Genomic DNA, 121,896 nt, shown 5'->3' on the forward strand with positions numbered 1-121,896 from the left:
TTCAAACATACCATTAGCCCCTCCAATGGAGCTAGATTTATTTTATTTTTATTTTATTTCAGAGAGGAGTAACCAATGACAAAAACATATAAGAAGTAAACTACTATACAGAAGAAACTATACAAATATGAGTACTGTGGCTATACATCCCTTGAGCTTATCAAAGGACCTCACCCTCCGGGCGACACTACTCTAACAGTAAAACTACGCTACTGATAAAGGGTTCAAACAAAAAGAGAAAAATAAAGCACCTAATAAAAACCCTAAGTATCTATAAAAAGAAAGATTAATAAAAGTATAAGTAGGTAGTTTGGTAACTAGAGATTATAGCCCGTTGGGCTTAAATATGAAATAAAAATAAATTTTTATATATAGATGAATGAAAGTGCGAAAGATCATCATTAAGAGATGATAGCCATGGTAAATTATGCATAAAATTGGATGACGTTAAATATATCCAAAGGTTATTATTATCTATTAGTCTTCTCGTATCATTGAGAGGACAATGATAGCCTTGATCCATGCGTGGTGTGGGTGTCGTACGTGATTGCGAATTCGTTTGATTTTCTTGACGAAAGTTATGACGATAGTTGATAAATGATTTCTTCGATAGGTTTAATGATTTCTTCATTTGTTTCCAATGAAGAGTTCTATATTTCCAAATTTTCTCGTATAATTCTCGATGTAATTCAAATAAAAATTTTAATAAATTTTTTTTTGTCGTATGTTTATTGATTTTTGCTGCTTTGAATGGGTATGTGAGGTCCGATGGGACAAAATTCAAAAGTAGGCTGTGTAGTTGAGGAATATCCTTTATCTGATTAGGGGTTTTTTGATCCATTTGAAAATAGGATTACGCGTAATATGATCTGAATATAACGCATATAAAGAAGTAGATTCCGATGTGATAAGTGTTTTGTATTTCTCGTAAAATGTGGCGAATATTGGTGTAATGATGGAGAGTACTTGTGGGCAGTTCCATAGGTGGTTGTTTGTTTCTATATAAGAATTACAGAGGAAACATGTGTTATTATCTTTGAGTAATTCTGGATAGTTGCGATTGAGAATGTCCAGTGTTGGTAAATTGTTACTAGAACATTTAATACGCCAACTGACGTGTTTAGAGTATTTTTCGCTGGTGGGTTTTATGAAAGGGTTATATTTGAACCATAGTTGCGAAAATTCCCAATCGATGATATTATCTAGGGTGTAATCTTTGAGTTTGTGTAAGTTTTGGTGAGATAGATGTTGTTCGAAATATTGGAAATTAATAATTCTTTTTAGTGTTTTACGTATATTGCAGTCTATAATAATAGAGTCGTTGAATGTCAAATGACATGGTTGAGTGGTAAGGTGTTGTACGTTAATTTGAAAGAATTCTTTAAATGAAGTTCCTTCTTTCGCTAATAAATCGGCGGCATCATTTAAAGGATGTCCTGAATGTGCTTTGACTTTAAATAATGAAACGTTCAATTTCAGTTGGTTGATAATATGTTTTATCGTATTTTATAAGACACAATTGTTCAATTTTTGAAATCGTCTGGCTGTTAATTTTGGGGAATATAGTGAATTGAAGGTCGCAATACAGCTTGCTGAGTCGGTGTAGATATGTATATTACTATTAGGAGGGCATACTATTAATGATGTTAATATGGCTACTAGTTCAGCTTTTGATGAGCTTGGCCATTCTTTGCATGATCCTGAGTATTTAATATTATCTGCAAGGTTGGATGTAAATATCCAACCATAACCCATAATTGGGATTTCATTGTCTCTATTAAGCGATCCATCTGTATAAAATTCAAGATTAGTATAAGATGAAAGTGATGAAGTAATTTTTAGTAAGGTATATGTAAAGAATCGGGAATAACTAATTGTAATATAAGATTACGATTAATAAGGTGAATATTTTGTAAATCTATTTGTTGTTTTAAATTAGATCGGTATAATAAAGGATCATTAGGTATAAAATTGGCGTTTGAGGGGCGTGTATTTCTTATATTAAAATCTATAATAACTTTTTGTTTAATGGTAGAAAATTGTTGATTACATTTGTAATAGGGTTTGTTATAATTTTGAAAATTTAAATTGCTTTTCGAAATATTAATTATTATAGTTGAATCAGAAAGTGAGGTAATGTAACAAGTGTTAGAATGTCTATTATTAAGTGTACAAATTTCTGACAAATTACATCCATTACATTTAGATAAGTATGTAGGACGTGAACGTGGAGTTAAATTCGAATGTGATGGGTGTGAATCAGTAATATGCGTAAAATGTTCGAAAGTAATAGTTTGGTGATGATGATAAAAGTGTTGTTTTTCTATGACTCTCCCAAAGATTACATTATTAGTGTGAGGGCACCAATATGCTATCCATATATTTTTGATTCGTGTAGTATTTGTACTTTGAGGAATAATTTTAGGACGTGTGATCAACGGATTTTGCGTTTTGACTGGAGGTAAGTCAAAATTGAGGCGTAGATTATGTTGGTTGATGACTATGTTGTCGTGTAGATATTTATACCATCCTGGTGATCGACCTTGTTTGTTGGTAAGAGATTTTTTAATTTCTTTCCATGTTTTGAGAAATAAGCCATCTACGGTAATAATTTGTTCAAGAAAGAATATATCTTTGTTTTTTAACGATTTTACAAAATTAAAAAATTGATTAGAATGTATAAGATATGGTGATATGGGGTAGGTTCCTCCTTTTGTGTTAAATTTGAAAGAAAATTTAAATTCTAATTTATAATTATGCATAATGCATAATAAATTTTCTATTCTATTTAGTTTTTTAGAAGATGTATCTAAATATTTTGTGGTAAAAAAAAGATCATTGGTCCATAATCTGGATTGTGAATATAAAATTAGATATTCTATAATATTACGTGTTAAAGGGCTGTTTGTTTGTGTGTTTAAAAGTGATGTTTGTGATAAAAATTGGTGATCCCAAATATTTAAAATATTAGGATATATTTGATTATGGATAATTGTGTTGTAAATAGAACGTAATAATAATAAGGAAGATTTATAAATGGAACGTAATGTTCTATTAAAATTATTACAAATATGAGGTAAAATGATGAAATGTTGACATAAATATTCGATCCTTGGTATAAGAACCTTATTAATAACGTAAATAACATGATCGTGTGTAATTCTTTTCTTTCGCAAGTTAGAACTTGTATATTTTAATAATCTATTGATTTTGTTAATGGTGAATGTGAAATTGTTGTTAGTGTTAACATATATACCTAGTATTCTTTCGTTACTAATAGGCGGTATAATGTTGATATTAACTATGTCTAAGGATGGTGCCGTAATTGGGCAATTGCGGATTAATTGCGGATCTGCAATATTGCGGATTTGCGGATTTCAGAAGTCCAAATATCCGCAAATCCGCAAACCGCAATTATCCACAAATCCGTAAAAAATCCGCAAATTAGCCAATTAAATACTGTATCACGATCATTACTCAATCTATATATTTATATCGAATCATCAAATTTAGTATTATTACTCACTCTATTATAATATAATCAATTTATAATGCATCAAAACATCAAAACAATTGTATCTAAATTCTTCTTTTTCTATTTACTTTTTTCAACAATTTATTATTAAAATGTCAAAAACACCTTCTTCGGCTTTTAATTTAAAGATTCGTGGAAAAAAAGTTGAGCTATTGCCTGAAGACGAAGAATTAATTTCGTTAGCACTGTCAATTATTTGGACTAAGTCTAATAAAAAAATTGAATCATGTAATTTTGACCAAGATAAAGTAAGATTATCTTTCAAAAAGAATGAGGGACGCGTTTATTTTGACTTGCAAGAATCGGCTTTAGATTTTACATTCATCAATAAGGTATTCCATAAGGCCCTTTTTAAATGATTTTGATTTCGCTTATAATTTTTTTTTTCAGTCCACCTTTTTCCCTTGAATTTTCGTTTCTGGACAATTTTGTCCACTTTTTTTGTCTCGTTTCTGGACAATTTTGTCCACTTTTTTTTTGTTCTACCTTTTTCTCGTTTCTGGACAATTTTGTCCACTTTTTTCTGTTCTACCTTTTTCTCGTTTCTGGACAATTTTGTCCATTTTTTTTTGTTCCACTTTTTTCCCTTGAATTTCCGTTTCTGGACAATTTTGTCCACTTTTCGTTTCTAGACCACTTTTTTCTCTTGGTATCAGAACCATTTCATTTTAGAACAAATGATTTCATTTCTGAACAAAATTCATTACTTTTTAGGGTAATTTGGCTGAACTTGAACGCTACAAATCGCTATATGAATTATATAAAGGTAGATACGAAGTAATTCGTTTACAGGTAAATATGTGAATGAATTTTAATATTTATATCTTAATTTTGTTTATATTTTATTTGTTTATTTATATATTTTCTAATAATAGCCAGAAAATACACGTTCAACTACATCTGGTACAACTGGTAGCGTGAATGAATCATTAAGAGAATTGTTACAATATTCAACACCCGAACACACGTGCCTAGAATCCTCTCCCAGCTCGTCATTATATCTTAAACCCAATGATTCAGAACTTGCCTGTGTGTTAAACAGTGATTTATCCATAAATAATCTTTCTACTTCTGACACTGAAACAAAAATTTGGTCGAATTTGAATATACGCTGTATCAAAAAATTTGGCGGACAAGATCACATAAAAAATGATGTTTCTATTTCTGACATAATGTGGGCCAGTACAACCTTACCTGCGTACCGCAGCTGGAACACAATGAAGAATTATTATGATGACATTGATGAATGGATCGCAAAAATTAGTAGCTTCTGTAAGTTAAATTTATCAAATTCTGAAATTGTTCTTGATTATTATATTTTTCTTATAATATTTATATCTAAATTTTCTAGGTACTGCTAATGATGATGAGGATAACAATTTTCAACCTACTGAAGCTGCAAATTCAAGTTCTACTAGGGATGAATCTGGCAACAGTGAAATTAATTAATTTAACCCACCTTCACAATACAAAGTAGTTCCAGCATCAGCACGAGCATCAACCACGGAAGTTGAAACATCGATGAAACCACCAACAAGATCAATAACATCTAAAGTAAAATTAGCAACACAAGTGCCAACTAGAGAAGTGATAGTATCTATAGAACCACGGGTACCAACTTCAGAAATGAAGTCATCGGCGGAGGTACCTCCAGAAATGACATTGGCGAAATCAGTGGAATCAAGTGTGGCAGAATCACAAGTACCTTCAGAAATGGCAGTGGAGGAATCAGCAGAATCAGCAGAATCACAAGCACTAGCTTCAGAAATGGAGGAATCAGAAGAATTAGAAGCATCAACATCTGTGTCGTTATCAAAATCCATTGTACGAAAACGTAATTTCTCAGATGATGATGACGACGACGATGATAAAGCCAAATTATTAAATTCTACCCAATTGTTATTATTCAAAAAGGGAAAGAAACTTCACGATATTTTGTTAGCAGATTCATCGTTTAATGGCGAACTCATTGCTTCTGAAGAATTAAAAGTATCAGATATATCCAATGACTTAAATGAAATGCTGAAAGTTGACCCAGTCAAAATCGTTGATGAGAAATCTGCTAAAGATCGAATCGATCAATGGCGAAGGCAAGAATTACAATGTGAAAATTTTGTTATAGCCGCTGAGTCTTTTAATTTATTACATTTGGTGTTCTTGGTCCAAATTTATGATGATCTATTTAAACTTGGAGAAAAATTAAGAACTGACCCTAATAATAATATAAAAACTACAAAATCTTGGGTTATTCAGTTCATGCGGTCTGTGCTTAAAATTGGCGACAAAATGGAACAAAGGAATAGGGTAGGATGTGATCGATTACGAAGGTTATTTAATGAAGGAATCACGAGTACGCAACTTGCGAAAGCTGGGTGCCATAAGTGCGATTTTTTCGTTAAACAAGAATATTATGAAGTATTTTTGTCCCAAGTTCCTACATTAGAAACTCGTCAATCAATTTCAAGTTTGTCGAACGAACGTCTTTCTGAAATCTTGTCTACTGCTAATCCAGATAGTACTGCACAAAAAAAAAAGAGAAGAGTTGAATTTATGGGGAGGAATTCATTAATATAGCGGATAAATAAAAAAAATAGTGAATACATTGAATATGTTGGTTAGTGGGTAATATCATTATCAACAAAGAAGCATGTATTTTATATTGGCATAAGTTATACGCGTTAGATAGATAATTAAATGTATAGATAATTAAACGTAACATTTACATATTTTCAAATTGCACAGGGAAGCTTCTGTCCAAAGTTTCTAAAGCAAAAAAAAGTAAAGTTTTCTGATTATAAAGTGGACAATTTTGTCCAAAATAAAAAATAAAGTTTTCTGAATACAAAAGTGGACAATTTTGTCCAAAATAAAAAGGGAGGACAAAATTGTTGATATGCATTATAAAATACTATCAAATTTATTAGATATTAAATGTTCACAATAAGTACAAATATGAATATTATATAGGCAAAATAAAAGTCAAAAAAAGAATTAGTTTAATTGTTCCGGATCCCATTCCTCTTCGCCATCACTATCATATCTTCGAGTAATAGTTGGAAGTATAGAATTATCAATAAAGACCCATGGTCCTAGATCTACCGTGCTTTCAATATCTAATGTTTCATCATTCATATTTGTTTCATCAGATTGATGTTCATTAAAACTATCATCATCATTCTCACTCATAATTTCTTCTTCTTCTTCAAATACTGTATTCAGCATGAGTTGAATATCATCATCTAACTTTGAACTGCTATCACCGTTACTTGTATAATTTAAGTCTTTTTTAGCATGTTTGAGAGAATAAAGATATATTTTCGCCATTGTCTCTATAGTTTCTGGTTGCAAATTTATACGTCTCTTACCAAAGAGCCATCCCATGGCTGAAAATAATCTTTCACAACTTGCCGAGTGTGGGGTTATTGAAAATATTACTTTAGCTAGCCACGAAAGAGAAGAAAATTTCCCATCAACTATGGAATTCCACCAATGGTAAGCTGTGTCATGAACTGAATAAGACGTGTTATATGGTTCAGAATTATCAAAGTATGCACGAAGTTGTGCATCAAGTTCTAATCCAGAATTTTTTTTATGCCCAAGGTTTTTCCAGATTCGAAGGGCACACTTTCTAAGACGCTCAAATTGATTATCACGCATTCCATGTCCTAACAAATTTGCAAATTTATATTATTAAATGAATTTAAATAACAATAAAAAAATAATTACCTTGGTATTTAGGATGAAGGAAGAAACCTAACAAATAGATATCCTCGTCAAACTCTTTATATCTATTAAAAAAATATTTAAAATTAAACATTAATTTTGAATCTTCTATTAAAGATACTAACCTAATACATTACCGCTTATTAAAAATGCTAATACAAGAGTTTCTTAACTCTTTATAATCATCAGTTGGCATTGACTTAAAAAATGCTGCGATACGAAGAAGATGCAGATAACAATCTGCTAAAGTTACATTACTTCCTTCTAACATGAGAATTGCTTTTTTTATCAGCTCCAAAATATCCGATAAAATATGAATGTCATCAAAAAACCCTCTTTTTTTCAAAATTGCTTTTACAGCTTCATTAGAGATTTCGCGTTCATGATTGTCCAGGACCTAATTGAATAAACATTTTTGTATTAGGTTTAATTATTATTAATTTAAATATAAAGTATATGTACATGTAATAAAGCATCTTTTAATCTGTACACCGAAGATGTACATTCATGGACTGTCGTCCATCTTGTTTTGATGTACGTTTTCAGCCCTCTACCTGCAATATTTTTTGCATCAATCGCTTCTTTAAGCCAAGTGCTGGCAAGGGTTGAATTTTTGAAGTATCTTGTTAAAATATTTGCTCGTTTTACAAGACATTTAACTTGATCTACTTTGACAATATCACTACTTATCAGATTGATGCAATGGGCGATGCATCGTATATTGATAATGGATGGATATTCATTCGTGATTATTCAACGGGCACCTGCGACATTGGCAGCATTGTCACTGACAATAGCGACAATTTTGCTTATACCCACTTTACAAATTATATCATTTATAACTTTTGATAAATATTCAGCGGTATGTGAATTTTTAGAAAGGTCTTCAAGTTGTAATAGATATTCCTTTCTCGATGGTGTCAGCAAAATAAACGCCCATAAGCTATTCCCTCGAGGGTCTGTCCAACCATCAAGAGCTAATAAAAAATATATGGATAGTTATTTTTTTAATAAAATATTTTGAAGCAATTATAGAAATTATAGATTTACCGATAGTAAAATTAGACTCTTTTTCTAATTCATTGTTGACTCGTGCATTGATTCTGGATAATTCCGCCTCCAATAAAGTACCGTTTAGTACTCGTCGCGAAGGTGGATCGTATCCTGGCTCCAGCGCCTTTATCATATCGATAAACCAAGGATTATCGATTGTGCTAAAGGGTATGTTGCACATCACGTAGGCTTTCGTTATCACCCGGTCTAATTCATCACTCCGTCCTTTTTCTATTTTACCTCCTCCGTAAAAATTCTTAATTCCCATTTGTCGAACCCTTTTGTTAGGATAATCTGATTCATCTTCATCTGCGCTTTCTTCCTCTTCTTTACCAAGATTTTTCCCGACAATTTTGGCAAAATACAATGAAACATCATCGGGGCATTTTTTACAGTGGTTTGCCAAATGTGCACTGAGGACTTGGGGCCTTCCTTGTCTCCAGTATTGTCGACAGTAACTACACGTCGCTGAATAGTGTCCTCTCGACTGCATGTTACCTTGTATCATATGATTACACCATACATCTGATGGTGGTCGACCTTTGCTTACTTTAGAAGGACCGCTTGACATGACGTTATAAAGAGCAAAACTTGAAATTAAAAGAGTTTGTCATCAATATCGTTTTAAAGTTTGATTTAGTAGTACAAGATGTTGATTGATTAAGATCACGCCTAATTGTAAATTGTGAAGTTTAAATTTCAATAATGTGAAAATTTGTAAATTTAACTGGACAAAGAGAAAAATTGAACAAAATTGTCCAGAAACAATACGAGGAATAAGGTGACCAGAAATGATACAAGAAAAAAAAGTGGACAAAATTGTCCAGAAGCGATGGATGTCCAAAAATGATAGAAAAAAAGTGGACAAAATTGTCCAGAAGCGATGGATGTCCAAAAATGATAGAAAAAAAAGTGGACAAAATTGTCCAGAAGCGATGGATGTCCAAAAATGATAGAAAAAAAAGTGGACAAAATTGTCCAGAAGCGATGGATGTCCAAAAATGATAGAAAAAAAGTGGACAAAATTGTCCAGAAATATTACGAGTAAAAAGTGTATAAAATTGAATCAAAGAAGTCTTGGTATAGCATGATATCATCATCAGATGAAATTGATTGTGATGAATAAATAGTATGTTTAATTCAGTATAATAACTTTGACAAAAAAAAATTATAAAAATAACACTTCTAATTTCAACAATTTTTAATATGTCGGGATGACGAATTCTTTATTTTGAATTGATGGTTTTTTACTTGATATTATTTTATTTAACATTGCGGATTTGCGATACAGTATTGATTTACGGATTCATTGCGGATTTGCGATACAGTATTGATTTGCGGATTCATTACAGACTTGCGGATTCATTGCGGATTTGCAATACAGTATTGATTTGCGGATTCATTATGGACTTGCGGATTCATTGTGGATTTGTGATACAGTATTGATTTGCGGATTCATTGCGGACTTGCGGATTCATTGCGGATATGCGGATTCATTGCGGATATGCGGACTCATATGCGCAATTCAATTCTTAAATCCGCAATACTGCAGATTTGGAAAAGCAATTTCAGCGCCATCCTTAACTATGTCATTTCCAAATTTGATCAAGATATGTTGTTTTTTGTTGATTTTAAAATCATTGGTTAAAATTTTGGTCTTATCTTTATTAATTTTGATATTTGCTAAAGCATAGAAATCATCAGCTATAGCCAGATTATTTTGTAAGTCCTTAAGGTTGGTAGCGAACCATGTTGTATCGTCTAGGTAGCCGAGTAATTTGATTTCAATTAATTTTTCATGTAAATCATTTTTTCTGAATATATTTCGTGGCATCGAGGCGTAAAGTTTGTATCCTGAGAATGTGGAGTCATTGATTGCTTTGAACATGGGATCATAATAGATAACCCATAAAAGAGGTGAAATGACTTCGCCTTGAATGATACCATTTGTCGTGGTATATTCAGATCCATAACCGAAAGGAAGTATGATTTTATTTCTATAATTTGAAAATAATTTGTTAATAAATGAGATTAATATTTCTGGGATATTAATCCTTCTTAATGCTAATTTCAATAAGTCGAGGTCTACTCTATCGTATGCTTTACTTAAGTCTTGAATAGCTAAGAAAAACGGGTTTTTGGTATCATGCTGATGATCAATGATTGCTTGTATTTGTAGAATAATTTTGTTGCAAGATGCTCCTTGTACTCCTGCTTGGTTGTTGTGTTGGAGTATTTGGTTGTTTGATAGGTAATGGTTTAAACGACCGTTGATAATTTTTATTAATAATTTTCTAATGCAATCTAATAAGATTATAGGTCGCGTTAAATTTATATCGTAGTTCCACCATTGTGGTTTCGGGATTGGGTAGAGGTAGGCGAGTTCAAATTGTGACGGAATTATGCCATTTTCAAGACAGTTGTTGAATAGGGATAATAATTCTTCTAGTATCTGTAGCGGAAGTTTTTTGATAATTTCATTGGAGATGTTGTTAGGGCCTGTTGCTTTCAAGTAAGAGGTCGTCTGTTTACCTTATCTTAGAAAATCAATTAAAAAAATATGTTTTTTAAAAAAATAGTATCGACATATAAAAGTCTATTCAAGCTAAGGCACTGCTCTTATATGGACTTTTAGAATCTTTGTACCGAATGAGACATCGCGCACAAACTGAGAGTAGGTATTCTAAAATTCATATATACAGACAGTCAGACACAGACGTTGTTACTGTACACTTCATTAAATTGACAGAGTAAGGTAAACCAGGAAGTTTACAATAATGCAAATTTTTTATAAATAACTACGAGTAGTTTTAAATTTTGGAAGTCATTGATAAATAATAAAGAAGGCGTTGATAAAGAAAAATTAATTTGTTTCCCAAGTTTGAGAAGTTGTGGAAATGTAGATTAAACAAGTTTTATTTAAGTTTGATATGCGGCGTTGAAATCTGCATTTTGAACTTGCCTTAATTGGTGATGAGCTTGAAATAACCAGTTTTTTTGAGGCTGCAAATCTTAACGGTTAAATTAATTTAGCGAGAGAGTAATTAAACGTAAATTTTTTTTAGAGACAAAGATTCAAAAATTTTTTTTTTTTTACAATAGTTCCTTATTCTTTTACAAAGTAATTTACAAAATAAAATTTTTGACTGTTCTCTTTAATCAAAATTCTGATTATTAAAATCATGAAAGCATTTAGATTAATAGATATTGATTTTTAAGAAATTTAATGAAAACTAAAAAAGAAATAATTAACCATTGGTGGGTATTGAAACGAAGGACAAGACATATATAAGTATATCGTGCAATTTCTTAATTTGGCTTGTCTAATGATCATTGTTGAAAAGGGGATAGTCAATTAGTCATGTTTCATATGATTGGGTACCTTATTGGTTATATTGACATCATTGAAGTTATTGAATACAATCCCCTTTACAATATTATTCATATATCTAGATGACTGCTACGATTAAGCCAAAAATGTGATAATTTAACCAAGAAAAAAAAATATTATCTTTGATTTATACAGGTAATAAATATCGATTCTCTTCTTTTGTCTTTATTGGAATTAATAGCAAGAAATCTAAAAAAGCACTTTTGTTTTATTTGTTTACAAGTTTTTTCTTTTTTTTTTTTTGTTTATTCCGTTGCCGTTTCTTTAATATGTCATGATTTCTATATATAGAATTTGAAACGTAGTAAATGTAATGATTTCTCCAAATCTCGTGCTTCCTGTTTCGCGGGCCAAAAATTATCTTATTAAATGCTCTTTTTAGCTTGCTTTATACATATTAGATTCAATTGTTGTAAAGTAATGTTGAGAAGACCATCAGATAGTTGTGCAGACGCAGACTCTATAGATGTGGACTCTAAGCTTTTCTATTATCTCATAATTCCAAAGTATAGCACTTCACGGGTTAAGTATTGATGAACTTAGAAATTTCGTCAATTGATCCTACATGTTGTTTTGTGAAATTAAATTAAATTCTTCATTTTTCCAAATATTTTCCTGATTATTTCTTTACTGTTTTGCATATTTCTAAAAATAAAAAGTCATAAGTTAGTAAATCGTGACGTACAATAGTATAAATAAAGCAGTAAAACTGTCAAACGTATACAACACCTACAATCTCTAATGCATTGTAATACATCTCATTTTAAATAAAACTAAAACCAAACAAGGTTAGATATAAAAATCATAATAGGAAACAAAGAACCAAACTCACTATAAAAAAGGAAGGAAAAAAAACGATACAAAGTATCAATCTCGATAGAATGATGTGAAACCCAAATATGCAACTTTCTTCACTGTTATAAAAATAGTTTACTCAAAAAGTTTGCGTAACATTTTTATTTACAAAAAAGTATTTAATATTATACTTTTAATATTATTATAAAATAAGTTTCATTAATATCCTTTTCCAATTTCCAGCATACATATCTAGAAAAGTCTCATAACGAGAGACGGTTTACCTAAATAAGAAGACCGGTCTAGAACTTTTCTAATATGATGCAGGTTATTACGTAATTATGAAACTTTGATCAGCTCACAACTGGTTATGTTACACACCATCACCGTACATCGTGCGACAACTCTAGTTTTTTTTGTATTCATGTAAATTAAAGGTCTCTATAATTTTTCGAATTTTGGATTGATTTTATTCATCTCTAAATTAACTTCGCAAGAAGTTACCATACATTTACTCTTAATTTTGGTGAAGGGATGTTAAAATAAGTTCAGTTTTGGTTCAGTCCTAGAACATTCATAGGACGTTTTCATTTATTTTTTTCTAATGACGAATTCTACGATTTATTGGGCGAGTTTGTGTATCATATTCGTTCTATTTTCACGTTTATTTTATTTATTTTAAGGATGACATTGACTTTGTTTTCGTTATTCCTTTTTTTAGGAACGAGTTATCATATAGATTCTTTGAATTATGTTCGTTCAACTTCTGCCTCCTTTTTTAAGTATGACATTTACATCATTCCGTTCATTCTCTTTTTAGAAAGCTTCTTGGAATGGTTTGAAGTAATATATTTGGTCAACTTTATTTTGAAGTAATTTTTGTTTCATTGTTAAATTTAATTAACATACAATAACTTTTCTTTCTTTTTTTCTTGATTTAGGATGGATTCTAGAAACGAGAGATGAAGAATTATTCCCTTTTTAGATATTTTATGTGATTTCGTCTTTCTGGGCAGGATATTTGATTTACACAATATATAGTCAGAACTTGGTATAATCAGTCCAGTTTAGTTCTTACTGTAATACTTACACTTTTTTAAAACGATTTAATACGATTTGAAAATTGAATAATCTACTTAAAACCCGATAAATCAAATTCAATATACTGAAGTAGCATGAAACTTATAAATCATATCAAATAAAAAAATATATAAATTTTGATAAAAAAATTAAAGTAACACCCAATAATAATAAAAAAAAAAACTTTTTAAAATTTAATTGTGCGCATTTAAAAGTCGGAAATTATCTTGTACATTGCATCAACATCCCAATATGGGATTTTCGATGTTCCCAGAAAATTGATACTTTCGATTTGAAATATAGATATCAAAAATTTTAACATATTTTCAGTGCGTAATTTGTCGAATTTAATTTTTTTAACCTTTAAAATAATTAGAGATTAAATTAGGCATTTTTTATTGTGCTGCAATAGCCGCGGCTTTAACATATCAAATTGATTATCAAGAGTCCGTGACAAAATGATTTGTCGTGATTTATATTTTATATCACTCTGCAAATTATTAATAATCTCATAAAGGTTTGGACATCTCCATGAATACCATTTTTTATTAAAAACCCTTATTGTAATTTATCGTCAGTTTTTCGAAGACTACAGTATGTTGTACCAATCTTTGTCTGCTATAGTTAGATCAAGATTTTTATCAGCGAAGTTATTTTCACTCATAAATCATAAACACGTTTTAACGCAAGATTCACGTTAACTGTTTATTTATATATGAAGCCGGTAAAATAAATTTGGAATAATGCATGCATGACTCTTCCATAGTTTGAGGTTTATCTATTTTATATACCGTATTTTATTGAAATATAAAGCACGAAATAAATTCCCCCCAAAAAAAAACAGTTTTTGAGCGAGGTTACACTTTTTACAAATCTTGATGGTTAGTGAATAATTATTAAACGTAAATTTTATTGAAACAAGAATACAATAGTTCCTTACTGTAAATTCGTAACTGATTTTCTATTTATACTTTAGTCATAATTAAAATCTATGAAAACATTTAAATTAATAGATATGATTTTCAAAATATCTAATAAAAACAAAAAAAAATTAACCACTAGCAGCTAGTGGGTGTTGAAGGTTAAATAGACATACATATATACATATTTGTACTTGTATTAAAAAACAAATATTCAATTTCTTCTTAATTTGGTTGTTCTATGAACATTGCTAAAATTGGGGACCGTATACAATCCTAGGTGCCGTAAGATGTCCGTAATGCGTCAATAACGGTTTTTGATGAACAATATCATCTTATTGGTACCTTGTCAGTTATTTGAATACGAAGTGCTATATTCTTTTACACAAAAAACAATTTTTTTTACAAAATTATTTACATACTACTCGATATCAACGACTGTAGTGGTTAAGACCACAAAATGAGATAATTTATATTACGAAAAAAAAATATTATCTTCGATTTATATACTGTAGGTAATTAAAAAATTCTTGAAATTAATAATTATTTTAAATTCTTTAAATGATTAAAATTGTTTAATATTAGTCAAAAATCATTAAAATAGATTAGCGTATCTAAAATTGATAATAGGGAAATGACTTTTGTTTTATTCATTTCATATCTTTTCTTATTTATTCCGTTGCCATTTCTTTAATCTGTCATATTTCTATTTACACCTAGAATTTGAAACATAGTGAAAGTAATGATTTCGCGCTTCCCATTTATTAAATACTTTTTAAGCTTGCATTATATTTAGATCCAGTCGTTGTAAAAGTAATGCTGGAAGCATGTGAAAACGATCTTGGTATATCAAGATATTTGTAGAAAACCTGGGATAATTTTGTTTTCATTATTTGTTTTGCGAAAATTAAATAATAATAAAAGGGAGTAGGAGTATCAGATAGTTGTGAAGTCTCTATAAATGTGAACTCTGAGATTCTCCATTATCTCCTAAATTCAAAGGATGACAACTAGTGATATCTTCATTATCAACAAATGGTTTAAGTATTGATGAACTCAGAAATTTCTACGTGTTTTTTTTTGCGAAATTAAATTCTTTATTCCAAATGTTTTCACGATTATTTTCTTTACTGTTTTTGCATATTAGATAAGAAGTCACAAGTTTGTAAAAGTTGCATACAATATTGTATATAAAGCAGTAGAACTGGAAAGAAAAAAATGAAAATATGATATGTAGGAGTCACATGGTGACCCAGGTCGCCGATCTCATTTTCCCTGTTACATCGGTCGCAATTCAACAATTCAAATAAGATTTGACAAATAAACTAAATATTGACATTTACGGGTGCAGAAATGGGTTAATCATGTAAAAATAAAGGCTATATATAAAATTGACCCTAGAATTCCGGCAAGGTACGGTCAAAAAATTTATCATCTCTTTCAGGGCCGGGATTATAATAATGCCAGCCAGTATCTAAAGAAGGAAATGATTTTCTGACTAGAATTATCAATTATTTTGGCCCGTTCTACGCACTTCAGCATGACTTTTCCGGGTCTCTAAGATTTACGGAAATATCATACAAAAATCAAATTATGGGTAATCCAAAACTAGTATTTTTTTTTCAAATAATGAATAATTAAAGAGTACAATAAAACAATAGTATATAATCTTTTTTTTTTTTATTAGATTTAGATTTGACGATTTTTTTTTGCAGATTTAGTGTATTTTTTAAAAATAAATAATTATTTAAATTCATTTTTATCAAAAGGTATAATTTTTGAGATCTTTTTTTCGTCAGAATTCAAACAATTTCGAACGATTATAGAATTGATTATTTTTTTTATTAATTTTAACAATTTTTTTTTTTGCAAAATTAATATAATTTTGAAATTTAAACACTTTAATATTTGTATAGTTATTATTAACAACAATTATTATTACTATTTTAAAATTAAGATGTCGTCATCTCATATGGAACACCCTTTTATAATTAAGTTAACTTGTTAAATTTATATAATTTTTTATAAATATAAGAATGTTATATAATATATTAAATATTAAATTTAAAATTTAAAATTTATTCAGATAAATAAATTAAAGAATAAATACTGAGAAATAAAGATGAAAAAAATGCTAAATTAAAGTTTTTCTATAAATTATTAAAATTAATAACTACATAATAAATAATTAATGAGAAATTAACATTAATATTCCTTTTCGAAGAAATAAAGCTCAAAATTATACGATATATTCTAAATATAATATTTTATATTAAAGTTCGAATTCCAAATAAAGGTCTATCAACAATTTATTTAAATATTAAAATCCACATGTTATTAAAGATGTGATTTATTTATTTATTGATCCTTACAAAATGAAAATTTAAAGTCATAACTAAGATTCTGTAAATATTTGTTTTAACAAACTAGGATACGGAAACCGTTATTAAATCTGAAGTGCTTCGTCACGTGACAGTATATATACCTTACTCCTTCGTTACACTTCGGACTAATAAATAATCAGAATAATTTGTTTTAATATATTATAAATTTTTTTTTTTTACTTTTTGTATTCACAAATTATTTTCGGATTTGGTAATACGATATTTCCACAAAATTAATGATTTCTTTCTCAAATTTCCAAATTCTCTTTTGACTAGTAATAATCAAGTTTAACTTAAACTCACGTTACCTATTATGGAATTAAAATAAAAACCGCATATGGCAAGCATCAAAATTAAATTTATTTGTCGATCCAGATTATTGTGTGTATTTTAAATCTTGAGATCATTGCAATATAAAATAATGTTTCAGTGAATTATTTTTGTTTCACCCCTATTTTTTTTCATTCTTTTTTTCTTTTCTTTATTGTTATTATTATTTTGTAGTTTTTACATACGAATTAATAACTTAATCAATTATTTATTAAAAATGGATAAAATTAAACTAAGTGATGATGTATTTGAACGAATAAAAGATTTTGTCAATTGGAATTTGACTAAAGAACAAAATTCATTAATTGATAAACTAATAACAGACGAAAAATTAAAAGAACTTTATAAAGAACATGGTTTATGTAAAGAATGTAAGCAGCCTAATACTAGTTATTATAGTTGTTGGCCATGTATTTTACAACATTTTAAACAAAATTTCAAAAATTGGACAAGTGGAAATCATGATATTGATGAATTTATTAAAAAAGTACAATTAAAAGCTAAACATGTAGATCAAATCGTAGAGTGGATTGAATATGATAAATTTGAAGATGTTGAATATTTAGCAAAAGGGGGATTTGGAACTACTTTTAAAGCAGTTTGGAAAGATGGAGATATTCGTGGATATGATGATCAATGGAAAAGAAAAGGTGAAACAAAAGTTGCTTTAAAATGTTTATATAATTCACAAGAAATTACAGCAGATTTTTTAAAAGAAGTAAGATATTTTCTTATGAATCTTCATTAGTCTTTATAAATATTAAACTAACTATAATTTTATTTTAAGATTGAATCAAATATTTTAGTATATTCTTCTGGTTGGACAGTTCGTTGTTTTGGTATTACCAAAGATCCAAAAACAAATAATTTTATGATGGTAATGGAATTAAAAGATGGTAATTTAAGACAACATTTAAATAATAATTTCATTTCGCTGAGTTGGGACCAAAAATTGTGGAGTTTACAAAGTATTGCAAATGGTCTTAAAGATATTCATAATAAAGGATTAATCCATCATGATTTTCATTGTGGGAATATATTAAGTAATTTTGGTCAAAAAGCTTTTATTACCGATTTAGGATTATGTCAACCAGCAAATGCCAAATCCTCTCAAAATAGTAATAAAGAAATATATGGAGTATTACCTTATGTAGCACCAGAAGTTTTAAGAGGAAAAGAATATACACAAGCAAGTGACATTTATGGATATGGAATTATTGCATATGAAATTTGTACAGGTTTCCCTCCTTATTATGATATGGCTCATGATGAATTCTTAACAATGAAAATTTGCAATGGGCTGAGGCCAAAATCCAATTATAAAATTCCTCAATTAATTTTTGACATCATTAATCAATGTTGGGATGCTGACCCTTTAAAACGACCTAATGCGGGTGAATTGCAAGAATTAACATATAAATTATATAATGATGTCTTTAAAGTGGATTCTGTAATTTATGGACAAGTTAAAGAAACAGATGATATTAATAAAAAGTTATTGTCTTCAATAGTTCAATCACCATCATCATCTACCAGTAATCTCTTATATACAACACATCCTCAAGCAGTTTATACAAGTAGACTTTTGGATTTTAAAAATCTTCCAGAATCCAAAAATGTGGACAATGATGATTTAGAATATTCAGGTAATTTTAATTAAAAATAATTATTTAAATCTATTTAGAGTAATAATAATTATTCTTTTATTTTACAGTTTCCTTAAAAATGGATTTTACTAAACTTGATATTAATTCTAAAGGTAATTTCTTTGTATGTGATTTTTTGATTTATTAAATTTTAATTAAGCTATTTTTTTTTGTTATAGATGAAGGAAATTAAAACCCATTTACTTTAATTGAAAATATTTAGTATATAAAAAAAAAGCATATCAGATATAATTTTATCTTGAACTTGAGGATATTTTTTATTATTCAGTTATTTTGGAACATTTTGGTGGAAATATAGTAAACTGAAACTCAATTTATTTAATAAAAAAAAAAAAATTTTTAAAATTTACTACAATGTTAATCTCCAAATATGAATATAGATAACATATTATATTAAATTATCTAAAATATTAATAAGTATTATGGTGAATAACTAAGTTTAACGTAAAAATTACTTTTCTGTGACATCTTTATTACGTTAGAAAACACCCACAGACCCACTAGTGGCTTAATAAATTATTTTGTATGTACGTTATATAAGAATGATTCTAAATAAATTGTAGATTATTGCGAAATAAAAAATTATTCTTTGATACGTTCTTTATAATAGAAAGTATTGGCTTTTTATTTTAGAAGTTTGAACCGATTAACATTAATAGATGATTAATATGGTTATCCAGTTTGGGCATCTCAAAAATCGGTTAATCGATTAAAATTAATGATGCAATCCAAAAATGATGAAATTTCGGTCACATATTCTCCAAACTCTAATTTTAACAAATGGATTTTTTTATTAATGTTTTAATAATAAAATTAATTAAATATGGCTTCATGCAACTAGTTATATGAATAAAAACAAATTGGTACAATCTACAGCCAAAAAATTTTTTTAATATTTTTTATAATCGATTATAGATTATAAAACGTACACAATCATATTGACTTATATAACCTTTAATGCATTATACATTAATAAAACTAGAATCAAACAAGGTTTATACCCGACCAAAAACAAAAACAATGCAAAGTATCTGTCAATCTTGATAAGTCTTCTTTGATGATCGATTTCGATGTGAAACTTGAATATGCAACTTTCTTAATTGACTATACTGTATCTCTTCACTCTCTTGATAGAATTACGATTACTCTTAACTTTCGAAAAATTCACGAACCAATTTTCTTACAATGTTAATATTTCAAAGTAATAAAATTTTGTAAAAAGTGATCATATTATATAATATTATGTTTTAATATTTTAAATAAATTTTGTTAATATACTTTTCCAGTTTCTAGCATACTTATTTTAATATTTTATACAAAGGAATAAAACATAATAAACCGCGTAAATATTAATGGATTAAGTAATATACCAAAAAATGGCAAAAATTATGTGTTATCTAAGTTTTTTTTATTAAAATATAAAATAAATAAAATGCATAATCGCTTGAGAACTTGGATTTTTTTTTTCATCAGAAATCAAGGCAACTTGTTTTTAAATTAAATTCAATTTTGTCATATTATCTAAATTTCAATATTTTTTTTTAAAATTCAAAATTTAATCATTTATTATATTCAAATTCTGTTAAACTATGTCTTAAAGAGTAAATTATATTAGGATAGTACTGATTTGGAAGTTAATATTATGACCTTAATAATAATGATTTTTTAAAAATAAAAATTAATAAAATAAATAAGAACGAGAAATTTTCTTTAAAGCAATATGTATCCGCCTCAATTCATGACATCGATGATATTGATTTCATGTAATACATGCAGTTATCACATGATATTATAAAATATAAACTATTTTTATTGGATAATTATCTTAAAGGTAACATTATTTGGCAACTGTCCCTATCACGTCAGTGACTTAATAAAAATTTTAATTGGCTGATTTTTCAATTTTGATCAGTTAATTTTTTTATTTCACAAAGAATATTTTATTTGCGGTAAAATTTTATTTGTTAAATACAATATTAAAACTATAAAATTATACACTTGTGGATTTAAAAATTATTTTATTGGTTATGTTTCATTGATTAGAGAAATAAAAATTAACGAATTTATTTTGAGAAACTTAACAATAATGGTAAGAAATAAATAGTGATAAAAAAAAGAAAAATTGCAATGATAAAATGAGAAAAATGCCAATAAAAAGCAAAAAAGGAAATAAGAAGATATAACGTTAATAATAGTGAAAGAAAAAAAGGAAACAAAAAGAAATGATGTGGATGGGATGAAAAGAAAAGTAATGAAAAAAAGTGTAAAAAGGATAAAAGGAAGTGTAAAAAGATGATAAGGTGAAAGGAAAGTGAAAGGGAAATAAAAAAGAAGTGAAAAGGGTGATAGAAGATGAAAAAAAAGTGAGAAAGAAAATAGTAAACAAAAAGGAAGGATGATAGGAGACGAAAAAGAAGTAAAAAGGATGATGATGAACAAAGGGAAGTGAGAAGGAAGTGTAAAGGGTGATAGGGGAAGAAAAGTAAGAGAGAATAATAATGAAAAATAAAAAAAATAAAGGATGATGGAGAATAAAAAAGAAGTAAAAAGGAGAAGGAAATAAAAAAATAAAGGGCAAAAAAGAAGTGAAAAGAATGATAGAAGACGAAAAAAAGTGAAGAAAAAACAATCAAGAACACCACTCATAAAAAAAGGAATAAAGAAAAGACTGATTAGTATTATTTCAAAATAAAGTGAAAAAGTAATAAAAGCAAGAAACATATAAAAAGTAATAAAACAAGAAAGAAATACCTCAAATAAAAAGAAGCCATCCCATTATTTCAGGAAAAAAATAAAGTTAGCGTTAGTAATAAAGTAAAGAGTAATTAAATTAGAGGTTGGAACTGGTTAAGCTTAACCGGTTAATTAACCGGTTAAAATGCTGAAAATATTTGTAATTCTGGCCAAATTTACAGTGCCGGCCAGAATTATAAATCACGGGACTTCGGAAAAAAGTTTAGCCACTAGGTAAGATATCAACGGACCATTCGGACCAAGTGGTGAAATTTTTGTGTTATATAAAATTCATAATGCGGGTCGAAATCCATAGTGCCGGCCAGAAATTTTGGCCTGAATTTCGTCTTTCAGCTAGAGTTTCGTTTCGATAGTTAGAGTTTTGGTCTGGCCTAATTTTGGCCGGGATTAAAAAATATATTTGATGCTAATCCTGGCCGAATTTTAATGCGGACTAGGATCGAGTTTTAACCGGTTAATTAACCGGTTAAGATTTTAAGACTTTTTTAAATACAACAAAATAATGGAAAAACCAAAAAAATAAAGTCATATTCAAGTCGAAATAGCACTGCAATAAAAAAAAACAAACATTTATCAAATGACGCGATGATCATGTTTGTGTAGCAAATCAGAAAATATTAAATTTATTACATAATCAGGGGTCGCCAATTACATTTTAATATAAAAAAAAAATAAAAATTTGAATTTGTAATTTACGTAATTTACTGACCTGACCAGAATATGAAAACTGAATTTATAACTTCGTATTGCCTTACGTATTAAGAAATTTTTTTTGTTTTATTTGTTTTATGAATTTTGCTGTGCAACAATGTGGCTTGATGACTTTGATAATTGACATACGTTTTAGACATATATGCAAAATTTGTTTGTTATACATACTTGTACTTATGATCAATGCTTTTGAGCATAATGCATTTTGCATAAATATTATTACCATATATACCTATACTAATAAAGGCGTTTAATAATAAAATAAAGAAAACAAAGATATTTACATTATCTTTTCCAGTCAGAAAGAATTTTAATATAATTATATAGTAATGGCTTATAGAGGTAATAATCATATATAATATAAACATTTAATACAGTTAGAATTCTAATATTTTTAAATAAATTTACAATATAATAAAACTGGTTTTTGGCAATATTGAATTTGAAGGAAGCAGTTCTGAAGAATTTGAAGGAGTTGGCTCTGAAGAATTTGAAGGAAGTAGCTCTGAGGAATTTGAGGAATCTAAAGGTATATTAAACATGCTAAAATACTAAATTTTTATTTGTAAATACATTTAAATATTATCTATAATTATACCTTATATAATATACAAATATAGCTCGTAAGTTAATAGGTTATCTTATAATTGAATAATGATAAATTACTCATCATTTTTATTACTTCATGTAATTAAATAATTCATTTAATGATTAATAATACTATAGTCAGTAAGTTATTAGTTATTTAAATTTTTAATTCTTTACTTTGTTTATTCTACATAATATTCAAATAACTAAATTTTTTATTTATAATTATTAATAATTAATTGTATTACAGATGGTAAGTTACAATATAATATTTATTTTGCTTAATATTTTATATAACTCAACTAATTATATTCTTAATTTAAACAACTAGATTGTAAGTGATATATTTAATTTACAGTAAATATTTTTATATTATATTTATATTTAACTAATAATTAATTATAATACTAGGGCGTAAGTTATAGATGTCTATATATCTATTATATCTATTATTTATATATTTTAAACTAACCAAATTCATTATTTAAAAAAATTATTTTGTAATTTATTTTAGTTCGTAAGTTATAAGTTATTTATTTAATTCTATTATTACTTATTGTTACATACAATATTTACATATATATTATATAATTTAAACTAACTAAATTCTTTATTTGAAAATTATTTAATAATATAGGGAGTAAGTTATTTATTTAATTCTATTATTACTTATTATTATAATATTACATATAATCTAAACTAATTAAATTCTTTATTTAAAAAATTATTTAATAATATAGAGAGTAAGTTATTTATTTAATTCTATTATTACTTATTGTTATAATATTTGCATATAATTTAAACTAACTAAATTCTTTATTTAAATAATTATTTTGTAATTTATTTTAGTTCGTAAGTTATAAGTTATTTATTTAATTCTATTATTACTTATTGTTATTACATATAATTTAAACTAGTAATTAAATTCTTTATTTGAAAATTATTTAATAATATACTAGGGAGTAAGTTATTTATTTAATTCTATTATTACTTATTATTATAATATTTACACATAATTTGAACTAATTAAATTCTTTATTAAAAAAATTATTTAATAATATAGAGAGTAAGTTATTTATTTAATTATATTATTAGTACTTATTGCTATAATATTTACATATAATTTAAATTAACTAAATTTTTTATTTAAAAAATTATTTTTGTAATTTATTTTAGTTCGTAAGTTATAAGTTATTTATTTAATTCTATTATTACTTATTGTTATAATATTTACATATAATTTAAATTAACTAAATTCTTTATTTATAAAATTATTTTATACATAGATGGTAAGATTACACCACAACTAATGTAGGATGTCAGGAAAATAGATGTCAGGATTTTGTCTGACATTGATTTATTCAATTCTATCATTACTTATTGTTACGTTACAATACTTACATATAATTTAAACTAATTAATTCTTTATTTATAAATTATTTTATAGATGGTAAGTTATTTATTTAATTACTTATTGTTATAATATTTACATATAATTTAAATTAACTAAATTCTTTATTTAAATAGATCGTAAGTTATAAGTTATTTATTTAATTCTATTTTACTTATTGTTATAATATTTACATATTTAAACTAATTAATTATTTTGTAATTTCTTTTATTTCTTTTAGTTGGTAAGTTATAAGTTATTTATTTAATTCTATTATTACTTATTGTTATAATATTTACATATAATTTAAACTAACTAAATTCTTTATTTATAAAATTATTTTATAGATGGTAAGTTATTTATTTAATTCTATTATTACTTGTTGTTATAATACTTACATATAATTTAAACTAACTAAATTCTTTATTTAAAAATTATTTAATAATATAGAGCGTAAGTTATTTATTTAATTCTATTATTACTTGTTGTTATAATATTTACATATAATTTAAACTAACTAAATTCTTTATTATTATTTTGTAATTTACTTTAGTTCGTAAGTTATAAATTATTTATTTAATTCTATTATTACTTATTGTTATAATATTTATATATAGTAATATAAACTAACTAAGTTCTTTATTTAAAAATTATTTAACAATATAGGGAGTAAGTTATTTATTTAATTCTATTATTGTTTATTGTTATAATATTTACATATAATTTAAACTAACTAAATTCTTTATTTAAAATAATTTTTTTAGTTGGTAAGTTATAAGTTATTTATTTTAGCTCTATTATTACTTATTGTTATAACACTTACATATAATTTAAACTAACTAAATTCTTTATTTAAATAGATTGTAAGTTATAAGTAATTTATTTAATTCTATTATTATTTATTGTTACAATATTTACATATAATTTGAACTAACTAAATTCTTTATTATTATTTTGTAATTTACTTAAGTTCGTAAGTTATAAGTTATTTATTTAATTCTATTATTACTTATTGCTATAATATTTGCATATAGTATTTTAAACTAACTAAGTTCTTTATTTAAAAATTATAGGGTGTAAGTTATTTATTTAATTCTACTATTATTTATTGTTATAATATTTACATATAATTTAAACTAAATAAATTCTTTATTTTAAAAAATTATTTATAGATGGTAAGTTATTTATTCAATTCTATTATTACTTATTATTATAATATTTACATATAATTTAAATTAAATAAATTCTTTATTTTAAAAAATTATTTATAGATGGTAAGTTATTTATTTAATTCTATTATTACTTATTATTATAGTATTTATATATAATTTAAACTAAAAAAATTCTTTATTTAAAATTATTTAATGATATAGATTGTAAGTTATTTATTTAATTCTATTATTATTTATTGTTATAATATTTACATATAATCTAAACTCTTTATTTAAAAAATTATTTATAGATGGTAGCCTATTTATTTAATTCTACTATTACTTATTGTTATAATATTTACGTATAATCTAAACTAACTAAATTTTTGATTCAAAAATTATTTATAGATGGTAAGTTATTTATTTAATTCTATTAGGTGCTGTCAGATATTACCTAATATTTTAGGGGAGGGGGTAACTAAAGATCTTAGGTTACATACAAGACTATATAAGCAATTGTATATATAACATATCTTACCTAGGGGAGGGGGGTAAGCTCTTATATTAAAGTGATATTAGGTAATATCTGACATCTGACAGTGCCTTATTACTTATGTTATAATATTTATTATATTTACATATAATTTAAACCTAACTAATTCTTTACTTATAAAATTATTTTGTAATTTTTTTTTAGTTGGTAAGTTATAAGTTATTTATTTAATCTATTATTAATTGTTATAATATTTACATATAATTTAAACTAAATAAATTCATTATTTTTATAGATGGTAAGTTATTTAATTAATTCTATTATTACTTATTGTTATAATATTTACATATAATTTAAACTAACTAAATTCTTTATTTAAAAAATTATTTAATAATACAGAGTGTAAGTTATTTATTTAATTCTATTATTATTTATTGTTGTAATATTTACATATAATTTAAACTAACTAAATTCTTTATTTAAAAAAATTATTTATAGATGGTATGCTATTTATTTAATTCTATTGTTACTTATTATTATAATATTTACATATAATTTAAACTAACACTTATAAAATTATTTAATAATATAGAGAGTAAGTTATTTATTTAATTCTATTATTACTTATTTATATAATATTTATATATATGTTAAACTAATAAATTCTTTATTTAAAAAATTATTTAATAATATAGAGAGTAAGTTATTTATTTAATTCTATTATTACTTATTGTTATAATATTTGCATATAATTTAAACTAACTAAATTCTTTATTTAAATGATTATTTTGTAATTTATTTTAGTTCGTAAGTTATAAGTTATTTATTTAATTCTATTATTACTTATTGTTATTACATATAATTTAAACTAATTAAATTCTTTATTTGAAAATTATTTAATAATATAGGGAGTAAGTTATTTATTTATTAATTCTATTATTACTTATAATTTTTACATATAATTTAAGCTAACTGAATTCTTTTATTTAAAAAATTATTTAATAATATAGAGAGTAAGTTATTTATTTAATTCTATTATTACTTATTGGTATAATATTTACATTTAATTTAAACTAACTAAATTCCTTATTTAAAAAAATTATTTAATAATATAGAGAGTAAGTTATTTATTTAATTCTAATATTACTTATTGTTATAATATTTGCATATAATTCAAACTAACTAAATTTTTGATTTAAAAATTATTTAATAATATAGGGAGTAAGTTATTTATTTAATTCTATTATTATTTATTGTTATAATATTTACATATTATTTAAACTACAACTAAATTCTTTATTTAAAAAATTATTTTGTAATTTCTTTTAGTTGGTAAGTTATAAGTTATTTATTTAATTCTATTATTACTTATTGTTATAATATTTACATATAATCTAAACTAACTAAATTCTTTATTTAAGTAGATTGTAAGTTATAGTTATTTATTTAATTCTATTATTACTTATTGTTATAATATTTGCACATAATTCAAACTAACTAAATTTTTAATTTAAAAATTATTTAATAATATAGGGAGTAAATTATTTATAAAATTCTATTATTACTTATTGTTATAATATTTACATATGATTTAAACTAACTAAATTCTTTATTTAAAAAATTATTTTATAGATAGTAAGTTAGTTATTTAATTCTATTAGGTGCTGTCAGATATTACCTAATATTTTAGGGGGAGGGGGTAATTAAAGATCTTAGGTTACATACAAGACTATATAAGGAATTGTATATATAACATATTTTACTTAGGAGAGGGGGTAAGCTCTTATATTAAAGTGATATTCGGTAATATCTGACAGTGCTCTTATTACTTATTGTTATAATATTTACATATGATTTAAACTAACTAAATCTTTTTTTAAAAAATTATTTTATAGATAGTAAATTATTTATTTAATTCTATTATTACTTGTTGTTATAATATTTTTATATAATTTAAACTAACTAAACTCTTTATTTAAATAGATCGTAAGTTATAAGTTATTTATTTAATTTATAATTTAAACTAACTAAATTCTTTATTTAAATAATTCTTTAATAATATAGGAAGTAAGTTATTTATTTAATCTTATTATTACTCATTGTCATAATATTTGCATATAATTTAAACTAACTAAATTCTTTATTTAAAAAATTATTTAACAATACAGAGTGTAAGTTATTTATTTAATTCTATTATTACTTATTGTCATAATATTTGCATATAATTTAAACTAACTAAATTCTTTTAAAAAATTATTTTGTAATGTTCTTTAGTTGGTAAGTTATTTATTTAATTCTATTGTTATTTATTGTTGTGATATTTACATATAATTTAAACTAACTAAATTCTTTATTTAATAAATTATTTTTTAGATAGTAAGTTATTTATTTAATTCTATTATTACTTATTGTTATAATATTTACATATAATTTAAACTAAATAATTTCTTTATTTAAAAAATCATTTTGTAATTTCTTTTAGTTAGTAAGTTATAAGTTATTTATTTAATTCTGCTATTATATTTGTTATAATATTTACATATAATTTAAACTAACTAAATTCTTTATTTAAAAATTATTTAATAATATAGAAAGTAAGTTATTTATTTATTAATTCTATTATTACTTATAATTTTTACATATAATTTAAGCTAACTGAATTCTTTTATTTAAAAAATTATTTAATAATATAGAGAGTAAGTTATTTATTTAATTCTATTATTACTTATTGGTATAATATTTACATTTAATTTAAACTAACTAAATTCCTTATTTAAAAAAATTATTTAATAATATAGAGAGTAAGTTATTTATTTAATTCTAATATTACTTATTGTTATAATATTTGCATATAATTCAAACTAACTAAATTTTTGATTTAAAAATTATTTAATAATATAGGGAGTAAGTTATTTATTTAATTCTATTATTATTTATTGTTATAATATTTACATATTATTTAAACTACAACTAAATTCTTTATTTAAAAAATTATTTTGTAATTTCTTTTAGTTGGTAAGTTATAAGTTATTTATTTAATTCTATTATTACTTATTGTTATAATATTTACATATAATCTAAACTAACTAAATTCTTTATTTAAGTAGATTGTAAGTTATAGTTATTTATTTAATTCTATTATTACTTATTGTTATAATATTTGCACATAATTCAAACTAACTAAATTTTTAATTTAAAAATTATTTAATAATATAGGGAGTAAATTATTTATAAAATTCTATTATTACTTATTGTTATAATATTTACATATGATTTAAACTAACTAAATTCTTTATTTAAAAAATTATTTTATAGATAGTAAGTTAGTTATTTAATTCTATTAGGTGCTGTCAGATATTACCTAATATTTTAGGGGGAGGGGGTAATTAAAGATCTTAGGTTACATACAAGACTATATAAGGAATTGTATATATAACATATTTTACTTAGGAGAGGGGGGTAAGCTCTTATATTAAAGTGATATTCGGTAATATCTGACAGTGCTCTTATTACTTATTGTTATAATATTTACATATGATTTAAACTAACTAAATCTTTTTTTAAAAAATTATTTTATAGATAGTAAATTATTTATTTAATTCTATTATTACTTGTTGTTATAATATTTTTATATAATTTAAACTAACTAAACTCTTTATTTAAATAGATCGTAAGTTATAAGTTATTTATTTAATTTATAATTTAAACTAACTAAATTCTTTATTTAAATAATTCTTTAATAATATAGGAAGTAAGTTATTTATTTAATCTTATTATTACTCATTGTCATAATATTTGCATATAATTTAAACTAACTAAATTCTTTATTTAAAAAATTATTTAACAATACAGAGTGTAAGTTATTTATTTAATTCTATTATTACTTATTGTCATAATATTTGCATATAATTTAAACTAACTAAATTCTTTTAAAAAATTATTTTGTAATGTTCTTTAGTTGGTAAGTTATTTATTTAATTCTATTGTTATTTATTGTTGTGATATTTACATATAATTTAAACTAACTAAATTCTTTATTTAATAAATTATTTTTTAGATAGTAAGTTATTTATTTAATTCTATTATTACTTATTGTTATAATATTTACATATAATTTAAACTAAATAATTTCTTTATTTAAAAAATCATTTTGTAATTTCTTTTAGTTAGTAAGTTATAAGTTATTTATTTAATTCTGCTATTATATTTGTTATAATATTTACATATAATTTAAACTAACTAAATTCTTTATTTAAAAATTATTTAATAATATAGAAAGTAAGTTATTTATTTATTAATTCTATTATTACTTATAATTTTTACATATAATTTAAGCTAACTGAATTCTTTTATTTAAAAAATTATTTAATAATATAGAGAGTAAGTTATTTATTTAATTCTATTATTACTTATTGGTATAATATTTACATTTAATTTAAACTAACTAAATTCCTTATTTAAAAAAATTATTTAATAATATAGAGAGTAAGTTATTTATTTAATTCTATTATTACTTATTATCATAATATTTGCATATAATTTAATCAAACTTAATTATTTATTTAAAAATCATTTTATAATTTCTTTTAGTTGGTAAGCTATAAGTTATTTATTTAATTCTATTATAACTTATTTTCATAATATTTACATATAATTTAAACTAACTAAATTCTTTATTTAAAAATACAGAGAGTAAGTTATTTACTTAATTCTATTATTACTTATTTTATAATATTTGCATATAATTTTAAACTAACTAAATTCTTTATTTAAAAAATTATTTTAATAATATAGAGAGTAAGTTATTTATTTAATTCTATTATTATTTATTGTTATAATATTTACATAAAATTTAAATTAACTAAATTCTTTATTTAAAAAAATATAGATGGTAGGTTATTTATTTAATTCTATTATTACTTTATTTACATATAATTTAAACTAATTAAATTCTTTATTTAAAAAATTATTTAATAATGTACTAGAAAGTAAGTTATTTATTTAATTCTATTATTATTTAATGTTATAATATTTACATATTATTTAAACTACTAACTAAACACTTTATTTAAAAATTATTTTGTAATTTCTTTTAGTTGGTAAGTTATTTATTTAATTCTATTGTTGCTTATTGTTATAATACTTACATATAATTCAAATTAACTAAATTTTTTATTTAAAAAATTATTTTGTAATTTCTTTTAGTTAGTAAGTTATAAGTTATTTATTTAATTCTATTATTACTTATTGTTATAATATTACATATGATTTAAACTAACTAAATTCTTTATTTAAAAAATTATTTTGTAATTTCTTTTAGTTGGTAAGTTATAAGTTATTTATTTAATTCTATTATTACTTATTGTTATAATATTTACATATTATTTATTAAACTATTAACTAAATTCTTTATTTATAAAATTATTTTATAGAGAGTAAGTTACTTATTTAATTCTATTATTACTTAATGTTATAATACTTACATATAATTTAAACTAACTAAATTTTTTGTTAAATAAATTATTTTTTAGATAGTAAGTTATTTATTTAATTCTATTATTACTTATTTTTATAATATTTACATATAATTTAAACTAACTAAATTATTTATCTATAAAATTATTTAATAATATAGCTTGTAAGTTATTTGTTTTTTCTATTGTTATATACTTTATAAATATTTATTGTTAATTGAATTATATTTATATAAAAATAAAATTTCTATTACTTTAGCTGGTAAGTTGTGAAATATAGGTTATTATTATATACATTTGTACAAAAACTAAGACATTTATTATTAAATTTCTATTTAAATTTTAGCGTAAGTGTTGATTTTAATCTTAAATTTTAGTGTAATTTTTAATATAAAACTTCAATATTAATTTTAATTGTTAAATTTATATATAGATATGAAAAAAGTGGAGATGCAATTATGGATAATTTTATTTTGGAAAATAAATTAAAATGGTTTCCTTATGATGAATTTGAAAATGTTGAATATCTTGATAAAGGAGGATTTGGTACTATATACAAAGCTATTTATAAATATAATAAAGTAGTTCTTAAATGTCATAATAATTTATTAAGTGAAAATTTAAATGAATTTTTAAATGAAGTATGATAATCATATATTATTTATTTTTTTAATTTGATTTATGCTTTATTTATATTAATATGTATTATTACTTTTTTATAGTGGGAATATCATAAAAGTTGTTTAAGTTCACATGATATTATTTATTTTTATGGGTTTACAAAAGACCCAGATACTTTAAAATATATGGTAGTAATGGATTATGCAAATAAAGGTAATTTAAGAGGAAACTTAACAAGAATAATCAAAAGAGGTTGGAATAAAAAATTATATATGTTATTTGGAATTATTTCTGGACTTAATGATATACATAAACAAAATCTTATTCATTGTGATATTCATGATGGCAATATTTTAAATCATAATGAAAGTAAAGTTTATATTAGTGATTTAGGATTATGTAAACCTTTAAAATCATTTTTGAAAAAATATGATATTTATGGTGTTATACCATTTATGGCACCAGAAGTTTTAAGAGGCAATTCTTATACTCCGGCTAGTGATATATATAGTTTTTCTATGATTATGTGGGAATTTATTTCTGGGGTACCACCATTTAATAATAGAGCACATGATTTACAACTTAGTTTAAGTATTTGTGAAGGTGAACGTCCTGAAATTATTGAAAATACTCCACAATGTTATGTAGATTTGATGAAAAAGTGTTGGGATGAAAACCCATTAAAAAGGCCATCTTCTAAAGAAGTGTTGAATATTATTAAAGCATGGATTTTTCGTCCAGATAATGTGTTTGTTGAATATATTAATGAAGAATTAAAATGCAATATTATTGAATTTATAAATGCGCCAATTGGGCATAACAATAATCTTGCTACTGAATCTCATCCACAAGCATGTTATACAAGTCGCTTACTTGATTTTACTAGTAGACAGTTGAATGAAAATCTTGAAAGTAGAAATTCACAAGCTTTTTATTCAATTCAATCTACTAGTGAAAAAGTGAATGAAGAAAGTGAAGATTCACAAGCTAGTGTAAAAGTGAATGAAATGCTAGTAAGTAAAAATTTGGATGATTGCATATTTGATTTGAAGTCATTAGGTATGTAGTATAATATATGAAAAGAATTAATTTTGCAAATTATTTATTGTAAATTAAGTTTATTTATTTGATTATTTAGATATTAAAGCAGATAAAAAATAACTAGTAATTATTTGTGTTTTTAAAAGAATTTATAGTTATTTCGTAAGTGATATTTGATGTCATACATTGAACAGAAATTGTTATTTAGATTTATTTAAACACTAAGGCTAGTAAAATATTTTACAATATTCTTAGTTTGTAATTTAAATAATTCTTTTTTTTTATGTTCTATTCATACATGTATTCTCTTTTTTTTAGAATTATTTTAAACACTAAGGTTAGAGTAGTAAATATTTTACGAATTTCTTAGTTTGTAATTTAAATAATTCTTTTTTTTTTTAACTTTTCCAATTATTAAATATAAATTATCAAAATAATTCCAATGTATAAAATCAAAAATAAATAATGTAAAATTTTTTATATTCATTTCAATGGCTAATTGTATTTTATTTATATTGTTAAAACCTGCAAAAATATTCTTTATTTATTTAAGAAATTATTTTATTAAGATGACATTATACATAATTATTTTAACTTTATAATAAGCATTGACAGGTAGTCCAATGGTCAAATTGTAAAATATTTATTAGAAATTTTTTGTTTATAGCATTTGTTAACATTTCCTGATAAATATTTATATGGAAAATATCCAGCATGTCTAAGTGTTAATTTTACACAGAAAGTTGTCTTTGTCCTGTAAATAAATAATATTCTTAATAATCTTAACACCTTCACATTTGATAATTGATTTTTTAATTTATATCCTATAAAAAATTTTTATTACTGGTTGATTATATATACAAGTTTTTTGGATTAATATCCATGAAAATAATCATTTACAGTATTAGGCTTTTTCTAGAAATAGGGATAATACAAATAATGTACCAACTAGTTGAGCTGACAAAAAATTTTTTCACTGACATCTAAAATTGAAAATATAATATTGAAAATATAATGCAAGTATATAATTATAATAACAATAGAAGTAAAGAAAGCTATAAGTATGGTGATATTAATTGAATTCTTAGTAATAATGATGAATTAATATATATCACGCACATGATACAGTATTTAAATAAACAAGCTGCTATACTGGAACTCTTTCCGCCGATCATCATGTCCACAAATTCCAGGACGGAATAAAAGGTGGAAGAGTTCAAAAAGTGCCTAGTAGAAGTAGATTTTTAATGCATTTCACCATAACCAACTGTTTATTCACTTCTTTACGAACAATTGGATATAAGTTTTAGTGGGTGTTACCTAATAGTTTTCTAATTTTTCACCCAACAATTTCTTCCTGTCAGCAAAAGGTGGCGACCCAAAAATAGGGCCAAGTAGGGCAAGACGTTGCTCCATAAGTTTTGATAGGAAGTGGTACAAAAGGTCGTGAAAATAAAAAAAAAAGATAAAAGGACTTTTGGATTTTTGTTTCTTGGGAATTTTCGCCAAAAATATTTTTCGGTCGGCACAGCAAAATTTTAGCACGCGATTAGAATCCAATTAGATCAATGAATGATAAGGTGATTTTTTTGTGACACGAAATATAGATCAGCAAAAATTTTAGCGATCTTGGGAAAGCGCAGAAAGTCACGTGATTGGATTAATCTTATCCGCAGTTGCAGGTAAACCGTGAAAACCATAGATTCTATATAGAATTAATTACCAGTGTTAGTCGGCTTGGGAAGTTAGATTTGTATGTTTTGGGGCATTTTTATTGTTATATTATATAGTTTTAGTATGTTTAGTTTATTTAGTTTGATTAAGCCGTAACATATTTGCATATACGTGCGTAATGGTAGTTAAATACAAGAATTTTAGATAAAGCTGGTTACGTTAGTCATTACTTCGTTTTATTATACGAAGATTTTGGCATGGAGAGGTTTAGTATAAACTAAATTTCAATGTATTTTTTGTATTTTAACATGTAATATATTCTTCTACATTTACTAGATAAAAAATGCGTTTATCAATTAAAAAAAAACAATCTTCTATACTAATGTGAAATTTGAGTCACTATAGTAAATAGTAATGCATGTGATTTACAATTTTTAACGAAATACTTTTTTACTAAACAATAATAAAAGAAATATAAAAGAATTAATAAAGAAATGCAATCAATTTAAGAGTGAAATTAAATAAGATACACTCAAAGATCAATGGTAGGATACATCAAAGGTTAAAGGGAGGGATATACTAAAGGTATTTATACCTAAAGGTCAAGAGCAAGATGCACACTACTAACAGGAGACCATATAAAATTCCATCCTTGGAGTGAAAACTGATCTACAAGTCTAAAAAAATCCTTTAAGCTGATTTTTACAGAAAAAACATTAAACTATCCATTTCTATAGTCCAAGACTCTTAGTTGATAGAAAATGGATGATAATATTCATATTTGATCTTAAGATGATAAAAAGAATTACAATGAGAAAAGAGAATATGTAATTTTATTTGAAAACCTTTATAGTATATAAAAGATATGGTATTATTTTTTAAAAATCTTTCTTTCATTTTTGCAAAAGAAATAGAGAAATAAAAAATAAAATAAAATAACGATTTTACACTTTAAGCCAAAGAACCGAAAAATCGCTACGTTGATTAGTTGAATCAATTAAATATAGCGGAATATACACAATTAATTAATTTATTAAATATCATTGAAAATAAAGATTCTTACCTTATTAATTAACTATTACTTATTAATATAAGTGGAACTTACCAATCAGCTGAGATAAGTTCAAACCACCCAATCCTAGACCTTTAATATCAAAATTATATAATTATATATTTAGTAACCATATCACATTATCACATGTAGTATTTAGAATAACTTGTATTGATAAGACATTTTATTTTATTAAAATTTTCCATTGATAGAATAATTTATTTTGAGGTAGGATGTGAGTGTGATATTGCATGTTTGCAATAATTAAAAAGCTTTTAAAAACTTTATGCATTTCATAGGCTAGGTTTCACACTTTGTATTTTTGCGATATATTAAACTAAGAAAGACCTTTTGATCTAATAATATGTAAATTATATTAGTTGATACGTAGTCATATGTAGTGTTATTTAGTAATATGGATATTATGTATAAAATATGCAAGTTAAACAATAGAAAGAATAAGTAACCATAGCTCCGTAATTAAAGTAAGAATAAAAATATAAGGCGTTTACATTGAATTGTTCTAAAATTAATTTCATGTATAAAATAAATGAAATTTTGATAATTTCATTCTAAATATTTCTTTTCGTTGGATAGTAATTATAAAAAGTGAAGTAATTTCTCTAATTTCTCTACAAAAATGATCAACTAGTTAAATATTTGGGAAATAGGAATTTCATTTTAGATAATGAAAAAATCGTAAAAAATATATACAGTATACTATCCCAATAAAAATTTACGCAAAGGGACAAATAAGGAAATTTTCTTTTACAAATTTTTAAGATCAGGAAATTCGAGAATTGATAAAGTACTATATTAAACTGATATTATAAAGTTTCTTTTATATATACTATATAGATAAGTAATGTACGTACTGTAAATAAAATACTTTCATTTTTTAATACTATTATTAAAGGATATAATAAATTATAAAAAGGAAGTAACAAAATTTACAGCGTTTGTCAACAAAGAGATATAATAGTTTTCTCTTACATTCATAGATCGTCAAAAAAACATTCTCTGTAAAATTTATTTTGTTACGTCATCTTTGCGTCAATGCCGATTATCAAAATTTTCTTATAAATATTATAAATATTATAAATCTATAAATCTCATTTCTTGTTTTCTGTGTTGAAAATATTTTCCAAATATATTTCTCCCGCTATATAGAAATTTCATTAAAAAAAAAATAAATAAATAAACAATAAACAATTTACACTCTAGGAAAAAAAAACCTTTTTTTCCATTATTCTCTTCTCTAGAATATAGCGGAAATAATGGCAGTATTTTGCAGCTTCAACACCTTTACCAACAAATTACCTTAAATCAGATTAATGTTTTTTTCATACCCGGGAAACACCAGGACCCAGAAATATATATAAAAGGGTCAGGTTTGAGTAATTGAGTTTGCGTACTTTGAACTAAAAAAATCACCTTTTTAGATAATTTTTGATAATGCCAGTCAGAATTTTATTTTCTATTATAGTAACCGACTGACATTATCTTAATTCCGGCCCTGAAAAAATGCGTACAGCCCATAGCAAAAAATTTTTTTCATAACCTAACCCTATATATATATTTCTGGGTTCTGAAACACTCGATATTTAGGAATAGGTATAACAACAATGTCTGGTACACTCCATATACGCGGTTGCTATTAAAAATATTACATTTGATCGATCTAAAAAAATTCTTGTGAAAAAAATTGTTGTAAATCAATCAATATATTTATGACAATCTTAAACTGAATTTAGATTTATTTACCTTGAATTTGAACATAATTTGAAAAAGTACAATACACACTAATCAAGAAATAAGAGTTAGACACCTTAAGGTCCCTATGTATGGCAAGCCGAGCTGGACTAAACTATCAGGCATTGGGCGGGTGAAAAATCAAGCATGGATTGACAAAATGTTACACCGTGCCTGACATTTTACCTGTTCATGCTTGATATTCATCTGTCCGTGCTTGATATTTATCTGTACGTGTTTGATATTTTTATCTGTTCATGCTTGATGTTTATCTATCACGTGCTTGATATTTTTATCTGTTCATGCTTGATGTTTATCTGTTCATGCTTGATGTTTATCTGTACGTGCTTGATGTTTTATCTGCACGTGCTTGATGTTCTATCTGTACGTGCTTGATGTTTATCTGTACGTGCTTGATATTTATCTGTACGTGCTTGATGGTTTTATCTGTACGTGCTTGATGGTTTTATCCGACCATGCTTGACATTTTTATCCGTCCGTGCTTTATGTTTTTATCCATCTGTGCTTGATATTTTTGTCCGTCTGTGCTTGATGTTTTTGTCCAACTGTGTTTGATTTAATCCAACTATACTCGATAATTTTATCTTTGTCAAAAATTAGTTTCTTTGTCAGCACAGGGTTGATATTTTATTGGTCACATGTTTTTAAGTTTAGCGTAGTTTTAAAAAAAATTTTTTTTTTATTGGCTTTTTTTTATAAACAAATTTTGTAGAGAATTTTTATTTTTAATATAGGCAAAGGCTTTGTTTGGTAGAATTTCTTTGGGAATTTTTAATAAGATTTTTTTTGATAAAAAATTTCGTTAGAAAATTTTTTTCATTGATAGGGACATTTCTGAGTTTTTTTTTTTTGATGATAATAATTTCGTTAAAAACTTTTATTTGATAGAAATTTTATTGGAGAATTTTTTTTTAATAAGATTTTTTTTTTGACATATACTTAATTTGTTGGAACAATTTTTTTTAACAGGAGAGATTTTTTTTTTTGATAGAGAATTAATTGAAAATTTTTTTTTTTTGTAGAAAATTATTTGAAGAATTTTTTTAATAGGGAAGATTTTTTTTTTGATAGATAATTTCGTTACTAGAAAATTTTTTTAACTAGTGAGATTTTTTTTGATAGAGAATTTCGTTAAGAATTTTTTTTTAATAGGACTGAGGGAGTTTTCCTTGATAAAGAATTCTTTTGGAATTTTTTTTAATAGGTGAAAGTATTTTTGACGGAGAATTTTATTAGAGAATTTTTTTTTTTTTTTGATAGAAATTTTCAACATAGAATTTTCTTTTTAATAGGTAAGATTTTTTTTTTTTTGATAGATCATTTCGTTAATAATTTTTTTAACAGGAGATTTTTTTTTTGATAGAAAATTTCGGTAAAGAATTTTTTTTTAGAATTTTTTTTTTAATAGGAGGGAAGTTTTTTTTTGATAGAAATTCTTTTGAGAACTTTTTTAAATAGGTAAGAATCTTTGAATTTTTTTTTAATAGGGAAAATGTATTTTTTGATGGAAGATTTTCGTTAGAAATTTTTCTTAATCAGGGATATTTTTTTTTTGATTGAGAATTTCATTAGAGAATTGTTGGTTGAAAAGTTTTTTTATTTTTTTGATGGAGAATTTTGTTAGAAGTCTCAATAGAAAATTTTATTGAAAATAGTTTTTTTTTAATAAGGGTATTGAGAATTTTGGCTTGAAATTTTTTATTTAATAAAGAATTTCATTAGGAATCTTTTTTTTTTATAAAAAATTGATTGAAAATTTATTGGAAATTTTTTATTAAATTTTACAATTTTAATAAATTTTTGCTCCTCTTCGTCATCCCATAACTTCTTTTAATCTTCCATCGCTCCTTTTCGTCTCCCATCACTCCTTTTCGTCTCCCATTGCTTCTTTTCGTCTCCCATCACGCCTCTTCGTCTCCTATCACTCCTTTTCGTCTCCCATCACTCTTTTTTGTCTCCCATCGCTCCCTTTCGTCTCCTATCACTCCTCTTAATCTTCCCATCACTTCTTTTCGTCTCCTATCACTCCTTTTCGTCTCCCATCACTCCTCTTAATCTTCCCATCACTTCTTTTCGTCTCCCATCACTCCTCTTAATCTTCCCATCACTTCTTTTCGTCTCCCATCACTCCTTTTTATCTCCCATCACTCCTCTTCGTCACCCATCACTCCTCTTCGTCACCCATCACTTCTTTTCATCTCCCATCACTCCTCTTCGTCTTTCATCACTTCCTTTTGTCTCCCATCACTCCTCTTAATCTTCCCATCACTTTTTTTTTTATCTCCCATCACTCCTCTTTGTCTCCAATCACTTCTTTTCGTCTCCCATCACTCCTTTTCGTCTCTCATCATGTCCTATTTCTCCTTTTAGTTTCCTATCACTTGATTAAGAAAAATTTCTAACGAAAATCTTCCATCAAAAAATACATTTTTCCTATTAAAAAAAAATTCAAAGATTCTTTACCTATTAAAAAAAGTTCTCAAAAGAATTTCTATCAAAAAAAAACTTCCCTCCTATTAAAAAAAATTCTTAACGAAATTCTCTATCAAAAAAAAATCTCACTTGTTAAAAAAATTTTCTAGTAACGAAATTATCTATCAAAAAAAAAATCTTCCCTATTAAAAAAATTCTTCAAATAATTTTCTGCAAAAAAAAAAAAAATTCTCAATTAATTCTTTATCAAAAAAAAAAATCTCTCCTATCAAAAAAAAATTGTTAAGTACATATCAAAAAAAAATCTTATCAAAAAAAAAATTCTCCAATAAAATTTCTATCAAATAAAAGTTTTTAACGAAATTATCATCAAAAAAAAAACTCAGAAATGTTCCTATCAATGAAAAAAAATCTTATTAAAAAAATTCCCAAAGAAATTCTATCAAACTAAGCCTTTGCCTATATTAAAAATAAAAATTCTCTACAAAATTTGTTTATAAAAAAAAGCCAATAAAAAAAAAAAAAATTTTTTAAAACTACGCTAAACTTAAAACATGTGACCAACAAAATATCAACCCTGTGCTGACAAAGAAACTAATTTTTGACAAAGATAAAATTATTGAGCATAGTTGGATTAAATCAAATACAGTTGGACAAAAACATCAAGCACAGACGGACAAAAATATCAAGCACAAATGGATAAAAACATAAAGCACGGACGGATAAAAATGTCAAGCATGGTCAGATAAAAACATCAAGCACGTACAGATAAAACCATCAAGCACGTACAGATAAATATCAAGCACGTACAGATAAACATCAAGCACGTACAGATAAAACATCAAGCACGTACAGATAAAACATCAAGCACGTACAGATAAACATCAAGCATGAACAGATAAAAATATCAAGCACGTGATAGATAAACATCAAGCATGAACAGATAAAAATATCAAGCACGTACAGATAAATATCAAGCACGGGACAGATGAAAATCAAGCATAAACAGGTAAAATGTCAGACACGGGGTGACATTTTGTCAAGCCATGCTTGATATTTTATCGCACAATGTCTGATAATTATGTCCAACTCGGCTTGCCATACCCTATGTCTTAGCAAGCAGTCTTACCTCAAACGTTTTTTGATATGAATAGTGAAGCTTTTGATAAAGTTAATTAACGTCCCACAAACCTGATTTACTTGTATGTAAAATTAAAATCCTTTGTTTTGATGACTCCCGTAGGTGCTAACATTTGAAGCAAATACTGTGATATGGATTTTCTTCTGCGGTAGAACAAAAAATATGTTAATTAGAAAGCAAATAATCACTTTTAAACGGTCACGTTATAATGTTAGGGAAATAATTATAGGAAGAAATTTCTTTGGTGATAAATTTGCGGCTGATATGAAAGATTCTATGGATTACTTTTCTGACTCCAATTAAATAATTATTACTAATAGAGATATACGAAAATATATTTTGGCCGTGTAATATGTTATATTTTTTCATTTTTTTGCCTTCTCAGTTTTCCATCAGATTTCTTCTGGTTCTTCAATTTTTTTTGTTTTTTTTTCTTTACAATAATAATATTTATTTAATTCTCTTTCAAGTTTTTACCTTCCTTTTATAAAAAATTTAATTTTAATTTAATACTTTAAGAGTGCGCTTAAATTTTTTTTTTTTAATATTTTATGCCATACTAGCAGTCTCGCACCGGGGTCAATGGACTTGAACCATATAATAAATTATGCACAAAATTAGATATCAAATAATCAACACTTATGATACTACTAACCTAACAGAGTCGTGTTACACATTACACAATTCAAATTAATTTATACAAGTAATCTAAAACATCTTTAATTATAAAGATTATAAATATTAAAAGATATTATCTATTGATAATTTAAGTGCACAATTCAATTTTATTTTATTTTCAGAAATGATTGTAGCATGAATATAATATTAGATACTTCAAGTCCAAAAGAAAAATGCCATCTTGAATAATTTTTATGGATAGTATAGATTTATGAAATATTTCCTATATTTCATCTCTAATTAGTCACATAATTGTCTCAAATCAATCTGAGGTTCGCGTAAACTAATTAATCTGTGAAGATTGTAACAACTTTCATCTATTATACAAATTTATTATTAGTCATTGTTGATTAATCATATGCATTAATTACTCTTATTATTATGGAATTAAATCTTTTTTATTCACACAATAAACTTTCCAATATGTTCTCTGAAATTAACATCTTGAATATTACTAAATTCTTATAATTTTACGTTCATTTAGCAGAAAAAAAAATATTCATTTGACTATTGAATTTCATTTATTGACGAAAAGCTTACTAATCTGATGATCAAAAGGATACTTAAGTCTGTTGATCAATGTCACAAAATCTGAAAAAAATTGTTCTATGACCGCAAAAGAGCAAAAAGATGACTGAAATTATATTACCATTATTAAGATTAATTATTACAGTATATGATATTAATGAATACTATAAATATATATATACTTTCATTTAATGCATGAAGTATTTCATGTATTAATCATCATCCTCCGGACAATTAAACTGATTTACAGCTAGGAATAACACACATGATTTAAAGCATCATATTTTAACAGTTTTTTTATTTTAAACCCTTGAACGGCATGATCATCACAATATAATAAATGTGCACTTTTAAGTGTAAAGAGCTTGAAAATGGTAATTTATTGCACAATAAAGTGCTTGATGTTTTAAAACATTTTTTAAATCGTTTTAAAACACTGGAGTTGTTTTTAAAACATGTTTTTTGCCATTCCTATTTACAGCCCATGGCATTGCACTCATCATTCAGAAATTTATCTTTAACTGTATCTCATATGCAATTTAACCTTTGCCATGTGGTATTTAACACATTATTATGTAATAAAAATGTGTTTGATCATTTTAAATCTAGTAAAAATTTAGCTTTTAAGATATAAAAATTTCTTTTCCTGACAATATAATTAATAACTTTTATTAATTAGTTTAACTCGAAATCGCCAAAAAAAAGAAGACTAATTGAAAAAAAATCTATTATTGCTTCACTTTCTGAAATTAGTGAGCAGATGATTAAGAAAAAAAGGTATTGAAAAAATTGGGAGATATAAAAAACTATTAATTGAAAAAAGTTTAATTTTTCGATTTGAACTGAAAAAATCGAAAACTAACTAATTAAAATTTTTTTTTAGTTTTAAGAAAGAAAAACTTTTTTCGGTAAACAGAAAAAAAAACAAAAAAAATTTTTGGTATTTGAAAAAAATCAAAAGAAAAAATGTGAAAAATTTTAATTTTTAATAAATGTTTTTTTGAAAAAAAAAACAAAAAAAAAAATTTGAAAATATAGAAAAAATGAAAAAAAATTTTTTTTTCGGTATTGAAAATAAAAAAAAAAGACTAATCTACTTTTCGAATTGAACAATAAGACTTTTTTTTTCATTAATTAGTAAATCACAAAAATCTGGCTTATCAACACGCGCGATAGTCAATATTTCAATGTTATTCAAGTGTGATTTCAAAGTTGATTTTTAACTCACAAACACATGATATTATACGAGGTGTGTATATTTATTATCTAAATATTAAAAAAGAATTTGTACGTATAAAGCTATAAAAAATTTAACCTGAAATAATTTTATTTCTAATCATACGAGTTTCAAATTAGCTTAGGTCTTTTATAGTATAGATTCAAATTTTGTATTAGATAGATAATTTATATATATCAGATATGTACTGTATATATACTTTATTAACACAATGCATTTATTTACGTTGATTTGGGGTTGATTACTTTTGTAGTTTTAAATTTTTTTTTTTTTTTTTTTTAAAAAAAAAAAACTCTTCTCGGAAAAAGGATTAAAATTTCATTAACTGGAATTAGATTAGATGTACAATATGACTTGCTGATCAAATGGTCTTAACTATAAAGAATACGGATCAGCAATTCAAAATTAATTTATACAGGCTAATCTGAACGTTAGTCACACAAACACCATTTTTCTAATTATATAGATATACAGTAGTCATATTATTCATATAGATGGGCGGATTTGGATCATCAAGTGAGCCGTATGAATTTTTATGGTATGATCAACATCGAAGAAGCTTCATTACGTAAAACTTACATAATTAATTTATGCAAATTTCTGTGTTACCTGTTACTTGTGGTTCATTATAAATAAGATTCTTATTTGAAAAAATTTTTTGAGCTTTTGAAAATTATGTCTTCCCAAAATATACCTTTGAAAAGAAGTAATATTCTGAAATATTTAGAAACCAATTTTACAAATTGGACCAGTGGAAATGGAAAAATTGATGATTTCATTCAAGAAAGGCAATTAAAAATTAATAACTATGATGATATAGTGCTTGAATGGATTCCATACAATCAGTTTAATGAAATCAAAGAGACAGGTAACAATGGCTCTGTAACAGTATATTCAGCAAGATGGAAGGATGGCCCATTATACATAAGGTGTTTGTGCAGCAATTTTTATAGAAGAAATTCAAATAAAGAAGTTGCTTTAAAATGTTCGCATAGTTCACAAGAATCCATTGATTCTTTAATAAATGAGGTATGAAATTTCTTCAAATATTTTAATACTTTTTTTAATTAATATATTGACAATCTCTTTTATTTATGTTTAGGCTAAAAAACATCCAATAAAACATAAAGTATTTCAAGTATTGTATGGAATATCTCAAAATCCAGATACAGGAGATTATATTTTGGTTCAAAACAATTATATGTGGACAAGTGAAAATGAAAAAATTGATGATTTCATTCAAGAAAGGCAATACAAAATTAACAAATATGATGATATTGTACTTGAATGGATTCCATACAATCAGTTTAGTGAAATTAAAGAGATAGGTAAAAATGACTTTATAGCAGTATATTCAGCAATATGGAAGGATGGTCCATTATATAAGGAATATAAATGGAGTGATTATACAAGAAATCCAAATAAAAAAGTTGCTTTAAAATATTTATATAATTCACAAGAATCCATTGATTCTTTGATAAATGAAGTATGAAATTTCTTCAAATATTTAAATACTTTTTTTAATTAATATATTTACAATCTCTTTTATTTATATTTAGACTAAAAAATATCCAACAAATTATGAAGTATTTCAGGTATTGTATGGAATATCTCAAAATCCAGATACAGGAGATTATATTTTGGTTCAAAATAATTTTACATGGATAAGTGGAAATGAAAAAATTAATGATTTCATTCAAGAAAGGCAGTACAAAATTAACAAATATGATGAAATTGTACTTGAATGGATTCCATACAATCAGTTTAGTGAAATTAAAGAGACAGGTAAAAATGACTTTGTAACAGTATATTCAACAATATGGAAGAATGGTCCATTATATAAGAAATATGAATGGAGTGATTATACTAGAGATTCAAATAAAAAAGTTGCTTTAAAATGTTTACGTAATTTGCAAGAATCCATTGATTCTTTAATAAATGAGGTATGAAATTTCTTCAAATATTTAATTACTTTTTTTAATTAATATATTTACAAACCTTTTTATTTATATTCAGATTAAAAAATATCCAACAAAACACAAAGCATTTCAAGTATTATATGGAATATCTCAAAATCCATATACAGGAGATTACATTTTAGTTCAAAACAATTCTATAAACTTGACAAACTGTATTAGTGAAATTGAAAAAATTGATGATTTTATTCAAGAAAGGCAATTAAAAATTAATGACTATGATGATATAGTGCTTGAATGGATTCCATACAATCAGTTTAATGAAATTAAAAAGAAAGGTAAAATTGGCCCTGCAATAGTATATTTAGCAATATGGAAGAATGGTCCATTATATTATAATAAACTGTATGGAAATTATACTAGAGATTCAAATAAAGAGGTCACTTTAAAATATCTATATAATTTACAAGAATCTATTGATTCTTTAATAAATGAAGTATGAAATTTCTTCAAATATTTTAATCCTTTTTTAATTTATATATTAACGATCTCTTTTATTTATGTTTAGGCTAAAAAATATCCAATGAAACACAAAATATTACAAGTATTGTATGGAATATCTCAAAATCCAGATACGGGAGATTATATTTTGGTTCAAAATAATTATATGTGGACAAGTGGAAATGAAAAAATTGATGATTTTGTTCAGGAAAGGCAATTAAAAATTAATAATTATGATGATATTGTGCTTGAATGGATTCCATATAATCAGTTTAGTGAAATTAAAGAGACAGGTAAAAATGACATTGTAACAGTATATTCAGCAATATGGAAGGATGGTCCATTATTCAAGTTGTTTGATGATGATTATTATACAAGAGATTCATATAAAGATGTTGCTTTAAAATGTTTACATAATTTGCAAAAATCCATCAATTCTTTAATAAATGAGGTATGAAATTTCTTCAAATATTTAAATACTTTTTTAATTAAGAAATAATGTATTCACCGCACCCCGCGTTACAAATTTATATATATTTTTATATTTATCATTTGCTATTTTAAGGGGTGCGGCGTATAAACTAAAGATCGACATAAATAATTTACAAAAAAGGAAGGATACTTTGTAACTCAGGGTGCGGTAAATAAATTCACTCTTTAATTAATATATTTACAATCTCTTTTACTTATTTTTAGGCTAAAAAATATCCAACAAATTACAAAGCATTTCAAGTATTATATGGAATATCTCAAAATCCAGATACAGGAGATTATATTTTTGTTCAAAACAATTATATGTGGACAAGTGGAAATGAAAAAATTGATGATTTCATTCAAGAAAGGCAATTAAAAATTAATGAATATGATGATATAGTGCTTGAATGGATACCATACAAGCAGTTTAAAAAAGTTAAAGAATCAGGCAAAAATGGCCTTATAACAGTATATTCAGCAATATGGGAGGATGGTCCATTATATAAGAAGAATAAATGGAGTGATTGTACAAGAGATTCATATAAAAAAGTTGATTTAAAATGTTTTTATAATTCACAAGAATCCGTTGATTCTTTAATAAATGAGGTATGAAATTTCTTTAAATATTTAAATACTTTTTTTTTAATTAATATACTTATAAATTCTTTATTTATATTTAGGCTAAAAAATATTCAACAAAATATGAAGAATTTCAAGTATTGTATGGAATATCTCAAAATCCAGATACAGGAAATTATATTTTGGTTCAAAACAATTATATGTGGACAAGTGGAAATGAAAAAATTGATGATTTCATTCAAGAAAGGCAATTAAAAATTAATGAATATGATGATATAGTGCTTGAATGGATACCATACAAGCAGTTTAAAAAAATTAAAGAATCAGGCAAAAATGGCCTTATAACAGTATATTCAGCAATATGGGAGGATGGTCCATTATATAATAAGGAGAATAAATGGAGTGATTGTACAAGAGATTCATATAAAAAAGTTGCTTTAAAATGTTTTTATAATTCACAAGAATCCGTTGATTCTTTAATAAATGAGGTATGAAATTTCTTTAAATATTTAAATACTTTTTAATTAATATACTTATAAATTCTTTATTTATATTTAGGCTAAAAAATATTCAACAAAATATGAAGAATTTCAAGTAATGTATGGAATATCTCAAAATCCAGATACAGGAAATTATATTTTGGTTCAAAATAATTATATATGGACAAGTGGAAATGAAAAAATTGATGATTTCATTCAAGAAAGGCAATACAAAATTAACAAATATGATGATATTGTACTTGAATGGATTCCATACAATCAGTTTAGTGAAATTAAAGAGATAGGTAAAAATGACTTTATAGCAGTATATTTAGCAATATGGAAGGATGGTCCATTATATAAGGAATATAAATGGAGTGATTATACAAGAAATCCAAATAAAAAAGTTGCTTTAAAATATTTATATAATTCACAAGAATCCATTGATTCTTTGATAAATGAAGTATGAAATTTCTTCAAATATTTAAATACTTTTTTTAATTAATATATTTACAATCTCTTTTATTTATATTTAGACTAAAAAATATCCAACAAATTATGAAGTATTTCAGGTATTGTATGGAATATCTCAAAATCCAAATACAGGAGATTATATTTTAGTTCAAAATAATTATACATGGATAAGTGGAAATGAAAAAATTGATAATTTTGTTAAGAAGAGGCAATTAAAAATTAATAAACATGATGATATTGTGCTTGAATGGATTCCATACAATCAGTTTAATGAAGTTGAAGAAATAAACAAAACTAGTCTTATAACAGTATATTCAGCAATATGGAAGGATGGTCCATTATATAAGAAATATAAGCAGAGTGATTATACAAGAACTTCAAATAAAGAAGTTACTTTAAAATACTTGCATAATTCACAAGAATCCATTGATTCTTTTATAAATGAAGTATGAAATTTCTTTAAATATTTAAATACTTTTTTTTATTGTGTATATTTATAATTTCTTTAATTTATATTTAGACTAAAAAATATCCAACAAAATATGAAGTATTTCAAGTATTGTATGGAATATCTCAAAATCCAAATACAGGAGATTATATTTTAGTTCAAAATAATTATACGTGGATAAGTGGAAATGAAAAAATTGATGATTTTGTTAAAAAGAGGCAATTAAAAATTAATAAACATGATGATATTGTGCTTGAATGGATTCCATATAGTCAGTTTAGTGAAATTAAAGAGACAGGTAAAAATGACTTTGTAACAGTATATTCAACAATATGGAAGGATGGTCCATTATATAAGAAATATGAATGGAGTGATTATACTAGAGATTCAAATAAAAAAGTTGCTTTAAAATGTTTACGTAATTTGCAAGAATCCATTGATTCTTTAATAAATGAGGTACGAAATTTTTTCAAATATTTAAATACTTTTTTTAACTAATATATTGACAATCTCTTTTATTTATATTTAGGCTAAAAAATATCCAACAACAAAACATAAATTATTTCAAGTATTGTATGGAATATCTCAAAATACAGATACAGGAGATTACATTTTGGTTCAAAATAATTATACGTGGACAAGTGGAAATGAAAGAATTGATGATTTTGTTCAGGAAAGGCAATTAAAAATTAATGAATATGATGATATAGTGCTTGAATGGATACCATATAATCAGTTTAGTGAAATTAAAGAGACAGGTAAAAATGACTTTGTAACAGTATATTTAGCAATATGGAAGGATGGTCCATTATATAAAAAACATGAATGGAGTGATTATACAAGAAATCCAAATAGAGAAGTTGTTTTAAAATGTTTAAATAATTCACAAGAATCCATTGATTCTTTAATAAATGAGGTATGAAATTTTTTCAAATATTTTAATCCTTTTTTTAGTTAATATATTAACAATCTCTTTTATTAATATTTAGACTAAAAAATATCCAACGAAACATAAAGTATTTCAAGTATTGTATGGAATATCTCAAAATCCAGATACAGGAGACTATATTTTGGTTCAAAATAATTATATGTGGACAAGTAGAAATGAAAAAATTGATGATTTTATTCAAGAAAGGCAATTAAAAATTAATAACCATGATGATATAGTGCTTGAATGGATACCATATAATCAGTTTAGTGAAATTAAAGAGACAGGTAAAAATGACTCTGTAACAGTACATTCAGCAATATGGAAGGATGGCCCATTATACCATCAATTCCAATCACTTATCCAAATAGTGGTCATAAAGTATTTGCATAGCAATTTTTATACAAGAAATTCAAATAAAAAAGTTGCTTTAAAATATCTACATAATTTACAAGAATCTATTGATTCTTTAATAAATGAAGTATGAAATTTCTTCAAATATTTAATTACTTTTTTTAATTAATATATTTACAAACCTTTTTATTTATATTCAGATTAAAAAATATCCAACAAAACACAAAGCATTTCAAGTATTATATGGAATATCTCAAAATCCATATACAGGAGATTACATTTTAGTTCAAAACAATTCTATAAACTTGACAAACTGTATTAGTGAAATTGAAAAAATTGATGATTTTATTCAAGAAAGGCAATTAAAAATTAATGACTATGATGATATAGTGCTTGAATGGATTCCATACAATCAGTTTAATGAAATTAAAAAGAAAGGTAAAATTGGCCCTGCAATAGTATATTTAGCAATATGGAAGAATGGTCCATTATATTATAATAAACTGTATGGAAATTATACTAGAGATTCAAATAAAGAGGTCACTTTAAAATATCTATATAATTTACAAGAATCTATTGATTCTTTAATAAATGAAGTATGAAATTTCTTCAAATATTTTAATCCTTTTTTAATTTATATATTAACGATCTCTTTTATTTATGTTTAGGCTAAAAAATATCCAACGAAACACAAAATATTACAAGTATTGTATGGAATATCTCAAAATCCAGATACGGGAGATTATATTTTGGTTCAAAATAATTATATGTGGACAAGTGGAAATGAAAAAATTGATGATTTTGTTCAGGAAAGGCAATTAAAAATTAATAATTATGATGATATTGTGCTTGAATGGATTCCATATAATCAGTTTAGTGAAATTAAAGAGACAGGTAAAAATGACTTTGTAACAGTATATTCAGCAATATGGAAGGATGGTCCATTATTCAAGTTGTTTGATGATGATTATTATACAAGAGATTCATATAAAGATGTTGCTTTAAAATGTTTACATAATTTGCAAGAATCCATCAATTCTTTAATAAATGAGGTATGAAATTTCTTCAAATATTTAAATACTTTTTTAATTAAGAAATAATGTATTCACCGCACCCCGCGTTACAAATTTATATATATTTTTATATTTATCATTTGCTATTTTAAGGGGTGCGGCGTATAAACTAAAGATCGACATAAATAATTTACAAAAAAGGAAGGATGCTTTGTAACGCAGGGTGCGGTAAATAAATTCACTCTTTAATTAATATATTTACAATCTCTTTTACTTATTTTCAGGCTAAAAAATATCCAACAAATTACAAAGCATTTCAAGTATTATATGGAATATCTCAAAATCCAGATACAGGAGATTATATTTTTGTTCAAAATAATTATATGTGGACAAGCGGAAATGAAAAAATTGATGATTTTGTCCAGAAAAGGCAATTAAAAATTAATAAACATGATGATATAGTGCTTGAATGGATACCATATAATCAGTTTAGTGAAATTAAAGAGACAGGTAAAAATGACTTTGTAACAGTATATTCAGCAATATGGAAGGATGGTCCATTATATAAAAAACATGAATGGAGTGATTATACAAGAAATTCAAATAAAGAAGTTACTTTAAAATATTTACATAATTCACAAGAATCCATTGATTCTTTTATAAATGAGGTATGAAATTTCTTTAAATATTTAAATACTTTTTTTTATTATGTATATTTATAATTTCTTTAATTTGTATTTAGACTAAAAAATATCCAACAAAATATGAAGTATTTCAAGTATTGTATGGAATATCTCAAAATCCAAATACAGAAGATTATATTTTGGTTCAAAATAATTATACGTGGATAAGTGGAAATGAAAAAATTGATAATTTTGTTAAGGAGAGGCAATTAAAAATTAATAAACATGATGATATTGTGCTTGAATGGATTCCATACAATCAGTTTAATGAAGTTAAAGAAATAAACAAAAATAGTTTTATAACAGTATACTCAGCAATATGGAAGGATGGTCCATTATATAAGAAATATAAGCAGAGTGATTATACAAGAAATTCAAATAAAGAAGTTGCTTTAAAATATCTACATAATTTACAAGAATCTATTGATTCTTTAATAAATGAGGTATAAACTTCTTCAAATATTTAAATGCTTTTTTTATTAATATATTTACAATCATTTTATTTATGTTTAGGCTGAAAAATATCGAATAAGACATACAGTATTTCAAGTATTATATGGAATATCTCAAAATCCAGATACAGGAGATTACATTTTAGTCCAAAACAGTTCTATAAACTTGGCAAATTGTATCAGTAAGAATGAAAAAATTGATGATTTCATTCAAGAAAGACAATACAAAATTAACAAATATGATGATATTGTACTTGAATGGATTCCATACAATCAGTTTAGTGAAATTAAAGAGATAGGTAAAAATGACTTTATAGCAGTATATTTAGCAATATGGAAGGATGGTCCATTATATAAGGAATATAAATGGAGTGATTATACAAGAAATCCAAATAAAGAAGTTGCTTTAAAATATTTATATAATTCACAAGAATCCATTGATTCTTTGATAAATGAAGTATAAAATTTCTTCAAATATTTAAATACTTTTTTTAATTAATATATTTACAATTTCTTTTATTTATTTTTAGACTAAAAAATATCCAACAAAATATGAAGTATTTCAAGTATTGTATGGAATATCTCAAAATCCAGATACAGGAGATTATATTTTGGTTCAAAATAATTATACATGGATAAGTGGAAATAAAAAAATTAATGATTTCATTCAAGAAAGGCAATACAAAATTAACAAATATGATGAAATTGTACTTGAATGGATTCCATACAATCAGTTTAGTGAAATTAAAGAGACAGGTAAAAATGACTTTATAGCAGTATATTCAGCAATATGGAAGAATGGTCCATTATATAAGGAATATAAATGGAATGATTATACAAGAAATTCAAATAAAGAAGTTGCTTTAAAATATTTATATAATTCACAGGAATCCATTGATTCTTTGATAAATGAAGTATGAAATTTCTTTAATATTTAAATACTTTTCTTAAATTAGTATATTTACAATTTCTTTTATTTATATTTAGACTAAAAAATATCCAACAAAATATGAAGTATTTCAGGTATTGTATGGAATATCTCAAAATCCAGATACAGGAGATTATATTTTAGTTCAAAATAATTATACATGGAGTAGTGGAAATGAAAAAATTGATAATTTTATTCAAGAAAGGCAATTAAAAACTAATGAATATGATGATATTGTGCTTGAATGGATTCCATACAACCAGTTTAGTGAAATTAATGAAATGGGTAAAAATGGCTCTATAATAGTATATTCAGCAATATGGAAGGATGGTCCATTATACAAAAAAGATAAGTGGAGCAATTATGCAAGAAATTCAAATAAAGAAGTTGCTTTAAAATGTTTACATAATTTACAAGTATCCATTGATTCTTTAATAAATGAAGTATGAAATTTCTTTAAATATTTAAATACTTTTTTTTAATTATTATATTTACAATTTCTTTTATTTATTTTTAGACTAAAAAATATCCAACAAAATATGAAGTATTTCAGGTATTGTATGTAATATCTCAAAATCCAGATACAGGAGATTATATTTTGGTTCAAAACAATTCTATAAACTTGGCAAATTGTATCAGTGGAAATGAAAAAATTAATAACTTCATTCAGGAAATGCAATTAAAAATCAATAATAAACATAATACAGTATTTGAATGGATACCTTACAATCAGTTCAACAAAATTAAGGAAATAGGCAAAAATAGTTCTATTACGATATATTCAGCAATATGGAAGGATGGACCATTGCATTATAATAATAAGTATAATAAATATATGAGAGATTCAAATAAAGAGGTTGCTTTAAAATATTTGTATAATTCACAAAATTCTGTTGATTTTCTAATAAATGAGGTATAAAATTTTAATAATCATTCTTAATATTTAATTAATATGATATATTTATCTCTTTTGTTTATTATATTTAGGCTGAAAAATATTTGACAAAAAAAATAATTGACAGAGTAATTTGTAATATATATGGAATATCTCAAAATCCAAATACAAATAATTATATTTTAATTTTAATATGGGCGAGTGGAAATGAAAAAATTGACAATTTTATTCAAGAAATACAATTACAAATAGATAAATATAATGATATAGTATTTGAATGGATACCATATAAACAGTTTAATAATATTAAAGAAATAGATAAAGGTGGATTTGCTACAGTATATTCTGCAAATTGGAAAAATGGTCCATTAGAATTTGATACAGATAAAAAAATATATATAAGGAATCCAAATAGAGTAATTGCCTTAAAATGCTTGCATAATTCACAGAATATTACCAATAAATTTTTGAATGAGGTATGAATTTTCTTTTAATAATTGAAGTTCATTTGTAGTAATAAATGTGTTAATTTAAGCAATATATTGTTTATTATAAATACATTTAATAGGTTAAAGAATACTCAATAAATAAAAGAAGTAATATTCTTAATATACATGGAATATCTCAGGATCCAGATACAAAAGAATATATTATGGTTCTCCAATATGCAAAAGAAGGCAATTTTAATCATTGGATAAATAAAAACTATGAATATTTTAATTGGAAAGATAAATTATTTGCATTGCTTGATATTATTAATGGCCTTAAAGAAATTCATCAAAAAAATATAGTTCATCGTGATTTTCATACAGGAAATATATTATTTTTAAGAAATATAAATGCTTTTGGTAATTGTATATCAATTTCAGACATGGGATTATGTGGAGAGGTTGGTAATATAGATGAAACAAAAATTTATGGAGTTATGCCTTATGTGGCTCCTGAAGTATTAAGAAGAATGCCTTATACCCAAGAATCAGATATCTATAGTTTTGGTATGATAATGTATTTTATAGCAACTGGAAGACAACCTTTTTACAATTATGCACATGATAAGTTATTAGTATTAGATATTTGTGAAGGAGTTAGACCTGAAATAAATGAACCAGAAGCACCAAGTTGTTATATTAATTTAATGAAAAAGTGCTGGGATTTAAACCCAAATAATAGGCCAAATATTTTTGAAGTAAAGGAATTAATCATGTCATTTCATAAGTCATATGGAATGGATTTTTTCAAAGCAGAAGAATATAGAAAAGCAAATCTTTCATTTATTAAAAATTACCAAATAACTACCCATCCACAAGCTATTTATACATCTCGGTTACTTAATCCTTTTACAGAAGACCTTCCAGAATATGATGATAATTCTCAATGTTTAGATCAAAAAATCTAAATCCAAATAAAATCCAAGCAAAGCACATATAATAAATTTTGTTGAAAAGATATGAATTATTCACTTTATATATATTTGTATATCAGTTATTTATAGAATTTACAATTAATTTATAGTTTTTGTCCAACTCTATAGTTATTTTTTTTACAAAAACAAAATCTATTTGTAATTGGACATATTTGTGTGTAATATTTTCTTTGATGTAATAAAAATATGATGGACTTGGTTTACAGTACAATTTCTTGAATGTCTTTTTCTTAAATAAACCTTTTCCTGAAGTCAAATTTTCTGAATGATCATTTCCAGTTTCCTGGACACCAATTTTCCAAATTATGGAGCAATTCAAGGAAGCAAAAATTTACAGAAAATCACACCTATCTTCTTTTAAGAAAACAAACAATATTCAGGAACTATTTATACATTTAATTACTTATTTTTGAATAATGCTAAACAAGTGCTGTATTTATTGCTTTGGTCCTATCTATTGTAAGGCAAAATAAAATCATGTTATAATCATACAAATAGCTATATTAACATAGATATCAAATTCATGTTATAATGCATATTATGATGGGTTTTTATATGGTTATCAAAAAGACCTACAGTGATAATAAAGTCATGATAATAATTTATGTGCCATTGTTCTCAAAAAGTCTAAAAATATTACGTCCAAGAAACTGAATGAGGTAATACTTTTAAATCTTTCAATATTATGATAGGACCCCGAGTTATATATATATATAGGTCAGGGGACACTTTTACTATTAGCTATACGCATTTCTTCAGGGCCGGCACTATGTAATGCTGGTCGTCATTATCCACAAATGGAAGTGATCTACATGATTTGGGAACCTTTTTATGTATAGCTCGGATCTTATTATGATATGATAAAATAATGGCTTTTTTTATTTAATTCAGAGTATTTATCAAACTTATTCAGAAAAAATATATTTAATGAGTGCATTAGCAAGTACTTTGGAATAACTCAAGATCCTATTGCCAAAGATATTATTATATTTAAAAAGATATTACGTAGTACCTTTAAAATATTAATTGATTGAAAAACAAAGTTGTGTAATTTATTATACTGAATGAATACTTTTAGTTGTAGATCCAATCAGGTATCATTATATTTTAAAAATGATAATATGTTATGCTTTTACAAATAACTAAACAATATATTAATTATATTTTTTAATTTATGAATATAGAATATGTTACTAATGAACTTGATTTTGTTATCAATAATCTCATTTAACATTGGGTTAAATTTATATTGTGACAAAAATACAAATGTTGAATTAATTTTTCTTCCATTTTTTTTTAATAAAACATATTACTTAATTTATAGGGTCAGAATAGGACCGGGAAAACCTATAATGGAGGTCACTGTAGTATCCGGCACACTAGTAAAATCCATTGAATTTTTTATATATACAATTTTTAATGAAGCCAAAATGTGTGGATTAAACTTATCTGTTTAAGTTTAGAGTTAAATGCATGATTTATACACTCAATTTAGATTTTTATATATTCTGTGTAACACAAAAAGGTGGTTCGCATAATTAGTAAATTTTTTAAAAAGTGGTTCGCGTTATTATAAAATTTTTTTCGGAAAATTTAATGATCTCAGTTAATATTGATATTAAAAGAATAATTTATGATTCATTTTATTTTTCAGACATTTCTGTATGATTTGTTAGATTTTTAGTTTAATTACTTAAGAAAAATTTTTATTAATTTGGGCAAAACCATCATTTTACTATTGTCCGGTGACCTTTATTATAAGTTTTCCCGGTCCTGTCAGAATGAAATACTTTTCTAACAAACCTAATTTTGCTTTTTCGCCAATGATAAATAGATTTTTACGTTAGATACTTATGTCACTTTAAAGGTTTGTTAAAAACATGTTTTTTATTGACTCAACGTGAGCACAAAATATTTTTGAGTCTTTATTTATTGCACAAAAGATTTTGGAACAACTTTAATAATTTTCGCGAATTTGTTTTAAAACATATGCATTTATAATTGGTTAATATGAATTTTCTACAATAAAGAGATCGATAATTTACTGTATTAATGAACAAATATTTTTTTGAAATTTTGAATTTGATAACCGTAAAGTAATGGCAACAAATCTGCACACGTGATTGAGAATGATTTGTCAATTTTTCCATGACGTTAAAATGATACATTCGAAACTTTTTTTTACCAAAATGTAAAAGTTCAATAAAAAGAAATATATAATGATAAATTACAAAATACCTTACTTTTCATTTTATTAATCTACAAGTTTTAATAAAATGTTTATTCAATAAAATTTTAATACGATGAATATATATATATTTTTTTAGTAAATATCTAGCATAAATCTACTTTCCATAAAATTTACCAAACCTGTCTTTTGCAATATGTTTGTTTAATTTATAAAATTTATCATAAAGTACCCATTCTAATGTTTCTTTTTTATGAACTGATAAATAAATTATCAATATCGTATCATTACTAGTCCATTTTTCAAAACCTTTGTTGAATAATGTTGCATTATACGTATAACTAACATGCCTTTGTTAGTTTTTTTTAAAAGAATCTGTTTAGTTTTATTATCTATAAATGAATCCGGATTAATGTAATAGTTGAAACAATGTTGGCACGAAATTAAAAAAAATTGCAATAGAACTATAATTTTAACTAAAAATCATAATTCATGTACGGATTATACTGTATCGGATTTTAACCAATTAATGGACTGGAAGAATAACAAAGGTTTTGGTAAGACAGGAGTGACATCTATTCGATTCACATAAATGTTGGTTATATAGATTTTATTTTATAGTAGTTCTGCATCTATTATAAATAAATTTCTAACATTTACCCATAAAAAAAAAAAAAATTTCCAATTATTATAAATTTTACATAATAATATGTGCTAAATTTCAAGAATAACTTAAAATTATACTGATTTGGTAGTAAATTCATAAATTATTTGATTGAGAAATGATGTTTTGAAAATTCTTAAATTATAACAATATAATTGCAAATATTATTTTGGCCATAACTCGTGGATTACCTAAAATTACTTCAGCCATTAATTTTAAAGCTGTTAATTCTATAACCATAAAAGTTCTAAATTTCGCAAAGTCCAATTAGAAAATGATCGACATATTTATATCAATTATTGAAAAATTCGGCCTAAAGTTAACTTTGGCATTACATGTTATTTCGCCACTTATGATCGGCAATGTGATGTTTGCCCTGTTCCTTTATAAAGCACACCATATTTTGGCCAATGTACTAATAAACATATTAAAAAAAAACCCGTTGAAATTACGCTGCAAAAATTGAAAATTGATAATTTCACTAAAAGAGAATTCATTTTTCATAAATATTTAAAAAATATTACCTAAAAAAGAAAAAAAGAAAGAAAAAAAATAATGTTTATCTATTTTATATATATTTCTTAGATATAGTTAAGCATTCTGCCTAAGCTTCAAACAATAAATAATTTAAACACGCGTAATATAAACAAAATCATATAAGAATAAAATAAAATACAAATATATTATGAAAAGTTCTTTCTAATTATTGCAAACTAAAACAAAAAGAAACTTTGAATTTCCTGATAGATAAACCCACTTCTCCTATCTACCTATAAGCCTAGATTCATCCAAGTCTTCTAGAATCTAACAACCTAAAAAACAAAAAAAATGAAACATAAGAACGTTTCTTTAAACAAACTTCCCCTGTAATCATTCAAGTTACCAAGAGTTGGCATTTCTAAGAGTCTTGTAACAGAAAGACCTACAAAAAAGACAAAAATCCTGAAGCAGTCCACAAAAAAGAAACAATCTACAAAAAGAAACAACCCATGAAAAAATTAGCCCATGTGAACCACGAAAAAAAATAACTCACGTAAAAAGAATTGATCTACATAAAAAGAATTGACTTACGTTAAAAAATTGACCCATGAAGAACTAACCCATAAAGAATCAACCGACAAAAAAAATATATTCAACCTATAAGGCAAAAAAGAATAAAATATAAAATAAAAGAATTTTAAAAAGCCTAAAAAAAAGGGAATAAAAAATTTTTTTAAAAAAAATGAGGGGTAACAAAGTTAGATGATAAATAAAGTTAGAAAAATAAAAAAAAGTTTTTTATAAAAATGAAAAAAAAAAAATTTAAAAAAAAGAAAGAGTAGCGAGTGGGGAATGAAAAAATAATAAAATAAAAAAAAAACAATTTTTTAAAGGGGGTGACGAAGATAGAAAATAAAAAGAAAAAATAAATTTTAAAAAGAAAGTAGTGGATGGGAATAAAAAAAGGAGGGTGATAAATAAAGAAAAAAAAGTTTTAAAAAGAGAGCGATAAAATAAGAAAAATAAAGGAAAGATCAAAAATAAGGTTACTGTATAAAAAAAACAAAAAAGTATCACAACAAACAATGCAACAATCACGTGTTCACGTGTTATACGGAATGACTATAAAATTAAAAATTCCGTATACATTCCGATCATTCCGTGTACATTCTTATACATTAATTTTTTTAAAAAACATTTAAAACTGAATTACGTATTAAATATACGGAATTGTTATACAGAATCCATAAAAACGTATGTCAAACATATAAAGTGATTTTTTAAGATTTTATCATTATATATGACACTTGCAAATTTTGAGTGTTGATTATCACGAAAATTTTTGGACTTACTAATAAAGGTCGATTTTATGGGTTAAAAATACAATGAAAATTTGAAAGTAATTAGAAAGGACAATATAAATTAAACTTAAATTTTTAAAGAACACTGGTAAATTTTATATGACTAGATACTTATCCGGAAAATTTTCTATCCTATTTTGAAATAAACTTTAAAACACCTCTTTCTTTTTAGGGACACACTTTGCCGCTTTAATTTAGAACTTTCTTGTTTAGGAGCGTGGTAAGCTATGCTTCGCTCTCCCTTTTTTTCATTTTTTTTATTTCTGGCCTACAATTGGATACATTATATATATTTTTAGTTTATTATAAAAACACACAAGTTTTTCATGGTGTTGTATTAATTTATTTTTTCTAATTTTTTTTTTTGCATAAACATTCCTTCTCTTTAGGAATATTTTGTTTTAGGCTTTTTTTTTGATTTTTTTACTTAAAAGATGTAAAATCTATGTAATGTTAGTCATTTTGATTTATTATCAGATACTAATCTTTTACAGTGTTTTTTTTTTATATTAAAGAAACTTGATTTTAGAATGCTTATTATCTTTTGTAGTTGATAGAGGTTTTTGGAAATATTAAATAAGTGAAAAAAAGAAATAAAAACCTTTATAATAATTTTTTTCAAAGTACCTTTTCGTTTAAAAATATTCAATCTGAGGTACATTGTTAAATGTATTTTTCTGTGCATGTTTTTTATAATATATTTTTCGTGAAGAATATAACAAATAACAAATGGTGGTGTCTAGCTGTGCCACATTCTGAACCAATCATATTTAAGAGTATAGCGTAGCCCATAGATAATATAGATAATATCTTTATTTTTATTTTTTATAATAGAGACAAGTACAGAAGAGTAAAGGTATTTTCTAACACTAGAAAAAACTATCTAAAATTCGTCCTACCTTTTATTTTCACCCCATATTAAACAATATTATTATTCGTTAATTGTAAGTCTAAGAATTGTATAGAATTCCATGTTACAAGTATCATGACAACGAACGAATAAGGTCCTTTACTCAATGACAATAAAAAAAGCCAGAAGTTACATCACATAATAATTCTATGGATAAATTTTATATCAAAAATGTTTTCATAAGACTTTTTTCGTAATTGTCACTATTTTCGTTTAATTCCATAATATTGTAGCGTAACTAACCAATACAAAACGCAAAAAATAATGAAAAAATGACAGCAAAAAAGTTTAATAGTTGAGGCTTGTTCTTTATAATAAAAACTTAATTTTTAATATTTTTACCGAAATTTTTTTAATAGACGCTTTATTAAATATATTTTATAATAATATTAAAGCTTGTATAGTAAAAACCGTTATTATACCCTTTAGCTGTCGAAACTTTTTTTTTTGAATCACAAAAAATCACACCGAAGAAAAAATAGGAATTTGATCATTTACAGAAAATGTTCTAAAGTCAACAGTCGCCTTCAAAAACTCAAAAATGACGAAACGATCGGAAATGATCGGCAACGATGTTATAGTAATTTACAGTTGGTATTATAATTTCTTAATTTTACAATTTTAATTCAGAATTTATATATTTACTTGATCATGGAATTAATTATTAAAGCTTAAAATGGATTATCTTTTAAGGGACAAAACATCGAATTTACAAAGAAGCGGTAAAGTGGGCGTTTGGAAGTACAATATTTTGCATATTTCTCTGGGGAATATTACTTACATAGTGTCGATCAAATTAACACCTATTAAAAAAAAGCATTTCACCAAACAATTATTTCAGCCGTCATTCACCGACAATCATTTCACCGACAGGTTCATTTATTCATAGATGTATATTTTCGCCAATATTATTATGAACAATTATAGCTAAAGTTAAAATCACGGATTTTAATTCTTTTTTACTTTATTTATGTGGGCTATGTTTAATTTTTTTATTTAAAATTTTTTAATAAAATCCCAACGTGTTCGATTCTAATAGATAATGGCAAATCATAATGTATCATTTTTATGTGATCGGAAAAAGTTGCTAGTCGGAGAAATTCCGATTACATTCTTTAGCTTTATAATTATAAATATTTATATTATGTAAAGTACTTACATTTAAATGACGAAATTAAAACCTAATAATTTTTATCATTTTCATTTTACTTCATTTTTATTCGCAATAATAGAAAACACAAGCAAAAAAAAAAATTAAACTTATAGATTTCGTTATCATAGATACAATATTAAATATATTACACAAAATTTATTGAATGATGTAGTAGTAATAATACTGGATTCGTTCTATTTGTGTATTTTATGAACTGTTAAAAGAAAAAAAACTAAATAAAAAGGCATGTTTTCATTTTTTTTCCCTTATTTCAAGAGATTTTTGAAAAAAAAAAAATACCACTATAAATAATAAACAAAAAAATCTTTCGAGAATCCTTATCTCTTTTTTTAAAAATGTCGTCCCCTCATAAAATTTTTAAAGCAACTCAAGAGCCAGATAAACTTTTGGGTGGAACCCGTAAGCAAGCCCGGTACGATATAGTATTCTGTTTTACAACTTAAATAATAGAAATATATTCATTGATAATGACAATAATTATTATTTTACGTATATTTTAGCAAAATAAACGAGCAAGAAAATAAAGCTGGACCTGCGAAACCTACGGCTCCTCCTCCTGCTAACCAATCACGTGATGCTATGTCGCAAGATAATAGTAAAGAAAAGGCACCTTCTAGTTATACTGAAGGGGCTACCATCTATTATATACCACATGAATCTCAAACACACAATAATAATGATGGAATGTCATTTACTTCCATCCCTAATGCTCAAGTACAAGGAATTTTGGAGGCGCGTGGTAAGTTCGAAATTATTTCGAGCCTAATTTTTTTATTAAAGAGGTTTTTTTACATTTTTTTGTAGGTTTCGACTTGCCAAATTCTGAGCTTTTGGACTTGGGTGGTAAGGATGGAAGGCCATCTTCTAGCCCAACCTTCTCACGTTACTCCTTCAATTATTACGCAAAAATTCCATCGATTTTGAATGATACTCAGACACACGATCATGATGAATGGGCATCCGACACCATTCCTAATCCTCAAACACATGATGGAAGAACATCCACTATAATCTTTAATCCTCAAACATACGGTGGGAGGGTATCCTCTAGCCTCACCCTCTTGCGTTACTCCTCCAATTATTATGCAAGAATCCCTTCGATTTTGAATGGTCTACAAACTCTTCCATCGTTCCCATGGTTCCTGAATAATCCTAATGAAAACAATGAAATTTCTCTTCCACCTGTTTGTGGTGATTCGGCATCCCAACAAATTCATTTACATACCCTTGAGCCCGTTCATAAACCGGAAGATCCAGAATTGCCGTTTCGGTTATAAATAAAATCTTCATTCCTTTCTGTAATTTTGTGAATACAGTAAATACTTAAATTAGCGAATTTTTATTATAAAAAATGTATATTTTATGATTTAAAAGATCTGATCTTGCGGATAACCAAAAATAAATTCCTATTCGCAACTTCATTAAAAATTTTAATTATCTAAAATCATTATGTATGAAAAATCTTTATAAGTTTAAAGAATTACCATATAAAATTTATCTTTTGTCAAAGTTTAGACCGACAATGTCACAATTGACACGCCCTTTTTCGATATAATAATTTGATACCAGGGTACAGTGAGATATAAACTAAAGTTCGACTATAATATTTTTTTTTGTTTTTTTAGCATTTTATTAATTATTTAAAATCACACAAGATTACATAATTATACAAAATACTTATAGGGTATTATTAATTAAATTAACAATAACCCTATAACTAACCTATCTAAATAATTATTTTTGTAAACCCGTGCCAAATCGATCCTATTGGTCGATTATCTAATAAACTATGTATCATTTTTTGTTCTGTTGCTAATTTTAATTAATATTTTCTTTTTTTGATTTTTTATATTATTTTCTTTGATTTTTTTGTTTTTATTATTTTCTATACTTCCTAAATCTATATTGTTACTGTCTATATCATTCCCTTCTATCCTCATTCTCTCGTAATTCCCTTCTTTCGTTCAATCTCTGTAACCTCCTCGCATCTTTTCAACCACATTTGACTTCTAATCTGATCGTAACAATATACTCATAATTCAAATATTACTTTTTTCCCTACTTTAGTATTAGTAATATTAAATCTGTTATCCCTATAAAAAAAGAATGTCCAGAAATTGTAGCTAAAAACGTCCGGAAAATGTTCATTTGTCTGGAATATGTCCGGAATATTGCAATTTTCCGGACATTTTCCGGACACGGACATTTTCCGGATGTTTTCAGCTACAATTTCCGGACATTTTTTTTTATAGGGTTATTAAAGACTCCTCGAAGTAATTCCCATTCCCTTGTTCTTCCTAAAAAAATCGTTGAATTTTCAAATAGAATGAGTAAATTTTATATTTATATCACGGACAATTGACGCTTGTATTTCATAATAAAATTTTCTTCAAATGACGCTATGGCATTTAAAATTACTTCTCTGATCGTAGCCTCGTTACATTCACACTCCAAAATATGCCACCAACTTTCATCTTCTTTTTCATATCTTGCACATATATCGGAATCTATCATGCATATTCACCTTTCTTTTAAACCAGGTAACGTAAGTAGGAAGCGTTTTTAGTAAATTTTTAATTTTGTAAGCTCGTTCTATCGTGTCGTATTCATTTATTTGTCTGTTATTATATTTGTTCTTATTACTTATAAAGAATAAAAGTCTTATTTTATTATAACTTTTTGACTGTAATACTAAATCCTTATTAAAATTTCATTTTTGTATTTTACGTTCATTTTTAATTTCCCCTAACCTATAACCCTCTGAAATCAATATCTTATTCCAATAAAGATTAAACTACTTAACTATTAATCCTTTCATATTCAGAGTGCAACTTAGACTTTTATCTAGCGTGAAATTATTTAACTAACTCTTGATTTATTTGCTTTTACGTATTTCATTTGACTATAATAAATTTAGGAAACCCCAATTAATCTATACTATATTCGGTTGACATGAGACTCCGCAAATCTACTTTCATAAATATCGGCTGGACGAATCATTCATCAAATATCCCCTTGAACGAAGTATACGTTTTGAACTTGTCTTAATTGGAATAAATTTACAAAAAAAAGTTTTTGAGGCTTTACTTTCTACAAAACTTAACGGTTAATTTACTCATTATAAAAAAAAAAATTATAAATCATTATAGGAAGAAAAAATTCAGAGAATCAAGTAATGAAAAAATAAACATTATTGGCGTGTGGAAAAACAGTTTTGAACGTCTCTTCTCTCTCTCCTCCTTATTCCTCCTCCTTTCTCTTTTTCTACTTCTTCTCTTCCTCTTCTTCTTCCCTCCTTCTACTTTCATATATAGGTACAGAAGATTCTTATCATATTTTCGGAGCGCAATTTTATTGGGCTTGTTTCTCAAATAAAATATTAAATTAGATACCCAATTTTTTGTGATTTTTCGTCATTATAAAGAGATTCGCAACAAACTAGAAAAAATTTTTCTCGAGTTATAGTAAATTCGAACCTTGAAAAACAAATAATTGTACTTAGGATCTGAGTTGAGTTGGTTTTTCCAACTAAATTATAATAAAAAAAACCATTCGTTATGATACAAAATTACCAATTTGTTTAATTTTTTTTCGGAATGAAGATCCGGAGTGAAAAGTACTTGTTTTGACATTTTATGAATAAAGTTTTTTTTAAAAAAAAAATTCAGGAAACAAAAAATCATTTATTCCCTTTATTGTAATTATTAGCGTAATCGTTATTTGTTTACGTAATCGGAAAAATAAATATTTTGAATAACAAAATAATGCGATTATTTTTATTTCAGTAAGCTGACCAAAATAATCAAAATAATCGAATGTATTTTCTTAGTCAATTATAGAATTCTGCAAACCGCTATAAAAAAATAAATAAATAATTTTCTAAGTAAAAAGAAAAAAATAAAATAAGAATGTTTCAAATTTTTTTTGTTTTTAAAAACCATTTCCGCTTAAAATCGAAATCACATAAGAAATAAAACGTATGATGGATATTACACAAATATGTAGGAAATTATTGTACAATTCAAATCTGATAACGAACTTCTTTACTTATTAATATGGTAAGATTAATAAAAAAGGAAAATAAAATTTTGGACCCTTTAAAATTAAAATCAGATGTACGATGCATGTGACGCTGAGGTGTTCTGTCAACTAATTAAATCAAAGCTATGTATAGTCTCATTATAATTTATTAATAACAAGATTAGAAATTATAAAGAACAGGTAATAAACAGTTCTAGCTTAAAGAAGTCTGATTACAATGAATCAATTAAGCCCTTATCAATATATGAACAAAATGGAACTGATAAGGCTGTTTTGAAAGCATGGGTAGCAACAAACATTCCGCTCGAAACAATTAATAAGATTGATTTATTTAAACGACTTAATTCATCATATAATCCATCTAATGATTTTAGATATTGATTTTATTATTTTTTTGCATAAAATATTGGTGATCGACAAATCACCGTTTTAAAACAAATAGAGAAACTTTCAAAAATCTACCTTAAATTTACAATCCACCACTAAAGAAATTGTTTATGATAAAATTTTTTTTAATAAAAATTTTTTTTTAGGATCTAGATTAAACCTTGAACCGATTTTCACAATTCGCTTTTATTGTATTATATTTTATAAAGAAATTTTTGTTACAAAATTTTTAGAATATTGTTAACTTATTAATCAGAGATATGAATATTGATGGCAATAATTTATGATTTTTTTAACGCGTTAATGGTTATTCTTTTGTAAAAATAAAATTAATCTCTTTCGTACAAAAAATTTATTTATACGAAGATTGTAGACAATATTGGAATTTAATATAATTATAGGTTGTATGATCTTTTTAATATGCCTAAACAAATTTCTTGATAGTAGTACTTCAATTCATATCCAGATTGATCCAGATTGATCCAGATATTTTTTTTTTCAGATATCCAGATTTTGCAGTTTTCATCCAGATTGTAATCCGTATGAAAAATATCTGGTTTGAACCAGAATCTGAATGAATCTTTATTTATATTTTTTTTTTCATAGCACTGTAATTTTATATAATTAAGATTTACAAGAAATAAGTATATGTTTTTTTTTCATTAAAGTACAATTATAGACAAAACTTTAAATATTGAAAAGTGAAAAACACTGAAAACACTTGATTGACATGTTTGGTCAGCTGATTTTAAATGAATAATTATTGCAAAAAATTGGGATATTATAAAATTTAAGTAATTATGAGACAACTTTTTTTAAAAAATTAAAACCTTAGTGTTATATAATTTGATTCAAATGATTCTTTAATTTTTGAAAGAAGAAACAAATCTCATTTTAACATTTAAAAATTGCCTTACTAACTCAAAACATCTATCTATAGTAATCTTCAGCTGTATACAAAACATTTTGTTTATCCAAAGTTTCATAGTTAGTTAATTTACAAATAAATGTTAAACAATAGTCTGAGAAATGCTGAATAATATGTAATTGGTTTAAAAAAAGTATCGAATAAAATTGGAATTATGAAAATTTTGCGGTCTTAGATAATTTTGGCCAAATTTGTAATTCTGGCTGAAATTAACATCACGTGACACCGGAAAAATAGTTTAGCCACCGGGTAAAACATTTTTTTATTGGCTAAGCATAGTGGCATGAAAAATTTTAAATTTGTAATTCTGGCAGGCGTTATGAATTCTGGCCAGAATTATTGCCGATCAGTTGTACAATCCAGATTCCGGTTTCTATCTGGATTATTTGACCCGCCGGATCCTTTTTTGTGTAACCCAGATGACAGTTTTCATCTGGGTCGAAGCACTAGGTGTACCAATGAGTCAGTGACAAATGTTAAACAGATTGACAAATAACTATTACTAAGCTTGTACTGCGACATGTGATTTCACTATATTAGATTAAAATTTATTTTTTTTTGAAAAAATTTTTATTCTTTTTGAAAAAAAATTTTTAATAACAGATAAAATAAAATAAAATAAAATAATATTATAAAGGTGCTTATTTCTTCACAAATATTTAAGAGATATTTTAATAAAATTAATTTAGGGATAGAGTTAAAAGTCCCAAAAAATTTTTTACATTAAGTCTAAATCATATGAAAATTAATCAATAACCTTTTTTGTTTTATAAAGTAGCTATTACTGTCATATGTAGATGAGAAATCCAATTGCACAAGTAATTGATTAATGGTAAAAGATGATAAAGATGCAGTAGACGCATTCAGGATGCTTATTGCATCAGTAATTAGAATTCATATTGTTAATATATTAAAATGTAAGGATGAGCTTCATCTATACTACTTGTTACTTTTAGAAACTTCAAATTTAGAAACTCCATTTTTGAAGGAGCCATATTCATTATAAAGACTAATCTTCTACTAGAAAAATTAGCCAAGGCCCAAAATTCTTCTTAATGATAATTTGTCCATTAAACTTAAATATTCTTACCAAATTGTAACTGATTTCATGGGATATGAAGTTAATTTTAACCAACCATGGTTAGATTCTTCTTTATCAACCAAAAATTACATTGCTATAATTGGAAATATCACAATATGGTAGATTGCAGAATATTTTGGGTCAATATATCCAAAAGGCTATTTTAGCATGTTTATAAAACAATGTGGAAATAATATAGACACATATCCTGACATACAATCTATGATCTAACATTTGTCGTGATTATATCACACATATTCATGTGGAATAGGTTTTCGAGAACGGATACACCTAAAGACATTAATCTTTCGCACAATGTTAACTAGATTATACTGACATATTGTTTTGCTATAGTTAGTTTTATGAATTAATAGTTACCAAAGGATACATATTATTTCGACTACATATATCAATGATTAGCAATAGTTTTTAGTAATCGAACTTAGGGCATTATTACTCCAAAGGATACATATAGAAAGTTGAATTTGTGGTACTTTTTGTGCAATGTAGTTCATTAATCATTTACTTGTCACATACTGTAGTCAACAAAAAACTAGTTCTGAGACGCAGCAGGATAATTAAACAAAAAATGACATTGTGACCGGGGGAGGAACGGCTATTTCTTGGTCTTTTAACGTTTAACCAAACATGACAGATTTAATAATATCAATATATATTTTTTAGACAGTTCCTTTTAATAAATTGTATAATGTTTTGATCAATTACAAACTGATTTTATTTTTATGAAGAATAAACAGTGTTGAACAAAAATTACATAAATATTTATTGGGTAGGATCCGCTATAATTGTCAAATATATATAACTATTGTCTAAGTTATTTTAATTCAATTAACGATTTCACATTCTAAACATTCACTATTACTTTTTGAAAGCTCTCCTATAATATAAAAAATAATTCATATAAGTAGTCTGAAATGAGTAAAACAAATAAGTTAAAAGAATTATTTCATTAAATACCTGAATATATAATTTCTGTTATATTATCACAATTTTCATAATAATTATTAGAATTTTTTGGTTCGGGAAGATTATTAAATTTAAAAGGTCTACTTGCATATATAGCTCCAGGATGTGTAAAAGGTAAATTAGAAATATTAGTAGATGATGAATTATCATTAATATCTAACATTTGTTTAATTAATTCTGATTCAACTAATTCTGGTTGCTTATTTCTATATTGATTAAGTTCTATGTTCCATTCATTAATAGTTCTCGAAAGATCCTTTGCATTTGGTCGGTTTGAAGGATTTGCATCTAGACATCTTTTAATTAAATACACAATTAATTGTGGTACCTTAATATTAAAATTGGGTCTTAACCCTTTACAGATCTCCGTTGCTAAATATTCATCGTGATTAATATCTGGATATGGAGGAGTTTTTGAAATTGTTTCATACATAATTATGCCAAAACTGTAAATATCAGATGCTTGGGTATAATGTCCTTCTCTTATAACTTCAGGAGCCATATAAGGTAAAACACCATACACGGTATTATCCGTATTTTCTAATTTATCATAATATGCTGGTTTACATAATCCCATATCGGTTATACACGTTGTTCGCATAAAACTTAATATATTTCCAATATGTAAATCTCGATGAATTAAACCTTTTTCATGAATTCTTCTAAGTCCGGCTGCAATATCACTTAAAATACCGATTTTAAAATTTAAATTAAAATTAATATAACGCATTTTTTTTTGATTTAACTTTATGTCATTTAAAAAATTTCGTAAACTTCCCCTTTTAGCATATGGCATGACCATAATATAATCTTTAGTAGATGGATCTTGACTTATCCCATAACATCTTACAAATTCATTTAATGGTTTATATTCAAATATCTTAACGTGTGATGTGACCTATATTATTAAATAAATTAATTAGCAAAATTAAAACATTTAAAAATAAAAAACTAAAAAAATATATATATACTTCATTGATAAATTTCAATGTAAGATTTTGTGATCTATCTAAAATTTTAAGGGCCACATATGTATTCGGATTATTTCTTCTCCATTGATGTTTAGTTGCATCCCAATGTGAAATATAGCCATCTTTCCAATATGCTCTATATATTTTTCCAAACCCGCCTTTTGCAATATATACAATTTCAGAAAATCTATCATAAGGTATCCACTCAAGTAATTGAAAATGACTTCTTGCTGATAATTGATTATTTTGAATAAACTTATCAATGTCATCATTACCACTAGTCCAATTACTAAAATTTTGTTGAAATTTATTTGAATTACAAGTATGACACCAATTCTTCCCCGAATTTATTTGTTTACATTCTGCACACTTTCCATATTTTTTTTCTCCATAAATTGAACTACAGGTATGACAATAATTTACTTCTTTATTTATTGGCTTTATTTGTTTGCATGATATACACTTTCCATGTTCTCGTTCTTTTAAATTCGAATTACAAGCCTGACAAATGAGTGAAGTACTTATTTGTTTACATTTTATACATCTTCCATATTCTTCGTTTGATTGATCCATAGTACAAACAGTAATCACTACGATTCTGAAAAGGAAAAGGATAATCGAACGGTTATTTTTGTGAGATATAAAAAGTATTACCAAATTATAATAATTTTAAATTAACGTTAAGTGATGATTGAGTCTCTATATATAAAAAAAATAATAAATCAAAGCTAAACTATTCTTATCACTATCGGCCGAATCGGAAAAACCTTTTTATGGAAAGGATGATCCATTTACCAATTCTTACCATTGTTTAAAAAATAAAGATACCCGAAATTTTTCTAGATTTTTCTACGCCTAATTGATGATGATTATATCCTGAAATTGTATTGGAATGAAAAATTGGGCGTATTTTAAGTATTTTTTTTTGGATTGGATTTCACATTTAATCTAACCATAATTCTCAATTTGGTCGAAAATACTCTCATATTTGTTTAAATTCTTTTTTTGTTTTTTAAAAAAAAAGGAATTACTTTCCATTTTTAATTTATTCTTTTCTCTTTTTCGTAATAAAAAGGAGTTGAACTTTTAAAATAATTCAAGAAATCATTTAACCATTTTTGTTGAACCTTTTTTTTTTTTAACTCTAAAAAAAAATTCATCTCACAAAAAGAAATTACTCAATATTTCATTTTAATTAATTATATTTATATTAGGTTATATTAATATTTATAGTTATGATGTTTATCATTTTTATTAATGTTATAATAGTTGTTTATGTAACGTGAACCATACAAAAATACAACGTTCGGATAAAAGTATTGAGGGAAAAATTTCCTGATATGGGATTTGTAGGAATAATTATATATTTCAAATTAAAAATATAATATATTTTAAAAGTATTACATAGTAATGGATTTTATTATTATAATATGAAGAATTATATTTCAAAAACTTACTAAATAGGAAACGGAAACCGTCGTTAAGTTCAAAGTCCATTTAATTACATTTATGGAATGGGCGTAAAGTTTAGGCTTTCAATAAGCACACAAATAAACAGTAACCTGCAGTTTTGTACGACTATCATACATTCATTCAAGTATCTTTTCAACAAAAATTCTGATTGATTGTAAAAATAAGGTTATTGATATGCAGTTTAACAATAACGAAAATTCAAATACATGAGACGAACATTTTTCTTGAATAAAAGAATATCATCAATATTTGAACGTCTGGACAGAATTTTCCGGTACGTGGTCGTCTGGTTGTGAAAATTTTTAAGACAATTTGAAAAGTAAAATTATATTGTACCAATAAAAAAGGTATCTGCTCAACCGGGTTGAATAATAATAATATTAATCGCTTATAGTTTCTGTTTCTTTGTCCAAATGTGATGTGGTGGAACGTATAGCATGTGATCATTCAACCGTGATAGTAAATAACCAAATACAAATACATGTATTTAAACGGAGCGTTTCTTTTTTTTCAAAAAAAAAAAAAAAATTAATAATTAATAAGATAAACCAAAACTCATTTAATACCTATTTTTTTTTAAGTGAAAATGGCAAATTCACTTTTGGCCGCAGCACTAAGTGCTGTAACGCATCGTTCGGTTATTACTTATGATGATTATTCAAACGGAGGATATGATGGATGCTCTCAATTGGATCAAAAGGCTCTTCATCAATCTCATTTAATTGGCGGTAAAGTGCCAACATTTAATGAGGTTGTTAATTCAGGTCCATCGAATTTTGACACTATAAGAACAATGTCTTTTAATAGTAATCGTAATCAGCACGACGATCAAAAGTGCGTGTACGTTAAAACATTAACTGGAAAAACTATAACAATTGAAGTCGAGTTTAGTGATACAATTGATCAATTAAAAACAAAAATTACTGAAAAAGAAGGTATACCACCAGATCAACAAAGATTAATTTTTGCTGGTAAGCAACTTGAAGATGGCCGTACTTTAAGTGATTACAATATATGTGATGAGTCCACGCTACATTTAGTATTAAGATTAAGGGGTGGCTATCTTCCCCCTTCTACTGCTTTATTTATTCATCCGGATATGCTTGCACCAACGTACGATTATGATTTTACGCAAGTAGATGATAAAGGTGTAACTTTTATGCGAGGAAATTTTGAGTATAAGCGACCTTGTGGCTGGAAAAGAATTGCTCTAAATGTTCTTAATAAATATGAAGATAATATTTGGCTCGGGGTTGATGGGAGTACTAGACAATCTATAACAAATTCAGTACAAAATGAATGGCCAGGTATTTATTTTCTTTCTTTGATATGCATATATTTTATAATATCCTTATGTGCTAATTTAATATTTTATAAATTTAATAGTTTCATATCATGGAACTGCCAGGAATAACTGCAAATCAATTGCTGAAGATGGGTATCTCTTGTGTAAGAGTAAACGATTCGCATTTGGACATGGAATTTATTCTACTCCAGATATTGATGTTGCATATTTATACGCTACTGAATTTACTCATGAAGGAAGTAATTATAAAATCGTGTTTCAAAATAGAGTTAATCCAAACTGCTTAAATAGGGTTTCGAAGGAAGAAACTGGAGTTGGTGAATATTGGATTTCACCAAATGAAAGTGATTTGCGTCCTTATGGTATCTGTATTAGGAAAGAAAATTAATTAACTCATAGTTATGTAGAATATTTTTTTTTTCAAAAATCATTATTATAAATCATTATTATTTTTAAAAGTTATCAAAATTATGAGTTGAATTAAAAAATGATTATGTATAAATCAAGAATATTTAATAAATAAAATACTTTGTGTTCTGAGTGTGCCATATATTTGAATAGCATAGTATATTTAATAATACTGTATATTAATTTCGGGTTTTTTTGGGTATAAAGTTTAAAGACTTTAATAAATATGTTTTCGTTTTGGGAAAAAAGATTTAAATTTTCGATAAATCCCATATTTCCTTTAGTCTGATCACTCTGATCAGTGATCACGGATTATAATTTTTTAGAAGGTAAATATGTTATCCATGTTTACGTAACCTTGTCTTTTTTTTAAATATACAGTAAATTAATGGATGTTGATAAAGAAAAATTGACCTTTTATGCACACGTACAGTACATAACGATTGCAACCAGTTGAAACTAAAATGCCAAATGTTAAAACTATTTCATCATTTAGTTCCAGTTAAACTGAAACCAGTCATTACTTTGAATTAACTGATTTAATAAATTTAATGCATATAACGCATATGTAAAATAACTAATTAATAGATGTTAATTAGAAATAAAATCATTTACCGATTTTCTTTTATTAAAAAGTAATTAAAAAAAAATTCATATAATTTAAAATTTATTACTAACATGGAATTAACGTAAATACAACGTAAAAAATCCTTTAAGATTATAAAATTTTATTATATATATATTGGATAATAATATAAAAATTTTAAGCTAATATAAGTTACTTAAATTATAAATTAAAAACTTACATTTTAATGTCATAAATAATTCGATTAAAAAAGTAAAATATATACACATATTTTTAAATACTTAATATCGCGAAACTTTTTTTTATAAAAGAAAATTGAAAAATGTTAAATAAATTAGTACTTAAATAATTCATTTATTAAAGTATAACTAATATTTCATTTAAAACAAAATATTTATCTTTAAACTATTATCACTTAATTCTCTTCAATCAATGAACAAAAATCAACGTCCATATCGTCAGAAATTTTATATTTATCGATATCTGTTAAAAATTAGAAAAAATATTAATTAAATATTTATAATAATAAAATTTTGCTTAAGTTACAAATTTATTACCATCTTTAGGGAGTTCCTCTACAAAAGGATTAAGTAATCGGGATTTATAAATAGCTTGTGGGTGAGTAGTAAGTGATTGGCTATCTTTAATAGATGAAAGATTTTTTCTTCTATATTCTTCTGCTTCATTAAATTGCTTTTCAATTTCATAATCTCTACTTCCAGACTTATGAAAATACGATCGAAAAAATAATGAAATTAATTCAAAAATTTCAGTTGTATTTGGCCTATTATATTGATTTAAATCCCAACATCTTTTCATTAAATCAATATAACATTTTGGTGCTAATAATTCGTTTATTTCAGGTCTAATTCCTTTTAATATATCTGTTGCTAAAATATGATCATGTGCACGATCTTCGAAAGGTTGTTTTCCAGTTATTACAAAGTACATAATCATACCAAAACTATATATATCTGCTGCTTGAGTATAAGGTTTTCCTTTTAACACTTCAGGAGAAACGTAAGGCATAATTCCACAAACATTATCTTGATTAGTATCACCAATATTTCCACTTAATCCCATATCTGAAATAAGTACATCATCATCAGATATTGTACTTTCTAAAAGAAAGCTTACGCTCAATAATATATTTCCTGTATGAAAATCATGATGAACCATATCTCTTTGATGAATTACTTTAAGTCCTCTTATAACATTATATAATAAAACTAATTTATTTTGCCAATCAAAATATTCATAATTTTTTATCATCCAATGGTCAAAATCATTTCCCTTTGCATAATCAAGAACCATAATATAATGTTTTGAAACTGGATCCTGAGATATGCCATATACTTTAAGAATATTATCACGATCATAAACACTATTAATTGAATATGCTTTAATCTATTAAAAAAAAGAAAAATTCATTATTATTATGCTGCAAAATGTTTAAATTATAAGAAACTATTTCATACCTCGTTTAAAAATTCATTAGAGATATCTCGAGAATCACTTAAACATTTTAAAGCAACTTTTTTATTCTTAATTCTTTTATAATCAAATTTTTTTTTACGATTGTATTTTAATGGACCATTTTTCCATATCGCTGAATACACTATAGAAAATCCACCTTTACCTATTTTTTTAATATCTCTAAACTGATTATATGGAATCCATTCAAATATTATATCACTTGATTTATCAATTTCTGATCGAAATTCTTTAAGCATATTATTAATTTTTTCATTTCCGCTAGTAATATTTGTTAAATAAGTTTTTAAGTGACATAATTTACACCATTTGTGTTTTATATTCGTATATAATTCACCACATTTTTTACAATAATATCCATCTGGATAAATTATAACGTAATCCTTTGTAATTGGATGTTGTGATATTCCATATAACTTACGAATGATATTATCATTATCATTGTCAGCATTATGGTTATCGTCGTCATCATCATCTTCTTCATCATCGTCATCATCATAGAAATCATACTTGTCATTGTCATCATCATCATCATTGCTATTATTACCACCATCATAATCATCACTGTCATCATCGTCATCATCGTCATCATCATCATCACCACGACCACCATTATCACTATTCTCTACAATCATAATATCATCGTTATCGTCATCATCATCTTCATAATAATCACCATCATAATCATCACTATTATTTTTATCACTTTTGATTGAATGTGATTTAATCTATTAAGACATTAAGAAGTATTAATAAATATCCGAGAAAAAATATTATAAATCAATAAAAAAAATATTATTACCATATTCAGAAAATCATTAGTGATATTTTGCGTGTTGTATAAACATTTTAAAATAACTTCTTTATTTTGATTTCTTGTATAACCATATTTATTTTTACGATAAATTAATGGACCATCTTTCCATATTGCGGAATACAATGTAGAAAATTCATCCTCACATATTTTTATAATCTCATCAAACTGATTGTATTGTACCCATTCAAATGCTATATCCCACGGATGATCCATTTTTAATTGCATTTCCTGGATTAAAGTATCAATTATTTCATTTCCACTAGTAGTAAATGTAAAAACATCTTTTGAATAACAGGGCTTACACCATTTATGCTCTGTATTTGTGTATACTTTACAACATTTTTTACAATACCCATCTGATAGAACCATAATGTAATCTTTTGTTTTTGTATCTTGAGATATTCCATATATTTTAGGAATATTATTATTATCACGGTTATCATCATAATCATTATCAATTGAATATACCTTAATCTATTAAATATATAAAAAAAAAATTAAGTATTATAAAAAATATTATCATAAAATCCAATAAAAAAATTAAAATTTCTTACCTCATTTAAAAATTCGTTAGTAATAATTTTTGAGTTACTACTTATATTACTATGTAGATACTTTAAAGTGACATTTTTATTTTGTTGGTTTCTTATATATTTATATGTATGATCATCACTAGCATCTTCAGCATCGTCATCATAATGTAACAGACCATCTTTCCATATTGCTGAATATAATATGGATAGCTCATCTTCACCTAATTTTTTAATTTCATTAAATTGAATGTATGGTATCCACTCAAATATTATATTTTTATAATCAAGGTTTAATTGCATTTCTTGAATTAAATTATCAATTTTTTCGTTTCCGCTAGTCCAATTTGTAAAATTTTCTTTCAAAAGATTTATTTGACACGATTTACACCATTTGCACCATCTCTTATCTCTATAACTATATTGCTTGCCACATTTATCACAATGCATATATTGAAGAACCATGATATAATCTTTTGTAATTGGATTTTGAGATATTCCATATATTTTAAGAACCTCATCAGCATATCTGCTAATAGTATATGATTTAACCTAAGAAAAAAAAATATATCATAATTTTAGTATTAGATCGTAAAATATTATAATAAAATTTATTAAATCTCATACCTCATTTAAAAATTCATTAGAGATATTTTGTGAATTATTAAATAAACATTTTAGTGTAACTTTTTTATTCGGATTTCTTTCGTATATTTTTTTATTATCATTATATTCTATTGGTCCATCCTTCCATGTTGCTGAAAGTACAGTAACTATATTATCTTTATTTAATTCTTTAATATCATTAAATTGATTATATGGTATCCATTCAAATATAATATTCCATGGACTTTCAATTTTTGATTGCATTTCTTGAATTAAATCATCAACGATTTTATTTCCGTTCGGGTTTGTAAAATTATTTCTTAAATTATCTATTTGGCATGATCTACACCATTCAAGGTGCATATATCTACCACATTGATCACAAACTTTTACAGAAAACTCTCTATACATTTTTGCTAAATTTTCAATTTTTTATTTTAATTCGAATGAGAGTGTGTGAATAATTTTTTTGTTAATGGAAAAAATCAGCTTAAATAGTTTGTATAACCAATGATCAAAACATACTAAATTAGTAATATCCGAAAATGTAGATCGTTTGTAATACATTAATAGTTCGGTTAGGCAAAATGGTAACCACAAGGCGACGCAAAAGTTATTTTTATTTTTATTTTTTGGCCAATAAAAGTAGTTTATATTTTATAATATCATGTGATAAACGCATGTATTATAGAAATCAATATCGAGACGACGAGACGGACACATTGCTTTAAAGAAAATTTCTCATTCTGATATATGAAAAAAAAAGATTAGCAATTTTATTTATTTATTTTATTAATTGCCAGTCCGTCACTTAACGGTACAAAATTAATTTGTAGATCCGGCGCAGATTTTATATGAATTACGTTAATTGGCATATTTTGATGTCGATTTTGTCCCACAAGGTCACGTTTAAATGTAACGATGACTCACCAATCAATAACATTAAACGTGAATAAGCCACAAAAAAAAATTTTTTCATCGTTCGATTTATATTTTAGTTAAGATAAGACTTTTTATACATGAATTTTGCAAATTTTACGAGGTTTTTTAACACTATTAAAAAATATATATTATTTTCTTTACCAAATTAACAAAATAACAAAAAAATATATATATATTTTTATTGTTCTTTTTTAGTTTTTTTTTTGGCACACCTTGATCCTACCGGTTTTAGAAAACACACCCAGGTAATGTAATACCTTTTTCTAGCAAAATTTTGAAGTATTTATGTTGTTGTGACGTGTTTTTAAGATAGTGCAAACACCATTCCAGAGCAATAGTATTTAATATATAAAAGTCCGTCGAAATTAATTATAGATTGCCGATCATTTTGTACCGTTGAGTGGCGGACCGGCAATTAACTATTTTACAATTGATTTCCCATTTAATAATCATGATATCATTTAAACCTAAAACTTTTAACATATGAAATTATTGATCAGATAACTAAATTTTATTGGTTAAATAATTTTTGAATTTTAAAAATAAGCGGCTGGGTCAAAAAGGCAAATTGTGATATAAAAACCAAATTTATAACTTTGTGTCGTCTTATTAATTAATTATAAACTAGACAATCAGCAGGAAACAAATTGAGAATTAGAGAATGTTAGAATCTTATTCATTTTTTTTAAATTAATTTGTTTGAATGAACAGATAAAATCATTAAATAGGATAGAAATTAAGGATAATTTCTTTTGTATAGGACTATTATTAGTATATAGGAGGGTTTATATTGTAACGATGTCAAATAAGGAATTCAAAAGGTCAGCAGAAGACAATTGGACAAATTCCAATAAAATTGTGTACTTCGTGGATTGATTTTTCTGTACTTTTTATAATATCCTTAAATTTTTTTCTTTTTTTTTTTTTTTTTATAAACGTATTTTATTCATTTTATTAATAAATAATAACGCATTATATTAACTAGTAAATACAAAAAAAATACATTGAAGCTAGTTATTTCTAACTACACCTCTCCATATAAAAACTTTAGAACTCAATCTAAAGTAGAGACTAACGTAACCAGCATGCTATTCACGAAATTCTAAAATCGACTAAGTATTTACTAAAAAATTTTACTCTTTGTAATCTATTCTAAACTACACTAAATTATCTAATCTAAATACGTTTAACTATTTTATTGTGTTTTTCTAGTTTTCCTATTTTATCTAATTCGAGTTACCTCCATTGTTAATGTCTTCTACTTGACGAAGCAAAACATTCAGGCATTCCTTCATATTGTTCTCGCTCCATCCGAAGACCATGTGATCTTGAGGTTGTTGTGTTTCTCCATTTCGCTGTTTTATTGAACTCTTTTAGCTCACCTGTATCGTCTATAAAATCATTTTCTTTTTTGATCAATAATTCTAGTCCTACTTTGTATATCTTTATCGAATCCGTTACCACTTTCATCAATTTGTCCTCTGTACTAAAGTATAAAATAATGTGACGTGTACCGCTAACTCTAATAATTTTTCCAAAGGTAGCTCCATAAGTTTTTGCAAAATATCTAATTACCGCACAATCATCCTGTTGATTATCCTCTTCTAAGCGTTTACACACCTGCCAATGAAAAGTATTTTTGATTTCAGCATATGACCATCTTGAGTCAAACATTCTAACATAATATGTACGGTTTTTCCTATTTAAAATGACGTTCACACCGCCCTTTTTGTATATTTCTTCATATTTTTTGGTGAGGCGCAGTGTTGCTTTGACCGTCTTGTATTTGTGACACATTTTGGTTCTCATACATTCAATCAGACCTACGGTTGTATTAATCGAATTAAAAATTTCTTCATCACTCCAGTATGCTGGTATGTCGTAGAAAGTAATATCACGTGATTTTTCGGCATAATATTCTTCCAGATAATCTTTTCTACTATCATCGATCGGGCCTATTTTGATTTCACCGATCATTCCATTTCGAGTATGTTATGCTCGCGCCCTTTTTCTCTTTTTGTTGGGGCGTTTTTTCTTTGTTTGTTTCTTATCTAAATCCATATCCGTATTTTGACACGTTGACTTTTCCACTTTAGCTTCCAATCCCTTATCTTTTCCCATAACATATTAGTCTGTTCGCTTTTTTCCAATATGATTTGTTTCTTTGCTGTAACATCGGCTTGTAAATTTCTAATTATATTTTCTTTTGCTGTTACATCGGCTTCTAAATTCCTAATCCTACCTTCTAAATCTGTGATTATCAATCCATTTGTCAGACTACTATCTGCTGAATTTTCCTTAAACTTGTCAAAAGCTGTTGAAAGTGCATCGTATTTCCACTTGAGTTCATCAAATTCAGTCGCAGCCATTTTTTTATCATATTCCATTCGCTCAATTTCGATTTCAGCTTTCACGTGACACTCTATATATTCTTCTATTATTTTCTTCGCAGCTAGCCCTGCCCATTTCATTAAGAATACCGTTAGAAAGTAAAATACTGCTGGCACTCTCGTTTCAGGCTTGTTAATGCGTATTGGTAACTTTTCCAGTTTTGTTATGTTAGAAGGTCCTATTAGTTTATCTTCTAACTCTATATATTCTTCTATTTTCTTGCACTGTACTATGTCTGCTAAGTGAGTGTCATAAATATCATCAAAGTTCTTAAAAAACTGTCTTAAACTATTCACTTTCGATTGAGCAACCCATGTCGGGACCTCTTCGTCATTTTTTTCACCTATTTTATCCATGTTGTATGTATCTGCAATAGTCAAGTAAAATAACAATATAATTTTTCTTTCGAAAAAAAAAAATTGGTTAAGAGATCGCCCTCCTTAAATTTTTTTCTCTTGAAAACATAGGGTTATTACTAATATTAAACATTATTAGAACTTTAAACTTCAAATATTATGCTTATTGCCGAAAATATGGCCAAATGTGAAACTCTGGCCAAAACTTGAGATCAATGTCCAAAACTATTTTATAATTCTGGCCAAATTTTTTAGTGCTGGCCAGAATCATATATCACATGACACAGATAAAAAGTGTTGCACCAAATTTATAATGCAGGCCAAAATGCATAATGCCGGCCAGAAAATTTTGGCCCAACTTTCAACTTTCGGCTGGAGTTTCGTTTTTGGAATGATTGGCCTAAGGCCGAACCCTTAAATTATTCTGAAATTACTGAGTTTTGGCAACATGTATATACTGCATTGTTAATTTCATTAGTTAAAACAACTTCACACTTATAAGTACAATTATTAATTTAGAGAAAAATCAAGCTTAAACTTACCATTAAAAATTTCATAGTATATGTTTAATACTTTGATAAATCTATGTAAAAGCTGGATGAAGGTCTATTTATAAGAATATAACAAAAAGTAAAAGTTCATAATTCCCACCAGTCTAACTTTATTGTAAAATATATATTAAAAATGTCAAATACAATTCGTAATATGTGTATTATGCTAGAACGTTCTGAAAAAAAAAGTCAATGGATTAATTATTCATTGATCGATCCAACCCTGTAACACTGGCTTCATTGTTACAAAAATAGCATATCCTAGCTACTATTACGAAAATAGCACTTTAAATCTAAAAATAAAAATAGATTGGAAATAGCTAATGCTCCAAATTTTTCCGATCAGTTTTTGATCTGAAGCAGGTGATCACAAATTGGGGGCTCAGTTTTTATCAAGGTCTTGGAGTTGTCCAATTTCAACTGCGGATATAATTCATTGGCGTATTTACTGCAAAGTACCTGATTCCGAAAAATTTATTTTTGAGAAAGGGGTTTTTATGAAAGAAATATTAAGAAGGATGGGTATGTGAGTATGGTAGATAGCAAACTTAACAATGCAGAGTAGCAGGAAGGAACTGCCATTCTTGCTCTGCAAGCATCTAGAGGCGGGAAAGCATATCATGTTTTTTCCTCCCTCAAAACTCACTAAATTCATTTTTACAGTGTATTACTTTGCAAAAAAAAAAATTAATAAAGATCTTCTTCATTGTGGATTTTTAAAATGAATTTATTAGATTATAGATTAAAGCCTTGATTGAATGTCTAATCTCTCTACCTAATTTGTGTTATTATACATCCGATTTTTAATACAATTAATCAATTGAACCTCTACCTAATTTCTGTTACTATTATACATCCGATTTTAATTAAGAATTACAATTAATCTTTTTAGATTATTTCAAAAACTTTTTTACTTTTTTCCAATGTAACAGTTGACACACCATGCTCAATCTCAATTTTAACTGAAATGGTTTTAACTCTATTAAGAAAGATATACAGTATCAGTTAAAAGCAAATTATAAGACCATAAAACAATAAAATTATATCTTTATATAACTCACCCACTTGGAAGCTCCACTTCTGCTTTGAACGGTCCTATAGGTAAAAAATTTTTGATAGATTTCCCGGGGACAGACTTTTCACTGAAATTCCCCTCAATAATAATCAACTTGTTGCTAACAGAAGATACTAAGAGATCTGCTTTGTTTCTTATTCCAAGTGTATGCAAAACTATATTGAATGTATGGCTTTATAATAAAGTACCAAAAAATAGAAATTGTTATTGAGTTATTTAATTAAACAGGACAGGTCAAGCACTAGTTAAAAAATAAGTACTATACATACTTATCCTCGTAGAGTCCATATAGTACACTGACAGGAGATTCAGAAAATTTGGGAGATTTTCTCATGTTTTCAGTTATTTTACGTTTTTAAGACCTCTCATACTCATTTATATCATTATGGTCACTAATCTTAATAACAGAAGTTAAGGTTCCAGTATTGGCCGTCTCAGTATCCTAAATGTACAACAAATTTTTTTTACACTATCTGAACTGCCAGATTAATTTATGATAATAAATAAAATAAAAAAATTTACCATTTTATAAACAACCTTTCGAGTAGAATTATAATAAGTTGCACCATAAAAGTGTATTAGACCTCTTTCTTTATCACCATCATAGTAGAAATGCTTATCCTTCGTACTATAATAAAACTGAGATGATTCTTCCCATGATTCAAAGTGAATATGACCAAAACTGAAAAAACCATTTATTAGTAATTTAATAATGAATAAATTATAACAATTAATAATTTACCCTTTATCCTTCTTCTTATGTACATAGACAAAATCAAATTTCGTAGTAGCTTTGATGCGTTCTGACATTTCATCATAATCAAGGCCTGTGATATCACATCCAACCATCACTGAAAGTTCTGGCTTTCCACAGCATTTTCTGCCTACTAATAAAATAATAATAAAAGTAATAAAAATTTAGTAACACTCCCACAAAGGAAGGGTGGTTGCACTCCCACGAAGGGAGGGTGGTTACACTCCCACGAAGGAAGGATGGTTACACTCCCACAAAGGAAGGGTGGTTACACTCCCACAAAGGAAGGGTGGTTGCACTCCCACGAAGGGAGGGGTTGACTTCCCACTCACGGACAAGTTTTTTTGTTTGTCATAAAGGTAGGTACATAACTGACTCCTCTTCCAGAGCCAGTAGTCCTTTAATCAAAGAAACCCCACTTTCACAAGAAAGGGTGAGAAGAAGTCGAATGCGCCCAGGGTAACAACAACAACTCAAAGGGTAAAACACGAACTGTTGTAACTTACCTTTTCCATTGCGACGTGAACTTCCGTTTCAATCGTTTCAATAAAAGAAAATATAATGTATATCGACGTGAACTTGAAAAAAATAGCGTGTCGTAAATTTCAGACGCGTTATATATAAGAGATAAAATATATAACGTAATTAAGAGACTCTGATTGGTGGCTTGTTAAGGGATGACGTATTTACTGCACATGATATCTAAGCCACCCACGTGGTTTGAAAAAAAAGAAAATGAAGTAATATACGAATATTTGTGGTAAACACCCACCCAATAATTCTTCTAGGCAGTTACCGGAGAGATAATAGGACTCATCATTGGGGAAGTTTTCCTTTCACGTCTTCCATTACGATAGTAATAACCTCTATCATGATTACCCCATTCATCGTATTCATCGTATCCACCGTATTCATCGTATCCACCGTATCCACTGTATCCATCGTATCCATCATCTGAATCATCTAGCCTCTCTTCTTCAGAATCGCTGTTGTGACTACAATCACTATCATCACTATCATCATCTGTCTGGTCCCGCCTCTTTGAGGCCTCCCTGAGGGACCTTTTAACTTCATTAGTTCTTTTTTCCATTGACGTAGGCATAAGATCATCATTAGCTTTGGGTATATTCTTTGAACTGTTTCTAGAGGAATCATTTGAAGAATTATTGCCTTTAGCGCCTTCAGCAGAGACGTGGGTTGAAGGAATAGGTGCAGTTGATGCAAGTTTCGAAGATGCATCACCATTGATGGTTTTCGAAGGCACATGACTCTGATCGTTTCCCAAGAAAACAGTTTTTGAGGTTACTTGATCTATAACATTTTGAATTTGTTTGTTAGTTAATTTTGAAATCTCATTTGCACTGCAATTGACACACTTAATTTTATCAATCCCTACACCATTCTCTCCAAACAATTTTGCGAACTTTTTTGGCTCTAAGAGTTTTAATTCGCAAGGCAACAGGCGTAATACCAGCCAGATGTTCTAACATTTCCTTATATATTTGAGTTCTTGCAGTTTTATCAGTAACTCCTGTCTCACGACGAATTTCAACAACCTCATTTTCAAAATTATCTGAATAATGAACCCAGGACAAAATCTCTTCATGTCCAGCTCGTGTTGCATTTCGAAACAAATGGATTAGGCTTTGTGTTGTAATTTGGCCGTAAGATGCTTCGCAAGAGGATGAATACTGCTCACTAATTTCGGAAAGTGAAGCAATAATACTGCCACTCTGTAAATCTCGTATTAAATCAAGTTCTATATTCTGATTTTTAGTGAGCTTGATTTCATCAGAGTCGTCAAAATCTTGAATAACCTTTTGCTGATTTCTTGAAGTTTTCTCAATTTTTTCCGACTTCTCTGAAACCATCTGATCATTTCCTGAGGAAATGGTTTTTGTACTACTTTCAATTTTATCGTTTCCCGAGAAAACAGTTGGATTATTTCCTGCAGAAGGTAATACCTTAAGGAAGGCTGACTCACGCAAAAGTTTCTTCTCCTTATTGCATTGCTTTATTTCACTACTAACGATTTTCTTATGAGCCTCAAGCAAGAAACTATCCATATCTTTCTCTTCCAACGATTTGCCGTTAGCCATTAAGGAATTATCTGTTTCCACATTCACTAATAGTTTCTCATGATACTCTGTAACTGAATTAAAGTTAGATGTACTATTGTCAGAAGGATTATCATTATACGTCTGCTCTTCCACTGGTAAGGAAGCCTGTTCCACTATCGCAAGTCTGGTCTCAAGCTCCTTATTTTTTTGCTCCAGTTTCTCAACTCTAACATCACGTCTAGTGTTCTCCTCCATAATCTGCTTTAAAAGTTCAGTATTCTCCTTCCTAAGCTCTGCATTCTCAGCCTCAAGTTCAGTGATACGCTGTTTCAATAATTCAAGTTCGGATGTCATGATCTAAATATATAAAACTAACCCTATAAGAAATATGTATACAGAAAGGATACGTTTTGTATACATTTTATGTACATTTCTATAGATTCCGTATACAAATTCCATATATTTAATAAGCAATTCATTTTTGAACATTTTTTAAAAAAACTGAATGTATACGGAAAAAATTAATCATACGGAATGTATACGGAATTTTTAAACTTAATATTTTTAGAAAATAATTTTACAAAAATCTCGTATCATAACACGAGATCACGTGATTGTTTATTGTTTTGTTATGATACGTTTTTTGTTTTTATATAAACCCTTACTTTGATGAGTTTGATCTTCCGATCTTCCTTTCTGTCTTTCCCTTCCTTCTCTTTTCTCTTGTCTTATTTTTGTTATTTTTTCTAAATTTTTCTTCTTTTTTCGTCACCCCCTTTTAAAAAAAAATTTTTTTTTCGTACCTCACTTTAAATTTTTTTTTTTCATCACTCTCTCCTTTAAAAAAAAATTTTTTTTCGTTACTCCCTTAAAAAAAAAATTTTTTTTTTGATTTTATTCTTTTATTCCCACTCTTTTTTTTAAAAAAAAATTTTCTTCTTTCTATTTCTATTTCCTCTTTATGAAAAATTTTTATTTTTCTAACTTTGACGTCCTCCCTTTAAAAAAAAAATTTTTTTTTAACTTTCCTAACTTTGTTACTCTCTTTTTAAAAAAATATTTTTTTTGATTTATTCTTTATTCCCCTTTCTTTTTTATTTATATTTATCTCTTTTTTTATTTCATAGGCCAGCAGATTTTTTTTTGTGAGAAGACTCAGTTTCTTTTTTCTTTTTTTGTAGATCAGTTTGGGAATCCTTTCCTTTTTGTAGGATTGTTCAGGATTTTTTTCTTTTTTTAGGTCAGTTCAAATTTTCTTTTTTTTTTTTGTAAGTTGGGTTCAGATTCTTTTCTTTTTGTAGGTTGTTTCAGTTTTGTTGCTTCAGAGTCTTCTTTTTTTGTAGGTCAGTTTTGGATTTATTTTGTTGTTTTGGTTTCTTTTTCATCAGATGCTTCATAATTCTTTTCATTTATGTAGGGTTTCTTTTTCATCAGATGCTTCATAATTCTTTTCATTTATGTAGGTCAGACATTCTGGAGTTCTCTTTCTTTTTTTGTAGGAATACTGACCTTTGGTGACTTGGACGATTGCAGATACTATATGAAGGGGGTTTTGTTTCCAATTAAGTTAGACGTTCTTATGTTTCTTTTTTTGTTTTTTTTAGGTTGTTTGACTCCAAATGAACCTGAACTTATAGATAATTTTGGTTGCAATAGGTGGTTTTAATAAGGAGGAATTTTCATAATGTATTTGTATTTTGTTTATTTTTTATTTTTTATTTAATTTAATAAAGTAAAATTAGATTTATGTAAATATAATTATAGTAAACTATAATACAAATAGTAAATTCAGTGATCAAATCGTATAAATTTTGTGATAAAATCAGTGATTAAATCATGTAAATTCCATATGAATTCCGTGCAAATTCCGTATCCAAACCATATTTTTAGTGATACGGAATTGTGCATTTTTCCGTATCCTATTATGATACGTTATTTCTAAGGAAAAAAATCGTATAAAAACTTTATAAAAAACGTATCCAATTTTTTTATAGGGTAATACACTGTATTTAAGCATTCAAATAAAAAAAATCACATGACTTTGATCGTTTTCTGAGGAAACGGTTTTTGCCAAGAAATTTTTATTAATATATACGAAAAATAAATACAAATGTTCAGGACTGTGCCCGTGATATATGAAGTCTATGCTATTATTATACATGATTATTCCTTAATAAATTTTTTCGTCCTTGCTCTCTTATTATCTGGAGCATCGTCAACTTCTACCCTATATTTCGACAAACCTATGATTACCCCCATGACCTCCTTCACTCCTTGACAAAGCTTTGTGTCATCATCTAAAATATCCTCAGTAAGGTCAATGTGATAGTCGGCCTTTGTACAATAAATTCTTTCTGGCGTGTACATGATAAAGTACCAATCTGTGGCTAAAATTGACAAAAGTTAATAACATCATTCAACATTTAGCTCATAATATGATACGCAACTATAGCCAAAAAAATTTCACCTGTTGTGACGATTCCGTAAAGATAGTCAAAATCATCATCGAAAGCTTCAGACGCCTTTCATTTTCTCTTATTCGTATGGTAGGAGTTCTCGAGTTGCATCACATTCTGCGTAATGTCCAAGACCTCTTGATTCTGTTTTCCTTCGGTGATGCAAACAAGTTCCTCATTCAATACATCTATTATTTTTTGATTGCAAAATTGACTCGTCCCGTTGCTTCCTCACCAATGACTTCGAACTGAGGTTCTAAGGATATTCTCTACCAGGTGATATCTTTAACTATATATATTGCTGAAAGTAGTATTGCCTCGATATATGAACAGCGTACGGCTTCATTACTGCTTTTTGCCAAACCTATGATACCCATTTTTTGTTTAATCTTGGTTATATAATATCGGAAATGTTTATCAGCGCCATCAATTTCCACAAGTTCTGATACGAATGGCAGAATCTTTTTTATATCATTGCTATCAATGCTGTACTTGCGCAACACCTCACTCAAGTCTTTTTTGGTTTTGTATGAGGAAAACGAGCATAATTTTTTCTCCTTACACTCCTTGGCAAAGTCCGCAAGCCTTAACGCAGGTCCACCCTTCATTCCATAATCTCTGAGCCTTTGTTCGGTCATTTTGAGAAAATCACGACCAATAACCTCTTCATTTTCTAAAATTTCATAAACCTTCTCACTAAGCCCTAAGCCCTGCCCCCGCAAAAAAGAGATAAGTCCAGCCGTATCATATTTCTTGACTTCGTCCACCAATGTAACTGTCTCATTTCCAGTCATTGTAACAGAGGTGGAAGTAGAGGCGGGTGTATCTACTATTTCAGACATAGTGTTAGGTTTTATAGTGATATTTGAGTTAGATAAAAAAATAGTGTTACATTCTGGAGTGAGATAAAATTTTGTTCAGAAAAGAGAATACTGGGCATTAATATAGGTTTTTATGTCGCACAGGCATTGCATCATTACACGTGTCCCATTCCTCATATCGTTCGATAAAATAATACTTTATTTATGAAATAAAAATATTGCCGGATGATACAGAAGATTATTCTGACCGTGATATGAAAGTGCTCTGCTTTAGGCTCCTCAGTAGAAGTAAAAATTTCATCAAACGTATCATACCCATCCATTTCCTTTTCAATACCGCTTTCGGCTTAAATTATACAAAATTTGAGAGGGATTTTGTTAAATGGTGCCCCCAATCTGCTTTGAATTACAGTCTCAAGTTCTCTATAAGTACTAGCTTTGTAAAATGTAATCGATTGCATTACTTTAATGCATGGAATATTCATAAGTTTTCCTATAGGAACGATAAGACAATTGAGAGTGATTTCGGTCATTTTGTTTTCATAAATATAAGATCCATAGTGAGAAAATTCCTTGGCCCACTCGCATTAAAGAACATACAATATACTGTACATACCTTATTTTTGTGTTATTTTACGGGAAACTCTTTTGCGGAAAGTTGGCTGAACTTCCACATACCTCTACATGCTTTATATCTTGCTGGGAAAGAGTTAGGAAGGTATGAGGCGTAATTAGTATTGTCGTCTGATGCCAAGAGTTCCATGAAAGCATATGTAAACGGAACCTTCATACCTTTTCACATGTAGATCTACCGGAAGACACAAGCTTGGTTTTACGCCTGGCGATCTCGAAATTGTGACTCCCTCAGCCTTTCATAACATATGCTTTTATCATCAATATTTACTTTTAGAGCTGGTCCTGTGTTGCAACTAGACCCCCTTTCACATTTTCTCACATTCATTTGGGAAAAAAAATAAAGAATAAAGGTTAATATGTTTTTTCGAATATATATGCAAAAATTAATATGTTGTACAAGACCTAATATGTGATCGGCCTATTTTTGTCGCACAATCTGTGGCCCAGCAAAAATCTTCCAAGCTGATGATCATGACACGGCCCGCTCCGGACTAGCTAGATTGGTAAAGTACAGTACCATTCTGATTGATTAGCTAGTATTCTATCACCAGCTCTCGACATTAAGGTGGAAATAATACCTCGAGTCGGTGAATGTCTGTTCATAGCTATAATGTGGTAATCGTCACCAGAGTCAACCGTCATGAAACTAAGATGCTGGTATAACTGAGGTAAAACTGAATTCAGATTATTACCAACACTATGCCGAATTTTATATATCCGTCCTATCTCTTGATCTAATTCAGCTCGCATATCCATAGAATTCATGAAATCCTCAACATGGATATTTGGATTAAGTAAAACGAGCTGATCTATGGCTTCTTTAGTAATATTAGCACATCCCTCCAGATTAAGATATTTTAAATAAAGACACAAATGAGAAATTTCTTTGATAGTTACATCAGTAATTCCACAAAAACTAAGGTTGAGATGTTGGAGATTTGGACAGGAATGAATGGCATTGCAAATTGAAGTCTCGGTGACGTAAACACACCTACCAAAATCAAGATACTCCACACTAAGATGTTTCTCTACATTAAGGTGTTTCTCTACAGTAAGAAGTTTTTTTACTAATATATCACATCTATTTTTTCTTCGACAGCTACCCGGAATACTGAATCTTCATAAATTTGGACATGAGTTTAAGATGTGACTTATAAATCTTTCAGAAATCAAATGCGTACAAGCAAAATGAAACTCTTGTAAAGCTTGGCAACTGTCCGCAATTTTGATTAAAGATCTATCAGTAATACCTTGGCAGAAAGAAATATTTAGATATTCTATTTTACGACATGATCCCACCATTCCACATAAAGCTTTATCACCCATAATACCACTACTACATAAATTAAGATATCTCAGATTGGGGTATGCTTTAAGCTGATTTAATGCTCTATTACTAAAACCCACACAATTTTCAAAATTCAAATGAATTATGTTTGGGCATGTTCTTACGATACCTTCAATTTTCTTACTTGAAAGTGGATTATAGTATGAAATTTCGAGATGGGTTGGTTTCGAGCTATAAATTGGCTTTTGCTTCCCACATACTAATTCTATGAATTTCTTTGCTTTGGGATCATTCCCTTTTAGCTCAATGCGTCTCCATAGAATAGGGGCACCGCATCTGTACCACAATCGGGAAACATATAGAGCGGGATAGAGAGATTTATCTATCAATAAGAAATATAAAATTTGTTCTAATAGTTCTGGTAAATAAAAGATGGTTAAATGCGTCATAAATAATATATGCTGTATCTTTAAACAAAAAATAAAATTACGCGATCACTGATTCAGACCCGCATGATTGGAATCATGGGTTTCTTTGGACTCAGATGAATCTGTCTCCTAGCAGAATGGCACAAAATCACCATATATTGTTAATCCTTGTTTTTCCATATCTATTTTTGCTTCACGAAGCCATAACCATGGTAATCCTAATACAAGGTCCGCTTTCGGCTTTTCAATAATCATGAAATCATTAAAAACATCGTCACCATTAGTAGATACTAGTTTATCTTTCCCTTCATATCAGAAAGATAAATCCAGACATTCCAACCTGTTTTTTTCTTTATATTCAGTGTACTCCATCTCAAGCTTATCAACCAAGCTTCTTCTAATAAAATTTTCTCTAGATGATGTGTCTATCAATGCCTTAACTGTATAGAATCTATATCCTGCTTTCATTGCTCCGTGGCAACTTTTTAGATCTATATCATCATCTCCCTGAAAATGCCAAACTTTACATTCTATATAAGCCATTTTAAGTATTGTGTTTTATAACCGAATATATTTAATGGTAAAAATATAGGGTTCATGACTCCTTGTCCTTGCGGCCATGTTATGCATCCAAAAAGGTCTTGAGGCATCATCACTCCTCGTATTATTAATGGAGTCGAATTACTATATTTGTTTTTTATCTTCACGATAATTGAGAGATCTAGTGGATTCCTATCTGTAAAAATATACACTGATTATAGTTAATAAGGTGTCATCAGTCGTGGACCGCCCAAAGGGCACATGAAAATGTATCTGTTATTAAAATTGAACTAGCATGATATATATTAGTTGTGCAAGCGACATATATTATGGACGGTCAAAGCCTTCACGATCCAGCTACAGTTCGGATTATATCCGCAGAGAGTGTGAGAAAAATTTTAAAGGCATGGGATTTCGATGAAATGGTAATCAACTCATGGTATAATGATGTAGAAGTTCTGGTGGAAGAAAATGATATGTTTTATGTCACTAGAATAGCGATTCTTTGTGGAATGAAACACTTTCATGCAAGTGATTGTCCTATCATTAACGCACCTTACACCAAGATTCATCTTCGACTCACAGATAAGAATCATGCATGACTATTCTACCGTATTTTAATGAAACAATTTTGTCAGCAAAAGGCGGTTTTTCCTTCTTATCTCTATTCTCTTAACATTCAAACGGCCGCTTTTTTACTTCATATGGTATTGCCAGCTTAAAGTTACTCATTAGTGCGTGCCACAGCTTAAGGGTATTGGCTATAAGCGATATAGTGGATGATGAACTGGTCAAAATTATAACAATCTCGTGTCCCTCCCTTCATTGCATAAGATTATCCTCGTGTGATGGTGTAACTGATGATTCACTAAAATTGCTTGCAAAAACATATTCTCATCTTCTGTCATTAGACTTGGGTGGTGATAGCTGTCATATTTCAGATGCGGGCATCAAATCATTAACACAATCGTGTACTGAGTTACAAGCCATTGATCTCGATAACTGCGAGTATATAACAGACAAGTCCATAGAATACATAGCAAACTCTTGTCCAAACCTAAAAAAGTTAGGATTGATTTGCTGCAACACCATCACCGAAAATGTGATTGTTGGTCTACTTCGGTGTTGTACACAAATTGAGACCCTCCTGATACCGGAATGCAATGTTAGTGACAAGACTATGTCTGTTATCACTGAATGTTGTCCACAATTGAGAGCTCTAGATGTTTGTAGTAAAATTCTAACCAATGAGCCTGTTATCGCTTTTATCGAGTCATGCAGAAAGGTAGAAGACTTAGTACTTCATTATCGCAATATGACTACTTTTGTCATAAATACCATTGCACAAAATTGTCCTGTTTTGCATTTACTTGACGTGGAATGTGACCAGGAATTAAGTGTAGACTTGATAGGAACATTGTACGGTTCGAGGTCATTTGGCTTTACCGAAAAACGTTGCACTAAATTCAGATATAGACAAGTTAGTATCCGAACTTGCTCCTCATTTGATGAAATGTTTCCCAGGAATATGGATCTCTAAATCATGGGACATATACTCTATAAGAGATGAGTTAGAGTTATGTCAAAATATTTGAAGGGCATTATTTCGCAATGTAGAAGTGGGACACTTTAGTAAACATCATAGTCGTATTGCATTAATCTGTATTTGGGAAAGAAAGGTTTCTGCTGTTTGATCTCATTTGAAGTAATTTTTCTCGTCAATAAAACTTCTCACATTGTACCTTGTACTTTCACGGGTTCTTAGAAATAGTGACTTCAGTCCAAGCTTCTTATTCGCACATATTGTTAAATATAATAATCTATGTGTTATAACAAACACAAAATGAATACAAAAAATAAAGTCTTAGGGACACAGCCAGTGGTAGTCTATTCAGAATAGTTCCTAATAGTTGAGATTCATACATTAAGAAGTCAAATAGTTTCTTTTTTACCCCTCCACTCTTTGAAGGTCTATTCCACTTACATTTTTGTATTATTCGATCACAGTAGATGATAATAGTCCAAGAGACCTTGTATGATTGGGTTAATGAAATAGGCGTCAAGAGTCAGGACTAGTGATACCGGGCGAAACTATTTTTTTCAATCCGAAATATTTCGTCTTTTTTTTTGAAGGATAAATTTATTCCGAAACCTAAACTTATTCCGAAACTTAAATGTATATCCGAAATGATGAAATATGTATTTATAGTACAACATAGTATTTAAGGTTTAGTAAACTAGCCAATTATAGTATAATTATTTTATTTTACATTTAGTAAATGTATAATTTTAATAAATTTCAAAGAAAATGTAACACAATTTTCAACATATTATTATCAAAAAAGTTATAAGCATGTGAAAAAAATACGATTTCTAATATAAAATTGATTATAAAGTGTCTCCTTCTAATTCATTATCAAGTTAATATTGTTGAATTAATTCTTCAACATCATAATTACTTTCCATTTCTACATTTTCACTATCGTCTAGTTCATCTTCACCATCAGTTTCATTAACATCATCATTAATATCACTATCATCCGAATTTTCACCATCATTATTCAAACATTTTACTGCATTTTTTAAATTAAACATTTCTTCAATAATCAAAACCCGTACTTCATGATTAGGAATTTCTGAAATAGGAATATTTCTTCTATTATCGATTTCATCTTCCTCCTCTTCAAATTGTAAACATGTTGAATTATTAATCATTTCATGCACTTCGTCCTCTGTATATTGTTGACCAACATAAGCAAGCTCATTTTTAATATTAGATACATAAAATGACCGAATTTTTGCCATAGCCTCAACCTTTAAAAGTTCTAATTGTTGCCGTTGTGTACCATATAACCAGCCAAGAGTGGAAAAAATTCTTTCACATCCTGCACTATGTGAAGTGATAGAAAACACCATTATAGCCAATGCAGGAAGATAATCATACTTGTCTTTGATTGTAAGCCACCAACTCATTGGTGTTTCAAGATGGCTATCAAACTTTTGATTATATGGACTCTTTCGCAATTCATAATTACGCATTTGTGCCAAAAGACGATTACATAACCTCCTGTCACCACCATTGTTTTGCCAAATCTGAGCCGCGGTAGTAGTGATAGTTTTCCAATATACTGCTTTTAATTCACGTGCTATTAAATATTTATAAAAAAATCAATTTATTTTTTTTTAATAAATAATTTCATTAAAAAATTAGGATTTTACTAACCGCGATAGGCAGGATGTAAAAAATATGCCAAAATATAGATTTTTGGATCAAACTTGTCCCAATATTTGTTAAATGATTCGATACAATGTTGATGAAATTCTACCATTCCTCGAGAAGGTAATTTTTTAATAGTATTTGCTATTAAAATCAATTGAAGAAAGCAATCAGCAAGGTTTGCATTAGCACTTTCAAGTAAGGTAATTGCAGTTTTAATCGGCTTTAGAACTTTGGTTAATTTATCAACGTTTGAGAAAAATTCTGAGCTTCGAATATTTCGTCTAACACTTTTATTTGTGATTTCATTAGGATTATTCTTCAAAACCTATAAATATTTTACGAAATATTATTAATAATCAGTAATATTACAATAACAAAATAAGAATTTATAGATATTGAAATAAACTCACATGTTCTAGTGCCATTCGTAAATGAGACACGGAACTTATAGCTTCATACATGGAAGTCCATCTTGTTTCACAGTATGTTTTAAGCCCTCCTCCTACAATTTGTAATGCAGTAGTAGCATCGGTCAATAATTTTCCTACTATATGAGAACGTTTAAAGAATGATGTAATCTGATTACAGCCACTAATCGTTATTTTAGCCAAATCATGTTCTAAAATTAAAAAAAAAAGGTTAAAAAGATGAATTTTTAACAATAATTCATAATTATTTTATAGAATTTGAAACATACCCATAATCTGTTTGGTTACTAAATTGACGAAATGAGCAATGCACCAATGATCAATAATGTTTGGAAATTGGTTCGTAACAATTTCTCTTGCTTTAACGCAATTTGCAGCATTATCAGTAACTAATGCAGAAACTTTTTCAGGGCCAATTTTTTTGATAATATCCGTAATTTGGCTTGCAAGAAAATCTCCTGTATGATGATCGCCTGAGTAGTCATAAAGAGCATAAAGGTATTGTTCTCGATCAGGAGTTAGGATTACATAGTTATAAACAGAAACACCATTTGGATTTGTCCAGCCATCAAGTGCTTAAAGAGTTAAACAATTAGAATTTAAAATTTTTAAATTTTTAAAAATTCATTTGATAACAAAACTTACCAAGTGTTAAATTCTCAGAATTTTTAATGATCTCCTTAATCTTGTCATTAATTCTTGCTGTTTCTTGATTTAAAAGTCTACCACTCAGCAATTCGCTTGTTGGAGGCTCATATCCTAGTCTCATTTCGTGGAGAAATTCAATAAAAAATGGATTCTCAATAATTGAGAATGGAATACCGCAACATATAAATGCGCGCACAAGAGCACGAGTAATAGAAGCCTTTTTTTGAGAATTTATGTTAGTTGACTCAAACCAATCAGTCAACTCCCGCTGGTCCACCTGAGTTTTTCTTTTTTTACTATTTTCTGGCGAAGAAAAGGTATCTTCCCTTCCAAAATCCCGCGCAGAAACTACACCTAAGTAGAACGAATGAACAAGTTCTGGAACTTCTCTACAGTTGTTTGCTAAGTGATCTTCTAGCTCATTTGGATGACCACGAGGCCAATATATCCTACAATAATGACATTTGGCCAAAAAATGACCAGCAGACTTGAGTGGTTTCTTCTCATAATGTCTCCATACTTCACTTTGAGGACGACCACCTTTCTTCTTTTGTTGTTCAGTTGGAGTGTCTATTTTCTATAGAATATTGAACATTCATGAATATAGCAAAACAGCGAAAGTAATACATTGACGTGACTTTTGGCAATATATAAAGTCATTTGGTATCTCGTGCGGTTGTGCCTCGTGGGTTTTTTTCTATTTTAACAGTTATTGATTATCATTGATTTGATCATAATTAAAGTTTCACAGTCCGTATCAAAACTGTGCTACATAATAATCCAATATAATATTGATCAGATGATCAATTTTTTTCAACTCTTTGTCTATTTTTAAACCTATCTAACTTGGAAGTTAGAATAATCTGACAATTTCACAGTAGTAGTTGGTTACTAAACAACAGTTTAACTTTAGGACGTTCAAAGTACGCTGAGGGCAGAAATTGTGACTCAGGAAGGTTTTGTAGTTAGAGTAATTATAGATTTAGTTACGAGGATATTAAAGTACGCCAAGTGACTTGTAAAGATTATAGTTAGATTTGATGGATTAGTTGATTTATGAGGGATGGTAAATTTGGTAAGTTAGATATGGAATGCATCGTGTCGGTATATAGAAATCTATAAAAGGATTGGTACAATTTTATTCATATGGGATGAAAGATTATGGTATCGTGAGAAATGTCTTGTACTGAACGGGTGATTATTTTATGGTGTATAATATAATAATATTGTTATAAAGCTGTGTTTATTTGTTAATATTTTATCATATTGTATGTATAATATTTAATAAATTTTACTAAATTGTGTTTGAAAACATGTCGATTTATTTGTAAAATAAAAAAAAAACTAAAAATATGATATTTTTCAGTTTAGTCATAATTTCGGTTTAGTCATGTGACGAAATATTTCGGAATTTCGTAATTTGAAATGCATTGACAAAACAATTTCGGTTTCGTCACATGACTAAATATTTTGGTTTCGCCTGGGATCACTAGTCAGGACTGAGCATAGCCCACGGTCATGGACGGTCTAAAAAAAGTCTTTAACATGTAACACATGTTATAGTTCTGTATTTTGTAATACATATTGTTGTACATTGTTTCAATAAAGCAAGATTTGAAAAATAGTAGTTGCGAAATGTGCGCAGTAACACGTGAGTCTTGCCTTCCAACACTTCACGTAACTTTAACTTTTATATTCTGTTGTTTCATTGCTGCAATCTAAAACATTTTCTCGTTTAATTTTTCTGGTTTGGCGTTCATGTATCATTTATTAAGAATGTTCTTGTCATCCAATACTAATCTGGAACTTGTCCAATTGTAGTAAAATTAATTATCATATGATTCTCTGAACATTTGTTCAAGGTGTCATGTGCGCAAAACCAATCTAATAATAAGTTCCTTTTTGTAACACTTTTGAACGATTTTAGTTCTATTAATTGTGGATCAACTCATATGCATATCATTTTGTCATTTTCATGCAGTCTCTAACTGATTGGTTCTTTATATGAAAATCAGGGATATAATTTATGTAAATGTTAATTATTACTTATTTTCTCGATACGGGTAACACTGTACTTTAACATAAAAAAATAAGAAAATTTTACTAATAAGGAAAGATTAATGTGAGATAATACATTAATAACCGTCATATTAGTACAACATTTGTAATACTATAATACATACTCGAATACTATTGCAGCTAGTATATTTGCGTATCAGGTATAGTTTTTTGTCTACCAAAAGACAGTTACACAGAGAACTCATTATCTGTGTCATTAGTTAGAATTAAGTATACAAACACGATGAAGATTATGGAATAGAGGTTTCCCGAGACATTAACATTAATTTTGTCATACATGAAATTACAATTTCAGTAGTTTTGATTAACTTTTTTTGGATAATGCGCATCCAAGTACAAAAACATTTGTTACTTTCTAGGGCACACAGTATTTGTGCAATGAAATTAATAAATTTATTTTTTGTTCATATACCACTATAAAATGGTCATTTGTTTTCCGAATGTGGAAATATGTTTGAAGGTTTCTTTAGGGTGAGCGAAACCTGCTTTTAGCTTCGTTGGAGACATGAACTCTTTCTGTAAAAAAACGGAACATGAAAGAAAAGAAATAATAAGGTGAATTAGTCTTTAAACCTTCTGAAGGAAGTAGTATTCGGTAAAATTATTAAAACTACCAGTTACAAATTTAGTCATACACGCCTTTTTTACCAACATTTATATATCTAGTCAGTGGAATATACTTTCATCATATATTTATCAAATTAATAAATTACATTTGCCAATATGATCGTTACTGTTATTAATGTGGTTATCATTATTTAAAGTAAATAAATTATTGTAACCCTGTTCATTGTATCATAATTACCAATTTCTAATAAATTTATCGCATAATTCTTGTTTTTAGTTTAGGTTAATTTTTGGTCTATCTACCTGAATTTAAGTTTCGATCATCTTATAATACATAAAACCGCAGTAAACAAATATGAGATAGATCAACATACTTTTAGACCAGTCTCTATAAGCATAGTGTAGGTAGCACAATACTTCTTAAAAGAAATTCTATTTCAGCGGTTTATTTTTGAGTTGTACATGAACATTGTTCATGATATCATGTGTCTTTTTTGAGCCAATGTGGTTATTATTTCCAGAACCTTCCTGAATGTTTTTCCTGTCCGGAAAAAAATATATTTTATATCTTTAACAAACTCCTTAACAGTAACTAATGAATTCTATAAAAAAGCCGTTTTATATGTTGAAGGGTATCATGGACATTATGGGATATATAGTTTGTTGGTATGTATTATATAAAGGTCAGTTTTTTCGTTAACTCTAAATTAGTCTTCAAAAAATGGTGATGGCCATGTTAGCAGAAAAATCCAGCTCTCCTTATTTTTGTCTAATTTGCTCTAACGAAATCCAAGTAGCTGTCACACACTGTCCATTAGATGATACAAATAATTCTCTTCTGATTATTAAATGTCAAGAAGACTTCATTACGTTTACATGTACACACCAGTATCATTTGTCTTGTATAAATAAATAGCCTTTGCCTTTGTCTTGCCCGCTTTGTCCCAGGAATGACTACCAGCAGAATGAAGGAGTTCTCATATTTTCTGACGCATATGGACATACTGAAGTCAAAGGGACCCATTTAATTGTTGATAACGAATTTGGAAATAACACTATGTCCATCTCAGCTAATGAAAGTATAAATAGGACAAGCGATATTTCTTACGTGAGCGAATATTAGTACAAAAATGGAGAAAATCTAGTAGTAACATACGACCAAAGTCCTAGCACTACAGTTGATAAGACACCCAATGTTCCTTGGAAAAAAAAGAAAAATAAAAAAGTCAAGAAAGACATCATACTAGTTCTCAATCATGAACTGCTGAACCTGAATGATGAACCTCTAAAAACTGTTAGATCGGTTAATGTCCTAACTGCCTCTTATAGGATGCACCATTTAGCTCAACTATGGGAGGAGACGGACAATTGTGACAACGAAATGAGAGATACAATCTGAGAAGGCTTAATATGTTACTTCTTGTTGGAAAAAAATCTAAATGAATGTTATGACGAACTTGTTAATGACAATTATCCTCAGTTGGAAGCTAAAAAGAAAATAAAACAAGAGATCAAAAGTTTTTTCAACAGATCAGACAATTCACTAGCTAACAAGACAGAGAAGGCAAGAACAGGGTGGACATCCTTATATCAACTTGCCAATCATTTGCCGATCATATAGTAATTTGGTGATATCAGACTTTAAGGCTTCGGGCGAAGCCACAGAAGTTCGGGCGAAACTTGAAACTTTTATGGGTTATAGATTAACAGTTTTAGAATTAATGGCCAAAGTAACACAGTAAAATTTTAGGTAACACAAAAGTTATGGCCGAAATTATACTGGCAATCATATTGTTATAATTTATATAATAAATAGAAGTTTTTAAAATATCATTTCTCAATCAATTTTGTGTAAATATTTATGAACTTACAATCAAAATGTTCGTCTTGATTTGATGAATTCAACAAGCCATAAAACATTAAATTCTGATCACTGGCTGCTGCAGTATCATCAAATTACTTTTAATTTTTCTAATTATATGATGTAATTTTGGCTAATTTCGACCATTTTGACCCTCAAGATGATCAATTCAAATTATTTTAGTTTTATGTACAGTATAACAGAATTTGCAAAAAAACCCATAATGGTGATTTTGTTATGTGATAATATCGAATAGATAATTAACAAATGATCGGCAAAATGATCTGCAAAAATATGATAATACGAGGATGTCCGCTGTTACTTCGACCAGATCTTAAATTAATTTAATAATGGAATTAAAAGATTTTTTTACTGCTTTATATTACCGACTAGTTTTTGTTATTCTAGAAAAGAATACTTTTCTAGTAGCTAGCTAATGTTCCGGGCTAAACCATTTTATGATTGGCGAAACGTTTCGTCTTTTAGGGTAAACTTCCGAAACTGTTCCCAAACTTCCGTAACATGCCCAAACTTCCGTAATTTCTGAAACATTAATTTTTAAATTACTTATATCCGAAATTTCTGAAACTTATTTATTGTGATTAAATGTAAAATAAAAATAAAGTAAATTTAAAGTTTAAAATTTATTGTTTGTTTATTGAATTCTTTATTATTATTAGCAAACAAACTTTACATATCATCAATTATTTTATCAGCTTCTGTATCAGGGTCCCATTCTATACTACTTTCATTTTCTGATATAACTATATCTTGAATATTTTCCTCCTCCATACCTATATTGTCACTATCTTCAATGATTTCGTCTAAATCTTTTATAAATGCATTTGCGTCCAAATTTAACTCTTTGCTAATTATCAAATCATCCTCCTTGTCAAATATCCTTGCTTCTATATCATCAAATTCATAATCATCATCAATAACTTCAATAAGATCATCATCTGGATTCAAATGCGCATCAACCAAAATATTACGAATTTCCTCATTTGTTTTTTCTATACCATAATATGGCAATTCTTGTTTTGCATGTGCATGATAATAAGCAGATAATTTATGCATACTTTCAATTTTGTTTAAACCTAATCGATTTCTTCTTTTACCATATAGCCATCCAAGATTAGACCAAACTCTTTCACATCCAGCCGCATGGGGTGTAATTGACAATAGTTTAAGTGCTAATTGCACTAAGTAATCCTCTCCTTCTGGAAAACTATCTTCTATAGAAATCCACCAAGTAGTTAGAAATTCTGTATCTCCTAATTCAACATCAAATGGCTGTTCACGTTTACAAAATAATTTCATCTGATGCATTAATTCTTTTCATGCATAATTTGATCTTCCCATTTTTTTAAAAATTTCATCTGCAGTCATCAGGAGATTTCGAAAAGTTCCACGTGTCCAACAAATTTCTATAATTAATAATAAAGATCTCAATAAGTGTATCTTTGAATAGTATAAATAAAAACCTGTTTCTAACCTTTATAACCTGGATGTAAAAAAAAACTTAGTAAATATAATGGATCTGCAAATTCAGCATAACGTTTATTGAATATTGCAATGGATTGACGACGAAAACACAATAATCATTTTCAGGTAAGGTTTTGATTGCAGCTCCAAGCTGAGCCAGTCCAAGCAAACAGTCAGCAAGTGTACATGATTGTGATTCTAATGTTAAAATTGCTTTTTTGATAGGATGTAAAGCAAATGCTAATGCACGTACATCATCAAAAAAAGCACGAGATCGTAATATTGTTAAAATTGCTTGTGGAAGAAGGTTTTCATAATCTGTTTGTAACTTTAAAAAAATACATTTCAATTAGTTAACTGTTATTATATAAAAATTAATGTAAATTAAAAGATGTATAATAATATAATTACCTTCTCCAAAACTTCTTTATGACGCCTAATAGAATCAACACAATCAAACATGGTGTGCCATTGGGTATTAACCCATCTTTTTAACCCACCTCCGCTTATATTACAAATTTTGGCCTCTTTTTTTAAAGCTGCACCTAATGAATACCACTTTTGTTAATGATTATTTGCTAAATAAAAACAAAAAAAAGCAAAAAATTTATATAAAATATTACCTCCTTGATGACTTTTTTTGAAGTAAGTTACAATTGTATTGCATCGAGTTAGAATTTTATTTGCAAAAGAAGTATTGCATATATCCTTGGAAATTAGATTAATTGAATGAGCAATACAATGAACATTAAGGATATTTGGATATTTTTCAGTAATTATCTTATGAGCATTTTGAATATTTGCCCCTGCATCTGACACTATTGCACAAAATTTTTCAGAGCCAATTTGCTCAATCACTTCTTCCAATTCTTTCGCTAAAAACATACCAGTATGGCTTTCATCTGATAAGTTTTTTAAACACCACAAATATTCTTTACAAGCTGGTGTATGGATGAGAAAATTCCAAATTGATTCATTTGCTGCATTGGTCCATCCATCGCATGCTTTAAATTTTAAAATTTTGAAAAATGAAAAAAATGTTATCATTAATATAATTTTCATATTTATATAAAATTGTTATCTGTTACTTACACAATGTTAAATTTGTAGAATTGTTTAATTCTTTTTATTTGCAACAGCCACTTCTTGCGTAAAAAGTTGGTTAGAAAGTATTTCACAAGAAGGTGGTACATATCCTGGACGTAATGTTCTTACAAATTCTACAAAAAATGGATTTTTGATAATATGCCAGGGTATACTACATATGACAAAAGCTTTTACACACGCCCGATCAATTTCATGACTTTTTTCTGGAGAGAGCTTTGAACTTTCATGAAAATCTGTTATTCTTGTTTGGCTTTGTTCAGTTCTCCCATTATTATTGAATTTTCGTCTTTTATTTGATGGATTTTCAGCTTTTGCAGCAAGTCTGTTTAGAAATAACTGTTTCACTTCTATTGGAACCTTTAAACAGTCATTAGCAAAGTGTGCCTCTAAATTTTGGGGTGAACCTTTATGCCAAAAAGTGTTACAATATAAACAAGTAGCCTCATAGTGACCATCTGATACTTGTTTACCCTGTTTAGCGTAAGTTCCCCATACAAGTGACTTGGGCCTACCACCCAAATTTTTTGATTTTTTATTTTCTTCACATTGTAGTAAATCATCTTCTGGTAAAAACTCTTGATATTCTAGTTCACCTAACATTTTGCACGTCTACCGCGTCAAAAATTTAACTACGCGTCAAAATTTAAAGCTGCAGTTTCCGCAGTTTATATACAGTCGTCCCCCTCTATAGTCACACCTCTTGGGACCACACAATGCTGTGACTATAGAGAGGTGTGCTTATATGAGACTTTTACAATATAGTCACATATATATAAAATTTTTGTATTAGCGTGACTATAAATTTTTTTTTTATTTGTTATTTTTATATAATAATCTTTATTTTAAAATTAAATATAATTATATAACATGATAAAAATAAAGCACGTTGCCTTCTAATATGTATATCAAATCCGATTTTATTATTTTACGCTATTATAACTATTATAACTATTATAACTAATAAAAGTATTACATCTCGCAATTATTAAAAATTATATTAATGTTATTTACCTATCAAAAAAACCATCAAGTGTACTTTGCTTTTTTGCATTGATCTCTCTAACTCTAATTACTCGTAAGTATTTTCTAAAAATACGCAAATCACCAATATTAAACTCGGAATCTTCTTGTTGTTCAAAATAATTAACAAAAGTTTCCAACCCATTAATTGCTTTTTTCACTGATATCAGAGGAATTTCTTCATTTTCGTCATCATCTTCACTTTCTTCTACTTGATTTTCTTCATTTCGCACCATATCAATAATTTGCTCTTCAGTAAGGTGCTCTTCAGTTGGAATTTCACGATCAAGCAACTGAAAATATTCCAATACATCAGCAGTTTCTTCCGGCAAATTAATAAGAAGATTTTCAAGTTCATCATCATCTAAATCTTCTTCATCCGTATTATCATCATCACAAGATGGAAGTATACCTGTTTTGATCCAACAATTTTGAATTGTTGTTGGAGTGACATTATTCCATGATTCAGCAATATAATCAATTGCCTCCTTAATGTTTAACTTATTTCTAAATAAAATAATAAATTAATAACATTAATAGAAAAATAATGTTAATTTTTTAAACTTACTTAACATGATCAACTCCAGAATCAAACTGCCGAATTAAATGTCTACAAAATTCTTGTTTATATTTAGCTTTAAAACTATGGATAATACCTGCATCCATAGGTTGGAGATGAGCGGTTGTATTTGGTGGAAGATAAACAAGCTCAATATTAGTAAGATCAACAGCAGGTTTTTCTTTTTTCTTTTGTTTTTTAGATTCTTGTTCGTCATCAGATTCTGAAATTTCTTCATCATCCATATCATCATTTTTTTTAAATCTTTTTGGATTAAAGTGGGATCCTGCATTATCAATAAGAAGTAAAACTCTTCTATCCATTGTGCGAAAGTAATAGTCAAGGTGTTTAAGCCATTCAATGAAAATATCAGATCTCATCCATGCTTTTGAATTGGCTCGATAAATGACTGGAAGAGTTGACTTGTTGAGATTTTTAAAACATCGGGGATTTAATGATTTTCCAATTACCAAAGGACGAATTTTATGAGATCCTGTAGCATTAGCACAAAATAAAACAGAAACTCGGCTTTTGTCCTACAGAAAATAATTATTTTGTCAAAAAGTGATTACAGAAAAATAAAAAACATTTAAAGAGTTATTTTAACGAAAAATTATTACAATAAAAATTACCATTTTACGCCCCGCAACTGCACCAGTACTCAATGTTTGGTTTGGCTCCATTCGGAAAAAAAGCCCAGTTTCATCTGCATTATAAATATCTTCCTTGTCATACTTAGCTAAAAGTGCACGAAGACGTACACGTTCTTCTGGAAGAGTTTCTATAGGGGCACTATTGGCCTCACCTGAAAACTTAACTCTTTGAAGTCCATTCCGTTTTTTGAATCTGTACACCCAACCATTAGTAAATTTTATTTGATTTTCTCCAATATTTAACATTTGTGCAAGTTCTATTCCTTTTTGTTGTAAAATCATATCAGTTAAAGGAAGTCCAGCGGTCACTGCTTGTGCTGTCCAAATTTGCAAGGCCTTATCAAGTTCTGGATACTGAACTGAGCGATGACGAAATGTACATGCAGTCTGTGAAGTTGAAAGAACTGCCATCCACTTTTCACGATTTTGCCATATTTTTGATACAGTTGATCTATCAATGTTTAATTCATTATATTTTGTATTAAAGTAAAGTGCAACTTCTTCCTGTTTCACATTACTATTTGCCATTATATATTCACATATTTCTTTTTTTATTTCATTACTAATGGCAGAACGAATTCTCCTTGCTTTTTGTAAACGTATAGGTGGCATTATATTAGATATAAAAAAAAGTGAAAAAGATAGTTTTTGTAAAAGGATGAATTTATGTAATGAAAAAAGTTTGAAATCGAAAAATAAAACATTTTCAAATAAAAATTGTAAAGAAAAAGTTCGAAACATGTGGTGATTATCAACTTAAAAGGAAAATTCATTTTATGCACAAAACGCGCGATATATTTTCCGAATACATTGTTAATCACGTGATATGACTATATAAGGGGAAATTTTCATATGTTAATTATTATATCGGGACTAACTATTAGTGTGATAGTGACTATAATCGATTTGTGACTACAAAAGGGGCATTTTAATATTTAAAAAAACGGGACTTGACAATGATATGACTAAATAGGGGGTGTTCTTATATAGGGGGTGACTATAGAGGGGGACGACTGTATTTAGATAGGATGATCATTTTCCTTTTTTAGGTTTCGGAGGTTATGGAAGTTACGGAAGTTTCATCAAATTTTGGAGGTTTTGGCAGTTTCAGATTTTTAACCAATGGCGAAACTAGTTTCGTCAAGTTTCGGAAGTTTTGCCTGCAAATAGGTTTCGGTTTCGCCCGAAACATTACTGTGAGCATTAACTAGATTGTGAAAACAACATAGTTAAAATTTCGTTTATTGCAGTGATATTATTGCTTAGTGATTTCTTTTGCAATTTTTATTTCTGCAGGTTTCCCTATTTTCTGCAAGTTTTGAGTTAAACATCTTTAGGCTTTAGCCCTATAATAATACGTAAATTCAAATAATGGTTTAGTTATTGTAGTAGGTGTCTTTCAAAATAGAATTCTATTATAGAGAAAACAAGCCAACTTTTCATTTAAAAAAACAATTTTGTATTCATAATAATGCGGATATGAAAAGAAAGCTTTGAATAATAGCTTAAATAATACGCAAAATTACTGTATATTTAGTAGATCAGTAGTTACTACAACTGCCCCGTTCACATGCTCAAAAATCACATGCCTGAGCTTTTTTTGATGGTAATACTGGGAAGATCAATTGGATACGTTCCAATAATTTAGAACGGATATTTTATTAATTTGGTATTTGTGATTAGAAAGAATTACTTGTGAAATTGTATCGAATCAGGGCTAGTGTTCATATGATAATCATTTGTGTATATTTTAAGATGTCAGTGGATGATCAACTAAACTCACTAAAACTATGAATGATCATTTGGCTGGTTAAAATATTCTTTTTTTAGTATCTCATTGATCGATATATTAAAATAAAAAAAAAACTTTAATTTGAAATAAAATTAAACTTTTTCACAATATTAATAAATTTCAAAAATAACCAAATGGAAACTAAAATAAATATCTCAGATAAAGATACTGATATAGTAAATACTAAGAATTGTAAATATTGCAATAAACCTTTTACTGATGAAGAATTATGGTGTAAAGAATGTATTAATACTTTAGAAAATTTAGCAAAAAGTGGAAATGCCAATTTAATGTTTCACTTAGCAATATGTTATAGAAATGGTAAAAGAACAGGAAATAATTTAGAAAAATCCTTTTATTGGTTTCATAAAGCAGCAGAAAATAATATTAAAGAAGCAATATTTGGTTTAGCCATATGTTATGAAAATGGAGAAGGAACAGAAAAAAATTTAGAAAAAGCATTTCATTGGTATCAAAAAGCAGCAGAAAAAGATCATATTAAAGCGATAATTAATTTAGCTGTATGTTATGAAGATGGAAAAGGAACAGAAAAGAATTTAGAAAAAGCCCTTCATTTGTATCAAAAAGCAGCAAAAAAAGGTGATATTATAGCTAGTGCCTCAACCCGTATCTGGATCAATCCGGATTGATCCGGATTTTTTTTTTTTTGGATATCCGGATTTTCACGGTTTTCATCCGGATTATAAACCGGATGAAAAATATCCGGTTTGACCCGGAATCCGGATGAAATTTTTATTATTTTTTTTTTAATTAATAATGATTTTGCTGATCCTATATCTAAATTATATTATGGCTAATTATTTTTGCTCCTAATACCAATTTTTTTATTAAAATTTATTAAATTTATATTTGTTATATTAAACTTTTTAATACAGTAAGTTTAAGAAGATTTTTCAATTATAATTTATTTATTGAAGTTTGTATCAGATTTGTTTATTTAAATTTATACATTAACAAATAACAAATAATTTTAGATTTCACATTCAAACATTCAAAAGAAAAAAACTTTATATTATTTTTGTTACAACAAAATAATAATTATTGTTTTAAATGAAAAATTGTTCAATATTATAAATTTATATAATTATAACAACTTTTTTTAAAAATTAAAACTAGTGTTATATAATTTGATTCAAATGATTCTTTAATTTTTGAAAGAAGAAACAAATCCTTAAAAAATTGCCTTACTAACCCAACACATCTATTTATAGTAATCTTTAGCTGTATATAAAAATATCTTGTTTAAAATTTCATAATTAAACAATATTCTGAGACAATGCTGAAATAATATGAAATTGTTTTAAAGAAAAGTATTTAATGAAATTGGAATTATGTAAATTTCGTGGTCTTGGATAATTTTGGCCAAATTTGTAATTCTGGCCGAAATTAACATCACGTGACACCGGAAAATAGTTTAGCCACCGGGCAAAAAATTTTTTATCGGCTGGCATGAAAATTTAATGTTACACAATTTGTAATTCTGGCCCGCGTTATGAATTCTGGCCAGAATTATTACTGATCATTTGTAAATCCAATCCAGTTTCTGGTTTCTATCCGGATTATCTGATTCAGATTCAAAATCTGGGTCAATCCAGATATAATCCGGATTTTTTTTTTGTGTAATCCGGATGACGGTTTTCATCCGGGTCGAAGCACTAATTATAGCAATGTTTAATTCAGCTAAACATTATGAAATCGGAAAAGGAACAGAAAAGAATTTAGAAAAAGCCTTTTATTGGTACCAAAAAACAGCAGAGAATGGTGTTAAAGAAGCAATGTTTAATTTAGCTGCATTTTATGAAAATGGAAAAGGGACAGAAAAGAATTTTGAAAAAGCCTTTTATTGGTATCAAAAAGCAGCAGAACAAGGTGATATTATAGCAATATATAATTTAGCTATATTTTATAAAAATGGAGAAGGAACAGAAAAGAATTTAGAAAAAGCATTTCATTGGTTTCATAAAGTAGCAGAAAATGATATAAAAGAAGCAATGTTTAATTTAGCTGTATGCTATGAAAATGGAGAGGGAACAGAAAAGAATTTAGAAAAAGCATTTTATTGGTATCAGAAAACAGCAGAAAAAGATGATATTGATGCAATAATTGAATTAGCTATATGTTATGAAGATGGAAAAGGAACAGAAAGGAATTTAGAAAAAGCCTTTTATTGGTTTCATAACAGCAGAAAATGATATAAAAGAAGCAATATTTAATTAAGCAAATAAATATAGAGATGGAGAAGGAACAGAAAAGAATTTAGAAAAAGCCTTTTATTGGTATCAAAAAGCAGCAGAAAAAGGTGATATTAATGCAATGTTTAATTTAGCTATATTTTGTGAAAACGGAAAAGGAACAGAAAAGAATTTAGAAAAAGCCTTTTATTGGTGTCAGAAAGCAATGCATAATCTAGCCTTATATTATGAAAATAATAAAGGAACAGAAAAGAATTTAGAAAAAGCCTTTTATTGGTACCAAAAAGCAGCAGAACAAGGTGATATTGTAGCAATGTATAATTTAGCTATATGTTATAAAAATGGAGATGGAACAGATAAGAATTTAGAAAAAGCCTTTCATTTGTATCAAAAAGCAGCAGAAAAAGGATATATTGATGCAGTATTTAATTTAGCAAATAAATATAAAGATGGAGAAGGAACAGAAAAGAATTTAGAAAAAGCCTTTTATTGGTATCAAAAAGCAGCAGAAAAAGGTGATATTAGTGCAATGTTTAATTTAGCTATGATATTTTATGAAAGTGGAAAAGAAACAGAAAAGAATTTTGAAAAAGCATTTCATTGGTATCAGAAAGCAGTAGAAAAAGATCATATTAAAGCAATGACTTACTTAGCCATATGTTATGTATATGGAAAAGGAACGGAAAAGAATTTAGAAAAAGCTTTTTATTGTATCAAAAAGCAGCAGAAAATGATGATGAAATAGCATTGTTTAATTTAGCTATATGTTATGAAAATGGAGAAGGAACAGAAAAGAATTTAGAAAAAGCATTTCATTGTTACCAGAAAGCAGCAGAAAAAGATCATATTAAAGCAATGTTCTATTTAGCAGTATGTTATGAAAATGGAGAAGGTACAGAAAAGAATTTAGAAAAGGCCTTTTATTGGTATCAAAAAGCAGCAGAAAATGGTAATAAAGAAGCAATGCTTAGTTTAGCAAATAAGTATGAAAATGAAAATGGAACAGAAAAGAATTTAGAAAAAGCTTTTTATTGGCATCAAAAAATAGCAGTAAGTAATGAAATTAGTTTTGAAAATGAAGTTGTACTGTGTAATGAATGCAAACAACCATATATTGAATACAAGTGGTGTTAACAATGCAATACTAAACGATTTCAACAAGATTTTTCACAGTGGACTAGTAAAAATGAATTTATTAAGAAATTTATTCAAGAAGCACAACTCAGTGCTAAAAATATTTATGAAATTTTAGAATGGATACCTTACAATAAATTATCGAGTGTTAATTATTATGATAAAGGGGGATTTAGTGAAATTCATAAGGCTATCTGGTCAGATGGACCTATTTTTGGTTGGAATTCTGACAAACAACAATGGAATAGACAAACAAATTATAATGTTATTCTTAAAATACTTAATAATTCATCAAGTTTAGATAGTAAATTTTTGGACGAGGTATAGTATTTTTACATTTAATAGAAAATTTTACTTTCTTTTATTTACAAAAATTTAATAATTGTTTTATTATTTATGCAGTGGAAATATCATTATAATTGTCAGAAAAAATCATTTTCAAAATTTATTCAATTTTTTGGATTTACTCAAGATCCAAATAATTTAAATTATATAATAGTAATGAGTTATGCAAAAAAAGGAAGTTTGAGAAAATGTTTATCTGATATAATTAAATTTAAATGGCAAGACAAGTTACAATTATTGAAAGAAATTATCTTGGGACTTAAAGTAATCCATGAATCAAATTTAACTCATGGTGATTTTCATGATGGTAACATTTTAATTTCGGATAATCACAATGAAATTTTTATTATTGATTTAGGATTATGTAAACCTATAAGTGATTTTCAAGATTCTGATAATAATGAAATATATGGCGTTTTACCTTATATGGATCCTGAAATATTAAGAAATAAACCTTATACTCCAGCAAGTGATATTTATAGTTTTTCAATGGTAATGTGGGAATTTACATCAGGCATTCCTCCATTTAATCGTGAAGCACATGATCGAGATCTGATCTTGAATATTTGTGAAGGAAAACGTCCTGTAATTGTAAAAAATACTCCAAAATGTTATATAGACTTAATGAAAAAATGTTGGGATTCAAATCCTTCCAATAGACCAACTATGATAATGCTTGAACATATTATATCTGAATGGATTAGATGTGTTGATAAATATTATGAAATTAACAGTGATGGAAATTATCAATATATATAGATTTAATATTACTAATCAATTAGAAAATGATATGTTAGAATTTGTAGAAGCAAACAAAGCTTTAGTACAAGAACAAGCAAATACTTCTAATAATAAAATTGATAATCAATTAGAAAATGATATGTTGGAAACTTCAGTACAAGAACAAGCGAATACTTCCATTATACAATCTCATTCACAGGCATATTATACAAGTCGAAAACTTACTGAAATTTTATTACAAGATAAGTCTGAATGTTGGGAATGTTAAGTTAAAGATTAATAATTCTGTTATTTATTCTTTATTTGTTGAATTATTTATCAGTTATTATATTTATCAGTTACTATTATATATATTAGTTATTATATTTATCAGTTATTATATTTTATCAGTTATTATATAGGAATATTTATATGATTATGTGCCTTTAATTCTTTTACTTTATTGTAAAAACTGTAAACATTATTAAATACAGTATGATAAATTATTGAAATTACAAAATCCATCAGTATATATGTTATACACAATAAGATAAGCCTGTTATTTCATGGATATCCAATAAAAACTAAATATACACTAATGCTTCTCTGGCTCCCAATACATCAGTAAATATTTTTAGTTTTGTTGGCCAAAATTAATCATAATTTTCAGTGAATTTTTTTTACCAGAATTAATGATAATTTTTGATTACTTTTTTGAGTTAAAAATCTAATTTAAAGGTGGTAATACAGAATTACATTTTTAGTTTTGTTGGCCAAAATTAACCATAATTTTCATTGAATTTTTTTTTACCAGAATTAATGAATTACATTATTTTTAGTTTTGTTGGCCAAAATTAACCATAATTTTCAGTGAATTTTTTCTACCAGAATTAATGATAATTTTTTTTTTTGGTTTATTAGCCGTAAATATTTTTTTACCAGAATTAACGATAATTTTTAATTAGTTTTTGAATGAGATTCGTATCTAACATCTTAAATTCCTCAAATAAATTCTCTATCAAAATTCTCCACCAAAATTCTTTATCACAAAAAAAAAAAAAATCTCTCCTAGTGAATAAATTCTCTATTGAAATTCTCTATCAAAGAAATTCTAATATATTTGATTAAATTTGCTAATTTACCATTTGATTGGTCGAATTTTTAATGTTAAAATTCTTAGAACTCTGCAGATAAGATAGAATTGTTTAGTTTCCGCTTAATACACATCTCTTATTACCAAAAATACTTTTACTCATAACAGTACAATGAATTTTTATATTTGTAATTCTGGAATTAAAAGTTAATAGGCTAAAAAATTACCCAGAGATCTGGCGCCTAACACACATTACTTATGCTTACAATGAATTCAATATTTTGTTTATAATTTTTGTGAAGCCAATGTAAATATCAACACAAATACTGTATAACTTCCGCGTACATAGTACCGTGAACCATTACAAGTCTAAAAAAGACGATTAATGGTTTAATTAAACAATAATAATTTTTGTTTCACATAATTTATCATATTTATAGAGAAATTAAGTGAAATTCGATCTCATGTCGTAATTTTAACGTAACGCGTGCTAGCGCCTAGCGACGGAATTCTCTCGTGACCTGACTTTACCTGTTACTCGTAAAAATATTATAGTTCTTCGCTCCAGGCTTCGGTCAAAAAATTTAAATAAAATTCATAAAAAGTAACACTAAAAATGCAAGAATGAAACATATTTAATAAGACGCGACTAATGCATATGTCCTTCGAACAATTAAACACGTGGTTAAAATTGTAGGTCATTCTTTTTTGAATTAATTCCAAATAGCATTACATAATGCCAGTTTAGAATGAACTAAAAATGCGCTGCAGGATTACCGTTGATCATTTTCCAAGAACTAATTTTTCATTTTTTTTCATTCCTTTTTTTTTCTTTTTTTGAGGGTCATAAAAAACAATTATGAACAAATAAGTTTATTAATAAAAATTTTTATCTAATTAAAACTAGAAATGAACGTATATTTCTTTGCTTTAACTATATTTTTTTTTGAGAATTTATCTTTTCAAATATATACGTTTGACCGATTGTATGTTTTTAAATTATTGCTTTCACTTTACCCAAATCAAGATCGTCATTAATTAATATACAGTACTTGGAATTTGTTTTAACGCAGATCGTTATAGTAATATCTTATAAAATTGTTATGACCTAATTTTTCCGACAAGAAACTCCAATAAAAATTCAAGTAATTATTAAATTTGTTTTTAATGTAATAATTTTCAGTAAAACTCAAATAATAATACACTATCTTCGATACAATGAACTTAATTAGCACTATTATGCCAATCATTTTGCTTATCCTTAAACCTTAAATACCAGATACATTAATAAGTTGGGGTACATGCCCCAATTGCCCCACGACATTTTGTCTTTAATTGATTTAGATAAAATTCCGGTTCTGAACACAAAAGTAGCATGATAAAACATTTGACGGGTATAGAATAATTTACGATAATCGCTAATACAAAAAAATCACATTTCCGAAAATTTATGTCCCCATGGACCATACATAACAAAATTTAGCCATACCCGTTCGTTATCTTTCTTATCAAAGAAAAAAAAACTTGATTTATTATTAAAATAACCTGTATTTTCGTCATTAAATAAATAACGTTTTTATTTATTTCATATGACAAAGAAAGTTCATTAGAAATTATAAAGAAATCGAAATTTCTTTATTACCTTCCCATAAAAGAAATAAAATAAACAGGGGTGAATATATATGATATTTAAAGAGGTGAAAAACTTTAAAAACTTGAAATATGACAAGTTTTATTTTTTTTCAACGTTATACAACTGATCTACAAGAACAAATCATTCGACATCCACATGACTGTTTATCATGAAATAGGAATAAATTAACAGTTAATATTAATTTTTTTTTTTCTATTTTTCTTTTTACTTTTCGCAAATAATATTTCAATATTCACCATGCCTGCTGATGAATTTGAGATTTGGATCGAGGGAGCCATTTCTAACACACATATTAAACACTTCGATTATAAACATTTTCGAAATATTGAAGAAATCGGTAAAGGTGGATTTGGCAAGATATATCGTGCGAATTGGAAAAATTCGGAACAACATTTAGCATTAAAATTGCTTTCAAATCTAGATGCTGTTGTTGCTAGGGAACTTGTTCATGAGGTAATTATAAATGTTTAATATTGTACCCAATAAATTTTTTCTCTAAATGTACTTTATATTTATAATATAGTTAAAACTTCATCGTGATGTTGATTTTCATGACAATGTAATCCGTTTTTGTGGTGTTACGATAGGTAATAGATTATTTTAACAATAATATTTATTTTTAATTATATACTAAAGTTTACTCAAAAAATCTAATTTTATTAAAATAACTTCCTAAGATGATGACACGAACAAATATATGTTAGTGATGGAATACGCCGATGGTGGCACTCTCAAAGATTATTTGACAGAAAATTTTTATAATCTTTCTTGGAAAGTTAAATATAATTTATCTTTTCAATTGGCTAGCGCTATCTTATGTTTACATGATGAAGGCATCGTACATTGCGATTTAGTAAGTTCTTTTACATTCATACTCGTTGTATTTATTAAAAAATTAAAAAATTGATAAATTAATATATTTTTTTATAATAGCATTGTGGTAATGTATTAATCCGTCAAGATACGCTTAAATTGGCAGATTTTGGACTCTCAAAAAGAATTGATGATGCGTCAAATTCTTCAGAAAAGTTATTTGGCATAATTCCTTTTATTGATCCAGAAAAATTCGGAGGTTGTAGTCAAAATTATAAACTAAATGAGAAAAGTGATGTCTATAGTGCTGGTGTATTGTTATGGGTGATATCGAGTGGCCAATATCCATTTAATAATAGAAAATATGATATTAATTTGGCTATAGAAATTTCAAAAGGGTTAAGGGAAACCCCCATTACACAAACACCTGATGAATTTTTAAAAATTTATACCAGTAAGTAAAAAAAATTAAGCTTAGTCATAACATTTAAAGTAATAAAAATTTAATTTAAATTCATGTTTTTTTTTCTTAGAGTGTTGGGATGGTAAGCCAACAGAACGTCCAACAATGCAACAAGTAGTTGCTAAATTAAAAGCAATCATCACAAAAACAAATGGGACAAATGGGACAAATGGGATAACAGAATATTCTCAAGTGGAAGATTCAAGCAGCAATGTTATTGCAAATTCTGTTACTTCCGCTGCTACTTCAAGTATTAATAATTCCTTACATGGAGAATTATCTGGAATAATAGAAAATTTTGGTAACATGGAATTAGAATCCAATAATAATTCTAGCGTTTCATCAAACATATCAACCATTGAAAAAGTTGTTAAGATATTGTCAACGGTTAATGACGCTGATGGTGTAATAAATATAACTGTACCGTTTCCACCTCAAATAACTGCCGAAGAGATTTTAGATCGAAATAAAAAAAAAGAAAGAAAAAAAGTTCCAAACAAATTCATGATCTACCGTATGGCGTATGCTAAGGAATTAAAGACACAAAATATAAGCAATATTAATTCATTTAATATATCTGTTCTCGCAGCTTCAAGATGGAGCAGTGAACCTGATGAAGTTAAACAAGCATATAAGGATATATCTAATAGAGTTCGTCAATTAGAAATTATTCGAAATTCTATTGATAGTAATACTGTTAATACGTAAATTAAAAAAAAAAATATTTTAATGAGATAATTTTTTATATGATCAAGTTAATAAATATTGGATTATACTATATTGTACTTGTTATTGTTGGTTTATATTTTATATATAACGTAACGTAAAATAAATTTATTACCGGATGAATCTGTGGATTGATCGGATATACTGATAATTGTAATAAAAAAGCGAAAAAAGCGAATAAAAAAAAATTTTAATTTCTTTTCTAATAAAAAAAGAAAAAAATTTTTATTTCTTTCTATAGTCTATACTGTCTTTCTATACTGCGGAAAAAAAATTTTTTTTTTTTTAGAAAAAAACTGTTCTCTACTTTTTTTGATAAAAAAAAGTCTCCTCTAACGTTCTAGTCTCTATAAAATATAGGAGCGCATCACATATTATAGTCACATGAACTTGTTAAATTACGTGAATTAAATTTTTAAAAAATAAACAAATATTTAGTTTTTACATTTATTTTATTTGAGAAAAGAGAAACTTGATAATACAATAGAAAAGATAATAATGATCAAAAGAATAGAAATGATAAAACATGAAGAAATAAAATTAATACAAGAATAACAAAAAAGAACTATTAAAGAGTAATCATGCCTTGAACATAGGACTAACAAAGGAAGTATCAGAAATGAAATGCCAAACAAATAAAGCAAAAAAAAAAGAAATGAAAGAAAAACGTACCTTAATTACTACAAATACACTATTGGACATTCAGGTTTACATATTTGAGCTTAAAGAATTATAAAAAAAAAGAAAAGAAAAAATTAAACGTAATAAAATAATAAAGCTTTAATTTAACTACTGCGTCCTATAAAAATACAACGCCAAGTAATTATAACGCTTTTTATTTGAAAACTCGTAAATAAGCCACATTTATTTAGCCTAGGTAAAGCATAGGCTTACATTATTTGCAATCGTGGCATAATTCATTCTTCTAATTACTAATGTACTCAAATTATCAACTTCTGATGTTATTATCACATCTAATGAACGCTTTGATAACTTAGTTTCCTGAATCCTAATAAAATTCTTTTTCAAATAAATTTAAGATGGCCACGTCAGTCACCGCCAGTTGCATAAAACTAAGCTATTCCAATATTTTTTATGATTCTTATAACTTGATCAGATTAATCAGCCTTCTTGAAAGGTTTAAGAACCAGAAATCATTCCGAGTTTATACAAGCAATATTTATATAATCTAGGTCGCATAACCGAGGAATGTTAATATGGCAATGTTGGCGTTAATTAATTGTGAATTGTGATGATATGATAAAAATATATATATATATATATATATAGCTTTATTAAACATTAGTTTTATTGAGGGACAAAAACCATGAAGTAAAATTTTTAAAAATTTCGATTTTCATCCGCATGTGAATTGATTAAAATATTTTTCATGATCACGTCGATTATATCGGCCAACGGTGATTCGCTGAAATAGAATCGGAAAAATGTTGAGGTAAGCTAATTTGCTGTTGATGGAATAGATGTCGTTAAAATGGTTGAATATGGTAATAATTGGTAACAAACAAGATTATAGGATCATGAAAATGGTATTAAATTCTCCCTTGTAATAAAATTTATTCGCAAAAATCTTCGTTATATTAAAAAAAGTTCGTTATAAAGAAATCTTTGTCATAAATGAATCATTTATATAATGTATACGATTTATAATGTTAAACGGCATACGGCATTACGGCATTTAATTAGAAAAATTCAGTATAAGATGATTTTTATTTAAAAATCGGGACGGCACTGAAAATCCGTTAAATTGTGAAAATTTTGCAGTGTCAGGATTCACTGTACTGTATTAAAGTATGGCTATATCAATTAATTTAATGCTTTTTTTTTGTTTTAAAGCAATCCTGGTTATTGAATAATTGCAAATCTGTAGCTACTACAAAGTGAAATAAAGGTAATAATCAAGTCGTGATTTTTTTCAAAGAGATTTTTCGGTGCTTTTTGTGTTAATTTGAATATACTTTTACCGAATATTGATAATTTTAGTTTAATTGGGTTAACAAATTTTATTTTGGGTAAAAATGGTAAAAATGATTATCAAGATCAGATAATTGATCCTCATCCCTATCATAAAAGATCGGCGAATTTTTACCCTAAATTCTTTATAATACAGATTTCGACAACGCCTAATTCTTGAATTTATCTGAATGGGCGCCAATATTTCAATCATTTTAGTTAGTAGTATTAAAATGTTCTTATTCACATGGAAATTGAGTAATTGTTTACCATTTTCCATTTTACATAATTTATAATTTTTTTTTTGTTACCATTCATACCAAAATCGTTGACTTATGGTAGATAAAGGTGCCATTGCGAACCAAAAAATATAAAATTTATCAGAAATGAGAATGAAAGAAAAAAATCAAAAAACTATATATATATTATTAGTTTTTTTTTTCAAATTAAAACTTACATTACTCGATACTCTAAAAAAAAAAATTTCTACTTTCACATTAATAATTACACTTATTCACCATGTCTAGTGATTCGAACAACTGGATTGATAATGCTATTTCTGAAATGCATATTAAATATTTCGATTATAAACATTTTCGAAATATTGAAGAAATCGGTAAAGGTGGATTTGGTAAAATATACCGCGCAAATTGGAAAAATATGGAACGACATTTAGTATTAAAATCACTTTTAGATATGAATCCTATCGCTGTTAAGGAACTTGCTCACGAGGTAATTATATATATATATATATATTTTTAATATTGAACTAATATATTTTTCGCTAAATATATATTTATCATATAGCTTAAACTTCATCGTGATGTTGACTTTCACGATAATATTATCAGTTTTCATGGGATAACGCAAGGTATAAATTATTCACTATAATACAATTATATTATAGTTATTATTTTTAGCATTTACTTGAAAATTGTAAAAGTCTAATAAAATTTAAATCGTTTCCTAGAAAATCCAAATGATAAATCGAAAAATTATTTGTTAGTTATGGAATATGCCGATGGTGGTACACTTCAAAATTATTTGGAGAAAAATTTCTTTTATCTTAATTGGAAGCATAAATATAACATGGCAAGTGAACTTGCCAGTGCAGTCTTATGTTTACATGACGAAGGAATTATTCATCGCGATTTAGTAAGTTCTTTTACATTCATATTGTATATATTTGATAAATGATTAGAAATTAATTATTTATATTTTATAATAGCATTCTTGCAATGTATTAGTTCGTAATCATAGTGTCAAATTGGCAGATTTTGGACTTTCAAGAAGAATAGATGAAGCATCAAAAGGTACAGGGTTATTTGGCGTAATTCCGTATATTGATCCGAAAAGATTCGGGAATATCAATAATAACGAAAAGAAAAAACAAATATATAAATTAAATGAGAAGAGCGATGTATATGGGATTGGTGTCTTGTTATGGGTAATATCAAGCGGTCAGCAACCCTTCGGTGGTGTTAATAATTATAATCTTGATTTAATTATGGAAATTTCAAAAGGTTTGAGAGAAACACCTATTCCTCATACACCCAGAGAATATGTAAATATTTATACTGGTAAGTAATGTCTAAGATTAATTATAGAATATCTTAAAATGTTAAAATTTAGTATTAAATTTAGTAAAATTATATATATATATTTTTTTTATAGAATGTTGGAATGGCGTACCAGAAAAGCGCCCTACAATGCAACAAGTGGTTGCTAAATTAAAAACAATAAGATCAACAACAGATACGATGCCAATAATTACTCCAATGTGTACTAGTCCCATACATGGAGATTTATCTTCACTAATGAATAAATTTGATCAAATGAAATTTGAATCCGATGGTAGTAATGATTCAACTAACATAGAAACTACTAATACCGATGGTGTCGGTTCAACAAACATAGAAACTACTAATGCCGATGGTGTCGGTTCAACAAACATAGAAACTACTAATGCCGATGGTGTCGGTTCAACAAACATAGAAACTACTAATGCCGATGGTGTCGGTTCAATCAACATGGAAACTATTAATACCGATGGTGTCAGTTCAGCCAATATAGAAACTATAAAAATACCATTTCCGCCCCAAATAACTGCTGAAGAAGTTTTAGATCGCAGCAAAGACAAAGAAAGAAGAAAAGCTCCAAACAATTTCATTATCTACCGTATGGCACTTGCTAAGGAATTAAAGTCGCAAAATATAAGCAATATCAATTTAATTAATATATCTGCCCTCGCAGCTTTAAAATGGAATAATGAACCTGATGAAGTAAAACAAGCGTATAAGGACATATCTGATAAAATTCGAGATGATATTAAAATTTCCAAGTATACTAAATGATTTATTTTTTTATTTGAATTTATCAGTTTGTATTTTAATCCATATCTTAAATAAACTGAAATTATTTGATATTTATAATATTCAATAATTTATGGTTATAATGTCATTTATTTATTTTAATAATTATTTTGAATCAATTAATGTACAATATTAAAGTGAAATGAGTCATCGACATTATCGACATTGATCTTGATATTGATCGACCTCGATCTTGACATCTAGATCACGACCTTGTAGAAGAAAAAAATGTAGTAAATTCGATCAAGATGATGACCTTATTTCTAAATCGTTGTTTATTTTATTAGTACATTCAAGGTTAAAACCATTTAACATTATAACAGTAAAGTTATAAAGCATATGGAACTACTTGTCTTTATCCTTATATAAATAAAAATGGATAATAATCTTTCAAAACATAAGATTCAAAAAAAAAATTTTTGTATTTACTTAAAGAGCTGACTTCGTCTTCTTTAAAGTATGACGTTATACATGTATAAAGATAATATAAAACGTTTGATAATTTATAAATAAAATATTTTACAAATTAAAAATAAGATTAAAAAAGCCCAAAGATAATTGAAAATAAAACGAAACCAAAAATAAAATCAAATCCAAAAAAGAATGGAAAAATGAGATCGAAGAAACCAAAGCCTAAAACAAAATGGAAAACGAAACAAAGCTCAAAAAATTTGAAAAATGCTATTACCGTAATTAATTTATTTGTATCATTTCAAATTTTCTTTTTTTTTTTTTAAAAAAAAAAAGACTTTTAGCGTCTCTTTATTTTAAGAATTAAAAATTTACTATCATTTCATGTTGTTCGGAATAATTTATTATGAAATGTCTTTTATGCATTAATTTGAAATATGACTTGCCACTTTTAATTTTCATATATTTTCATTAATCGAACTATCAAAGTAAAAACTAAAAAGTCAGTTGTTTAAACGACCTTCTTAAACAGCCTTTCAGAAATAATTTCAGATTTATTGATACACGGTACACATTTATCATATTTTAAAATTAAATTAATAAAATTGCTCCTCTATTCATGTAAAGGTAGAATTAAAGAAGCAAGTGATGAATTAAAAAAGTTAATGAAAACAATAGAACTTGAGATTAAAAAGTCAAAAAATACTAG

At 26.7% G+C, this 121,896-nt stretch overlaps 21 protein-coding genes across 22 annotated transcripts; 13 read left to right on the forward strand and 8 right to left on the reverse strand.

Moving 5' to 3' along the window:
- Positions 1-3,627: 3,627 nt before the first annotated feature.
- On the forward strand, positions 3,628-6,109 carry OCT59_011716 (uncharacterized protein; the record flags this gene model as incomplete). The annotated part of the gene is made up of 5 exons (XM_066133960.1): positions 3,628-3,867; positions 4,250-4,327; positions 4,411-4,807; positions 4,887-4,943; positions 5,010-6,109. The coding sequence occupies 5 exons, from the start codon at positions 3,628-3,630 to the stop codon at positions 6,107-6,109; spliced, it is 1,872 nt and encodes a 623-aa protein (XP_065989273.1).
- Positions 6,110-31,897: 25,788 nt separating this feature from the next.
- OCT59_011717 (uncharacterized protein) lies at positions 31,898-33,221 on the forward strand (the record flags this gene model as incomplete). The annotated part of the gene is made up of 4 exons (XM_066133961.1): positions 31,898-32,080; positions 32,162-32,273; positions 32,709-33,119; positions 33,199-33,221. 4 exons carry the CDS (start codon positions 31,898-31,900, stop codon positions 33,219-33,221), a joined length of 729 nt encoding a protein of 242 aa, XP_065989274.1.
- Positions 33,222-44,291: 11,070 nt separating this feature from the next.
- On the forward strand, positions 44,292-55,136 carry OCT59_011718 (uncharacterized protein; the record flags this gene model as incomplete). The annotated part of the gene is made up of 25 exons (XM_066133962.1): positions 44,292-44,322; positions 44,437-44,645; positions 44,719-45,102; positions 45,176-45,559; positions 45,633-46,028; positions 46,101-46,484; positions 46,730-47,113; positions 47,188-47,574; positions 47,645-48,028; positions 48,102-48,485; positions 48,560-48,943; positions 49,017-49,403; positions 49,477-49,896; positions 49,970-50,365; positions 50,438-50,821; positions 51,067-51,450; positions 51,525-51,908; positions 51,979-52,374; positions 52,448-52,831; positions 52,905-53,288; positions 53,363-53,758; positions 53,833-53,868; positions 54,037-54,216; positions 54,309-54,395; positions 54,885-55,136. The coding sequence occupies 25 exons, from the start codon at positions 44,292-44,294 to the stop codon at positions 55,134-55,136; spliced, it is 8,181 nt and encodes a 2,726-aa protein (XP_065989275.1).
- A 7,139-nt stretch (positions 55,137-62,275) lies between these two features.
- On the forward strand, positions 62,276-63,217 carry OCT59_011719 (uncharacterized protein; the record flags this gene model as incomplete). The annotated part of the gene is made up of 3 exons (XM_025325856.1): positions 62,276-62,352; positions 62,441-62,679; positions 62,745-63,217. The coding sequence occupies 3 exons, from the start codon at positions 62,276-62,278 to the stop codon at positions 63,215-63,217; spliced, it is 789 nt and encodes a 262-aa protein (XP_025179063.1).
- Positions 63,218-65,995: 2,778 nt separating this feature from the next.
- On the forward strand, positions 65,996-66,362 carry OCT59_011720 (uncharacterized protein; the record flags this gene model as incomplete). The annotated part of the gene is made up of 2 exons (XM_066133963.1): positions 65,996-65,998; positions 66,141-66,362. The coding sequence occupies 2 exons, from the start codon at positions 65,996-65,998 to the stop codon at positions 66,360-66,362; spliced, it is 225 nt and encodes a 74-aa protein (XP_065989276.1).
- A 2,860-nt stretch (positions 66,363-69,222) lies between these two features.
- On the reverse strand, positions 69,223-69,797 carry OCT59_011721 (uncharacterized protein; the record flags this gene model as incomplete). Its single annotated transcript, XM_025317038.2, has 2 exons — positions 69,223-69,275; positions 69,356-69,797. 2 exons carry the CDS (start codon positions 69,795-69,797, stop codon positions 69,223-69,225), a joined length of 495 nt encoding a protein of 164 aa, XP_025179064.2.
- Positions 69,798-72,324: 2,527 nt separating this feature from the next.
- On the forward strand, positions 72,325-73,661 carry OCT59_011722 (uncharacterized protein). Its single transcript, XM_025317039.2, has 2 exons — positions 72,325-73,115; positions 73,195-73,661. Exons 1-2 carry the CDS (start codon positions 72,395-72,397, stop codon positions 73,500-73,502), a joined length of 1,029 nt encoding a protein of 342 aa, XP_025179065.2. The 5' UTR covers positions 72,325-72,394; the 3' UTR covers positions 73,503-73,661.
- Positions 73,662-74,523: 862 nt separating this feature from the next.
- OCT59_011723 (uncharacterized protein) lies at positions 74,524-78,014 on the reverse strand (the record flags this gene model as incomplete). Its single annotated transcript, XM_066133966.1, has 7 exons — positions 77,577-78,014; positions 77,339-77,501; positions 76,974-77,173; positions 76,405-76,893; positions 75,587-76,330; positions 74,666-75,515; positions 74,524-74,591 (listed from the first exon to the last, which is right to left on the reverse strand). Exons 1-7 carry the CDS (start codon positions 77,964-77,966, stop codon positions 74,524-74,526), a joined length of 2,904 nt encoding a protein of 967 aa, XP_065989277.1. The 5' UTR covers positions 77,967-78,014.
- Positions 78,015-79,745: 1,731 nt separating this feature from the next.
- Positions 79,746-80,474, reverse strand: OCT59_011724 (uncharacterized protein; the record flags this gene model as incomplete). Its single annotated transcript, XM_025310750.1, has 1 exon — positions 79,746-80,474. One exon carries the CDS (start codon positions 80,472-80,474, stop codon positions 79,746-79,748), a length of 729 nt encoding a protein of 242 aa, XP_025179067.1.
- A 74-nt stretch (positions 80,475-80,548) lies between these two features.
- OCT59_011725 (uncharacterized protein) lies at positions 80,549-81,244 on the reverse strand (the record flags this gene model as incomplete). The annotated part of the gene is made up of 1 exon (XM_025310751.1): positions 80,549-81,244. One exon carries the CDS (start codon positions 81,242-81,244, stop codon positions 80,549-80,551), a length of 696 nt encoding a protein of 231 aa, XP_025179068.1.
- Positions 81,245-82,683: 1,439 nt separating this feature from the next.
- Positions 82,684-83,719, reverse strand: OCT59_011726 (uncharacterized protein; the record flags this gene model as incomplete). 2 transcript variants are annotated; one of them, XM_025330348.2, is made up of 5 exons in its annotated part: positions 82,684-82,774; positions 82,857-83,042; positions 83,233-83,312; positions 83,393-83,552; positions 83,613-83,719. In XM_025330348.2, 5 exons carry the CDS (start codon positions 83,717-83,719, stop codon positions 82,684-82,686), a joined length of 624 nt encoding a protein of 207 aa, XP_025179069.2. The 2 variants fall into 2 exon arrangements, with proteins under 2 accessions (XP_025179069.2, XP_065989278.1); XM_066133967.1 differs by lacking the exons at positions 83,233-83,312; positions 83,393-83,552; positions 83,613-83,719 and adding an exon at positions 83,140-83,204.
- A 689-nt stretch (positions 83,720-84,408) lies between these two features.
- Positions 84,409-85,939, reverse strand: OCT59_011727 (uncharacterized protein; the record flags this gene model as incomplete). The annotated part of the gene is made up of 2 exons (XM_066133968.1): positions 84,409-84,935; positions 85,021-85,939. 2 exons carry the CDS (start codon positions 85,937-85,939, stop codon positions 84,409-84,411), a joined length of 1,446 nt encoding a protein of 481 aa, XP_065989279.1.
- A 4,153-nt stretch (positions 85,940-90,092) lies between these two features.
- OCT59_011728 (uncharacterized protein) lies at positions 90,093-91,856 on the reverse strand (the record flags this gene model as incomplete). The annotated part of the gene is made up of 4 exons (XM_066133969.1): positions 90,093-90,643; positions 90,848-91,267; positions 91,466-91,553; positions 91,701-91,856. 4 exons carry the CDS (start codon positions 91,854-91,856, stop codon positions 90,093-90,095), a joined length of 1,215 nt encoding a protein of 404 aa, XP_065989280.1.
- A 326-nt stretch (positions 91,857-92,182) lies between these two features.
- On the forward strand, positions 92,183-93,393 carry OCT59_011729 (uncharacterized protein; the record flags this gene model as incomplete). The annotated part of the gene is made up of 2 exons (XM_066133970.1): positions 92,183-92,384; positions 92,630-93,393. The coding sequence occupies 2 exons, from the start codon at positions 92,183-92,185 to the stop codon at positions 93,391-93,393; spliced, it is 966 nt and encodes a 321-aa protein (XP_065989281.1).
- An 11,032-nt stretch (positions 93,394-104,425) lies between these two features.
- OCT59_011730 (uncharacterized protein) lies at positions 104,426-105,510 on the reverse strand (the record flags this gene model as incomplete). Its single annotated transcript, XM_066133971.1, has 5 exons — positions 104,426-104,428; positions 104,502-104,775; positions 104,837-104,862; positions 105,298-105,363; positions 105,460-105,510. The coding sequence occupies 5 exons, from the start codon at positions 105,508-105,510 to the stop codon at positions 104,426-104,428; spliced, it is 420 nt and encodes a 139-aa protein (XP_065989282.1).
- Positions 105,511-107,406: 1,896 nt separating this feature from the next.
- Positions 107,407-107,922, forward strand: OCT59_011731 (uncharacterized protein; the record flags this gene model as incomplete). Its single annotated transcript, XM_066133973.1, has 1 exon — positions 107,407-107,922. One exon carries the CDS (start codon positions 107,407-107,409, stop codon positions 107,920-107,922), a length of 516 nt encoding a protein of 171 aa, XP_065989283.1.
- A 1,038-nt stretch (positions 107,923-108,960) lies between these two features.
- Positions 108,961-109,485, forward strand: OCT59_011732 (uncharacterized protein; the record flags this gene model as incomplete). Its single annotated transcript, XM_066133974.1, has 1 exon — positions 108,961-109,485. The coding sequence occupies one exon, from the start codon at positions 108,961-108,963 to the stop codon at positions 109,483-109,485; it is 525 nt and encodes a 174-aa protein (XP_065989284.1).
- Positions 109,486-109,606: 121 nt separating this feature from the next.
- On the forward strand, positions 109,607-110,619 carry OCT59_011733 (uncharacterized protein; the record flags this gene model as incomplete). The annotated part of the gene is made up of 2 exons (XM_025325858.2): positions 109,607-110,088; positions 110,163-110,619. The coding sequence occupies 2 exons, from the start codon at positions 109,607-109,609 to the stop codon at positions 110,617-110,619; spliced, it is 939 nt and encodes a 312-aa protein (XP_025179074.2).
- Positions 110,620-111,700: 1,081 nt separating this feature from the next.
- OCT59_011734 (uncharacterized protein) lies at positions 111,701-111,973 on the forward strand (the record flags this gene model as incomplete). The annotated part of the gene is made up of 1 exon (XM_066133975.1): positions 111,701-111,973. The coding sequence occupies one exon, from the start codon at positions 111,701-111,703 to the stop codon at positions 111,971-111,973; it is 273 nt and encodes a 90-aa protein (XP_065989285.1).
- A 2,695-nt stretch (positions 111,974-114,668) lies between these two features.
- OCT59_011735 (uncharacterized protein) lies at positions 114,669-116,491 on the forward strand (the record flags this gene model as incomplete). Its single annotated transcript, XM_025317042.2, has 5 exons — positions 114,669-114,884; positions 114,955-115,018; positions 115,109-115,284; positions 115,365-115,698; positions 115,778-116,491. 5 exons carry the CDS (start codon positions 114,669-114,671, stop codon positions 116,413-116,415), a joined length of 1,428 nt encoding a protein of 475 aa, XP_025179075.1. The 3' UTR covers positions 116,416-116,491.
- A 2,370-nt stretch (positions 116,492-118,861) lies between these two features.
- OCT59_011736 (uncharacterized protein) lies at positions 118,862-120,841 on the forward strand. Its single transcript, XM_025317043.2, has 5 exons — positions 118,862-119,136; positions 119,212-119,275; positions 119,375-119,559; positions 119,633-119,984; positions 120,079-120,841. Exons 1-5 carry the CDS (start codon positions 118,924-118,926, stop codon positions 120,756-120,758), a joined length of 1,494 nt encoding a protein of 497 aa, XP_025179076.1. The 5' UTR covers positions 118,862-118,923; the 3' UTR covers positions 120,759-120,841.
- Positions 120,842-121,896: the final 1,055 nt, after the last annotated feature.

The sequence above is a fragment of the Rhizophagus irregularis genome, chromosome 2 (genome assembly GCF_026210795.1).
Source record: "Rhizophagus irregularis chromosome 2, complete sequence".
Lineage (NCBI taxonomy): Eukaryota > Fungi > Glomeromycota > Glomeromycetes > Glomerales > Glomeraceae > Rhizophagus > Rhizophagus irregularis.

Bases quoted from the DNA above. Each gene is read 5' to 3' on its own strand.
- OCT59_011722 (XM_025317039.2), top strand. From the start codon at position 72,395: ATGGCAAATTCACTTTTGGCCGCAGCACTAAGTGCTGTAACGCATCGT. The intron at 73,116-73,194 runs GTATTTATTTTC...TAAATTTAATAG, and splicing joins AGTACAAAATGAATGGCCAG to TTTCATATCATGGAACTGCC.
- OCT59_011736 (XM_025317043.2), top strand. From the start codon at position 118,924: ATGTCTAGTGATTCGAACAACTGGATTGATAATGCTATTTCTGAAATG. The intron at 119,276-119,374 runs GTATAAATTATT...ATCGTTTCCTAG, and splicing joins TTTTCATGGGATAACGCAAG to AAAATCCAAATGATAAATCG. The intron at 119,560-119,632 runs GTAAGTTCTTTT...ATTTTATAATAG, and splicing joins GAATTATTCATCGCGATTTA to CATTCTTGCAATGTATTAGT.